At 35.0% G+C, this 144,179-nt stretch overlaps 8 protein-coding genes and 1 pseudogene across 12 annotated transcripts; 5 read left to right on the forward strand and 4 right to left on the reverse strand.

The window, feature by feature from the left end:
- Positions 1-28,375: 28,375 nt before the first annotated feature.
- On the forward strand, positions 28,376-39,826 carry LOC145586558 (protein CELLULOSE SYNTHASE INTERACTIVE 3-like). Of its 2 annotated transcripts, XM_081643417.1 has the most exons (7): positions 28,376-28,700; positions 29,006-29,101; positions 29,665-32,731; positions 33,640-36,184; positions 37,358-37,812; positions 38,679-38,795; positions 39,066-39,826. In XM_081643417.1, exons 2-7 carry the CDS (start codon positions 29,040-29,042, stop codon positions 39,222-39,224), a joined length of 6,405 nt encoding a protein of 2,134 aa, XP_081499543.1. In that variant the 5' UTR covers positions 28,376-28,700; positions 29,006-29,039; the 3' UTR covers positions 39,225-39,826. The 2 variants fall into 2 exon arrangements, with proteins under 2 accessions (XP_081499543.1, XP_081499544.1); XM_081643418.1 differs by lacking the exons at positions 38,679-38,795; positions 39,066-39,826 and adding an exon at positions 37,128-37,191 and having other exon boundaries at positions 37,358-37,531.
- A 433-nt stretch (positions 39,827-40,259) lies between these two features.
- Positions 40,260-46,137, reverse strand: LOC145585387 (replication factor C subunit 3-like). Its single transcript, XM_081642089.1, has 9 exons — positions 45,835-46,137; positions 45,519-45,735; positions 44,267-44,346; positions 44,003-44,162; positions 43,231-43,312; positions 42,591-42,720; positions 42,426-42,489; positions 42,277-42,345; positions 40,260-40,908 (listed from the first exon to the last, which is right to left on the reverse strand). The coding sequence occupies exons 1-9, from the start codon at positions 46,022-46,024 to the stop codon at positions 40,809-40,811; spliced, it is 1,092 nt and encodes a 363-aa protein (XP_081498215.1). The 5' UTR covers positions 46,025-46,137; the 3' UTR covers positions 40,260-40,808.
- A 9,901-nt stretch (positions 46,138-56,038) lies between these two features.
- LOC145584335 (uncharacterized) lies at positions 56,039-56,713 on the reverse strand. Its single transcript, XM_081641201.1, has one exon. The coding sequence runs from the start codon at positions 56,711-56,713 to the stop codon at positions 56,039-56,041; it is 675 nt and encodes a 224-aa protein (XP_081497327.1).
- A 1,564-nt stretch (positions 56,714-58,277) lies between these two features.
- On the forward strand, positions 58,278-78,655 carry LOC145584336 (kinesin-like protein KIN-7C, mitochondrial; annotated as a pseudogene). Its single transcript, XR_014100346.1, has 23 exons — positions 58,278-58,579; positions 58,676-58,773; positions 59,913-60,002; positions 60,437-60,489; positions 62,438-62,539; positions 62,613-62,666; positions 63,745-63,804; positions 64,507-64,585; positions 64,864-64,931; positions 71,117-71,179; positions 71,311-71,415; positions 71,763-71,867; positions 71,969-72,076; positions 72,178-72,324; positions 73,260-73,451; positions 73,546-73,725; positions 74,884-75,129; positions 75,584-75,724; positions 75,853-75,978; positions 76,973-77,023; positions 77,175-77,222; positions 77,297-77,578; positions 77,756-78,655. The product of XR_014100346.1 is annotated as a kinesin-like protein KIN-7C, mitochondrial (transcript).
- Positions 78,656-85,053: 6,398 nt separating this feature from the next.
- Positions 85,054-88,325, reverse strand: LOC145585388 (uncharacterized). Its single transcript, XM_081642090.1, has 6 exons — positions 87,979-88,325; positions 87,774-87,875; positions 87,584-87,641; positions 87,398-87,499; positions 87,173-87,280; positions 85,054-85,480 (listed from the first exon to the last, which is right to left on the reverse strand). The coding sequence occupies exons 2-6, from the start codon at positions 87,836-87,838 to the stop codon at positions 85,202-85,204; spliced, it is 612 nt and encodes a 203-aa protein (XP_081498216.1). The 5' UTR covers positions 87,839-87,875; positions 87,979-88,325; the 3' UTR covers positions 85,054-85,201.
- An 11,129-nt stretch (positions 88,326-99,454) lies between these two features.
- LOC145584337 (uncharacterized) lies at positions 99,455-109,203 on the forward strand. The gene is made up of 5 exons (XM_081641202.1): positions 99,455-99,542; positions 106,681-106,874; positions 107,583-107,883; positions 108,316-108,673; positions 108,762-109,203. The coding sequence occupies exons 1-5, from the start codon at positions 99,455-99,457 to the stop codon at positions 109,201-109,203; spliced, it is 1,383 nt and encodes a 460-aa protein (XP_081497328.1).
- Positions 109,204-109,763: 560 nt separating this feature from the next.
- LOC145585389 (aldehyde dehydrogenase family 3 member H1-like) lies at positions 109,764-117,129 on the reverse strand. The gene is made up of 10 exons (XM_081642091.1): positions 116,722-117,129; positions 114,514-114,582; positions 114,320-114,416; positions 113,116-113,322; positions 112,300-112,415; positions 112,089-112,193; positions 111,831-112,003; positions 111,653-111,743; positions 111,126-111,275; positions 109,764-110,157 (listed from the first exon to the last, which is right to left on the reverse strand). The coding sequence occupies exons 1-10, from the start codon at positions 116,932-116,934 to the stop codon at positions 109,897-109,899; spliced, it is 1,482 nt and encodes a 493-aa protein (XP_081498217.1). The 5' UTR covers positions 116,935-117,129; the 3' UTR covers positions 109,764-109,896.
- A 4,479-nt stretch (positions 117,130-121,608) lies between these two features.
- On the forward strand, positions 121,609-127,798 carry LOC145586559 (putative L-ascorbate peroxidase 6, chloroplastic/mitochondrial). Of its 3 annotated transcripts, none has more exons than XM_081643420.1 (12): positions 121,609-121,841; positions 121,924-122,061; positions 123,650-123,770; positions 124,287-124,387; positions 124,480-124,567; positions 124,881-124,948; positions 125,029-125,115; positions 125,517-125,591; positions 125,674-125,751; positions 125,843-125,947; positions 127,247-127,321; positions 127,509-127,798. In XM_081643420.1, exons 1-12 carry the CDS (start codon positions 121,650-121,652, stop codon positions 127,554-127,556), a joined length of 1,176 nt encoding a protein of 391 aa, XP_081499546.1. In that variant the 5' UTR covers positions 121,609-121,649; the 3' UTR covers positions 127,557-127,798. The 3 variants fall into 3 exon arrangements, with proteins under 3 accessions (XP_081499546.1, XP_081499545.1, XP_081499548.1); XM_081643419.1 differs by having other exon boundaries at positions 127,598-127,798; XM_081643422.1 differs by having other exon boundaries at positions 121,610-121,841; positions 127,420-127,798.
- An 8,036-nt stretch (positions 127,799-135,834) lies between these two features.
- On the forward strand, positions 135,835-141,964 carry LOC145585390 (uncharacterized). Its single transcript, XM_081642092.1, has 4 exons — positions 135,835-138,156; positions 138,636-138,802; positions 139,996-140,219; positions 140,832-141,964. The coding sequence occupies exons 1-4, from the start codon at positions 136,218-136,220 to the stop codon at positions 141,628-141,630; spliced, it is 3,129 nt and encodes a 1,042-aa protein (XP_081498218.1). The 5' UTR covers positions 135,835-136,217; the 3' UTR covers positions 141,631-141,964.
- Positions 141,965-144,179: the final 2,215 nt, after the last annotated feature.

Genomic DNA, 144,179 nt, shown 5'->3' on the forward strand with positions numbered 1-144,179 from the left:
TAGCCTCTCACCAAGTCCTTCTTATGCTGCAGATGCTACTTCTGCCCCGGACCTGGCGGGGTTTGGCAAACGGATGGTGAGAACTCTCACCCAGTCGGAGAAGAACTCCATACCCAACTGCCACGAGGTCGACTTTGACCAGATTCTGGGGCAGCTGGCGGAGGTAAGTGAAACTTTCCCCTTATCTTTTTCATTTCTTTTCATTTCATTTTGTCTTTCAATTTTGCTAAGTGTTTAGATTCCCGGATGACCTTGATCAGGTTATGGTCCGGGTGGATGGGCTCCGGTTGCCTTTCCGGAAGAAGCAAGAAGAGGTAACTGATGCCAAGAGAAGGGCTCAAGCTAATCTCAACTCTACTGAATATGCCTATATAAATTTTGATGTTGAGATTAAAGCCCTCGAGTTGAAACAGGAGGAGCTGGTCAGGACTTTGACGGCTGCTAATGATGAAGCCAACAACAAGATCAGCGACTTGGAGCTAAAGCTGAAAACTGCCGGCTCCAACCTCAAGGCCTTGGAGGGGGCTGATCAGGAGAACACTGCCCTAAGGGCAGACAAGTCCCGGCTGACTGCTGAGCTTGCCACTCTGAAGGGCAAGCATGCTGAGGAGCTCGAAGCTGAGCAGGCCCGGCTCATCAAAGAGAATGAGCGGGACAATGAGATCCGCCTCCGATACGCTTGGGGGCTTCTCTATCCTGAAGTAGACTTTGAAGTCTACAAGCTGAGGTACAACTACGCCACTGAGGTGTACGATGCCAAGGTTCTCCAGGATCCTGCTCCGGCTCGCTTCAAGGAATGGGCCCTGGAAAACGGTGCTGAGGTTTCGGACACAGAGGAGCCGGGCCTGGACGAGATTATAAAGGAAGTGAACAAGGACAGCCAGCCTAAAGAGGCTGTGGTTCCGGATGATGTTCCTTCAACGACTCCAGCCCAGCCGGAACAGCCAGCAGCATAGCTCCCCTACTTCTCTGCGGCAGTAAGCCAACCTTTTGCTTTTCCGGCCTGTGCGCCGAGTAATTATGTAACTTTTATTTTTCCTTTGTCTCTGTATTCCGGATATGGATCCGGTTAACAATTATTCCTGGCCTTGAGCCAGTTTATTTAATGGAGTACACCGACCCAGTCGGTTTTCTTATACTTGCATAATTTTTCAATTTTTCAATTTTTTCACTTTTGCATATATACTCAATATATATACTTGTGGATTTGCCTGTCTGATGAAAAGCATGCGGCAGATTCGAATCCGGCTGTCCTTGCCCCTGGGCGGCTGTGTGGTTGGTTTTAATCTAAGAAAGGATTGATTGCCTTGGAAACTTCTCATACTGTTAAAGAGTATGGGATGTTTGTAAGGCAATCAATCACAATAGTGATTGCCCCAAACCAAGTACACAGCCGGACAAATGACATACACACAACCTCTGCCCCAGTCGGTATCAAACCGCCTGGGTATTCTTTATAGCCATTACGCAAAAAAGGGTTTGCCCTAAAAGTGCGCAACTTGGAGAGAATTTAACTAAGTAAAAACTTATGATGGTACTCCGGCTGATACTGGTAGGCAGCCGGAGCATTTACAACCAAATATTACTTAGTAGAAATAACACGGTCAGACAGCTATGAGTTGGCTATTTTAACCACTCAATCTTTGCCGCCTGCATGGGTATGTAGAACAAGCAAGGTGGCTGTTCTCTGCGACGATTGCACCCGGAGGGGTGTCGCCGGACGCCTGTATCCATATTGGAATAGACGAATTTGTGAAAATGGACAACCATCTGGCCCTTGGCCTCAGGTCTTGTTGTAGACCGGCTGATAGCCACTAAACGGTTTTGTGCTTAGCTTAAGAATCCGACTGTTAGCCTCTTGTCATTATGGACTTTTGATTTCATATACTAAGTATCAAACTTAGTTATCTGGCCATTGGCCTCAAGTTATTCATATATTAAATTTGCTACTGAACCTTTCATCATTAGTATGGGTAAACCCAGACGGATATAAAGACAATAAATGAAACAAAAGCACCTCTCATTAATACTTCTTGTTACAAAAAACTTTACAATACTCAGAAGTAGTACTTTTTTAAGTTGTCTACATTCCAAGTTCTAGGCAGGCGTCTACCGTCTGGGGTTTCCAGGCGGTATGTGCCATCCCTAACTTCTTCATAGATCCGGTAGGGGCCTTCCCAATTAGGAGTTAGCTTTCCAAGCTCATTGGCCCTACCGGTTGCCTCCATTTTCCGTAACACAAAATCGTCCACTTTCAAAGGACGTTTGTGCACTCTTTTATTGTAGGCTCGCGTCATTCTCAGACGGTATATCTCATGTCGCAAGGCAGCATTGCCCCTGCGTTCCGGGAGGGAGTCCAATGCCAGCCGTATGGCCTCCCAATTTGCCTCTTCATCATAGAGCATCACTCTGAGCGTAGGCTCATAGTGTTCAATGGGTAAAACGGCTTCAGCCCCGTATACCATGAGAAACGGGGTTTCTCCGGTTGATCCCTTGGCAGTTGTCCGGATGGCCCAAAGAACATGAATTAACTCTTCAGCCCAAAGACCACCGGCTTTTTCAATTTTCTTTTTTATGCCGTCTGAGATGAGTTTGTTTCATGCCTCAACCTGACCATTTGCTTGAGGACGGCCGACTGAGGCAAAGTAACTTGAGATACCCTGATCTCCTAACCAAATCTTGAGCTGAGGCGTCTCAAACTGAGGGCCATTGTCAAATACCATAGACATAGGTACCCCAAACCGGGTGATAATGTTCTTCCATATGAAAGAGATGACATCCTTTGTCTTGATATTCTTGACTGCCTCTGCCTCCACCCATTTGGTGAAGTAATCCACAACCACCAAGATATAGCGCTTCCCGCCTGGAGCAGGCGTATAAGGACCGAATATGTCCATGCCCCACTTAGCAAACGGGACTGGGCTGTGGATTGCCGTCAGAGCAGTAGCCGGGCGATGTATTAGCTTGCCAAACCTCTGGCATTTATCACATTTCTTCACAAATTCCTTGGCGTCTGCCTCAAGAGTAGGCCAAAAATAATGCCGCCTGGCTCTGACGGCTAGGGACTTGCCGCCTATGTGGGAGGCGCAAAATCCCGCATGCAGCTCTTCGAGTACCTCCTTCTCCTTTTCTGGGGTAACACATTTCAACAAGGGCTTGAGAAATCCAGCCTTGAAGAGTTCTCCGTTCCTCAACTCGAAGTTTGCTGCTCTCTTTTTCATGACGGTTGCTTCCTGAGGTGAATCAGGGAGCGTGCCGTCTGCAAGATACGCCCGGATGCCATCCATCCAAGTAGAACTTCGATCCAGAATTCCAATGGGCTCTTCACAAATACTTCTTTTTTCAAGAACTTCCCAAAAGACTGACCGAGGCGTATCATGGCAGGCGGATGATGCCAGTTTTGACAGTGCATCCGCCGGGTGGTTATCTGACCGGGGCACTTGATTCAATCTGAATTCCTCAAGGGTCCCGACCTCATCTTTGACAGCCTGAAGATATTTGATCATTGCCGGATGGGTCGCTTCATAAGTGCCCTCATACTGGCTAACAACCAACTGAGAATCAGAATGGGCGTCAATCTTTATTGCCCCCGCTGCCTTACACATACGGATTCCGGCTAGCAGGGCTTCATACTCCGCCTCGTTATTCGAGGCCTGAAACTTGAACCGTAGTGCATACTCATATCTATCTCCTTCTGGAGATTCACAAACAATGCCTGCACCACAGCCGTTCTTTGTAGAGCTCCCATCTACATACACCTTCCAAACCTGATCAACATTATCCGGGAGGACCGGACGGGTCATTTCAACAATGAAGTCGGCAAACGCCTGACCTTTCACTGCTTTCCTTAGTTCGTAAGAGATTTCAAGACTTTGCATTTCAATAGCCCATTTCAACATTCTGCCGGATGACTCCAGAGTGGACATTGGCCGCTTGAGGGGCTGGCCGGTGTAGATTACCACCGGATGTGCCAGAAAGTATGGCTTCAATTTTTTGAAGGCCATATATAGAGCAAGACCAAATTTCTCCACCATGGGGTACCGGAGTTCAGCATTTTTTAACACATGGCTTATGAAATATACAGGGAGCTGCGTACCGTCTCGTTCAGCAAGGAGAACGGCACTGAGAGCATGGTCTGAGACGGCTAGGTACATGTACAACTTCTCTCTTGGCAAAGGACTAACAAGCCTTGGCAAAGAGTGCAAGTGCTCTTTCAATTTTTGGAATGCCGCCTCAGCATCATCCCCCCCATTCAAATCTAGTCTTCTTCCTGATTGCTTGGAAGAAATAAAGGCATTTGTCACCTGACCGGCTGAGGAACCTCCCCAAGGCGGCCAGGCAACCGGTGAGTCTCTGAACTTCCTTGACAGTGCGGGGTGACTTCATGTCAATTACCGCCTGTATCTTCTCAGGGTTAGCCTCTATCCCCCTTTGATCAATCAGGAATCCGAGAAACTTCCCATACTCAACACCAAAGACGCATTTCTTAGGATTTAACATAACCTTATGCCGCCTGAGTGTGGTGAAGGTTTCTCGGAGATCAGCAAGGTGATCCGCCTGCTGCTTGGATTTGACTATCATGTCATCAATGTACGCCTCTACATTCCTCCCAATTTGATTAATGAAGACTATATTAATCATCCGTTGGAACGTAGCCGGCGCATTCTTCAAGCCAAACGGCATCACAGTATAACAGAATAACCCCTGATCAGTGACGAAGGCCGTCTTTTCTTGATCTTTTTTCCACAGAGGTATCTGATGGAAGCCGGAATAGGCATCCATAAAACTCATCAAGGCATGGCCGGCTGTTGAATCAACCAGGCTGTCGATTTTAGGAAGTGGATAACTATCCTTTGGGCATGCCTTGTTGAGATCTGTGTAATCTACACACATCCGCCAAGTACCATTCGGCTTCTTTACAAGTACAACGTTTGCCACCCAGTCGGGGAAATTACAAGGCCGAATGAACCGGGCATCTATTAGCTTTTTTACTTCGGCAGCTGCCGCCTGACTTCTTTCTTCACCGTGGTTTCTCTTCTTTTGCCGGATGGGCTTCATTTTTGGATCCACGGCGAGCTTGTGGATAGCGAGATCCGGGCTGATGCCTGGCATCTCTTCCACTTCAAAGGCAAACACATCTTTGAATTCTTTCAGCAGAAGGTGCAAGTCTGCACCCAGAACAGCATTAGCAACCGTCCCAACCTTAACAGTTCGCTCTGGACGGCTGTCATCCAGAACAAGATCAGTACTTTCACCAGCCGGTTGGGGACGGAGCTCCTCTGACCGTTCACCGGTCAGTGATTGCTATTTCTTTTCTTTCTTCACCACCACCAGCTCTGCAGCTTTTCTCTTTTTTCCGGCTGTTGGTGGAGGCGAAGGAGCATCCTTGACGTTGTCAAGGTCTATTGGTTCCTTCCCTTGGCCGTCTGCGGCCACAGTATCTTTGACGGCTGAGAGGTAACACTCCCTGGCCGTCTTCTGATCCCCGTTCAGGGAACCAACAGAACCATCATTCCTCTCATACTTGATAAGCATTAGAGCAGGGATGATTACAGCCTTGGCTTCGTTGAGGGTTGGCCTCCTAAGAATAATGTTGTAGGCAGTCAACTCCTCAACGACCAAGAATCTGACGACAATATGTCGTCCCTGGCCCTTCTCACCCAGCCGGATGGGTAGGTCAATTCTTCCGGCTGGATAGACCATCCCACCCCCAAAACCAACTAAAGGGTGGGTGACCAGATGCATGCTGCTGGAGTTGTATTTCAGCTTCTGCAAGCACCGGAGGCTGATGATGTCTGACGAGCTGTCGGTGTCAATAAGGATGCGCCCAACTAGCTGGTTGGCGACCTTGCATTCAATAACAACCGGGTCGTCATGCGGGCGGCGGACGCTGCCCCTGTCCTTCTCAGTAATGAGGACATCCGGAAAATTGGAGCTGGCAGACGTCTGCTCCTCATCATCCTTATCCATCTTTCGAAGATGGCTTTTGGTGCCCCGGATGGTAGGGCCACCACAAGAAAATCCGCCTGCTATGGTGAAGACCGGATCCCTGTCGGTTTCCGAACTACTAGCAGGCTGGGGGGTAGCCTTAGAGGACTGACCCTTGTTCTTCTTCTTTGTCCCGGCTGGGGACTTAGAAATATAGGACTTCAGATGCCCTTTGTCAGCCAAACGGTCCAACGTCCGCTGTAAACTGAAGCAATCGTTGGTGTCATGGCCAACCTCCTCATGGAATTGGCAATATTTGTTTTTGTTCCGAAAATGGACGGAACTCTTCATTGGAGTCGACTTCTCAATGGACAGCCGGTCCTTTACCTCCATGAGGATGGAGTTACAATCTTTGTTAAACTCGTACCGGGGAACGTACGGTTTAAACTCTTTCTTCTTCTTCTGGGACGGCTGCTCAGAATCACTGACCGCCCAGACTTCTTTTCTTTTCTTTCTCTCTTCTTTTTTCTTCGCCGGCTGAGCAGACCGGCTCTCTTTTTGCTTGTCAGGCTTCCTGGAGTCTGGCAGGCTACCAGGCGTACAGAGGTCGGTTGCTTGTATATAGCTTTCCGCCTCCCTCAGGGCCGCTTGTAGCGTAAATGCCCCTTTTCTGACAAGGTCGAACTTAAAAGTCGACCCGTCTCTCAGACCCTTGAAAAAGTCTGTGAATGCTACCTCGTCAGACAGCCCCTGGATCTTAATTCTGACCAGGTTGAACCGTCTGACATATGAGCGTAGCCCTTCTCTCTCTCCCTGCTTAATGGTGCTCAAGTCTAAACTTGTTTTCTTAGCAGGGATGTTCATTGAGAAGTTGGTGGCAAACAAAAAAGCTAGCTTCTTAAAGCAGTCAACAGATCCAGCTGGCAAGTTGCCAAACCATTGCTGGGCAATGCCCTTCAATGTAGCCGGAAAACAACGGCACCAGGTGGCATCGTCCCAACCTTGTAAACACATTAGGTTGGTGTATGCCATCACGTGATCTTCAGGGTTGGTGGTGCCGTCATAAGCACCAACCAAAATGTTTTTAACCTTGGCCGGCTGAGCCGCCTCGGTTATATTGGCTGCAAAGGCAAACGGCTGTTCGCCTAGCCTCATCAGCCGGAGCTGCCAGTCCAGTGGCTGGACATTAGTATATGCTGCCTGACCTCCGAATGGAGGTGGCTGCATGAATTGGAGGCCATATTGCCCATACTGCGCCTGGGGCGCGTATGGCATAGACCCTATCATCAGCTGAGGTTCGGTGTTGACGGATTTACCGCCTGTCCGACTCTCGTGCAAGGACACATAGTTCCTTGCAGAAGCTTCCTTGAAGCTGTCTGGAAAGCTTGAGGTAGAAGCTGACTCAGACTGCTGCTGCCTCCTTCGATTGATGACTTCTCTAGCATCGAAGGTGGAAGTTCTTCTAGCCTCCGGCTGGGGTCGCCGGGGCATCAGAATCTTAGACCAGTCAAGTGTTGCGGCTGCCTTCTCCTTTGGATGGGGAGTTGGCTGCCTGTCCTTGACCGGCTTCTTCTTCTTCCCATCATTGGGAGTCTTTTTAGCCGGCTGACTCTTGGAAGAGCCTGCCTTGTTGTTGATCATCTTCTTGATTTCACCCTTGAAGGAGTTCATGAATTTCATGAGCTCGTTCCGGGTGACTGGAGCTTCTCCTCTGGTCTTCCGGGTTTCCCCGTCTGACCTCCCAGTGGGCCGGCTGCTTGGGCCCGCCTGATCCAGATTTCGTTCCAGCTGGTCTCTGGAACGGATGGATTTAGAGATGAGAGAACCATCTTTAGTCATATAGGTCTCCACATCATTGTCTTCTTCTTCTTCCTCCTCTTCTGTGAATACCTCTGGTTGAGGCTGAGGTGGAGGCTGAGGGATTTCAAACCCTACCGGCTGAGTAACCGGTTGCAGGTCTTCCGGGTTACCTGTCTGAGTACCCGGACGTAGAGAGGTAGAATTGAGAATTGGTACAGAATTTCGAACCATCTTGAGGTACTCTCCCCACAGACGGCGCCAAATGTTTTGGGTGTTTTTGTCCCTTGGGAGAGTTACAACTCGAAGACTGGTCCTGCTGACTCTGTACCTGCAAAAACAACGGAGACACCGGTTGGGTGGTGCTCCGCCTCCAACGCTCAAGTTAGTAACTTGAAGGAGAATGAAAAGTGCGGAAATTTAGGTGGGGATCTGCTTGGATTCCAAGCTCAGGTGTTCTCTGATGAGAGAGAAAGTAGGATGTAATAAATGATAGTAAATTTTCTGAATGTTCCCCATTTTGGGGAATATCTCCCTATTTATAGGGTCCTTGGGAAAAGTGCCCCTTCCTAGGTTATTTTACCCTAGGACTGATGGGCTGCGCCGCCAAATAGCGGATTTTTGGGGAATTGGGCCCTTGAAGGCCGCAACTCTAAGGGAGTATCTGGAGAGGCCACGTGTCAGCTGGGGATTGGTCAAGGGTGACCTGCCAGCCTCTGACACGTGGCACCTCCTCATTGGTCCACTTGTCAAGGGTAAAAATACCCCAAACAATGGTGATAGTGCACCAACTTCAATTGATCATCCTGTCAAAAAAAAAATAAAAAATAAATAAATAAATAAATAAAACTTCAATTGATCATAATAATGCACCTCATGTGTTGGTTAGATTGATTGTTTTTAGTTTCTTACGGATATCATGTAAGTGGCTATTATACTCTTTTTGTTATGTAGCACTTCGTATAAGTTTTAACCTTTTTAATGATATACAAATTAAGCTTTAAAAAATAAAATTTTACTCTAACATTGAGAAACTACTACTCCGTATTTGTTCAAAAAAAAAAAAAAAAAAAAACTAAAACTATGTATTTGGCTATGGATATTGATCGTATGATGTACAACTCCTTAGGCATATGATATATTTCTTCGAAGAATGATGACTAGCTGGTTTGCCTATTAATGTTTAGCTACTAAATTATAGTAACAAAATATTACAAAACATTATTGGGAATATAAGATTATTAAAAGATTACAAAATAAATGAGTTTGACAAATATAGATCGATTCTCATAGATTACGGACAGTAGTAGATAATTTAGCCTTGGAAGTGACTCTTTTGCCTTGGCAATATCAGCACCCAGGATTTATTACTACGTAGCATTTTACTCTAGACCGAGTAAGGGATCACATCTCACACCCAATTTAGAAGTAACCACTTTTTTTTTTTTTTTTTTTCGAAATTTTACCAATCCTTAAAAAAAAAAAAGGTTAGATTTTCACCACTTCTTAACAAAAAAAGTTCCATTTTTAAAAATAACAACATTGAATTTTTTTTTTAGTGCCATTTTTAGCTCTATAGATTTTGAGGACAATTTTGGTTCTTTGAGATCGATTTGAGGTCAAGAATCACAAGATTGGAAATAAGTTATTGAAAATGCCTTATTTTAATCTGTTATCAGAAGATGCTTTTATTGTTGTGTAATTGCTTATAATTGTTCTATATTAAGATTTTTTCATATAAACTAAGCATTTGGAACACCTAGGTAAAATATGCAAAATTAGAGAGTAAGGTGTACCAAGGGCCAAAAAGAAATGCTTCAGCTTCGATCGAGTTTATTTCTGTACCAATTTTTGGTCACAAAGGCCGGTATAGATGAGAGTTTTGAAGATGCAATGGCAAACTGTAGTTTCGAAATTAGGATATCCAGCTAAACATTATCTCATGTAGTTTAAAGACTACAACGATGGCATCCTTCTAAAGCGGGAGGAAAAAACCTATCGAAGTGGTCGTTCTTGGAAGATGTTTGGTAAATTCAATTTGTGCGAAGAAACAACAATAAAAGTTTCCAGTAGTCTTTTCCTATCCCATTATCTAAAATATTGGTATCCTCAATAATAGTAGCCACAAAAGACTGGAAAAAAAAAAAAAGATTAGAAAATTTTGCTAGTGTAAATGAAATACAGCACTATACTTTCACTACAAATCAACTTATATAGTACGTAACTTTTAAACAGCCTAACCTCAAAATCTTCAAAAACTACGAAATATGTTGAATAGACAATCACGCTGCAACTCAAAACACTTTCAAAGACAAATACATAAACACAATTCCAAAATTTCATCAACCATATCATAAGCTCAAAATTAAACACATAGTAAAACCCCACAAAATTTGGTCGATCAAAGTAGTAGAATACAATTGATAAAGTAAAAGTAGTTCGATTATTATTTAGACAGTATCTCCACATAATAGCATGAAGAATTTAATAGCTGATAATTAAATATGTAATGCAATATACTAATTACTTAGCCCTCAATGCGCAGTATTCTTTAGAGCAAACACCATCCAAGGCATCCCTGTAGGTCGAAAGGATTAATGAAACAGGGGCAACCCAAAACAGTGGCGCGGCGATTGGAACCTTCATCTCCTCTTCTTCATCATTGTATGGATAGTAAGGGCTAATAACACCGTCATTCATGCTAAAGATGCCGTTATCATGGCCCCATTGCTTTACAGATATGTTATGAAGATCATCTGTAAAATAGATAAGAGTTGGGTCTAACTCCAGGGGATGCACCCGCCTTAATACAGAATGATTGGTTACAACCAATGAAGATGGCTCGATCCTCGAGGCAGCTCACACGCTCAAGCCTTCCTGGATATGAAACTCTAAACACATCAAAGTAGGGTTCCTAGAGAAGGAAGCTCTACGACATCATTAAGGAAAGGGTTGGACAAGTATAAGGATCCGTCCTTTGTATCTACTTTGATGTGTCCGGAACCTTAAGGCTCTTCTTTCGGTTAAGCCTTACGGTTTTCCCATCAGCCAAGCTATAGAACCTCTCTATTTTTTCCCCTGTTATGTTGTCCACTTCGGGTGCCAACATTAGCCATGGCGTGGCTTGGTTATCCCGCCGATCCGCTACGCCGCCATCACTACCACTACCACTACCACTAGCAATGTTAGTGGTACATGATGTCTTGAAACTAATGAAATCTGCCCTTGTTTTTGAAAGATGTGTTGTTGCCCTTGATGATATTTTGAAGGGTGTTTGTATTTGTAATTTTAATTGAAGATTAGCGGCCATCTTCTTAGTTTTCCAATTTGTGCAACCTAATAGAGTATATGTACAGCCCTGCCAACAATTAGGGTAATACAATTAAGAAATATTTGAATTTTATGTTCACAATTCAAACTTTAATTTCGAAATTTTAGAAATAATTTCAAATTTTGAAGATTCTACACATTACGGAATAATCAATCAGTCAATATTTATCAATTAGTATAAAACACATTGATTTTAAATATATGTAATTAATTATGGTTGATTCTAAGATATTTAGGAATAAGTTTATGTTTTTTTTTTTTTCTCTCTCAATTTATTATAGGAAAATTTAACCTTTTAGAATTTCTCTTTTCCCGCATTAGGACCTTGCTTAACAAAGAGAACAACGGCTATATTACCACACACTTCAACTACCCGTCACTCTAACAATCTGATGAAGTGCTTTGCTTCATTCCACTAGATGCCATTACTTTGGTTTTAATATACGAGTAGATTATAGAGGAGGTTTTATTGATTAAAATTTTTTTAAGGGAAGAACCTATTTATCGATTTGCAAAGAAGGGGGGTTGGTTTATTAGATCCAACGGTTAAAACAAGGATGGGGTAGTTAAAAAGTTGAGCGTTTCAGCTGCCACGTGCTCTTATTAAATGTGTTCATATTTTTCCACGTAATCAAGTTTACCTATTTGGTGAGGTGCATTAAAAAATAAAAATAGATCATATTTTAATAAGTGTTACACTTCGATTGACACAAAGTTTTGGCTTAGACAATATAATTGACTAAAATAAAAATAAAAAATAAGTCAATAAGTGTGGTAGTTAGAGTATTATTAAAAAATGAGGTTAATAATTATTGAAAAATAATGAATATGAGATGTCAGAAATAATAAAAAAAAAATAGTGAGTGGGAATCATGAGAGGAGATATATGCAGTATTATATTTGAATGTAGCTTTTTGCCAAAAAAAAATGTGTAACACTTATTAAAACATGACCGCATTTAATAAGTGTAACACTTAATAAAATACCAAGGGAGTATTAAAGGTTGGATTGTTTATAATAAATTTTTCTTTATTTGATTAAACTTCCCTAATATTAAATAAAATTTCTAATAATGAAACTTTTTTCTTTTCTAGTTGTGTTTAAATAAATGAAATGTTTATGCTTTTCTCTCTATAATTTTTTTCCCTTTTCTCAACTTATACGGTTATACCCTACCACCCATTATTTTACAAAATTTATTTAAATACGGATAGAGTATACATGTAATATGTGCCCAACCCTTACGAAGTAACTTGTATTTGATTACAACTTTTTTTTTTATTTAATATCTTATACTTTGTACATCTACAACCCTCACATCACTCGATGAATGAACGTTAATTTCTTGATTCATCAAACATTCGTTTTGTGAAGAAAAAAAAAATGTATACTTCTTTATTTTAAATCAAAGATTATTTAGAGTATGTTATATTCACTTGATTATCACTCATTTGAATTTATTTTGGTTATAATTTGTTCTTTGGTAAATGGTAACCCTTACCAACTCATCTAAAATTCTACACTTGTGAATTTATTTTTCCTGAAATAAGTGGAAATAAGATGAATATAATGGGGCTTTTAATAATGTTATCTTACTCTTTATATCCATCACATAAACTCTTTCCTTGCCACTGTATGTAGTTTTGTGCCCAAATGCAATATTCATAACTTGGGACACTAATATAATGGATTCGGTTGATCAAGTAAAGGTTAGAATCAATTACTTTCCTTCAAGCTAAGATAGGCAAGATAAAAGTAAGAATTGGATTAAGAAGCAAGGGATAATATTACGGTATTACCCGAAGCAAATAGGAAGATTTGTCATAAAGTAAAGAATTGATTACTTTTACACTAAACCTAGCAAGGAATCAATTTCTACACTATTTAAAGAGTACAAGATGCATGAAAAAATTATCCCACACCAAAAAAACTTAAGCCTGTATTAAATCATTGTCCGTAGAACAAACCAGTTACAATTTATTAGTGAACTTCATATTGAATTGTATCACCTCTTTCTCTCTTTAATCCCCAAAAAAAAAAAAGAAAAAAAAAACCTTAAAAATCTGTGCAATATGGTAGATTTAACCATAGATGTTATAAAAGCAACAACCAAATTTGTTGCTGCTCAAGCTTGGGAGGAGATAAGTCTTGCCCGAGGTTTTCAAGGTCACCTCAGAAAACTGAAGGAAAAGTTCAATGACACTCAAGCGTTCCTACAAGATGTAGGAAGTGCAAATGATGTTGTGAAAAGAGAGCTTGTGAAACGTTGGCTTCAAAAGGTCAAGGATGTCACTTACTTTGCTGATAACTTCATGGATGACTATGACTAAGAAATTCTTCGTAGGGAGATCGAACTGGGTAAGAACCTCACACGTAAGAAAAAGGTGTGTAATTTATTATCTCCCTCCAATAACCCAATAGTTTTCCGCTTTCGGATGACTCACAAGGTACTTGAGATTATTTCCAAGTTTGATGAGCTAGATAAGGAGGCTAAGAAAATAGGTCTCAAACAAGGAGATCTAGACAAGGAGGCACTCTTTAGTGTGTCCACTAGTTATGACGAGAGGACACACTTAGAGCATATTCAGAAAAATTCAAGTGCTGAATTAATAGTAGGGAGGGAGGCAGATAGGCAAAAATTGCTCGAAATGATGTGTAGTCATGATAATGATAAGGAACATCTCTCAACCATTGTCAACGTTGGGCTTGGAGGTAAGTTTTAAAATAATTCAAGTTCTTTTAAATTTGTTTTGTGTTTCATGTAATGTTTATTCTACTTTGTATTACATTCAAGCTAAACTAAACTAATTTACTACTATTAATTAATATCTCAATCTTATAGATTATTTTTGAAGTAGTTTAATGAGATTTAAGCATTTAAATTAGCATCCTTATCGCCAATGCAAGTGCGTGCTACTATAATTATGTTACATTCAAAATTGATTTGTAAGTATATCTTTATTATATGAACCAAGTGGGAGATAGGAGTAAAAAGGTTGGTGTCTAATTTTGAACTACCCATCAATAACTTAATACTAAAAGCGAAACCACTGATGACACATGTCATCCATTGGTTGAAAATTTTCCCTCTACATTTTTTTTTTTTTTTTTTTTTTTTTTTTTTTTTTTCTTTGTCTATCGTTTATATGAAAAGTATTTATAGCCTATAATATTCACCTTCCACAATTGTATTTTTTCTGTACACACTCAAATGAAATATTTTTTTACTTAATTATTTTTCCTTAGGTAATTTGGTTATCAATCAATAACTTAATACTAAAAGCAAAACCACTAATGACACATGTCATCCACTGGTTGAAAATTTTCCCTCCACTTTTTTTTTTGGTTGTCTATCGTTTGTATGAAAAGTATTTATAGCCTATAATATTCACCTTCCACAATTGTATTTTTTCTATACACACTCAAATGAAATATTTTTTACTTATTTATTTTTCCTTAGGTAATTTGGTTATCAATCAATAATCAATCTTAATACTAAAAGTGAAACCATTGACGACACATGTCATCCACTGGTTGAAAATTTTCCCTCTACTTTTTTTTTTTTTGGTTGTCTATCGTTTATGTGAAAAGTATTTATAACCTATAATATTCACCTTCCACAATTGTATTTTCTGTACACACTCAAATGAAATATTTTTTTACTTATTTATTTTTCCTTAGGTAATTTGGTTATAAAAATGAACAAATAAGTAGTATATTAAGATACTATAAATTTTTTTAAAGTATATAATTGTTAAATTTTGTGTTAATGTTATACTTTACTATACAAGTATAATTTAGTATTTTTTTCCCCTTTCACAAAAAAAAAAGTATAATTTAATAAAAACCGTGCATTACACGGGACTTTAGCTAGTAATACCCCTAAAAGCAAATGTTGTTACTTTAATATTCTAATTAATGAGACCAATCAAGCTTAAATAGGGAAATTAAAATCAATAAACTATTTCATCAAAATTTCACTCACGAATCATGTGCAGACAATACTAGTTTAAATTAATATTAGTCATAAAGTAATCACCAAAATTATCCCAAAAGCACTGTGTTTACATTAAAAATTTCCACCAAAAATATTTTTCCTTTATTTTTTTTCCTTTAAAATAACAAAATAACTAAATAGAATATAAAAACTTACTTTCTAAATATACACAAAAAACAAAACAATAGCAATAACTTTTAATAAATATAATATTTTTTACTTTTTTTATATAAATAATTAATAAGAAAAATGAGATAACTAAGGCGATGTTCACTTCAACTTATTTTTACTGAATTTAAATTAATTTTACTGATTCTCTATTATATTTGTTTTTTAGAGTTACTGATTTTTACTGAACTGGAATTATTTTTACTGAACTGAATTATTTTTTTGAACTGAAATTACTTTTGCTGATCCTTTATTATATTTTTTCTCTAGAGTTACTAATTTTTAGGAAATTTTGGAATTTGGTACTTCAAAAACGGGGGTTATTGAATTTTGGTACCCCTTTAAAACTTTATTTTATTTTGTAGTCTCAAATTGGGACGATATATGCCCAAAAAATAATAACTAGGACCGCTACTGAGAAGTTCAGGAGGCCCTATGCATATAAGTTTTGCAATGAGGACACACTGGATTTTGATGAAGCCATTTAAGAATACAAGGCTCGTGAAACATATGCTTGCACTTGCACCCCAATTTTACGATCGATTCAAGGGATTCTTCAATTCCATATAAGCTTACTGATAACCACTCGTCATCAATATTTGGATCGAAATAAGTCTTTTGAGACTCCCTATTTAACAATCCTTCAAAACAAATTGCACTAAGTTTTATCTATATCATTGATGTCTGGCAATTTATTCCAATACACTAACGCCTCCTCCTTTTCCATAATAACCCTTAAAATACCGTCGAATGCCGGTATGGTTCTGCGACAAGCATAGTTACCGGCGGTGATCCACGCACTAAACTCGTCCGCATCACAAAGTCTGTCGCCAATTAAATTGATAAAAGTAGTGTTATAATCATATATTATCTCAACATCATCATCTTGTTTAGTTCTGACGAGCTCTTGTACTTGATCCCTTGCCTCGTTGTTTAGACGTTCTACCTCTGACTTTACCATGTTAGGACACTTCTTGCCTTTATATAAATAAGTAATTTTATTATATGAAGCTCGCAACAATCACAAAAAGGGTTAGCATAGAGGTACTTCTTGCTATGCAAATAGCGTAAACTCACTCATTGTTCACCATGCTTTATATGATAAACTAAGCGTTCGTGGTTCTCAAAGATTAATCGAATTTTGAGTTTCTTTGAATAAGTACGAAAAATACGCGAATGGTCGCAAGGTATTTTAATACCCGAATCATTGTGCGATACAAATTGAAACGACATTATTATACCGAGTAGTAATTATTTGGTTTTAGACTTTTAGGATCTGATCGATGGTGTGTTTATATAGAAAACAAAAAGTTAGTTCGTTTAAGCCGGATAGAATTAGGATAGAGCTGATGCAAAGTTTATCATTATCATTACACGGTTTATATAATTTTATCTTAGATATCACTCCTATATACAAGAATATAATATTTTTTTTACAAGGCAAGAATATAATATAATATTATTGGAGATATTATAATTAGAGTATTGTAATCCCGTGCATTTATTTTAAAATTTTTGAATCTTTGTTTTGATTTTTTTTTCCCTTTTTTAAAAACTTATACTCCCTCCGTTTTATAATGATGTTCCTGTTTCGTAAATCGATGCAAATTTTTACCCATCTTTAACCGTAAATATCTTTAATCTCACACTAGCAAAAATTAGATATTAATTATCTACTCATCAAGACGAATCAAACTAGATCCCACATGACTATATTTATTCTTATATATTAAGAGAAATTTATAAGATTCCTTTTTTTTTTAAAAAAAAGTCAAAGATTCCAAACAAGAACATCATTGTGGAACAGAGGAATTAAATGTTACTCCCTCCGTCCCTTTATTACATGCCTATTTCTCATTTTACACGGGAATTAAGAAAGTTAAAGATTCCTTAAAACTAATAATTAGGCATATAAATATGCATGTGGGGTTAGAGAGAGATAGAGAGAAAGAAAAAGTGGTTGGGAATTAGGAGAGAGAAAGTATTGGGAATTGATGTTAAAGTACAAGAAAGAAAAAGAAAAAGGGTGACAAATCATCAAAAAGAAAATAATATTGTAAAAAAAGTACAACCTATAAATAGAAACAGGCACTTAATTTTGGTCACCCCAAAAAGGAATACAGGCATGTAATAAAGGGACGGAGGGAGTATGAAATATTGTGTGGATCACCATTATGTTCCTTATATCATTCCGAAATATTCTAGATATAGGGTTTATTCTTATCTAAACATATTTGTGGATGTCCATCTTGTACCATTCTAGAACTTTCTGGATTTTAGGGTTTATTATTCTCCAAACAAACTCTATCAATTGTACTATATATATATATATATATATATATATATATATATATATATATATATATATATATATATATATATATATATATATATATATATATATATATATATATATGCCTCCATCATATAAAATACAAGTAGAATACACATATCAATTCCCTCTCAATCTCTTATATTTCTCCTTATTATGTATACCGGATGTGCTAAATTATACTCATTATTATCTTGTTGTGTCGCATCTTGGGAAGAAATTAGGAGATTAATCTTGATCATGGCTTTTGAACTTTTAATAATGAAATCACAAATTTCAAGAATGTCATATCATTCCAAATCCTCATTAATTAATTTGGGACTAGTACAACGAGTCTCACGGTATTAATAATTTGGAATGTTAATGGTAGTGCCGCATTATTTAATTACAAAGAACTATTAATTTTCGGTTTGCATTGGTTTGTTTATGTTGAATCATCTTTCTCATCTATCCATAATATAATAGATTAGCCTTAATCCAGGGCTATACTTTATTCTCTTTTCATTGACGTTTTCATGAGTTACAGGCTAGCAGTTGCGGACAGAAAAAAAAAATAATAATTCATTTCCAATAGTGGATGACGTCGACAACATGAACTAATGCCTTTCAACTACTACATGACATCATCTTGGCCCCACCCTTTACCTTCCCTCCCATTTCTCATTCCTATTTCGATTCTCATCTCCCCTGTCTGTCTTATCTCTCCTTCACCATTAATGGCAATCAATTCATCCTTACCCACCTAATACTTTCTGAAAATTTACTCCCTATTGTCACATCCTCTCTCTCCCTCATAATTCTTGGTCAAAGTAGTTGCTAAATTTCCCAAAATTGTACCTTGTTCCAGGCGCAGTAAGAGAGTACAATTGGGTTGGAGACGTCATTGTTGAAGGGGGTGTAGGAGTTTATAGGTACTATGCAGCGGAAAATCATAAATCATATTCATAAAAGTACCTAATCCCAAGAACACATGCATAACACACAAGACACATAATCATACCTTTGAAGCGTGAATTCCACGTAGCAATTTGATCGACAAATCAGGGAGAGAATAGAGCCCCAAGCGTTGCTCCTCTACTTAGTCCACGAGCTTCGAACGAGCCGTCCACCAATACTAGATTGGTCGAGTAATTGAGGAAAACCGTGATCACCACCTTTATTGGACTAACCGACCACCATGATCTACCACCACCACGAACCACCACACTGGCGCCAAGGGAGGAGGAGAGAGTCGTGAGATAGAGAGGAGTATGAGAGAGGTTGGTCTCGTGTTTGCTAATTAGGGTTTGATCACACTAATCGGATAATTGCATTCTTCTAGCAAACCCTAGGCACCTAGTCTATTTATAATCCCATTATAATTAGACTAGGGTTAGGAAGCCCAAAACCCTTCAATCCACTCCATGTGGCCGGCCATACTAGAGGATGAGGCCCATCATGGGCCTTATCCTCTCGTGCCCGATCTAGACCCTTTGTGTGACCTTATAGGATTCGTCCAATTGGGCTTTGGGCTATTTTACTAGCCCAAAGATCGTTAGTACCTCTAGGTATGATAAAACGACCACCCAAATGTCCGAACTTAATTATCTCCATAATTTGATCCATTTATATATCTAGTAATTGCACACGACGAAGACATAAATCCTTCAGGGGGGACCAAGCTAGGAGGCCTTTGGTTGTTGGAATTAGCAAAACGGAGTAAGAAAGCAAGGTAATTTGATAATATAAAGTGAAAATGACAAACCCTAGAACTTTACACTGTAATTGCATGCTAATTTGTGCAATGTGGTTTTGTATTCATGAATTAGTTGTAAAGTAGCGTTTTTATGGTTTAATTGTTGTTAATTAGTTCACCAATTGAACACCCTCACCCCTAATTTGATTCGCAAAACCCTAATTTTAACTACAGTACCTTAATCCCCAAAATTACAATCATAAACCCTAACACGCATTGAAACCCCCCAAATTAAGAAATTAATATGAACACAACATACCTTTCTTCGTGGAATCGTTGTCAGCAACCACCAATAATTGTTCGTCAATTTTGATTTGGAGGAGTGAATTGAAGTGTTTCTGATTTTTTTGGGGAAAAAAATGAAAGGGGAGATGAGAATCGAGTTAGGAATGAGAAATGGGAGGGAAATAGGGAGGGAAGGGAAAGAGTGGGCCCAGAATGACTTCATGTGGTAGTTGGGAGGCAAGAAGGTGGTAACTTTTGATGTTTTTGAAAATAGAAGGTGGTAATTTTCAAAAATAAAAAATACAAGGTGATAATTGCTAAAATGGACATAATAGAAGGTGGTAATTGTCAAAATTTCCTTTTATAAATGTACTGTTTTCATGAACTTGTAGTACATATATTTGCTAGATTTTTTGTATTACTTTTCCTATCTCTAAATGAGTTCGGTTATTTCTCCATGCTTGATAGCAAATATGAATGATTTAGCAATTATTTACCCATATAATTTGTTTGTAAAATCCTATGTCTAATGTCTTGAATGTTTATAAATTGTACGAAGTAAGCCTAAGGCACATATGAAACTATTTATAATTTATGTATTGAATTATGTTGTACATATGCATGACTTTAATATATGATATGGACCATGTGATTTTCCACTAACGTGAACATGTTAATGTTGATTGCTTATGTGCTTGTTTCTATTTTCTAATTAAGCTTTATCATACAATATATTGATATAATTGATCCGACAATGTAGTTATTCAATCGATTCAGGTATGTTTTTATTAAAGCGTGAAGTAGTAGGTTCTCATATTACTTTTACCTTCTCATTCTAAAAGGTGTAGATAAATTGATTAATTAATTTGAATAAAGTTAAGTACGAAAGATTAAATTTATTTATTTGAAGAGGTGAAGCTTTCATATTTGTAAATATATATGTTTATTAATATTATGATCAATTCAGTTTTGTTATATAATAATATACTACATATGAAATATGAAGTCCTAAATTTGTGACATACTCATATGTAACTAGTTATAAATTACATGAACAAATAAACTACATGACTACTAAATGAGGCAACAATCAATATAAATTTATGGCATACTTTGAAATATTTGTTACCTTTGAAAGCCTCATAACTTTATGTTATTTACACTTATTACTATTAACTTACATTAATCTAAACTTGTACTATGATTATGTTATTAATTAAATTTATATTATTATGAATTATTGGAAAGAGGCATATATTGAACCTGGAGTAATACTTGTACATATGGACCTGTAGTTCCATTACGACAACAATATTTATGCCCCTAAAATATCTAATTGTTTTGAAAGTATGTTAACTAAATTATATCCTTATAAGTTGATAATATTATGAAGCATACTATATACATTATGTCGATTGATGTGTGATTAAATTCAATTATAGTATTATGTACCTACTTGAAGTTAGATTATTAGAATGAATGTAAATTGAATATGATGTGCGAACCTGAACTTCCTTATATTTATAAAGAGTATTCACACACATAGACTTAAAGTTCCTAGCTTGAACTTATAAAGGACTCAAAACCCTTAAGGATAATACAAAGAAATGTGCATGATGTACAAAGCTAAAGCATGTTGCTTAGATATCCAATACATACTAACGTGATTCTATAAACACAATGTCATGAAATAATGCAAAAGATGTTGAATAGTATTCAACTTATTGAACTTTGGGTGAGAATTTGAATGATTAAAAAGGTAACAAGCATGTTTGCATGATATTTTCTTGATTATAATTCATTAAAAAGTTCATAAAAATTGCAACACATGATTATATATATCATCTATTTGACCAAGAAATAATATTACGAGTTCAAGTAATTAAACATGACATTGTGATGAGCAACTTGCATTGCTTGAAAAATATATTTATTATGCCCATACTTATAAGAAATTAATATAATTGGGCAAGAGTTACGAGTAAGAACAAGTTTGTAAGAATAACTTTATTATGCTTGATACATGTATTGCTAAAAGAATTTATGCCTTGTGGATGAGATTTAAATGTTGTTGGATTCATTTCATGTCCTACGTGCAAGGATTAGGGGGAGACTGTATTAATTATTCCATTATTTTATCCTTGCACACAAATAATAAAATATATTGATGGTCAGTTTGGTACATACATTAACTTAAATATTAACGATTTACTTAATAGAAGTGGCCACATGCATGTTATTTAAATATTTTGAAATGATACCATCCTGAAGATGGATATTAATGTCATTGATCATATACTAATTATAAATGCTCCAATTAAATTATTGTCCCAGAAAGACAACATCGGTTATTAATGAACCTAAAGCACGTCTGAAGCGTTGTAGTGCAATAGAGTTAAAATATAAGAACTTTCGAAAAAGGAATGGAGCAACTATTGACAATGACAAATTTGAGGAAATGATAAATCCCATTACATTTCTAGAATAAAATCACTTTTAGTAAGATTTATATGTTTCATGATTATGTAAAAGACTCCAGAAGAGTATGAAAATATCCAGCAAGATTAACATGTATCAAGATTATAATCAAAACTCCAGCAGAGTATATATAAGTAATTATTAGATAAAATATTAGTTGATTGTCTTGCTAATTGTATAAAAAAACACATGTTGGTGTTCTAATATCACATCACATTCATGGCCATGCATATAGTAAGTTTAATAAAGTGATCACTAGTGTTGAAAAGTGACCAGAGTTCAAATTTAGAGAAGTGATAACCTTTGAAATACCTTCGAAAGCCAGTATGGTTCTGTGACAAGCATAGTTACCGGCGGTGATCCACGCACTAAACTCGACCGCATCACAAAGTCTGTCGCCAATTAAATTGATAAATGTAGTTTTATAATCATATATTATCTCAACATCATCATCTTGTTCAGTTTTGATGAGCTCCTGTATTTGATCCCTTGCCTCGCTGTTTAGACGTTCTACCTCTGACTTCAAATTTACCATGTTAGGATACTTCTTGCCTTTATATAAATAAGTGCTGGACAGAAATCTTATTTTATGAAGCTCGCAACAATCACAAAAAGGGTTAGCATAGAGGTACTTCTTGCTATGCAAATAGCGTAAACTCACTAATTATTCACCATTCTTTATATGATAAACTAAGTGTTCGTGGTTCTCAAAGATTAATCGAATTTTGAGTTTCTTTGAAGGAGAAAAAGGAAAATTGCACTTATGGTGATCCCAAGGTATTTTAATACCCGGATGCGATACAAATTGAAACGACATTATTATACCGAGTGATTTGCTTTTAGGGATCTGATCGATGGTGTGTGATAGATATTATTATAGGATAATATTTATCACAGAGCTAGATCGAAAACCTAAAAATATGATACCACGTTAGATTTTAAAAAAACTTTTTCAATTGAAATGTATATCATTGATCAATATATATAGGATTATAATACTAGTTCTAATCCTATTAGGAATCGTAATACAATAAGAATACAAATTACTATATCAAAATATGTACAAAATATGTCCTACCTCTGCGACAAATATTATCGTACAATAATATCTATCCTTGTGTTTATACAAAACAAGGAGTTAGTTTGAGCTGGATAATTTTATGGTAGAAATAATGCTTCGCTACTTAGTATTTAATTTGTGTCTATTTTCTTATATTTTGTACTCAATTTAATTTCATTCTTTTGTCTGCTTTTAATTTCTTCCTATTCCAATATACAATGGACTGATGGACGAGCATTGGAGCCTCTTGTATTGGATGGTATCGGATGCAAAACTAGTATAAGTTATTCCCTATCGATCTACCGTCTAACATAACAAAGGTATAGTTAAGAGTTTGGAGTATTGAATTTTAATTTCTTTCTTTGTTTGTATCCATTTCATGTTATACGACTCAATTATGTATAAGATGGTGTATGGAATGGTTTTTTTTTTTTTTTTTTTTTTTTTTTGAGAAAAAATGGTGTTATTGCTTGGTGAATGTTAATTACTTTTTTTTTTTTTTCTGTATACATGGAGTATTTGATTAAATTACATTACTTTTCTTTATTTAAGATCTTATACCTCGTACATATACAACGCTCACATCACCCGATGCATTATATTTGAAAATTGTTTTATAAATTCGGGTGCACCATGCACCCAACTAACCCATAGTTAGGTACTTAGATTTTGTTTTTCATTTGATGATTAAATAATGAATAATAATAATCATCAAAATGAGAGCAAAATACTAATGGGTGCACCGTACTTGCACCCAAGTGTATGTGACAATCACTATACTTTTTTTATTATTAATCAAAGATTATTTAGAGTATGTTATATTCACTTGATTATCACTTATTTGAAATTTATTTTGGCTATACTTTGTTTTTTGGTAAATGGTAACCCTTGTCAATTGAAAAGCTTGTTCTATACACCCGAGTGTAGGTGTACCTTACACCCATAAGTATTTTAGCAAAACTAACCCTAGGTTAGTCGGGTGTACGGTACACCCGGATGTAAATAACAAATTCTATGTCAACTATCTAAAATTCTACATTTAAATGAGCTTATTTTTTATAAAATAAGTGGAAATAAGATGAGCATTTGGGGGCTTTAGATAATGTTATTTTACTTTTTATATCCATCACATCAACTCATCACATCAACTCTTGATTCTCTCTATCATGATACTTTTTTTCATCATACTTAACAGATTTCTATAAATCCTATATTAATTGGCTAATTGTGAATAAATACGTACTACTTTTAATCACCTTGCAAAATACATAAGAAACAAAAAAATTTAAGGATTTTTTATTTTTATTTTTATTTTTATTTTTATTTTTATAACAGAGTACATGCAACAAAAGGGTGTTTCTCTACTGAAAAAAACGCAACCGAAAAGAAACGCTTAATTTGCTAGTCACTATTATGAAATTGTGATTCACATCTACCCTTAGTCCCTTACCAACCCAACTAAATAAGTGACTATGACATAGATAAATAACGAATCAGCTATCTTAAAGAGTATTTCTATTATTCTATGTATGGACATATGCAATAGGAAAAAAAAAATGGTGTTCCCACCTATTCATCTTTAGACTAATTCAAATTCAAGACTCAAGTCTAAGTGGATAGAATGCAGTCCCTTCTCAATTATCGATGAGAGATCATTAAACACGCAATCCTCGATCCTCCCTACAAGTGCAGCCCTATAGTAAAATAAAATACTTTAGATCTATACCATTATCTCTTAAATATAAAAATGGGCGCATGATCAATGTCCCGCAGAATCTCCAGAGATTCGATGACGATCACGACGCGAACAAATTAATTAAGATTTTTGCTATCAAGAGATTCTTAACTCTTAAGGCGATAACTACCCGAGAGCGTGTTGTATTACTTCTATAAACTCGGGTGTAATACACTATATTTAGGTAATTTACTCATTAATTTTTGCTCATTCAATAAATAAGCAGAATATTTTTGTCATTTAAATAAATGAGCAAAAATTAATGAGCAAATTACCCGGATGTACCATACACCCAGCCAATTCTATATAAAACTACCCTAGATTGTAGAATATTAATACTTCGAATAAGTATATTAAGCATCAACTACATTGTATGTTTGTTTATTACCGTATTTATCAAAAAAAAAAAAAGTATATTACCCCTATTTATATTAATTGCAAATTTGCAACAAAATAGTTTCTTCTGTTAGACATATATAAAAAAAACTTCTTTATTGTAATTACAACAAAAGAGTATCATTTATGAGACATATAAAAAATTTCTTTATTGTTGTGAAACAGGGTAGTATATTTGTTAACCGATATTTACAATTGAATATATGCATCAGCAATATGATAAAATCATAACTATAAAACCATAACTATAAAACCATACGTACTCGTATTTCATAAATCCACGATGTTCAGAACATTACTAAATGTATTATATATCTATGATAAGTTTTTATACATACAGAGTATCTTTAAGACCGTAAATTCGATCTTTTAAGTAAATTAAACAACATATTCCCTCTTTCTCATAAAAGATGATACAAATTGATTTCTCACATAATTTAAACTGCTTTGTTAGCAAGTATGACAAATTTGATTGTGTCAATATGATATGATATCAATATTCAAACATTATTAAAGTTTGAAGTTCTCCTATTCTCATCCCAAAACTAAAATAATTCGAACTAATATTGAGCTAATAATCAAAATAACTTGACTCAAGATCTAACCAAATCCAAAGTGTATTGAATCCATTTTGACCCACATAAACCTGGTTACATTCGAATCCGAACTCACCTAAACTCCATATGGCTTGACCCAAATATTTACTTAACCCAAATTCGATTTGTACCCGATCATAATAATCAAGCTCGACCCAACTTGATTTGGCATGTTAAGATAAAATAACCGTCATTATCCAACCCAAACATCCCAACCTATCGTGATGAGTCAACCCAAATTTTATCCGGGTATCCAATTTGACACCTCTTATTGATATCTAAGTACTCGTATCAACTATACTTTTCTTACGGAGTAATTACCGAGTGTAATACGACAAAGTTTCTGATTATTGAAACATTATATTTCTCTATCTGATGTACATACATCGTAGAATGATGAAGTTTAAGAAGAGCATTCCTTGTGGTTGGCTAGATACTAAGGTGGACGTTAGCATGTGGACTACAATCTTTATTTTATTTGCATGCAATTAATTTGTCTGCATGGTGGGTCCATTTTATTTATTTTTTTTGTTAGGGATTCCCTTCATTACAATTGTTTAGATCTGAATTTTAGAATATTGATGTTTTTGGTACCTCCTTTTTTTGTCATTTTATTCATGCTTGCTTTGTTTTTTATTTTTATAGATCTCTAATTTTGTGAGAGCTTCACTAAGCTGTAAATATGCACTTTAGGTTCTTAGAATAATGATTTAAGGGCATAACGGTATTGGAAATTATAATTGGTGTTAGTCATATTTTAATTAGAACAGATTGTGATAATTAATTAATTAGGTAATTTAAAATTCTTGTTTTTTGTAGGATGATCGATTAAGATTAATTTTAAAAAATAATTGGATATTGAAGGTAGGAAAGTGATGTGATATAATGTTAAGACATTAATACGAATCTAATAAGATCTTATATAATTATATTACTTATTATAAATTAGTGTTGATTTATGCATGGTCAAAGTTAATTTATGCTTAATACAAAATTAATATGTGATGTTCCCTTGTTGAAGAATAGACCTCCTAAGTATCACCACATGTAAGTGTCCCACATTGGTTGAAGAAGAGAGAGTAAGACTCTATTCTTTTGAGTTTTAGGGGTTAGTGAAGCAGAGCAGGGTAGATTTCAGCAGAACAGAGTAGGGCAGATTTCAGCCGAGCAGAGTAGAACAACTCAAAAGATTAGAGCTTTAATCACTTTGTAAGGCTAATTAGGACTTAGGAGCTACTCATTATATTGTTATATGGTTTTAGGATGGAACCTCCTTTGAACCTGTGAAGTGAACTATCTCTCTTGATTTGCAGGTGCGGCCCAAATCCGTATTTAACATCCTTTCATATTATCCTAATATCAAGAATAGTTTATTATCTTTTTTACATTTTTTTTTTTACTCAATCTTTTTTACATTATAATTGTGTAACTCTTCATTTTTCCCGTACAAAAATTCACAATAATTTTTTTTAGGATTTACGTTTAACAAATCATACATTCCAGTGTTACACGAGCTAAAATATTAATTTATTTATAAAACACAAGCAAAGATTAAAATGATATATTAAACCGTGTAAAAATTTAATTGGGCAATTATTTGAAATACAAACGGAAAAATAAACAAGTGTTACAAGTGTAAAGTGTTACTCATACATACTTGCATCTTACATTCTTACATAGTACTTGCTCAATTTCTCCATACGCGGAGTTTTAGAAGAAATTGGAAAAAATAATAAAATAGGGAGATAGCAGGGTTGGTGGACGAATAAAATATCATAAAAAAGCAAAAATAGTGGAGAGAATTGGAGGAGAGATAATATGAAATTAATAAAATATGATTTACGTTGAGTCCAATAGGTGAGAGAAATAAATTAAATGTTGTAAAAACTTTTTAAATAAGGAAATGAAGTAAGTATTTAAAAATAGCCGAAAATAAAAAGTGGAGCAAGTATTTAAAAACGAAGAGAGTAGTGCTAGACTATTACTCCCTCTGTCCTCAATTATTTACCCCAAACCATAAATCCACTTTATTAAGGCTTTGGGCAAAAAATGGTGCATATGCCATATGGGTTGACACAAATATCAATGAGGAGAGAGATAGAGAGAGTGGAAGTGGGAAAACATGTCAAAAGTAGTATGGAGCAATCTTTTGGGGATACATTAAAAAGAAAGGTGGAGCAAATAATTAACGATAGTGGGAGTAGTACATGTCTACTGGTCTACATGAATGTTTATGGAGTAGAAACGAGAGGGTACATACAAAAAGTCAAATGTCAATGTCAAAATGTAATTTCGTTCCTTTTCACCTGACACTCAAAATCACGCAGCAAAATAAACTTTCAACCTTCTAATTTTATTTTTCAATTTTCTGTTTTACCAAAAATAATAAACCAATAATATTGCAAATAATAAAATTTAGAAAAAGACCATCACATGACAGAGAAAGCGACGCAAAGAAGACTGTTGTTTGCGACAGAAAAAGAAAATAAGAAGAAAGAACAAACTCACACTCAACACTGTTAAAGTGTTAAGTGTTTCTTAACAGAAATAAATTAAATTAAATTAAATTAAATTATTTTACCTCTTTCTCTCTCCTCTTTCTCTCTCTTCCTCCATTAACAAACCTCCATTTTTTCTCAATTGTACAGTAATATTTTCAACATTTCCTACGTTTTTTTTATTTTTTTTATTTTTATTTTTATAATTATACTACAAATTAAGTTATAGTTTATGCAAATTCATTATTTTCATAATTCGATAATTTATCTCTTTAATTTTAACCTAGATATTTGATTTTTATCTGATCCGATCTTTGCACATTACTATTTGTGCAATTCGAAGTTTGTTTTTCCGATTAAATTTCGCCATTTTTCGGGAATTTTTGTTGAAGATCGGATTATACTTGGCACAATTTTTGGTGGAGGTAATTTTTATGTTTTCTTAATTGTTTGTTTGTTTGTTTGATTAATCTTTGTAATTGAGTGTTGCGAGTTGTAAATTCTACTGAATGAGTTTTTTTTCTTCTAATTTTAAGCATTTAAGATGCGGAATTGGTACAAATGGGATCACTTAGGTTATGAATTTTAGTAGGTGGGTTGTTTGAGACTGTGAACTGAGAGAAAATTATCTTTTTTTCTGGGTAATTTATTAGTAATTTGGGGATTTTGAATTGCCAATTTAGTAATATTATTGATTGAGTGGATTTTAATTTGTTTTTGGAATGAGCAGGTGGCCAAGTAGATTTCTATAACTGGCGTTGTTGATGCAAATGCCAAATCTCCCATCCCCTGAACCAGGAGAGCTTGTATCGACTTTGCGGCCGAGGTTGATTTGTGTTTACTCTACTGGACCTTTGTTTAGCAAATTAGCATTGTTTTTGTTGATATTCCCTGCTTTCAGATTAATAGTTTCGTTGATAGTGTGATTTGAACGAGTAATGTGACAACTGAATCTGGCTGGTGGGAGCATGTGCTAATTAAGGAAGAATGAGGGGGAAGTAGGTTCTTGAGTGAAAATTGTAATTTCCATGTATAATTTGTTATGTTTGTATGTTAGTTAGGTAATTTATTCCATGCCATGTCTGAAATTTGGGTTTCTGCATACCCTTAGAAAAATAGGTGGAAGTATGAACCTTAAGATGGATAGTTAGAGGTTTTTGAAATTTCTTCGTTGTTGTTGGCGTTTTTTTTTTTTTTTTATCGTAAGGGATGGAGGAGGAAGATTTTTGTGGGTGACTCTACGGAATAATCACTTTTAGCTCATGTAGGCAACCCGACTTTTGGGGTTAAGGCTTTGATTAATTGATTGATTGATTGTTGTTGGCGTTATTTTTCATTTATTTACAATTGCTGATTTTTGACAAGGTAATTGCATGATCGATTTCTCAGGGAACCAAATGGAGCAGCACAAATGGATGAAGAAGAAAGTACAATGGCTACAGTTGCTCAACTTGTTGAGCAGCTGCATGCCAACATTTCTTCACCTCATGAGAAGGAACTTATTACAGCACGATTGCTTGGTATTGTTAAAGGGAGGAGGGAGGCAAGGACAATTATTGGCTCCCATGGACAAGCAATGCCATTATTTATATCTATACTCAGGGCTGGCACTCCTGGAGCTAAGGTGAATATTGCTGCAACTCTTAGTGTTCTTTGCAGAGATGAAGACTTAAGGTTAAAGGTGCTCTTAGGCGGGTGTATACCTCCGTTGCTTTTGCTTTTAAAGTCAGATTCAGTTGAGGCTAGGAAGGCAGCCGCAGAAGCAATATATGAAGTATCAGCTGGTGGATTGGCTGATCACGTGGGTGTGAAAATATTTGTCACGGAGGGTGTTGTCCCAACTTTATGGGAGCAGCTAAATCCAAAGAATAAGCAGGATAAGGTAGTAGAAGGCTTTGTGACGGGAGCCTTGAGAAATCTTTGTGGTGACAGGGATGGCTACTGGAGAGCCGCACTTGCAGGTGGAGGTGTGGATATCATTGTGGGCCTTCTTTCTTCTGACAATGCAGCCTCTCAATCCAATGCTGCTTCTCTTTTGGCCCGTCTGATGTTAGCATTTAGTGATAGTATACCCAAGGTAATAGAGTCTGGAGCTTTTAAAGCTCTGCTCCGACTCGTTGGTCAGGGAAATGAGGCCTCTGTTCGTGCAAGCGCTGCTGATGCGTTGCAGGCTCTTTCTTTAGAGTCGGATGAAGCTAAGAGAGCCGTTGTTGATGCTGGTGGTGTTCCTATTCTTATTGGTGCAATAGTTGCACCTTCTAAAGAAGGCATGCAAGGGGAGTTTGGTCAGGCTCTTCAAGGGCATGCCACTGTGGCTCTGGCTAATATATGTGGTGGAATGTCTGAATTGATCAAATATCTTGGAGAGCTTGCCCAGTCACCTCGGTTAGCTGCTCCAGTTGCTGACATAATTGGAGCACTGGCCTACTCTTTGATGGTCTTTGAACAGAAATCAGCCAGGGAAGAAGAACCCTTTAATGTGAAGCTGGTAGAAGACATTCTGGTCACATTGCTTAAGCCTCGCGACAATAAGCTAGTCCAGGATCGTTTACTTGAAGCTATGTCTAGTCTCTATGGGAACATTTATCTTTCAAAATGGCTTTCTTATGCAGAGGCAAAGAAGATACTAACTGGCCTGATAACAATGGCTGCTCTTGAAGTGCAGGAATACCTGATTGGTTCTCTGACTAGCTTGTGCGCAGATGGAGTAGACATCTGGAACGCCATAAAAAAGAGGGAAGGAATTCAGTTGCTGATGTCATTGTTGGGGTTGGCCAGTGAGCAACATCAGGAGCATGCTGCTCAGCTGCTGGTAATTTTAACTGATGAAGTTGATGATAGTAAGTGGGCTATAACTGCAGCGGGAGGTATCCCCCCGCTAGTGCAACTTTTAGAGGTAGGATCTCCAAAGGCAAAGGAGGATGCAGCTCATGTTTTGTGGAATTTGTGCTGCCACAGTGAAGATATTCGTGCTTGTGTTGAAAGTGCTGGAGCTGTCCCAGCTTTCCTATGGCTACTGAGGAGTGGTGGACAAAAAGGGCAAGAAGCATCTGCCAAAGCACTAATGAAACTTGTCCGGACAGCTGATTCTGCAACCATCAATCAACTGCTTGCTATGCTTCTGGGTGAATCTCCAAGCTTTAAAGGCCACATAATCAGGGTTCTGGGTCATGTGCTCACTATTGCATCACACAAAGAGCTTGTGCAAAGGGGAAATCTTGCTAACAAAGCACTGAAGTCTCTTGTCCAAGTGCTTAATTGTTCAAATGAAGAGAACCAAGAGGGTGCAGCTTCTGTTCTTGCTGATCTCTTTAGTTCTAGACCTGAGATTTGTGAAAGTCTTGCAACTGATGAGATTATTCAACCTTGCATGAAGCTTTTGACTAGCAAGACACTACTTGTGGCTACCCAGTCAGCTCGAGCCCTTGGTGCATTGGCGCGGCCTACCAGAACAAATAGTTCAAACAAGATATCTTGCATATCTGAGGGAGAAGTCAAGCCTCTAATTAAGCTGGCCAAAACTTCCTTAATTAATGCTGCTGAGGCTGCTGTTGCTGCACTTGCCAATCTTCTTTCTGATACTCGGATTGCATCTGTAGCACTAGCCGAAGATGTTGTATCAGCTCTGACAAGAGTATTGGGAGAAGGTACTGTAGAAGGCAAGAAAAATGCAGCATGTGCCATATACCAATTACTGAAGCACTTTCCAGTTGGGGCTGTGCTAAAAGGGAATTCTCAATGTCGTCTCACTGTGCTTGCTCTTGTTGAATCACTGAATACGATGGATCTGGAGGAGATTGGTGCTGCGGATGCCTTAGAAGTCCTTTCACTTTTGGCTAGAACAAAACAGAGGGCTAATTTTACATACCAACTCTGGTCTACCCTTGCTGAAATCCCTTCAAGCTTAGAACCTCTCATTCATTGCTTAGCTGAAGGGCCTCCTGCAATTCAAGACAAGGTGATAGTAATTCTTTCTAGGCTATGTGGAGATCAACCAGTGGTGCTAGCCGACATGTTGATTGCTAAATCAAAAGCTATTACTTCTCTAGCAATAAGAACAATGAGTTCATCTTGCTTAGAAGTCAAAGTTGGAGGGACTGCATTGCTTACTTGTGTTGCAAAAGAGCACAAAAAGCAGTCAATGGATTCACTTGATTCTTCAGGATATCTAAGACCCTTGATATGCTCTTTAGTTCACATGATAAGGCAAAATTCTGGTTGCTGTTCGTTGGAAATTGAAATAAGAACTCCAAGAGCCTTGAGACAGAGAACATCTTTTCGAGAAGAGGATGAGTGTGAGGTTCCTGATCCAGCCTCTGTATTGGGAGCTACAGCCGCCTTGTGGTTACTTTCCATAATGTCTTCATTTAATGAGGAAAATAAACATGCTGTTATGGAAGCTGGAGGAGTAGAAGTCCTTTCAGAGAAACTCACAAGCTACACTTCCAATCCACAGGTATGACTTGACTTTGTGTTGGGGGGGGGGGGGGGGGTTGCTTTATATATATAAGACAGTTTACTAGTAGTTGAACCTAATTATTATGCATTTTGAGAGTGCCACCGAGATGATCACGCTATATTCCTAATATAAGTTTTTGTTGCTTCAGGGTAATAACAACTGTTATATCTAACGAATGGTAATCACAAGTTGTTGATGAATTTAAATGCTGGACTGGGTGTTTATTTATTTATTATTTTTTCTAATACAATAAATCAACTGGAGTTCCATGCTATATAAAGATGTACTTGTGAATATTGTATTTATCTTGGTCAATTGTTGTTTATATAGGTTTAGTTTTCAACCAACTCTGTATAGATGTAAGCTTTTGGAGAATAGCTGATGGTCTCATGTCCATAAAGAATGAGATACGTAATGCATTCTTGCTCATTATCATTTTTAGGGCATGGTTGTTTAGACTGTTGGTCTTTTTTTATAAGTATTATAACTCTATACGCACAAGTTAATTAAAAATTGCGCTGCTCATGTTTGCCGAGTCCACCTGTTTGATTTTATGCAAAGATTTAGATTCCTCAGAATTCATGCTGCTGGCTTGTTATTGCTGTCATTTGTTATAATAGTTTGATTCTCATTTCTGCAGTTTCACATTAAAGATAAAGTGGTATATCAGTATTCATATAGACACCCTAACCTATCTTCTCATGTCAAATAATTGAAGGACTTCTGTTTGCATTCAAATTGGTTTGTATAAAATTTACCTTTTTTTTTTTTTTTTTTTTTTTTTTGGGTGCAATTTGATTTTGTTATTTTAAGATGCTATGATCTACTTTAAAATCGTCACAATCTGTTGATATATGTCTGATGACAATGATGTTCATATTTAGCTACTTCTTTTACATTGGCAGGCTGAGTTTGAAGATGCCGAGGGTGTATGGATTAGTGCTCTGCTTCTCTCTGTATTATTCCAAGATGCTAGTGTTGCTTGTGACCCTGCAGTTGTCCGTGTCATACCTTTGCTTGCACTGATGCTGAAATCTGATGAAATGATTGACAGATTCTTCGCCACTCAGGCAATGGCTAGCCTTGTCAACCATGGAAATAAGGGGATAATGACAACAGTTGCAAACTCAGGTGCAGTTGCTGGCCTAATAACCCTCATTGGTTACGTGGATACAGATATGCCAAACCTTATTGCCTTAACTGAGGAATTTTCTTTGGTAAGGAATCCTGAGAAAGTTGTTCTGGAGCACCTCTTTGAGGTAGAAGATGTGAAATTGGGTTCTACTGCACGTAAAGCTATACCATTACTGGTTGATCTTCTGAGACCGATGCCAGATAGACCCAGCGCACCTCCTGTTTCTGTCCACTTATTGACCCTTGTTGCTGACGGTAGTGATACAAATAAACTTATTGTGGCAGAAGCAGGAGCTTTGGAAGCTCTGCCAAAGTATTTGTCATTGGGCCCTCAGGACATCACCGAAGCTTCTATTTCTGAGTTGTTGAGGATATTATTCACCAACTCTGAGCTATTAAAGCATGAAGCTTCTATAAATTCACTCAGTCAGCTAATAGCTGTTCTTCGTTTGGGGTCAAGAATTGCTAGGCTCAGTGCTGCAAGGGCTCTGCATGAACTTTTTAATGCTGAAAACATCAGAGATTCTGAATCAGTCAACCAGGCCATTCAGCCTCTGGTTGACATGCTTGATGCTACATCTCATTCTGAACAAGAGGCTGGTCTTCTTGGACTTCTCAAGTTGACTACAGGAGACACTTTGAAGGCTAATTTGTTGATAGATATTGAAGGCAACCCACTGGAAAGTCTCTGCAGGATTCTGTCCTCTTCTGCGTCATTGGATCTAAAAAAGAAAGCTGCAGACCTGTGTTTTGTTTTGTTCAGCAGTCCAAAAATAAGATCAACGCCAGTTGCCACTGATTGTATACAGCCTCTTATATCACTTATGAGATCTGATACTGATTCAGCTGTGGAATCTGGTGTCTGTGCTTTTGACAAATTGTTAGATGATGACCAACAGGTGGATAATGCATCAGCATATGATGTTGTGGATCTCCTTGTTTCTTTGGTTTCTGAGTCTAATTATCGGCTTACTGAGGCCAGCATATGTGCTTTGATTAAGCTGGGGAAGGACCGAACTCCTCGCAAGCAGGATATGGTCAATGGTGGAATTGTTGATAATTGTCTGAAAATTCTCCCTGCTGCTCCTAGCTCTCTTTGCTCAACAATTTCTGAGCTGTTTCGCATCTTGACTAACAGTGGCGCAATTGCTAGAAGCTCAACAGCTCCCAGAATAGTGGAACCACTTTTTAGCGTCCTGCAACGTCCTGATTTCAGTATGTGGGGACAACACAGTGCTCTGCAAGCACTCGTGAATGTCCTGGAGAAACCACAGAGCTTAACAATCTTAGAACTCACTTCTAGTCAAGTTATTGAACCGTTAATATCGTTTTTAGAATCACCGTCTCAAGCAATTCAGCAATTAAGCTCTGAATTATTATGTCACCTTCTTGCCCAAGAGCATTTCCAGCAAGATATAACAACTAAAGGTGCAATTATTCCTCTTGTACAGATTGCAGGAATAGCAAATTTGAACTTACAACAAACAGCTGTCAAGGCACTGGAAAAAATTTCTCTGATTTGGCCAAAAGATATTGCAGATGCTGGAGGTTTATTTGAGCTCTCCAAAGTCATAATTCAGGATGATCCTCAGCCACCTCACTCTTTATGGGAATCAGCAGCACTAATCCTCTCTAATGTTTTAAATGTAAACGTAGAATATTACTTTGAGGTGCCGCTGGTGGTTCTAGTAAAATTGTTGCACTCATCGCAGGAAAGCATTGTCAGTGTGGCTCTTAGTGCTCTCATTATACAAGAAAGAAATGATGTCCGCACTGCTGAATTGATGGCTGAAGCTCGAGCTACAGACGCTCTCCTAGACCTGCTAAGATCACATCAGTGTGAGGAAGCAGCTGGAAAATTACTGGAAGCCTTGTTTAATAATGTGAGAGTTAGAGAGATGAAGGTTACTAAATATGCAATTGCACCTTTATCACAGTATCTCCTTGATCCTCAAACCAGATCGCAACCTGGCAGATTGCTTGCAGCTTTAGCTCTGGGTGACCTCTCACAGCATGAAGGGCTTGCTAGAGCAAGTGATTCTGTTTCTGCTTGTCGTGCTCTTATAAGTTTGTTGGAAGACCAACCAACAGAGGAAATGAAAATGGTCGCAATTTGTGCATTGCAGAATTTTGTCATGAACAGTAGGACAAATAGACGTGCTGTTGCAGAAGCAGGTGGCATACTTGTTGTTCAGGAGCAGCTATTATCCGCTAACTCAGATGTTGCCATCCAGGCAGCTTTGTTGATTAGGTTTCTATTCTCAAATCACACACTTCAGGAATACGTATCAAATGACCTCATAAGATCTCTCACAGGTAAGTTCCGATTTAACCATCCATAATTGTATTTGTATACGCTTGTCAGAATCAATCAATATCTCTTATTTAACATTTAGGTGGAGTTCCAACTAATTGTATTTACTTGTTCAATACCAATTACTTAGAGAACTGAAATAATACGAAAGAAAAGAGAAAAAAGAAAAAAAGAAAAAAAAAATTACTATAGCCCTGTTTGGCAACAAGAGATTAGTTGTGGTTAGTTGTTAGCTGATTTTATGAGCTGGTTTGACTAGTTACTTGTATTAGTAAATTATTGTTAGCTGATAGCTACTTTATTGCATAAAATAACCAACAAGGATATACGGAAATTTTATTTTTAGTTTGAGCAACCTTGATAAAGGGTAGTAAATTTGATCAACATTAGGATAAAAATGCCATTTCCTCTCAACTAACAAAACCTCTCTCACCAAAAAGCTTCTATTTTTAGCTCTTTCAGAATTAGCTTTTTGGACTCAAAACTCTTATCAATCCTCTCGACCAAACACTCACATTAGAGGTAACCTCTGTTTTGCCCTAAACCTCTCTTTTTGCCTTAAACCTCTTCTAACTACAATTTGTCTTAAAGAGTATTAAAAATTTCCTACAACTTGTCTGAAGAATATTATTGAAAGACATCATTGGTACAAAAATGGGAAACCTGTTGCGAACCTGAGAACTATTTTGCTTCAGTTAAACACAAGATGTAGTACCTGATCCTTAAATATTGTAATTTTACCCTCCTGGCTCCAACCAAACACTATATACTCATGCACTTAAGCTCGTAAGTTATTTGCCCCTCTTCTTCCCTAAATTCGCAAACTTTTATCATAAGAAATACTTCAATTTTTCTGAAATCCTTTATTTGGGATATCACTGTAATTTGATTTCTCTATCCCAACAAAGTATACTTTTTTTTTTTTTTTTTTTTTTTCGTTTATAGCTTATGCCAGGTATTCTGAGCTATGCAAAAAGAGGTGTTCATTTCTGTATTTGCTTTTAAAGAAGTAAGAAACTTGTTTCGTGCTCAAGGCTTACTGCACTACCATTTTTCATTCTAAAATTCTAATCAAATGATGCAAGATTCTGTTCTTTTCTTTTCATGATGTGTGGATAATGGTTCTGCTTTTTATGAAGAATTTAAATTCTCTGTTTACTATTGGTGGCTTGCAGCTGCATTGGAGAGAGAATTGTGGTCTTCAGCAACCATCAATGAAGAGGTTTTAAAAACGATAAATAAAATTTTCACCAACTTCCCTAAGCTTCACATATCTGAAGCTGCAACTTTGTGTATTCCCCACTTGGTAGCAGCATTAAAATCAGGAAATGAGGCTGCTCAAGAATCTGTGCTGGACACCCTATGCTTGCTAAAACATTCATGGTCAACCATGTCCATAGATACTGCTAAATCACAAGCTATTGTTGCAGCTGAAGCAATCCCGATCCTACAGATGTTGATGAAAACGTGCCCTCCAAGTTTCCATGAGAGAGCAGACAGCTTGTTGCATTGCTTACCAGGGTGTTTGACTGTCACAATAAACCGTGGTCACAACCTAAAGCAGGCTATGGGAACCACAAATGCTTTTTGTCAATTGATAATAGGCAATGGCCCTTCTCGGCAAACCAAGGTAAACATTTATAACTGTATGAGCCTTAATTAAAGAAGAGGAGACCTTTGAAAATTTTTTTCTGGTTTTGACCACCTCTTATATTTCTCAAGTTTTTGTTATGATAGGTCTTTGATGTTTTACTGCCATTTTGAAATATGGGAATTTCAGTATTTTTCAAACACCATGGTGATTTTCTTACTATGTGTATGCGGATGTATTATAATACTGCCTCATTTTTTTCACTACTTGCAATATCGAGATATATAAATATTACTGGAGATGAAGGAGAGTGGGAGAGAATAAGTCATTTGTGCCAGTGTGATTCAGAGAAAAAGAGTGTATTTAAAGCTATCAAAGGTGGATTGATCCGTATTTCCCCTACAAAAGTTGAGAATTATGTGCTAAATTCACGTATTAAAAGTTTCCAACATAGGTAATGTTGCAAGTACTGTGAAATGTGAAAAGTGATTTGTTGCATGTAGAAATGAAATTTATACACTCTTCGTCTCTCGTAAAAAACAATAATAAAAATAAATAAATAAATAAAAAGGCATTAAAACCCTAACTAGAATCCAGTGATTGTTTGTTTATCATAAATTTGGCCTCCAGAAGCACAAACTCATTCGAAAATTTTCTCTACTGAGCTTCAAAGAAATCAGGAAATCATTTCCCTTTTTTTCTTAGTCCTGTGTCTTTGCAAGTTGTAGCTCTTTCCGTCAAGTATATTCTGTTCCTATCTAAGAAGGCCATTGCATATACATAACACATACCTGCATTCTCTACATGTTGCATAAATTTCATGGAACTGTTTTCTACCGGACGAGTTTCCTTTAGATAAGCTCATTGTTATGAGATTGTAACTTGCTCCTTGTGCTGGTTTTCAGGTCATGACTCATAGCATATCTCCCGAGTGGAAAGAAGCTTTTACATGGGCATTTGATGTGCCACCAAAAGGACAAAAACTTCACATCATCTGTAAAAGCAAGAACACGTTTGGAAAGGTGACAAGCATTAACACTGACTGCTTTTATTACTAAACCCAAAAAAGTTATATTACCTAGATCTCTTCTTTGACCCAACAATGTTAGACTGCTAGTGTTCAGTCACTGACTGCAACACTAGTTCTGACAAGCGAGGGGCTTCATTTATACAGTAGATCATTCGGATAAAATATTTATCTTTTGAACATGTATCTCTAGTTGTTTATTGTGGCCTAGAAGCCATAAATCTGCTCTAATTGTTACTTTCTGATGATATGGTCCTCTTTGCAGGCAACTCTTGGTAGAGTCACAATTCAAATAGATAAGGTAGTGACAGAAGGAGTTTACAGCGGATTGTTCAACCTTAACCATGATAGCAATAAAGATGGATCCAGAAAACTCGAAATTGAGATTATGTGGTCCAACAGATTGTCCAATGATAGTCTGTAAACAAAAAATCATTAGAGAAGGAAGTTCTATGAAGCAAGTGAAGTTGCAGCAATGCTGCCAGTGAAGTTTTGGTGGTGTGCTGTCCCTGTAAATCCAGAATGTTCCTTGCATTGTATGTACTCTCCTCTAGTCTCCTTTACAGCATACAGTTTTGTAGTGAAGATTTTGATGCCAATATAGAATGTATGATCTTCATCAAATGTTGAGGTGAGAATGATCCATACTTCCTGCAGTATGAGGAACTTTTACGATGTTTCAAGTTGGTTGTACAGCTGAATTATAGATGCTAGGAAATCCATTTCTGGATAAGTTGTCCAGAAATTATATTCTTGAAATCAGAAAGGAGAGGGAAAAAAATGTATCATTAGCCTTATAAAGTACTGACAAATTGGCAATCCGATCTTGCTAAGTTAGAGGTGAGAATTGTCTTGTGTTTGTATCTTACCCCTTGGCAACTTGTTTATGTATAGAAATAGAACGACCATCAATTGGTTGTATTAATTATATGAAGTAAATAGTATCAGAAAGCTGGTCACTATTGCAATTTATGGTTCACTGTACACTTGGCCAATGAAGGCCATACTTGAATTGTTCAAATGAAAGTACCTGTCCTAATTCCTGTCCATCTTTGCTGTGGAGAAAGTTCACTGATGTTCAACGCTCATGTTTATTTCGGCAGAGTTAATGGCAAGGCACTTGTCGTCTCGTGGCACCGCCAGTGTAAATTCTGATGGCTTCACTTGCCAAGTTGCCATGTGTTAGTGAATTTGGGCATCTTATTGCCGATATGGGTTTGTTTGAGGTGTGGTCCTTGGACTCTCCCTAAGTAGTTTGTACAATAGGTACAATCCCAATCCCCTAGGCTCAATTGAGCAACAACACTGTTCATTTCTGGGATTTGCACGTGGGAAAGGGAAGAAAGCTTAAAAAACCTAACATTACTCATTTTAATGCACTGATGACTTTCATTAAAAAAAATTAAATAAAATAAAAAAAACAGCCGTATTTTTGTTTCCTGTGTTCATATTTTACTATTGAGGGAGGTATGGATTAGGAATGATAGGATAGCATAATTTCTACCTACCTTGCTCATCTGTTAAACAAACAAGAAATTACGTAAAAGACTAAAGGGGTTTCATGCCAAAATCTCATTTCAAGCTCCCTTTTTGTCCAGAGAAATACTTCGCACAGTACAAAAGATTAAGCGTTCGAGAAGTTGCCTGCACTGATCATAGAGATTTTCAAAAACTTTGTTGTTACATTGCTTGCCTAATATTTCTTCAACTTACAAACTTGAAGCCACAATAATTTACTCAGGTGGACAACGAAATGGACAAAATACATTCCGACCCTTGAAGAGGTACCTTTACATGTCCCTCTCAGCTCTCCTTTACATATTTGTTTTGGAGGGTGGAAGGTTAAGATTCAAATTACATGTTACACATGAAATCTTGAACCAAATCTGGAGCGAAAATTAAACCAACTACTAAGCAGGTCAGATAGCTTTGATGAGTAAGTGCAAATGTACAACGCACATGCTTAGGCAGATAAAGGCAAACATCTCAATTACTTCAGAGGAAAAATCTACTTTGCAGCCGCGACCAATGCAGAACGAGCTTTTGTGAATGAGGCAATGAGAGATCCAAGCTGCAATTTATCGCTACATCCAAAACTTAGTCTATACCTGCAAGCAAAATGAAGTGTTATCGACAAGGTTTCCACCAGATGACTGTTATGCTCAAAAGACTAACTGCAGTACCAAAAACGGAAAAACGTTACTATTGGCAAGACTGCAAAAGGGTCACAGAAATTAAGAAAGTGGGAGGAAAAAAATACTTCCCACTGAAACTTTATTAAGGTGCGAATGCAAATCCATGAACCTGAACAGACCAACAATCAAACTACACCTGCACAACACCTATGTAAGAGAAACTCTTATTTTCCCAAAGTACCACCCAAGTTCAGTTAAGTATGTAATGGGAGGGGGGTTTCTTGAAAGACTGACAACTCTCTTAAAAATTATAATCCTCAAATAATAAGCAATAAAAGTCTCAGGCCCTGGTGACCACCTTTCTAGCATAAAACATTTTCTCTGCCTTTTATGATACTTCAATTTTATACTCTTATCCCCGTCAAAAAAAAAAAAAAAAAAAATTATACTCTTATCGCCTTAACTCTAATCTTCATTTTGTTAATATTGTCCCCTATAGGCCTCCACCAGTCAAATGTCCTTATATTTTGATTTTGTTTTTGGGTTCTGGATCATATTTGATAATCTCTTATCTTTGCTCAATCCTCTTCAAAAACTCTTTATCTTTGCTCAATCCTCTTCAAAAACTCTTCTCTTCTACAGTTCTACTTGGCCCTAGTTGCTGAATTCATGAATTCTAGAAGTGCTGGTGTTCCTTATGTGAGGCATCCCCCCCAATATCCAGTCATTACACAGTTCTTTTGTCAGAGTCAAACTAGGCTCAAAGATCTGAGTTCTTCGCTTGCAGGAGTATTGACAATTCGCCAGCTTCAACTTTTTCATTGCCGACTTTCATTACAGTCATCTTTGTTCTGGGTCACTACTCACTAGTCAATAGTCATTGCTTACATGGATGGTTAGCCTTCTGTCCCTATCATGACCACAAGAAAAAAATCCTCTGCTAGGCTTGGGTCTGGGGCTAGGATTCCATTGCCAAGGCAGGAGTAGAGGTCGGTATACACTGATTTTTAGTGTCCTATAGTAAAAGGTATGCAGGACTTGAGAAAATTCATAAACCCCTCCAAGCACCTAATTAGTCAGCAAACTTGGTCATAAAATTCCAATGCACTTTATAATCCTTTAGGATTGTATTAAGGGCTACAAATCTACAATCACATAGATTCCATGCAACAATACTTCACAAAATCTTCAATACACACTCAAATTCATGTGGGCATTACAATCACCATTTTAAGAAACACTAAAAAAGAACAAACAAATTAAGTGTCAACTCAAAAATACCATAATGCTCATAAGATGTAACAATTACTGAAAAAGAAAAAGAGATGCAAGAGCACACACTCTATATCAGCCATATCATTAATCAGTTGAACTCGAACATCTGCGGGCATTTTGATTCTAAAAACAAACCTGGTAACACCACCAAATTCAACAAGTTAACTTAGAGCAGATTTGAAGATGGGTAGATAGATTTTAGAAAGAACACTTACATTGTTACTTCTCTTATGATGTCCACCAAAGCTAATCCTTTTCTGGTCTTAATTTCAGATATTCCTAAGTATATAGTTTAAGGATAACAAACAAACAGAAATGTAGATAAAAAAGATAATCAGCTTGGCTTAATAAACACAATAATACACAATTAACTAGGATACGGCTGAAGCTAGTAGCAAAAGTCTCATTGAGAAGCCAACATGATATTTGTTCAATATCTTTCGGCAGAGGATTTCCAGTGCACAGGTAAACTGCTTCTTCAGTTATTTGCGGTGATGCCATGTGTGTTGACTGCAAGTATTGACAACAAAGAATAATTTTGAAAAATGAAAAAAAATAACAGGTCAACATAGTTGTAGTTTCAACTACCCACAGAACTTTATCTAGTGCCCATTAATGGCAAAAGGAGTACTACTGATCAGCAATTAATGAATAGAATTTTTTCACAAAGGTCACATAAAAATAAAAAATAAAAAATGAGGAATGACATTAGATAATGTCCCGATTTGATATCACCATCTTGCACAGATTGTTGAATTTACGGAAACAAAATTAACACAAGCTGCCTAAAAACTCATAAAACATTAGAGCCTTGGAAGTAACATCTGTAATCGCTGCCAAAAAAATCAAAGATAATACAAGAGCACTGGATTTTCAGTAACAAACTACAGTTAGACCACTAAAAGAAAATTCTATCTAGTCTAAAATAGTCTAATCATCAGAGAGGCATGATAGGGGAAGTTATTATTTAGGCCAGTCATCCTGCAATTTTAAATTTTAGTTACAAAGAGGTTAACAGACCTGCAAAATGTTCAAAGCCTTTCGCATATCCCCAGTACTCAATCGCACTAGTGCAGCTAAGCCCGACTCCGTTACATCGAGCCTATTAAGATATATAAATATCAAGTGAGATTGTCAGCTTTCTCACTGCAAATATGGAATAGCCAAGCAATAAAATCAGAATCAAAAGAACCACCAAGCACAAAAATAATGTCATACACCACAACATGGTCATGTAAAGTTGTAAACAATATCATAAAATTAAAAGAATTGTAATGGCATCTCTTTTACCCATGGCATGACCTACTTACAGACTTAGCAAAACAGCAGAAGTTCTCCCAAGTACCACAGATTCACAAAATAGTGCAAACAAATTCATTATATTTTTACAGAAGGCTCGGCATTTGCACATTAAAAGAATGCCATACACTCACTTCAGGTTACTATGGGAGAATCTACGAGGAAAGAACTAATGTATGCCTATGAATGTTACGAACACTTGTGATCAGAAAAGGAAAACAACATTGCAGCATAATGACAATAAAATAGACCAAGGGCCAGATTAGACTTAAACTTTAAAGAGTACTGTCAACATATTTTCCTTTCCAAACAAGAACAGTCTGAACAGTCAAATAACATAAGATATATAAAGAGCTGTAAAGACTCATAACAGTCATAAACAAGAAATGTAGATTGTTAAGGCTTAGAGAAAGCTTTGACAATCCTTTAACATGTTCATCTTTCTTCTATTGTTATTGTTCAATGGGATAGGTGGCTCAGTATTATAACTCACCCTTCAGCCTCTATGACATGTTTAAGCCGCTCATTGACATGGATAGAATCAAGAGGAGCAAACCGGAACCGTGTGCATCTTGACTGGAGTGCAGAAATGACCTTGTTTACGTTGTTACAGATTAGCGCAAATCTCGTGCTTTTTGTGTATTTCTCGATCACTAGATCAAAAAAAGACACCAAATTAACATGGTTGCACAGGGAAGGGGCGGGGGGGGGGGGGGGGGGGGGGAAATAGGACGACAAAGAAATAACTTAAACATACCTCGACGTAAGGCAAATTGTGCATCCTTTGTCATTGCATCTGCTTCATCCAGTAAAACTAATTTCACATGTGCCTTTGAACTGCCAAAATCAGAGCAATAGCAAATTAGCAAAGATCATCAGTGAAAACATTTAGTGTGCTCCCAACTCAACTATGAGGTTGATGACCAAATTTGCCAAAGCATACACCAAACAACACAATTAAAATATCAAATCAATTTCTTTAGTTTGAAAAAAAAAATGTAATCAACTGGAATCATGGCAAATGCATTTACAATCCTGAAAATAAAACAGATGCAAATGCTTGGATCCATTTCAAATCATACACACCAAATATAGCAAATGTAATAAATCTCGTGTTCACAAATACCGATGAGTAATATACTAAACTACTAAAGCAGAAACCACTGAAGCAGGTACTCCCTCCAAAAATTCCCTTCTTAACTCATTTAGACTTAATGATGAGTTATGATCGCAGAAGATGTTATAAAGCTTTCTTTCAGCATTCATAAACTAAAATGTAATTCTCATTGCAGTCGTTAATTAATTAATGCCTTGGAAATTAGCCGATTATGACTCGAGTATTTCACAGTAATTATCCACAATTAGGCATAACTCATAAAATTTAAAAATAAAATAAAATAAAATGAAAGAGGGAGATCTACATTTCCAAACTCTATACCATGACTTCAGATAACACAAAAAGGTTGAGTACAACATCTTTATGAGACACCTCATCACTTGGAATGCTATGTTACACGGACTTGGATGCTCATGTCTAGCACAGATACATCTCCGGGTGTCCAAATTGGATATTTTGTGAAATGAACAGTTCATGTACACCACGGACATGAAGCGACATCATCCTAAAATAGACCAAAAACTTGACAAAGAAAAAACAGGATAGCTGAAAGCAGCCAAATAGCTAATCCCACCCGATACAACTGTAGGACACTCCGCCTTAAACTTATTAATAGTCTAACACTGCTATGTTTAAACCCCAAACAATGTGGTCTGTTGCCAAGCTACTATCCTCTAATCACCCCTTCCATCCTTCCTACTCTAAAAACAATGTCAAAGAGGTTTCTCAACAGCATATCACTTAAAACATACTTTCTAATTTTCACCTCACACAACCAAATTTCCATTGAACTTGATAATTGCTCAAAACATCAACACAACATACACAACAAAATATAAATAAATTCCACCAAAAATAGATGATTTTATGAAAAAAAAACAACAAAATTTACCCAAAGGAGAAACTTTGGGTGCTGGCAAAATCCTGAATTTGCTGACGAACAACATCAATACCGCGCTCATCGGAAGCATTAAGCTCAAGAATCATGTTATGGAACTGATTCCCATACAATTTCCTAGCAACCGCCAAAATTGTCGACGTTTTCCCTGTTCCTGGAGGTCCATAAAGCAGTAAATGCGGCAATTTATTCTCACTCGTCAACCTGTCAACTGCACCCAAAAAACACTCAATCAGATCAAATTGGGAAAAAAACAAACCCTAATTTGCGAAAAAATCGAACACAATTAAACGAAAATTAGGAGAATTACTTGTATCAATAATGTCACGATGTGCCGCAACGTCGGCGAGAGACTGAGGCCGGTACTTTTCGACCCAAAGGCCGGATTTTCCGTCGCCGGGAACGACGACGTTTTTGCCTTTGTTAGGTTTGATGATAGGTTTGGGAATGGTGTCGTTGTCGGGTTCGTCGACGTCCATTAGAGAGATTGTTTCCGCCATTGATGAATGTTTAAGGTTTAGGGTTTTAGGTGAAGAAAATTTGGGGAGTTTTTCTGGGGAAGATAGTAGTGAAGTTGAAGAGAGGAGTGGTAAGACTGGTAACTTTGAGGGTTTGGGCTGCTCGTTCCCCAAATTGGCGCCAAAATAGTTTTTTTTTTTTTTTTTTTTATATATCCCTCCGATAATAAAATAAGTAAAATGTTTTGACTCTATACACTATTCAGCTGATATATTTTGACTAATATTTGTGATTTATACATTAAAAATAAATATATTTTTGTAGAAATTTGTTGGAATCGTCTCAATTTTCTAGCTACCAAAATGCAACTACGGTGGCGTAAATTAGGCTAGTTTGTCATTAAATACCTTTTACTCTTTCCATTTCGTATTAATCGCATTGCTAGATCAAAATCTTAGAAAAAAAAAGTATAAAGTGTAGACCAAAAGAGGAGATTGCTAATATAAAATATAATTAGTGGAGATATATTTAACTTTTAGGTCATGTGTCCTTTCACCTTATTTTTTAATAATAATATTTTAACTAAACTGAAATTATTTTACTTGATTTATTATTATTATTATTATTATTATTATTATTATTCATTAAAGTTATTGATTTCTACTAAACTGAAATTATTTATACTTAATACAGTATTATTTTTTAAGATGAAAAACAAGGATCTTAGGCCTTGTTTAGTTCAACTTATGTGTACTTATTTCATAAAAAATAAATTCAATCAGATCAGATAAGAACAAAATAAGTTCAGATCAAATAATCATTTTATGTGCAGTTTTTGAAGGAATTGTGTCTTCGATAAGTGCAATTACTAGATATATCAAGGATCACTATTATGGAGATAATAAGTTCATTCTATTGGGGCGTCATCCTCTGTTGCTAGACTATGAGAGATGATCTTTGGGCTAGTCAAATAGTCCAAAGCCCTTTAGAATGGATCCTATATTGGTCACACAACAAGGGTATTGGGTTAAGCAAGTAAGAGGCCCATTAATGGGCCTCATGAGCAATTAACTAATCATGAATTGGATTGGGCTAGCATAGTTAGATTGGAATTAGGTTTTGGGCTTTTGACATGGGCTCTTATTTAGAGATGAGATCTATAAATAAGATTCATGCCTAGGGTTTGTAAGAAGTAGTCATAATTCACACACTGTGAATTTTGACATCAAGGCAACCAATCCCAAAACCCTAATCCTCTCTCCAACTCACGGCCCTCATCCTTCCCTCACGTCCGTACGGCAGGCCACCCCTTGGTGGCGCGTGTGGTGGTTATCGTGGTGGTTCTTGGTTAGTATGTCTCTCTTCTCCGTTGAAGGTTGATTGAAGCGTTCAGTCACGACTAACTAGCATTAGTGGAGGTCTTAACTTGTGCCCGTGGACCAAGTAGAGGAATCACGCTTGGGGTTCTTTATCTCCCTTAGTTCTTGCTCGATCGCACGTGGAATCACGCTCCAAAGGTACAATTATTTGTGCTTTATGTGTTATGCATTAGATCCTTGGATTAGGTACTATATGAATATGATTCATGTTATTTCCGCTGCGTAGTACCTATAAATCCCTACAGTGGTATCAGTTAGCCTATTGCATTTACGCATATTGCCAATAATTCTTTGATAATCCACAATTTTAATTCAATTAGGAGGGAGAATATTTAATTATGGTTCAATTGTTATATTTAATGGGATTAAACTTTTGGAATAGATTAAATGCGATTTAATTATGCTCAAATAGCCATAAAGAGGACCGAATTTATGCCCTAATATGTTCGAATTTTTCGAACACCCTAACCCTAATTTTCGAATAATTTCGAAATTTATAGCCCTAAAATATGATTTTTGTGCTTGATTTTGATTTAATTCGATTTGTTTTATGTTTCATATTTTTAATTGGGTTGATTTATGCATAAAAATGTTTTATGTATGATCATAGATTTAATTTTAAAAGTTATAATTAAATTGGAATTAATTTTATGATGAACCCTAATTTTTAAAATTGAATGTGTTTTAATTTTAATCTTATGGACTAATTTAATTTAATTAGGATAAATGTTATTTTAATTAAATTAAAACACAAAAAAAAAAATTTATTTATTTAAGGTCGGCAACCGCGGCTGGGTGGCGCAGCCACGGCGGCTGCCGACCAGGCGGTGGTCCAAGAGGGAGGGGAAGGGAGGGCGGCGGTCTTGGTGGCTGGGGCAGCAGCTGTGCAAGCGTTGCACGCTGCTGCCGTGGCTGCCTCTGCTGCTGGTTGCTGCTGCCTTGCGGCAGTGGCTGCTGTAAAGCGGCCAGCCACCGTGGCTAGCTCCGACTAGCCAACCACGGTGGCCAGCAACCGTGCAGTCACGGTTTTTTCAAAAAAAAAAAAATCAGTTTTGAAAATTTATTTCAGGATAATTATGAATTATTTTGGGATAAAATCAGTTTTATTTTGGATAAGGTAAAATATTTTGAAAATATGATCTTTTATTTTAAAAGATAAAATTGGTTTTATTTGGATAAAATCTTTTATTTTAGGATAAAATCAAATATTCAAAAGTTGTTATATTTGATATTATCCATATTTAAGTTGTTAAATTGGTAATTATCCTAAATTAAAGTGGTTAATTTTGGATAAGATTTGTTAGGATATTCTGAGCATATTCCAAAAGGATAATAATTGATTTAAATAATGTGATTATCCCATAATTATTTTTGGATATAATTGATTTAAAATTTTGTGATTGGCTAGTAATTAAGATAGAATTTCCTAACTTTGTTAGGATAATCTTTGAGGATAAATATGATTTATCTTTTAGGATTAAAATAAGATTTGATTCTATCTCATGACTAATTTAGAATATATGATATTTTATTGATGATCATGAATAATATATGATATTATCTAATTACATTAATTAAAATATGAGATATTTAGATGCCATGTTTCCTTAATTGTGAACATTCGATGTTGTAGTTTAGGAAAGCATGATGAGTGATTTATTATGTGGCAATTTTATAATATATGATGTTGTTTATTGCTATATAATGACTAGTATGGCCCAGTAGATTGCTAAATACGATCTGCGCATCGTGATGTATTTTTGTAATCTTAGTACGGTCTACGTACCGATAAAGTATTTTGTAATTTTATTTAATTTTATTTAAGTAGTAGATAGAATACAGTAGAATTACAGGTTGCAGTTAATCCAAGAAGCCCATGAAGTGAAGGCCCAAAAAAGCAAGGTGGATGCGATCCATGATGATTCAAGTGGGAGCATTTACTTTATTAGTTTTCTTAGGATTATGGGCCATGCTATGTCTTATTTATGCATTCAGTATTTTATGCATGTTAGATTTTATTGATGTTTTGTGATGATGCGCTAGAGTTCACTATTTAATCACAACATAATAAATCTAGGTCCCAGTAATATTGAGGCAGCTTTTCCAATTAAAAACCCGATGAAACCTTTGACATTTATGATGGGTCATGCCAAAGCTGGGCATCATATTTTTCATTGGGGAGTGGGGGTAGGACAAATTCTACACTTTTAATTGGTTATACTCAACAAGGTTACCTAAAGATAAAGTTTAGAACCTTGAAGCTAAGGGTAATAATTAAACATGTGATGGTTAATTATTCAACCAAGAATTACAAAGAGTTGTAATCAGTAAAGAGTTTACTCACCTTGAAAATGTAATGGTTGATGGCAGGGCCAAAGTCCGGTTAATTATTGCACGAATAAAGGATCTTGGAATCATTTAATTCAATAGGGATCAATTTAAAATTGAATAAATGCTTTAAAGTTACCAATTTAAATCGCTTATGGTACTTTAAATTTAATAACATAATTGAATTTTGCGTTTTCTTATAAGTAACATGTCGTTCTAATTTTATTATTATATATAATCTCCTCGATTGAAAATAAAGTTGAGAAACGTTCTCAAAAAGTTTAAAAGATAATCCATAAACCTATATTCCAATTTTGCTAAGATTGTTCTAAAAGGCAAGTTTTAGAAATTCATGTCACATGTCTAAGGTTGGTTTTATTCAAAATGTTTGAGTAAAATACCAACACATCTTCATTTTGAAAAATGTTTCAAGGGATATAATGAGATGAGAGGTACAAACCCTCCAAAAGACAAGTATAAAAATCCAATAAAATCTCTTATCCTCAATATGATTGAATATAAGAAAGTGATTGGAAATATCTATTATCAAAAGTTGATCAAATAACAGTATTCTTCATCTACTTTATATAGAGTTTAATACTTGATTAAACTCAAATATAAATAATGATAGAATAGACTTAGCAAAATCATGAAAAGTGCTTAAAGAAGTTAAGCAAAGTATCATTTTGAACCTAAGAGAAATGTTCTAAGTGGCTCAAAGGGAAAGGTTTAGGAATATATGAGGATTGCATTAAGAAGTTATAGGCCAAGAAATGCAAACAAGTTGCTACTTCTCAAACCTAGAACTACTTACATGCTAAAAGTTGTTATGAACAACAAATGTTTCAAATTAAATGGACCAATTCCAATTGATTAGAAACTACCTCATATAATTGGAAGGTAAAAGAATGGAAATGTTCCAATTTAAGAAGTATACTATAGAAATTGATTTAGGATATTGCTACTTCTTGGACATATGATGTCTTGTTTAGATCACTCATTGCACAATTTGGTTGAACTAAAGGAAGAAGTTATGGCTAAAGGAGGAATAAATCTACAAGTTTAGAAGCAAATGTTGCTACTTCACAAGTAGAATCTACAAGTTTGGAAGCAAAAGTTGCAACTTTACAAGTAGAACCAGTATTTCACCACCAATAATTGGCTAGAATTTAATAAATGTTATTCATTCTTGCCATTATCAAAACACCATTCAATGTTAGTAATGACTAAGCATCGAAGATTCAAAAACGTGGAATAAATGTTATTCTATGCTTCATTGAGTCATAATGTGTTTTGAATTGCTAAATAGGTTTAAAAATTCTATATGATAGAAATAATTAAACCATTTCTATATATATATAAAAGTTATCTCTAAACATGTCAATTAATTCGAATGAAAATGAAAATTGCATGCGGAAGATCCAAAGGGATGGACTTTCAATATCATTGGATTATGAATCCATTGATATATGTAATTATCATTCTGATTTGAAATTTTGACTAAGTCACCATTTAGAGAAATGATGATGAGAACTCAAGGTCGAATACATATCGATGTAAGAAAACCAAAGGTTCAAAGACTAGAGATGGACAAAGAAACTTCATTTGTGATACGATCACTACTTGTGCTTGGTTGAAGCATAAGAGTGAAGATTTTGAAAAGTTCAAAATGTTCAGTATGAAGTTCAGTATCAACTTGACAAGATAATGATTACACTACAATATGATTGTAATTGTGAAAATTTAAGTCGAGACATGTACTTGGCAACACATTCAAAGTATTGCGATATGATCGTAATAATGAGAATTTAAGCCAAGACCTTGATAAACATCCAAGAGTTGTGAAAACGTTTTACAACAAACTCCAAAAGCAAACCTTGTGAAGTGTTTATGGAGGAAGCTATCAATCTATATGAAATATACTTTGATAATGGATGTAAATTACCTATCTTCCAACTATTGTTCAAGGGATATACTTTTAAGATAAGCTACAAAACTAAACAAAAATTACATAAGTCAAATCAGAATGTAGCAAAGGCTTCATATGTGATATGAATAAGAAAAGTTCTTATTAAGTCTTTCTACAAAGCAAGGAATAAAACATGTATTAAACCGTTTGATGCACGTTCGATTCCTACATAGAGCACGGGGTACTACTACACAACCATACTTAGCACAAAATGTTTGTTGCTCAAGTAGGTGCCCTTATGGAAATTGTTCCAAAAGGTCAAGTGGGAGTAGTGTAAATCTCAAAAGAGTTCGAGAAAAGCAACAAACAAACATGGTTCAAAACCATGGTTGGTTCACCCTATGCTAAATATGCCTCCTCAAAAGGCAAGTGGGAGCATAAGAATCTCGAAAAGTTCGAGAGCCTTGAAAGAGTTCAAGAAAAGTGATTTCGAAAATCCTGAAGAAATTCGAGAAGTTATCGAATAAAAGCAACAATATGAGCATGATTCACCTCATGTTACAAATGACAACGCGTGGTCTCATTAAGTGTAATGGGATTAATAACCATGTGTCGAAGGTAGTACATTCCAAGTGCACATCCTCAATTGTTGTTTCTCATTGAAAGCTAAACAAAGTTGTTGTATGAGTTTCAATTGTTGCATCAAACCCACAATGATGACTAGCATATGTAAAACTTAGCCAAAGAAATATGATTTCATATTGACTAAGAGTTATAAAATATTTATTTTGGAACATGATGATTATGCAAGTAATAAGGATGATTTGACAAGTTATAACTCCAAGTGGTTTTAAAACCATGAAATCTGAAATAGATTCTAAGTCTGTAAGCAAGTGTATGACACTTAAGTAATTTGTCTAAATTGGATGAAACCCATTGTAAGCAAAGAAGACAAGAAAGAAAAATGTTTTCTAACTAAAGCAAAGACTTGTTAATGGATTCAACAAATTCATAGCATGACTATGATTACGATGAAACCTTTACATTAGTCATGTTGCAAAGATCTATTAAAGATACTTTAGTGATTTCTACCTTATAAGATTTGGTAGATGGATTTCAAAACACTTTCTTGAAATTGTTCATGAAATAAGATTTGTATATGATACAGTCAAAAGTTTGGAGATCCAATAATCCTAGGGATGCATAAAAGATCCATAATGGATTGAAGTTAGCATCAGGGAGTTATGTTCCTAATTTTGTGAGTTAATCAAATCGTTTGATGTTCTCGTAAAATGAAGAAAAGGTCTTGTATGTATAAGATGTTTAGTGGGAGCTATGAAGTCTTCTTGGTCTAGTATAAAGAGCAATTATTCATTGCTTGAAGAGTCAAGTGGTGGGTAATGCATTTTGTATGAAAATCTTGAAGAAGAAGATGAGTACATTTGGGATTCAAGATCTATATAGATAGGTCTCGAAGGATGTTTGAGTTTTGGTTAAGAAGCTTATATTGATAAGATTCTTATAAGGTTCAACATTATATTGAAAAGAGTTTCAATCCCATGTGACATGGCACGTTGCTTAATGATTCAATACCTTGAGAAAGGTTGATGAAATTAAGACTTTGAGTGATGATCCTTATGCAATTCGCAAAGGATGCATCATGCATGCCATGGACTATACTCGTCTATTTGATTCACGTGTTTTAAAGAACAAGTGATGATAGATTTCAATCGAAATCCAATGTAACGTTGGAATACAAATTAGAAATTCCTAAGTTCCTTGCGAAAGGGCGAAGGAAAATTCTTAGTGTATGGAGATAAAAATGATTATAAGATTTAGAAATTGCAAAGTTCATGTTTATGAGAATGTCTCATGAACTCTACTTACTAAACCCCTTCCATGGCCAAGGTATGAGAGTCATACTAAGGTTTTTGGATTGAAGCAAGTTATGTAATTTTAGTTGTGTATGTTTTGAGAAAGCATATTACAAAAGTAAATACATTAGCTTGCAGAATTATGTTTATCAATTGAAACAAAGTTTCAATCTTATTTAATCGTGGTTTCAAGATTAAATAAAATGTCCAAAATAATTATGAATTGATGGGCTCACTAGGTTGATGACCTTTTGAATGAAACCCCACAGGTGAACTAAATTCATATATTATTTAAGTTCCTAGTTCGGAATCATTAAAGTGGACATAAATGATTTCTATTTGGACTAGCATGTTAAGATTGATTGGATAGCACAGTTTCATGGGCTATAGGAGCGTAGTGATGCTCGGTCAATCACATGGATATGCATGAATGATGCATGATCGAACTATTGACCTACTTTGAAGTTCAAGTATAGAGCTTCCGGATATATTAGTGGATTCCTTTGACATGAGTGGAACATTGATCTCATTCAATGGATGTTATAACTGTGGTACATTCAAACGTCTTCCCGTAACTGGAGATTATAAAGGGTGTTTCCCGGTTATTTCAGAAGTTGAGTGGGAGCTTTGGTTGCCACAAGATTGGATAGAGTCTACCTATTTAATTAGGAATGTGTCTTGGCCCCTTGAAGAGGGAGAATTCAGAAAATGCATGGCCGTGCTCAAATGGATTACATAGTAATCATTTGTTTTGTAATTCTAACTCAGATTTCAAGAAAAGATTTGTAGATTAATATGATCACGACATAAGATGCAATCATATTATCAAATCGACACACATTGACTTAAGGAATTTGAATATTGCGCACTTGTCTCAGACAAGTGGGAGATTGAAGGAATTGTGTCTTCGATAAGTGCAATTACTAGATATATCAAGGATCACTATTATGGAGATAATAAGTTCATTCTATTGGGGCGTCATCCTCTGTTGCTAGACTATGAGAGATGATCTTTGGGCTAGTCAAATAGTCCAAAGCCCTTTAGAATGGATCCTATATTGGTCACACAACAAGGGTATTGGGTTAAGCAAGTAAGAGGCCCATTAATGGGCCTCATGAGCAATTAACTAATCATGAATTGGATTGGGCTAGCATAGTTAGATTGGAATTAGGTTTTGGGCTTTTGACATGGGCTCTTATTTAGAGATGAGATCTATAAATAAGATTCATGCCTAGGGTTTGTAAGAAGTAGTCATAATTCACACACTGTGAATTTTGACATCAAGGCAACCAATCCCAAAACCCTAATCCTCTCTCCAACTCACGGCCCTCATCCTTCCCTCACGTCCGTACGGCAGGCCACCCCTTGGTGGCGCGTGTGGTGGTTATCGTGGTGGTTCTTGGTTAGTATGTCTCTCTTCTCCGTTGAAGGTTGATTGAAGCGTTCAGTCACGACTAACTAGCATTAGTGGAGGTCTTAACTTGTGCCCGTGGACCAAGTAGAGGAATCACGCTTGGGGTTCTTTATCTCCCTTAGTTCTTGCTCGATCGCACGTGGAATCACGCTCCAAAGGTACAATTATTTGTGCTTTATGTGTTATGCATTAGATCCTTGGATTAGGTACTATATGAATATGATTCATGTTATTTCCGCTGCGTAGTACCTATAAATCCCTACAGTTTTTTTTTTAATCTCTAAATACCTATTATTTCGTAATGAAATAAATTATGAGAATTACGTATTAATAAAATACACACTATTACGAATTTAACAAGACTCTACTATATTTTTTCCTTGTAGATTATCAACATTTAAGGTCAAAATTTGGTTAAATTAGACAATCAGATCATATCATATCAGATCAAATCAGATAAGCAAATTTAAGGTGAACTAAACAAGCCCTAGTTTGAGAAAGAAATAATATAAAAAGTATGGTAAGGGAGGTTGGTAGGAGATAAACATTATACTTATAAATTTATGATTAACACACTTTATTGTTTATGTGCGATTTTTCATCGTTAATTAGTGAGTAACCCGGGTGTTGCCCCAGGTTGCTACTGTTGTAGACATGCAATTGATAATTTTTTTTAAAACGCTTTAAAAACTGAAATTGTCATTGTCAAACCAAAATTGAGTTATTCTTTGAGTATTTTTTTAATAAAACCTTGTGGTTTGCATGTACATGATTTTTTTACATATTTAATTGTAGTTGGTAATTGGCTTAGATGGTTGAATAATCATCTTTGTTAATAACCTCCTTATCCTTCTGTTTTTATATGGAGTAATGGCACATTGGAACCGAAAGGGAAGCTTTTAACGACTTGAACTATATACAGTTCATTTTTGTATATTTAAATATATAACATGACTATAATATTTACTAATGTATTCAAAAAAATATTACTCATCAATAGTTATATTAATTGATTAAGTATGGTTGGGAAATTACAAATCACAAATTGGTCATTGCTACTGGAAAGCTAATTGTATAGCGGATTGGCTAGCAAATTTTGGTGTGACCTCTAATTTTTTTTTTTTTGAAGCAAGCAAGCAAGCGGGATTTTATTATAATAAATCAATTTCCGCCAAAGTTGTTAAACTTTGGGGAAATGAGGACAAACAAATGTGCTCCGATGAGTTATAAGTATCCCACCGAGCAACACTATGAGCAAGAACATTACCATCACGCTTAACATGCATACACTTACAAGAGTTAAAGAAAGAGCTAGCACTAATCACATCCTCATAAAATAGATAAACAGGGGAATTGCCATGTTGCTGCCCTTTGATTGCAGAGACCACACGCAGCGCATCACTCTCCAAGATAATATTGCTGTAGCCAAACCTCCTTGCTAGCTGCACACCATAAGCTGCTGCACCTGCCTCAGCAAGCTCAGGACTCCATCTCGCCATAATCTTCTTCACAGCAGCCACCAATAAAGAACCAGCAACATCTCGAATAACCACATCAAGGCTAGCACTCACACCATCCAATATGTGTGCATCAACATTAACTTTCACACACGGAGCAGTAGGAGGGAACCATCGAGCATTTGAAGCAGCAACTCTAGGAGCAGGGGCACCCTTACAGACTTTTGTATTATACGATACATAGTCTGCACAAAGCTTGACAAATCCAATTGCCACTGTAACAGGATCAGCCACCAAATCAGCATTAAAAGTAGCTTTGTTGCGGCAGTACCAAGCAGCCCACGCAAGAGCTGTGAAGCAACCAAGCATTGCACCATCCAGCCTATCACTTACCCAGACAAACAAGTCAGAAAATGAGCTCTTTGGTGCATCAGACAGCAATTCCAGAAAATTGCTTTTTTCCCAAATTTTCGTGTCACCTCTAATTAGAAGTTAGTCATTTTTGAGGTGGTCTCGGAAGACACTCAAGGGTAATTTTGTTAATTACAAATAAAGAAAGTTAGATAAAACTTAGATGGTTAGAAATTCCCTTCACTTACATGTTTAAAATACGAAGTCCAAAACAGAGGAAGTATTTGGTATGCCGTTAAAGAACGATTCTCTGACTTGCGAATCTCCAAAATAAAATTCAAGATATAGAAAAAAAAAATAAAAAAATAACAGGAGGGCTACAAGCACAAGACAGTAACTCCAAATATTGCTGTCAAAATATTCATGTTCACCAGATAAATGCACACACAACACGAGAGACGCCACCTTCTGATTTCTGATCCAACCCACCCACCTAATATTATACGGGTCAAATACTGTAATTAATCCAATTTTATCATTCGAGTACTCCATACGTTAAACATGTTTTACTGTATTTTTATGGGTTATACTTTAATTTTTTTTGTTTTTTTTCCCCTTATAATATAATAATTTAGTTCACTTTAACCATCACAAATAGTACTCTTATCATCAAGTGCTGGCTCGTTTGGTAAATTTCTTACATAAGATAATAAGATCATATAGGTATGAAGTTCGAATCCTTTCTAATGAGGGTGCATGCAAGTAAGGATTTCCTTTCCCTCCCCCTCTACTCCCAAGTGCATGACCCATAAGTATTCAAAAAAAACCGCGAAGGTTGAGGTTCGATGAGGAACCCTTTACCATTAGTAAAATAAAAATTCACAAATAATACCCATTAATATAAATAATAAGAAATGAAGGTGATAAGTATGAAATTTAAAAACACAATTAAAAATAAATAAAGAAATAAAATAATATATCTATTATTTCTTTTACTAGTATTTATAAGGATATTGTTAACGAATATCCCAAGGCGTTAGATAATCATTTATAATATGGGCCTAATCTGATTTACTGAAATGAGTTGAAGTGAACTGAATATTTTATGAGATAATGAAATCAGGAATAGAACTGAACTGAACTGAAATTAAGTTGAAGAGAACAGACCCTACTTCCTAAAGTGGTAGAGTATTAATTTGGGAATGTATGCCAAAATCATACTACTTTAATAATTCTATTTTTAATTATGTTGTCTAACACCCTATAAGCGTTCATTATCTTTTGCTTATTTATAATTCACCTCAAGATTATTTATGGAGTGACCCCTTATAGAGCATTAAAAACCGTAAAAAGTTAAATAGAACGATCTCAAACCAACCCGTAAAGGCGTAAACCACAACCAAACAAACAAATCCAGAGATTCTCAAAAAAAAATTTAAATAAAATTAACCCCAATTTTTGGAGGGACACTCAAATAAACAATCTGATACTGTTAATAAAACCTTATAATTAAGGCGGCAATGTCAGTGAAGGCACGTGACCTCCACTCCTCCCTCCTTTTTTTCCTCCTTCATTCCAACAATCAAAATTTAACACAGACAAAACAACAGAGTCTTTTAGAGAGAGAAACTCAAACCAGAAGAGAGAGAAACTGAAGAACTACCAGCAGCTTGAAGCTGCAACAATGGTGGGAGGAAGCTCTACTTCTTCCAAATCTCCTCGTTCCACGTCACCTTTCCGATCAAAAAAAGGCTCTCCTTCGCCGTTTTCTTCGCCGGCGATTAAGAATGTCGCCGGACGTCCGGCGAGTCCGTCTTCGGAGCGACCTGAGTTTAGTAAACCTAAGGAGAATGTCACTGTTACTGTTCGATTTCGTCCTCTCAGGTTTATATTTTTGATTTTATTAATTTTTTTCTGGATTTTTTTTGAATTTTTTGATGTGATTTTTGGTTTTGTTGTTGTTGTTGTTGATGATGATAGTGCGAGAGAGATGAAGCAAGGAAATGAGATAGCTTGGTATGCGGATGGAGATTGTACTGTTCGGAATGAGGTTAACCCTAACATTGCTTATGCATTTGGTCAGTTCCTTTGCTCTTTTTGTTTTTGTTTTTTTTTTTTTTTTTTTCTAAAATTACTGTATGTAAAGTGAAATGTATAAAAATGTGACATGGTAACAATGTCACGAAGATACGTGTTCGCAATAGCACGTAGTGCTAAAATGAATGAGTAAATGGAGGATGAGGATCTTTGTGGACCGTGGAGGACCTTTTATGGAATGTATCTTGGTTCATGTAGACGACCCCGTAGTTTCGGGAATAAGGTTTTGGTATTGTACTATTGTTGTTGTTGTTGTTGTGGATAAATGTGTTATGTTGATGTGATGCAATGATTGAGATTTTTTTTAATGAAAAGTGCATATTTGCCTGAAATAAGGTGTATGTACACCAAAATAATTAATTCAAAAGAGGAAAATATCTTTTATGGAAAGTTTTTGTTTCCTTTTGTGTTTCTTATGGGGAGAGGAAGTTTTTAGTCTTCACTAGTTAGAGTTAAGGTTGTGTACGCCATTATGTTTACCAACTTGGCCGCGACGAGTAATTATTGGGTCGTACATTGTGTTTTGTGTTCACTTGTTAGAGGTTAAGGGCTCTATGGTGCCTTCTTATTATTTGTAAATGCAATCTTTTGGTTTGTGATTTTCTTGATTTTATTTAGTTGTTTGTATATGGTAAAAACTTTGAAATCCTGTATTTGATAGAAATTTATACCAACTATGTTGCTCGGACTCTTCATTTCACATCAAATGCCCATGTCGGACTCCGACTCTTGGACTTAATGACACTTTGATACTTCACTTTTAGTTCAAAATTATGGAGTTTTTTCTCAAATAGCTGAGTTGGTTGCTTGGACACATACCCATGTCGGACATGGTACCGGACTCCAAGTAACATAGTAAACCAAAAGTGTATTAGTTTTAGTCCTAGTTATAAAACTTTTTTCATATAAATGAAGGCTGCCTTGTCGATTTGAATCATTTGCTCTAGTGACTTTATTAATGTCCTATTGTGTTCATTATTAGAGGTATTTAGCGAATTTTGCTTTTCTTGATGTACTTTCTGAATATTCACCCTGTTTCCTCTAATTAAGGTGTATTAAAATGTAGTGCTGGTAAATTTCTGGATTTAGCTCTCAATTGCTGTAATTATGCTTGATGCAGATAGAGTATTTGGCCCTGCAACAACCACACGTCATGTATACGATATTGCTGCTCATCATGTTGTGAGTGGTGCTATGGAAGGAATAAATGGTAATTACTCGTTCTTTCTAAAATATGCTGTGAAAGTCAGCAAAATTGCCTGTTAGAGCAACCAAATGTTTTTCTTTTTTTCTTTTTAATGGCAAAGCAACAAAAGATTGCAACTACCCTTCCATTGAGGAACCATGGATACGCGAGTGATATGCTGTCTCTTCTTGTCTCATGCTTTCTTCCTGCTCCCAATTCCCTCAGCTTCTTCTCCACTGTGTGAAATTGCCCTCATGTTCTGGTTTATAATTTTGAATGTTCATGTTCCTCCTATGAAATTTTTGAGTTCTGGGGTCAATGTGAAGTTGCAATTTATGCATTCTGAACAATAATGTACGGAGTATTAGTCCATGATGTGAGTTGAATGCATAGTAGTTGGAATGTGGAATATGTTTCATGTTATGACTCTTAGCCTACAATGGCCTTGCTTTGTGCAGGTACTATTTTTGCATACGGAGTTACTAGTAGTGGGAAGACGCACACAATGCATGTAAGTGATATTTTCTTAGTTCACTAATTTTACTTCTCAGATCTTAATTGTTCCTTTACATCACTGTTATCCTTCTATTTTATCATTCGGATGAGGAGCATATGTTCCGATTTTGGGATCATGAATAACACATTGTAGTTCCTTTTGCACTTTTGGTTAATGTAATGATTCAATGTGATTTGAATTGTTCCAGGCATTAGTTTCCAATTGTGAAATTATGTGAATATATCAAAGTGAGTGATCTGTGTTTCAGTGCCTCCATAGTATTCAATGTTTCATCACATCGTAATAGTAAATGGATGAAATATGATATATAAGGGGGTGTGCAGATAATAAAGATCAGATTTTCTGTAAAATTGGATTACAAGACATGTCTGGTTCTTTACCCAGTCTTTGTCAGTGTTTATTCAAATACGATGATGTGTTGGATTTCTTAGCCCTTAGAAGTGCCTAAAAGAGGTCATTAAACTACTTTAAAGAATTTATCTCGAGTAGTTGTCTATTTTAAGTGTTGGGTATGTGCTCAATATGGGCATGGCTGGGCAGATATAACAGTTGGGTCTCTTGGGTTTAACTAAAATTTGTAGCAGATGTCCTTTACTAGTCTCCTACTCTCCTCAGGAGTTTATGATTTATTCACTTCAAGCAGGGCCCGACTTTGCCCTTAAAATTACTAAGTTTGATATATCCAAAGGTAAACTAACCACTATCTGAAGAAAAAATAACAATTAAGCTCTCATATAATACTAATTGAACCAACAGCCTAAATAATCACTAAAACAAGAAGGGCAGAGAAGTTTAAGGTATATTACCTTTATAGTAATCAACTAATAACCATTGATTGAATATAAGAAATAATAGCTTTTGCAAACAACGTACAGAGTAGTAAATAATACATACCCTAATACCCTTATGGAATTCGTTACATGAAAGGCTAAATATCTAATGTACTGTGATGGAAGGAATTTGAGATTTGGAGTTGTGGGGAAACAGCAAAGGAAGCTAAGCAATAATTACCGATTTACCATAAATTGTTAATGGAAGGTTAGTGAAACTAGAGGGCTTTTGGAAATCTAAAGATTAAAAAAAAAAAAAAAAGTATAGGGGTTTGTGATCTAGAATCGCAGAGATCTTGTCTCAATGTATAGAATACTTCATTTAACGAATTATTACTGGGCCATACGTAATTAGTTGATTACCAGTTGAAAGCTGCTACTTAATGATTCTGTATTAATAACTGAGGCCCGTCTATTTTAGGAGGCCCTGTGCTGCCACCCTGGCTACACCGGCCAAGAGCCAGCCTTGACTTCAAGCTGCTGAGCTGGGAACAGCAGGAAGTGTGGACAAAGATGCTGTTTTATTGTAAAAACAATTTCGTGTTCTTCAGCCTTGTGGAGTTGTGGTGTTAGGATTAGAACAAAATAGTAAGATGACTGAGGGCATAAATTAATCTGCAATCTGAATCAAGTGAGATTTGTCTTCCATTATATGTAGTTTCGTCTTCGGTAGAATTTCGCTCTTCACCAGTTAACCGTTAGAGGAATGGATACTTCAAATACTTGCTGTTTGTAAAATTACAAGTTGTGTGCATTCCTCTGTGTCTTATTCTTTAGGACACAGATAAATATAAAAGGTTTTGTTTGTTTGTTTATTAGTGTGTGTGTTTCCTTGTTAATTTTTGAATGAGAACTAAATTTTCTTTGGAGTTGGGACTTAAATTCCCAAACTCTAGAAGACCCGGAAAAACATAAAAATTTCATTTCTCTTATATGAACAAAAGGAAACATGCATACCTTTACACCAGAAAGCCTATAAAATAGAGAGTTTAGATGACTAGTTAGTTGTTCTGCTACATGGAGCAATTGGCTTTTGTAGTCAAGGACTTACCAAAATTTGGGGGCCATCTTCTAATAAACCATCTGATTATGTAAGTCTTTGAATTGTGTAGTATGATGCTCTTCGAGCTTGCATAAGTTGCTATGTTGATGCTGTGATTTTGATTACAGGGGCTGCATTAGCAGTGAAAGATGTCTTTGAAATCATACAGGAGGTACCTCATTATATATATAAAGCTTTACTCTTTATTTTCTGTATGTAAACTCACCATGGGTCATGCATTTCAGACACCTGGCAGGGAGTTTCTTCTTCGTGTTTCTTATCTGGAAATCTACAATGAGGTTAGTATTTCTCTAATAATCTTTTTGAATGGCTGAATTACTACAAAATCAACCTTGTAAGATACAAATGTCAGTAACTGTTGTTATAATAGCCGGTTGGTCATGTTGATGTTTAATCCTTGAATGAATTGATACAAAGAAATGAGTAATGAAAGATAGACAGATGAATTAGAAATAAGGGGTGTCTTTTATGGTGCTCCCTAAGTCCCTACCATTCTGTTTTGATTCAAACATTGCATAATGAAGATATGCAGGAAGAGTGCGTTCGGAATCCATGATAGAAGTATAAGAAGATACTGTCATATATGCCATTTAGCTTGTAAAATAACCCACCTCCTTCTGGGTTTTCTGTTGACTTTGAAACTCATATTTCCATAATATGCTAATATCTCTGAAAGTTTACATCCTTGTATTTATTTGAGGAGACCGAACACAAAAGTTGCTGCAATGGAAAAACATTGGTTGTTGAAGAATTACTATTGTTTTGTTCTTGGAAGTTCCCATTGAAAACAATCTCTATTCTGTTAATAACAAGTTCGCTGTTTTGAGCTGTGAGCATAAGCTCTTAATTAAGAGTCAGCCCTTTTGCAAGAATTGTTTAATGGGATTGGGATATCATCATTTAATTGTACTTTCTCAGTTCTTTGGTTTTGCAATGTTTTCCTTTTTAGAAAGTTTTAACATACTTGTAACATTACATTTTTTTTCGGATCTGGGTTGCCTTTATCCTCATCACATCTGTCCATATTTATCTCTCTATTTTTCTCCTCATCACATCATTGGTCTTTGGTCCCATCACATGTCGTCTTAAAATGTGTGTCTTCCCCAAATGTTGCAATTTAAAAGAATGGAGGAAGCACATAATTCCCTTCAGTTTTTTTTTTTTTTTTTTTTTTTTTAACATTTGTAATTGAGAAAAGTTTATGCATCGATATGAATAGTCTAGAAAATCAGAAATTTAGGCTTAACATCTCCTTTAATTTAGGGACATTATGTTGGGTGTTTTTGTCAATGATTTTGTATCGCTACCATTGAACTTGCTAAACTACCTCGTAAATTCTTTATGTTGCCCTTTTAGGTTATCAATGATTTGCTGGATCCAGCTGGACAGAGCTTACGAATTCGTGAAGATACTCAGGTACATGTGCTAATATTGAAGAGTTGAAACTGATTATGTTACTAGGATGAAAGGGACATGGAATGGTCTACTTTATGAACAAATCTATTTACAGTTGCAGAAGCTGAACAACGTGATGTTTTATTATAATAAATTACAGATACTTACTGCAGGATCTGAATTTAGAGTTTTGAGAATAGACAAGTGGGAGGATATGAGAGTTTTTTTTTTTGTTGTGGAAGAAATTAATATACGTTCCCTACTCTCTCTATTTTGAAGTGATAGATGAGAATACATTTTAGAGAGTGATGAAAAAAATGTGACCCAAGGTTTCAAAAAAAAAAAAAAAAAAAAAAAGTGACCTAAAATCATGTCCAAGTATGTTTGACCCTGTTGCCAAAAATAAAATAAAAAGTATGTTTGACCCCAGAATTAGTACAACGATTGTTACCAAATTCTAAATCGTTTACTTGTCTTCCAGAACCTACTCTTTCTAGCATAATACAGAATGAAATAATCATAGCTGATACATTGTTTGCATAAAAAATTTCTTTATCTTCAATAAATTTTATTAAGGGATCAACACAAGTGTCAATAGCACGGTTCTGATTATAAAAGAATAAGTGCCAAACTAATAAACTGTTCTATTTGCTCTGGATGTTCAAATATGTAGTGTTTCTTCCCATTGTTGTCTTGATGATATGCAGGCTATAACTTTTGCAGGGAACTTACATCGAAGGAATTAAAGATGAAGTTGTACTCTCACCCGCTCATGCATTATCCTTGATTGCTACTGGTGAAGGTACGCTTGAGTTGTATTTCAGTATCTTCTGTTGAAAAGGTAAGCTTAGATGGTTGCTTTCTGAACGTGTTTACTCCCTGAGGGCTGTTTCTTTCATGTACTTTACATAAGCGTTCTTAATGTTAATAATATATGTCAATATATGTCCTTTATGTTCGTGGATTTTATTCCCCCTAATTTTATTGCTGCTGTAATGTTGTCAATAGTTGGCTTTTTTCAAGATTCACAATCAAGCCCCCGATTAATCATCTGAATGGTTTTATTTCTACTATTTCCAGCGCATAGACATGTTGGCTCCAACAACTTCAATCTACTTAGCAGTCGAAGTCACACCATTTTCACTTTGGTAAGTGTATCTTTTATGCAAATAGGTTTCTGGCATGCATGCCCGGTATCATTCTTGATCTGCCAATAGGTATGTGGTTGAGGGATCTTGCCTTTCAGCAATAAGAGAAAAGTTTGGTACATCATAGGTCCTCCATACTCTGCCAATGCTAGGATGGTTGGGACCCTTTGTAGATGTATTTGTGGTATGGAGGTGATTTTTTCTTGACAGCAAACAACAATGCAACACCCAAGGAATTATTATGGAAGTTTAATTTTCTGCTTAGGCTTTGTTCAAAACCATGTAAATAAAGCAAATTTCAGGAAAAAATTATTGAGATAAGGGCTTCCAATTTCCAATCAACTTATTAGTGATGCAACTACAAAGTCTTACTTTCTCTGTTATATTTAGAGGCTACGTTATAAGAATGTTAAGCAAACAACTGAGTAAACAAATCAACACTATAGTGCTACCTGACTAGGCCTTCCTCTGTTATGTTGTTGCTCATTCCTAGCAGACATTCCTGTGGTGTGTGATACCCCCTTCCGTCTTTTTGCCTTCTTCGTTCTGAACTTTTTCTAATCTGTCCAAGTTAGACCATAGTAGTATAGTACACATAAGGCTTGATCCAACAGGGTGGAATAACCCAGAAATGATTTATAGCAGCGTTTGGAAGTGGATTTACTCACTTAGGCCCTGTTCTTTAGAGCTGCTCTGCTCTGCTTTGCTCTGCTGAAATCTGCTCTGCTTTGCTTTGCTCTGCTCTGCTCTGCTGAAATCTGCTCTGCTCTGCTTCAATCTGCTCTGCTCTGCTCTGCTCTGCCCTGCTCTGCTCTGCTTAAAATTAATACTTAATATTGAATTATTATAATAATAATGTATATTTAATAATAATAATAATAAATAATTAATACTTAATGATAATAATAATTAATATTTAATAATAATAATAAATAAATAATATTTAATAATAATAATATATAATTAATATTTAATAATAATAATATATAAATAATATTTAATAATAATAATAAATATTTAATAATAATAATATATAATTAATATTTAATAATAATAATATATAAACTCCGCCAGTGGGTTTCCCGCTGCCAGTCCCAAGCCTGGATAAAGGAGGAGGGTTACGGTAGGCCAGTGACAGCCAGTATAAAACTTCGTCACATCCCATGACATGAGCCAAACAGATATTTTCGTGGGGGCGTTCCCTACTCAGCGACGCGCTGCACTTCCTAGACCCGGGTGTAGTGATAAGTATGCAAGGGTTGCTAGGTCGTCGCCCAGAAGCGACGCGCCACATTGCCCGAGTGTGGTGTCAAATGAGCAAGGGCGTGCCATTGGGGCGTTCCCTACTGAGCGACGCGCTGCACTTCCCAGACCCGGGTGCAGTGATAAGTATGTAAGGGTTGCTAGGTCGTCGCCCAGAAGCGACGCGCCATATTGCCCAATTGTGGTGTCAAATAATCAAGGACTTGGAGTTGGGATCAGGAGGGAGCGTGGGAGAAAAGCATTTAGTTTGCGGATTGGTTCTTGGAATGTGGGGTCTCTTACGGGAAAATCAGCAGAATTGGTAGAAGTAATGAAAAGACGACGCGTGAACATCATGTGCCTCCAAGAGACAAGATGGACAGGAGAAGGAGCTCGAGGCTTGGTTTTGGGGTATAAGGTATGGTATGTTGGGCAAGAAACGAGCCACAGAACAAGGAATGGTGGAGCTAGGAACGGAGTTGGTGTGGTTCTCGATGAGAGGTTGGCAAAAGAGGTGATCGAGGTCTATCGGAAGAACGATAGGTTGATAAGGCTGAAGTTGCTATGTGGCAAGGAGATTGTGAATGTTATCAGTGCTTATGCTCCCCAAGTGGGTTTAGATGCAGAAGAGAAACGACAATTTTGGGAGGACCTAGACGAGGTGGTGCAGGGTGTCCACCACTCAGAGAAGTTATATATTGGAGGGGATCTAAATGGGCACGTTGGGGCGAGCCGAGATGGCTATGAGAGTGTCCATGGAGGCTTTGGGTATGGGCAGAGGGACGCCGGTGGTGAAGCTATTATGGATTTTGCCCAATCATATGATTTAATTTTGGCTAATACTTGGTTTAAGAAGAGGGATTCACACTTGATAACTTTTCGGAATGGAGCAAATGCAACTCAAATAGACTTCCTGCTCACAAGGAGCATAGATAGACAAAGTTGCATAAACTGTAAGGTTATCCCAGGGGAGAGTGTGGTCACCCAACACCGGCTATTGGTAATGACTATTCGTCTGAAAGAGAAGGCGAAGAAAAAAGTTAGACAAGAAGAACCAAGGATAAGATGGTGGACCCTAAGGGATGCAAAAGCTAAGGTTTTTACAGAAAAGGTAATTGAAGAAGCGGATTGGGATGGAGAGGTGGATCCGGACATGACCTGGTTACGAATGAAGAACTGTTTCCTAAGAGTGGCCAAAGAGGTCTTAGGGGAAGTAAGGGGAAGAACTTCGGTACAGAGAGATACTTCGTGGTGGAATGAAGAGGTGAAAGCAGTAATTAAGCAAAAAAGGGAATGCTATCAAGCCTTAGGAAAATGTAGGAGTGATGAAACCTTTGCAGCGTATAAGGAGGCTAAGAGCAAGGCAAAGGCAGCTGTTCGCCAAGCAAAAGAAAAGGCATATCAGGAGGTTTATGAAAAGCTTGATTCCAAGGAGGGAGAAAGGATCATTTATAAGATGGCAAAGAGAAGACAAGAGGCAAGGAAGGATATTGGCATGGTGAAGTGTGTCAAAGATAAGAACCAAATGGTCCTAGTGCAAGAGGAGGGCATCAAGGACAGGTGGAAGGGGTACTTCGATGAATTATTTAATGGAAGTAATGGAGTTGTGATAGGAGATACCTCTATGAGTGATGAAGAAATCAACATGGAGTATGTGCGAAGGATTAGGAGAGTAGAGGTGGAGATTGCACTGAGGAAGATGAAACCTAAGAAGGCGGTTGGCCCTGATGGGGTACCGATAGAGGTGTGGAGGTGTTTGGGTAAGATTGGTATTGATTGGTTAACAAACCTTTTCAACAAGATATGGACGGCTACAAGGATCCCACAAGATTGGAGGAAGAGCACCTTGGTCCCGGTTTATAAAAACAAAGGAGACGCTCAAGATTGTTCTAACTATCGAGGAATTAAGCTTATGAGCCATACTATGAAGTTGTGGGAAAGGGTGATTGAACAAAGGTTGAGGGCATGCACAAGCATTTCAGATAACCAATTTGGTTTTATGCCTGGGAGATCTACTATGGAGGCAATCCATTTGATAAGACAAATGATGGAGTTTTATAGGGTAAAGAAGAAAGATCTTCATATGGTCTTTATTGATTTAGAGAAGGCATATGACAAGGTGCCAAGAGAGATACTTTGGTGGGCAATGTTGAAGAAAGGTATCCCACGAAGGTATGTAGACCTAGTTAAGGATATGTATCGGGATGTGTCAACAAATGTGAGGACATGCGGAGGGTTGACAAAAGATTTCCCTATTACAATCGGATTGCATCAAGGGTCTGCATTAAGCCCTTTTCTTTTTGCAACGGTTCTAGACGAATTAACTAGACCAATTCAAGATGAGGTTCCATGGTGTATGCTGTTCGCAGATGATATCGTTTTGGTGGATGAGACTAAGGATGGGGTTAATGTCAAGTTGGAGCAATGGAGGCAAAGGTTGGAATCTAGAGGGTTTAAGCTAAGTCGGAGTAAGACTGAATATTTGGTATGTCGTTTTGGCACTCAGAGGGGGACAAGCAATGAAGTGGTGAGTTTGGATGGAAAGGATTTGACCATGAGTGAATGTTTTAAGTACCTAGGGTCGATCATCCAGAAGAATGGTGACATTGATCAAGACGTGACCCACAGGATTAAGTCAGGGTGGCTTAAATGGAGAGCGGCCACGGGAGTGCTATGCGACCGCAGCATTCCCTTAAAGTTGAAGGGAAAATTCTACAGGACTGCCATAAGACCAGTGTTGCTCTATGGTACAGAATGTTGGGCTTCTAAGAAAGAGCATATTAAAAAGATGGAGGTTACGGAAATGCGCATGTTAAGGTGGATGTGTGGAAACACTTTAAGAGATAGAATCAGAAATGAGGTTATTCGCAAGAAAGTAGGTGTGGCGGGCATTGTAGATAAATTAAGGGAAAATCGTCTGCGTTGGTTTGGACATGTAAGACGGAGACCCGAGGGTGCACCGGTGCGAAGAGTGGAAGAGTGGGACCATGGAGGGATTAAACGAGGAAGAGGGAGACCAAAGATGACTTGGTTGGAAGGAGTGAGGAAGGATATGAAGTGCATGGATTTACGTGAGGATGAAGTTTTGGATCGTAAGGGATGGAGGAGAAAGATTTATGTTGATGACTACACGGAATAATCAAATTTGGTTCATGTTAGCCGACCCCACTTTTGGGATTAAGGCTTTGATTGATTGATTGATTTTGAATAATATATAAATAATATTTAATAATAATAATAATATATAATTAATATTTAATAATAATAATAATATATAATTAATATTTAATAATAATAATATATAATATTTAATAATAATAATATATAATATTTAATAATAATAATATTATTAAATATTAATATTTAATAATAATAATTAATATTTAATAATAATAATATTAATAATAATATAATTAATATTTAATAATAATAATATTAATAATAACATAATTAATATTTGATAATAATAATATTAATAATAATATAATTAATATTTAATAATATAAATATTATTAATTATAATTAATATTTAATAATAAAATTTAATGATTATAATAGTAGTAGTAGTAGTAGTAGTAGTAGCAGCAGCAGCAGCAGCAGTAGTAATAATAATAATTGTAGTAATAATAATAATAATAATACTAATAATACTAATAATAGTAAAAATAATAATAATAATAATAATAATAATAATAATAATAATAATAATAGTAATAATAATATTAGTAATTATAATAATATTAGTAATAATAATAATATGAATATTAATGAAATCTGCTCTGCTCGGCTCTGCTTTGCTCTGCTCTGCTCTGCTTCAATCTGCTTTGCTCTGCTGAAATCTGCTCTGCTCTGCTCTGCTTTGCTCTGCTCTGCTGAAATCTGCTCTGCTCTGCCCAGAAGCTCAAAAGAACAGGGCCTTAGTGACTTTGTTACAATATACTGCTTTGTTCTGGCTCAGGAGTCAGAACCATATATGATGGGAAAACCCTTCAATTTGGATCAATCCCTGGACACTCCTGCAGATTTCTTTTTGTCCTCAGAGCTCTGAGTATTGAGTTCTGAGATGCATTGCAACTTGATACTGTTGCTAGTGGTGAATGATGTTGAGTTTTGAACTCAAATTTAAATATATTAACTTGGTTGTCTCTGTGAAAGTAGGCTGTTGTTTTAAAACTCTGTTTTTGCAACGAAGAGCGCTCCTCCCAAGTAATTCAAGGAAACAAGAAGAAATAGGCAGAAGACAGAAGATTTGATTACTAGCCAAAGGCTTGAAGAGTTCTCTACAGCACTAAGAATACTACTAGGCTATTACAAATTACTTTTCTCCATAATTGTTTCCTTCCCCTTCTCTAGCTATTTAACTATCTTGTTACAAGCTACATGTGACAAGCTTTAATTACTAATAACACTAATTTTGTCTTCTTGCCTTGGAGCCAAAATAAACTCTGAAAAGTGATTCTCTGTTCTGATTACTTGTCCCCTGCTACTAGCTGTTGTTGTTGCTTGTCTTGCGGTGTGCTTGGTTTGATTGTGTTGCTTGTGCCCTCCTGAATTGGCTGCTTTCTCCTGTGGTAAGTATGCACAATAGGCGGCCTTGATTGGTTCGTTACAGTTTTCCCTTCATGTTCTTGACTCAAATATGTCATTAAAAGTAAGGGGTCAAGGATAGATAATTTGCCATGTACCTGTTAATTCAAGAATTGGAAGTTATAGCTGTAACTCGTAAAGTTTTGTTTGCTAAAGATTGTGAAATAAAGCCTTCTACCTTTCACAAACATTGGCTACTAATTCAAGGTGAGTTTGTACTGTCCATTGTACAAGTTATTTACCTTGAGTATTGTGGCCATAATGGAATTTTTCTCAGTTTTGAATTTTCTTGCGTAATGTTTTGTTAACATTTCAATTTTTTCATAAGATCATTGACAAAATTGATGGCCTTTCAGACCATTGAAAGCAGTCCACATGGTCAAAGTCAAGGGGAAGAAGACGTATCATTGTCTCAATTGGCAAGTCTTTCTATATATATCATTGTTCAATAAGATACATTATTTAAGTTTTATATCTAGATATTTAGTCACTTTTTAACCCTTTTTTTTCTCTTTTTTTTTTTAAAAAAAACTTTTCTCTATCTTTACAGCATTTGATTGATCTTGCTGGGTCTGAAAGTTCGAAGATTGAAACAAATGGATTACGTAGAAAAGAAGGCTCATACATAAATAAAAGTTTGCTAACTCTTGGCACTGTAAGTGGTTTCTTTGCCTTTAAGAAGCAAGATATTTATGTAATCATCCAAATAACTAGTTTAATTGATCATTGATTTGTTGTCTGATGGGAAACCTACCCCCCATGCTGGCAACTTAATGAGACTCTTTCCATGCAAGTCAAAAGGTGGGGAACATAGATAAAGAACTCTAGTTGGACATCCTGTAATTATTCTTCATACTTAATACTGTATATTTTTTCTGGTTTGACATGGCAAGTTCAGATCTAATAGTTTTTCTTACATGATTGCTTGTGATATGCTGTCAATGATTATTATTTGCTATTGTAGTTTAAATTTTTGTTAATGAATCTTCTGTATCATTGCAGGTAATCTCTAAGCTAACTGATGGTAAGGCATCTCATATTCCTTACCGTGATTCAAAGCTCACCCGTTTGTTGCAGTCCTCTCTCAGTGGCCATGGACGAATCTCTGTGAGTTAATTTCAAAATCACTGAGTATTGAGGCTGCTTTCACCTAAAAATTGATTTTCTTATTTTGTTGACAATTGTTCATGTGCTTAATCTTATTGTAGCTTATCTGCACTGTGACTCCTGCCTCTGGCCACAGTGAAGAAACTCACAATACTTTGAAGTTTGCGCACAGGAGTAAGCATGTAGAAATTAAGGCTTCTCAAAATAAGGTAACCTTGGGAGAGCTTCTGTTATGTATTTCTTACGTGCTGTCATATAAATATCACTACATTATTAATGCTTGTTTGTCATTGACATTTATTTTTGGTAGATATTGGACGAAAAATCCCTCATTAAGAAGTACCAAAAAGAAATTTTAAGTCTAAAGCAAGAGCTTCAGACACTAAAGCATGGCATACCAGAGGATACATGTGTGAATGTGTCCACGCCAGAAGATTTGGTTAGCCTAAAGCTGCAGGTACATGCCACTGGACTTATGTATGTTCAACAGTTTAACAAGGATATTGTACTGATTAATAACCTTTTTTATCACTCAGAAAACAATTAAGGTCAAAGGGCTGATTCTCATACATCAGTCCCTAACTTGTGTATATTTGTGTTCTTGCCCGGCTTTCTTTTGGTCATCACATAACTTTCATGTTATATTTGTTTTTGCTTTTAGGGATTTCACCTATTCTATAACTCCTTAAGACTTTTATGGTTCTTTGTAAACTTCAGTATGCTTAATCTTATCTCATAAGTCACAACTCTCTCTTTTATAGTTTTATGTGTGTTTTTGTGATGGTTTCAGCCAACTTTGAAAACCTTCTTTCCATATAGACAATCATGATGGTATTAATCTACTCCTAAAAAAGAAAGAAAAAACTTAGACGGTGATGCAATGTTTATGTTTATGTTTATGAATTGTGATTGAGGCTAGAGTGTTCATATAGCATGAGGAATTTTGACAATCAATTCAGAACCCTTAGAGCTTCAATATTCACGTACTAAAATGTCAAAAAAATTTGCTTAACTCAATTCTTTCTTTTCCTCTCATGGATAGTGATGATATTAGCTCTGTCACATTTGCCGATATCTCATTTGGAGTGCAATTTTAGAGTTTAAAGTTATAGTTATATGCTAACTGAATCAAACTTAAAACTGTTCATGCTGTACGCATATACAGGCTTGACTACTGTTAGTCATTAGTTGCATGATTGGTTTAATGTGGGGAGGAAGTTTCTCTTGTAATCTTAATAATTTGATTGACAATTTTGTATATGTGTTTTTATATAGTGAACAGTGTTGTATATGTGCAGAAAAGCATGGGAAATCTTGTTTTATGCTTTCTTTCGAATAATTTCCCCATGTATTCTAACTTTCTCCCTCTCTCCTATAAAAATGTTTCTAAAGCTGGAAGCAGGCCAGGCTCAGGCTCAGTTGCAGTCTAGCACAGAGGAGGAGGAGCAAGCTAAAGCAGCTCTTACAGGAAGAATTCAACGGCTCACAAAATTAATTTTGGTTTCAACAAGAAATACTCCGGGAACAACACATGTCCCTCAAAAGTCTGTCTATACAAGAAGGCATTCCTTTGGTGAAGAGGAGGTGCTTGATTCAGCACTAAACTTCTCTATTCTAAAATTCTGAATCAGTTACTTTAACTCTTATTATAATTTTGTAAGTCTTGAACTGGATGCAGCTTGCACATTTACCAGATAGGACAAGGGAGAATGCAATTTGTTGCGATGATTCTGGTGGTGGAAGTCTGGATCCCGAGGTTCCGATTGATGGCTGTGCCAATCCAACCAATCTACATGAGATTGTTAAGGATTACAAGAAGAGTAAAAGAAAAGGAATGCTTGGATGGTTTAAGTCAAGAGTAATTATTTCTCCCAGCTTTTTCTCAGAAATTTCATTTCTTGATTGGCACGGCCACATGAATATGAGAACTATGCTTTTATGTAACTATTGAAACACTTGCAGAATCTGTTATATATTGGAATTACAGTTTTCTTTCTTTCTTTGCTTCTTCATTCATTCTTAATCTCCTCTTCTAGTCTATTTGGTGTTATCCTCAGTGTTTACAAACGTGCTTAACACTTATGTCTGGATCTGTTCTGCTAAATGCTACTACTTATTGCAGTGTGAAAATCAAAATAGCTGCAATTGGATTGTTCAATTTGATGAGTTCTGTTTTGTTAAAAGAAAAATGATGTCAAATGAGAATCTCTGCAATGTTGAGTAAGTGATTGCAGGGATGGAAATGGATCTAAGACTTGACCTAGAACTGTTTGGATCCAAGATCCTAACCCTACCCATAGACAAACTAAGCTTTATTATTTTAATTTTTTTAATTTTTGTATACTTAATAGAACATTTTATTTAGCTTTACGAAATATGGCACTTAACTTGCAAAATTGAACATATATCCTGCCTGACATCTCTCCTTGTCAACTGTTGTCACTCTAGAGTGTTTATATATTATTCTTTAATCATCTCACACTATTTACTTCTATGCTCCACTCTTAAGATTCCAACATTAACTTAGTGTTTTTGATAGTTAGCAAATTATTGAGACCCATTGATAGTAGATGGGTACTAAGAGGTTAGAAGTATAACTTATAGAATTTGGGACATTTCATCTTTCAAAGTATCCTTAAAACATTTTTTTTAATGTATTTGCATTTGCTGCGTAGGTGTATATATGATTTTATCCAAAAAAAATCCAGAAAAAATATCAACAACGTGCATACAAATGAAAATTAGATTCTTAATTTGAAGAAGATTTCCCTTAGAAGTTTTTCTGGTTCTTTGTTCCACATGCACCACCATGTTTCCTAAAGGGACCAACTTCTGCACTATAATGATTCAATTCTTCTTCATATTTCTTTGTAAGACATTGGCACTGCACATTGTAAAACTTGTGGGAATAAACCAACATGAATGGCTTTTTAAAATTCGTTTGATATATTTTTGGACTCTATTATTTTTAATCATATTTAGGTTCCAGCAATAACTTCATGCATTTTTTGTGCAGAAGCCTGAGCTTGTTGGCGGATTGTCTCCAGTTGCCACTGATGATGGTCAGAGTTCAACTAGTGGATCTCCTGCAACTGCTTCCAGATCCTCACAAAATAGAGTAATGACTTCTGATGTAAAAGAAAAACAGAGGAAATTAGTCAATAGGAAGCAGGGTGATCTTCCTGCTACGAACTCGTCTCCAGAAAAGGGCCAAACTGATGAATTCCTCAGTACTGGAATAGAGCTTTCTCATATTAACTTGGTGAGAAATCATCTAGTTCTTTTAAGTACTGTTGTTTTTGTTGGCTTTGTTTGTCCTACCTTAACAGATGTTTTTTTTTGGAAGAAACACCGTAACAGATTTGAATTACCATTTTGGTATGGTGGTAGAAAGAGCTTAAACATCCACATTACCTTTTGGGGTTCAAGGTTCTTAAACATTTTGGTTTATAAGTGAGCCTAAAGTTCTTTCTGGGGTGGATGCCGGATGGATGTTTAGCCCTTATATATTTATTTACCACTAACACTTACTTCCAGTTATCTGCAAGTTAACTGTCTATTCAAAGCTTTAAAGTTATACGAAGTGTAAATTATCATCAGCTTGAGTTGTAATAAAATTACTTTTGCTGATAGCTGACTCACTCAATACTGGCCTAATAGACATCTTTGGGTGTTACCTTTCATCACGCCATTCCTTCTAAATATGCATTTTGCAGACTGGAACAACAATTATTGATCAGCTGGATGTCCTTCAAGAGCAAGTAAAATTGCTTGCTGAAGAGGTTGCACAGTGTACCTACTCTCTCAAAAGACTATCAGGGGAAGCGATTAACAGCCCAGAAAATTCTCGTGATGAGGTATAGTTTGTGACCTCTTGCACCAGCTAGATCAGGATTTTAAATCTTAAACAATAAAAAGAATGATGGTTGTAATGTTGTATTTGTATCTTATCGGTATGTGATTAATAAAGGTATTTACATTACAGGAGCAAATATGGAAGTTGAAGAATGAAATCACTGAAAAAAAGCTGCAAATACATCAGCTTGAGCAGTGCATAATAGTATCACTGGAAGCAGCTCCACAAAATGTGCCTAGGTCTGAGCTGTCCCAGGTATTGATTATACTTCCTCCGTTCTCATTTACTTGCAATGATTTGACTTTCACTTTTGGCAATGCATATCTTCAACTACTAAAATCATGTCATTAAGTAAAAATTATAAATTTCTTCAAAAAAAAAAAAGTAAAAATTATAAATTGTTGATAGTTTGAAAATATACATTGAGATGAGTCTAACAAGATCCCACTTGATTATACCTTGCCTTACATATCAATCGCTAAAGATGGTCTAACTGAAATTGTCAATAGTGGCAAATGTCAACAATTTGCTAGTAAACAGAATGCGTATAATGATATGCCTTCTTATTAGAAATGGTTCCCAAAGGACTGATAACTATGACCCATAAGAAGCAATTATATTAATTGAAGGAAGACTTATTTTGTTAAAAAACAGTAAGAAATCAAGTGGTATGGTCCAACCAAATCATCAATTTAGTGCCTCTCACAAGGCTATTAGCTGTAGTGATGTATAAAGGAACACATATTTATATCCTTACACCTGCTCACACCCTAGATAAGAGAATCAGTAATTCATGCACTTGACAACTGAGTGTTGAGTCTTTCCAGTGGCTGCCTAGCTGTGAAGTAGATGATCAAAACAAATCATAAGAAATTATGATCTGCATTTTCCTCGCTCTTTTTCTATCATTTCTAGTAAACACGCATAATAAGTCAATTATGATGAATCTGCTGCCAATCTTCTAGTCATGAATAATTAATTACTGTGCACTTGTGTAACTTGTCTATCAACTTGACTATACCTTTACTACGGGTTGGCATTATAAGTCAATTATGATGAATCTGCTGCTGTGTGCTTAAGAACTATGTCGTCAATTGTCAAATATGTATGCCAATTGGTACTACGTTAACCTGATACCCCTGGTTTACAAAAAGAGAGTACATGATCAATTTTTGAGTATATGGCTGTTTTTTTTTTAATCGATGGAGCTATTACTTTCACAAATTCACATCATTGCTTTCTCATGTAGGCTTTAGCTAAGATTGCTACTCAGCTGAGTGAGAAAACTTTTGAACTTGAGGTTGGTTTGATTCATCTAGTTTTATATTTTTAATCATTCTTTAATTTTTTTTTATTTATTATTAGGTCCTCCTTTTCTTCTCTCCTTTAGGGTAAGTAACAATAAACCATAATGATATTTTATTGATGGTTTTCTGTGGTTGTTTTCTCAGATCAATTCAGTGGATAAAAGGATTCTTCGGGAACAGTTACAAATGAAGGTAATTATCGTGCAATTTTTATAATCTTTCTGCAAATCTAATTAGCCTGCTGAGAAATCTCCATGATTTATTAGATCTCAGAGAATGCTGAGATGCAAAAAGCCATCCTTCTACTAAGACAGCAACTTAGCACATCGTCAAATATTTGTTCCATCTATCCTGAAGGACAAAATCAGTCTGCTATGCTCAATGCTTCTGCTTTAGATTCTAATCCTATCAATTTAGATGAGAGAAACAAAGGAGGGAAGGATTCACCTCTTGATGCAACTACACCTACTAGTGTGATAAGTTTGAATCGGTTCTTTGGTCAGGATGATTCAAAAGATTGCAAGAATGCTACAAACTCAAATTTACAGGTAATTATGCTGGTTACTTTTTCTGTTTTTTGAATTTATAAGCCCATCTTATTGATTTTTCTCAAATGACATTCACTAGGACCAAAAGAGCTACTTTCTGTCTGAAAGAGAGAGAGAGAGAGGAGCTATTAAAGTTATTGTTTAGATGGTCACTTAGATTGTTGTTTTGCTTCTTAGATTTCCAATATTGAGAATCTCAAGCAAGAGAATGCAAGATTAGCTGAAGAAAAAGTTGGACTGGAAATTCATAGCCAAAAACTGGCAGAAGAGGCTTCATATGCAAAAGAACTGGCTGCAGCTGCAGCAATTGAGCTTCAACATTTGACAGAAGAAGTTACTAGGCTGTCATATCAGAATGCGGAGCTGATTGGTGAGCTGGGTTCCACAAAAGAGGTCAATTCTGGTTCTGGTTGTTGTCAACCTTTGTGTGATGTGAATAAAAACAATAGTAGTTATGCTGACATTGATGCAAGCTCAAGGAAACTAGAATATGAACAGTTGGTTGAGTACTTGCAGAATGAGCTTCATACTAGATATCAAAGAGAATCCATGCTAGAAGCTGCTTTATCTGAAAAAGAGCAAGTAGAGCGTGAGCTAAATAAACAGCTTAGCGAGGCAAAGAGACACGAAGAAGTTTAGCGAGTGACTTGGAAAATTTGTGGGTTCTCATAGAAAACATGAGGAAAACTGGCATAGAAACTGATGATGTCTTATCTCACAAGATTGGTACATCTAATTATAGATCAGCTGAGGTTCCAGTTGGAATTTCCTCAAAGGGCAGCTTATTATCAGCAGGAAGTCAATTGTCTAGAAATTTGGACAAGATAAGCTCAGCTGGTGCCAGCAATTTGAAAGATATAGAAACGCCCAAAGAGCTAGAGAAGCTTATTTCAAGACTGAAGGCATGTAAACAATGACTAGATTCTTCAAGATTATTTGATCTTAATCTGAATTGACCTTGAATGTGATAAATGTAAAAAAATCCATATCCTTAATCACATCAATATTCTCTGTGTATAAACTTTTGTCAGATAATGCATATTCAATATTTTTTCCCAATCTCTTAAAAGTGCCTTATGACTTTTGTATCTTGATGAACTTTGTTACTCCTTTATAGGGCTTGTGATTGTTCAATATTTGCATTTTGTTCTCTGTATGATCCAGTTTATTCCTCATTAAGTCTAACCTCCTTCTGCAGTCTGCACCACATTATTGTATTCTTTGATTAAATTTCTTAGAAACTTGTCCCAATATCTGGGCAGAGCATTGCTTTGTTGCTCTAGTGCATTATATTTGCTATCTGGATTTAGTATGTACGTCACTACGTTGTGCAGGTTGAAGGGTCGTGCTCTATATTTTCTTTATTTTATCTTTTCTATTTAATCAAGTACCATGTACTCTCTGTTGTAGGATGTCTTATACTGTTAACTTATATCTTGATTTGGTACATGTTTTCAGCCATCAAATACACTGCAAACAAGTGCTAATGACTAATATTCTTTTATTAACCCATAATGTTTTCTTAAAAATTATTTTTTAAACCAGGGGGAGGACTTGTCTGGTGTTGATATGGCTACTCTTGAAGAACTGCAAAATGTCCATGTAGAGGCTATAACTAAGATATGCCAAGCAAAGGTGAGAAATTATTTCCTTACGTAACATTGAGATGTGAATCTACATATAGTGGCATTTCTTAAATTAGGTTAAAATTACAAGTTGATGAAGGCTGTTTGTCAAGACAGAAACTGTAGTATATCTCCCATGATTATTTATGTGACAGAAGAACCCGAGACTTTGCACTTGGCTTCAATTGCGTTTGTGACGGTTGTAATTTGACATCATTTATACTTTTGGTGGTATATTTACTAATTGGCAGTGCGCTAATCATATAATGTAGCAGGCCAACAGATACCCCTTCAAAGGGAAAGTCTCTGAATTTGTAGTTTGTTTCTACTTTCTTCTAGAATCTGGAGTCTTCATTTGCATGAATTATGATCATCAAGGATGTTGCGTTTGTAGGTTGTAGTAATGCTGGTTCACCACAAATGGTTGATGTTCTTTGTGCTTGTATAGGTAGGGGGTGTACTGGTGTAGTGGTTTGGTAAAAATGCAACATTGTCAGAGAAATTTGAAGTCTAAATTTCAAATATAGAGTACCAGGTAATGTTTCTGATGCGAAGTTATATCTTTGAGTATATGTTTTTTAGAGGGTTTTCTTTAGGTTGTGAATAATAATGTATGGGATGTACTTTTCTTTGTCTGCAGTCATTCTTCTGTTATGACTGTCAAATTTGATTTCTCTCTCGTTTGATTCAGCAGGATCTTTTGGACAGTATATATACATGTCATGATAACTATTCCGCATTCTATAGGGAGGCCAATCGAGCTGCAGATTGGCTTGCTAACTATGGAGTGACTTTGGACCAAAGGATGATCCTCTTAGAGGCGGTCCCAAAGGACCTTCATGCCGTTTTATTGGAGGACTTGAGCGGTGTGGCTTGGGCGAGGAAGGTTCCATCTGAGGAACCGAATTGATGGCTGTGTCTTCGTTGGATCTTAGTAGTTTAGCTTTGTTTGCTTTTTGTTTCTGTTTTGTTTTGTTTTCTTTTCTTTTGTGTTTGTTTTCTAGTTTCTTTAGCTTTACTTTGTTTTGGGGTCTGACCCCTCTCGTTCAAAAAAAAAAAAAAAAAAAACACTAAACTATTGCACATCCTGAGATTTACCACTAAAACCAAGGGTTTAACCAGCATAATGTACGTATACTAATTTATTTTGGCAAACATCAGGGGTCTACGTTAAGCCCTTTCTTTTTGCTACGGTTCTAGATGAAGTAACCAGACCCATTCGTGATAAGGTCCCATAGTGTATGTTAGTTACAGATGATATCGTTTTGGTAGATGAAACTAAAAATGGGGTTAGTGTCAAATTGGAGCAATGGAGGCAAAGGTCAAAATGACCCTAAAATTATTACAAAGTATGTGTTTTTATTTTTATTTTTTTGGTCTAAAACTATTAAATAGCAACAGAGCAATTTCCGTAAATAATGCTAAAATAAAAAATAATTCCGTATATATGTCAGTTTTAAAACTATTTCCCGTGATACTATACACGTAGGATTAGTGTAGGGTTGTAAAATCCGAGGCTATAAACCGCTAATAACAATAGCGGATTTTAAAAAAGAACATTAGCGGTTCATTTATTAAAACTGCTAATGTCATTAGCGGTTTATACTTAAAATACTCAGTAACTTATTAGGCTTAATGTTTAGGTTCTTCAAATAGAACCACTAATGGGTTTAGAGGTTCTTCAAATAGAACCGCTAATGCTATTAGAGGTTCTATTTAAAGATCCTCTAACCATTACAAGAGGCGTTAGTGTATTGGAATAAATTGCCAGACATCAATGATATAGATAAAACTTAGTGCAATTTGTTTTGAAGGATTGTTAAATAGGGAGTCTCAAAAGACTTATTTCGATCCAAATATTGATGACGAGTGGTTATCAGTAAGCTTATATGGAATTGAAGAATCCCTTGAATCGATCGTAAAATTGGGGTGCAAGTGCAAGCATATGTTTCACGAGCCTTGTATTCTTAAATGGCTTCATCAAAATCCAGTGTGTCCTCATTGCCGAACTTATATGCATAGGGCCTCCTGAACTTCTCAGTAGCGGTCCTAGTTATTATTTTTTGGGCATATATCGTCCCAATTTGAGACTACAAGATTTGTGATTTTTTTAGGATATATCGAAATATTACAATTTTATTTTGTGATTAGGCATTATCATTGTACTATTCTATAGGGTTAAATAAAGTGGTTGAACATTCTCAAAGTTTAAAAAATATATCAATGTCACATTTTAAAAGTTTTTTAAAATAAAGTGAGTTTGTCCGTGGTTAATTACAGTGTCGTCATGTATTTCATACATAATTCACCAATAAAATATTTTGTCCTCGTAATGATTAATTATTAATTTGAATTATTTGACCACCATATAGTATTAAAATTTTGCCAATAGGCCTATGTACCACCAGATTTGAGCCACCATGTAGTATTAAAAAATTTTGCCAGTAGGCCCGTGCCTCAAATCTTGTGATATTTTAAAATTTACCTCTAGGCCTAACGACGACAATAGTTGAGAGATGTTCATAATCATTATCACGACTACACATCATTTCGAGCAATTTTTACTTATCTACTTCCCTCTTTATGAATTCAAAAGCACTTGAATTTTTCCGAATATGTCCTCTAGACATTGTTAGTACACTAAATAATGCCTGCATAATCTAAGAATGCTTGGATGTTTAAGAACTTGTCTTTAATTTTTTCAAGGCCATCTTCGAAATCCCACGACACAAGGCTTACCTCCTCCCAATTCAAGCTTGAGCTGCCACCAACTTGGGTACTTGGCGCCCACCTAGTGATGTATGATTGTATAGAGTATAATAATATGTCTTTTTTTACCACAATGTTGTTCTTTTATACATAGTCATTTTTTATGATCTTGTACTCTTTTAATAATATTTGATTGCTTGCTAGGTTTAAAGACTAGAGTGAAATAATAAATTCTTTACTTGATACCACAAGTATTTTTATTCTTATTACTTAGCTTTGGGTAAAGTAATTCATACAGTTATTCAAAAAAAAAAAAAAAAAAAAAAAAAAAAGAAAAAAAAAAAAGAAGTAATTCATACAGTATATCCTTTGTTTCTTAATCTTAAGTCTCATTTTTATCATACCTATTACATTGCTTTACGTGATGTACGTAATAGCTTCCATTCTTTTGTCATTGACAACATACTTATATATATATATATATATATATATATATACCATCGTAAAAATTGAACTTCATTCAAAACTTAACTTTCCTCTTCTAAAACTAAAAGAGCACAATTTTTGTATCTCCCTTATCATTGTCCTCAAATTAAAAGAGTAAAGTAAAATACAGGGTACTAATGTTTGACAAAAGTTGTAATTAGAGTACTGAAGTTTCAGAAGTTGCAATTAAGGTACTCAAACTTTGGTTGTAGGTAAAAATTCTGGTGGTGACATACACCAACAGGTTAACTAATTGAATTTTCTTGCTTTAAAATAAAATAAAATAAAATAAAATGCTGAGTTGTTGCCTTGAAAAAAAAAAAAACTATCATTTCTCATTGACAATGGCACAATGAATTAATAATAAAAATTCAAAACCACCACCACGCCCAGCCCCAGGCTAGCCACCTCCCGCACCACCATCGGCCCAGGCTGGTTGTCAGCACCGCCATGCTCAAACCGCAGCTCCCCTGTGGCTGTTGCTACCCCTCCCCTACCCTACTCTTCAGTCACCTTTTAACCACCACAACCCTTACCGAAATCAAGGCATATAGGAAGGGGAAGGGGGCCGAATCAAGGTGTGGGAAAGGAAAAAATACACCACCGCAACCGCTGTAAAATTTTCCTTCATCCTCCACTTCCTACTCCCCCCCCCACCACCACCACCACCACCACCACCATCCTACCCAGAATTTCTCGCCAGAAGAGGACTATTATACACATGATAACATGAAGAAGCGGACTTTTCAAGAATCCGAAAAAGAAATGGTGTACCTCAATATTATGTGTCCATAATTTGGATTAAAACCGAAATCCAATCCAATCCAAACCGAATTATTTATTCGGATTGGATTCGAACCTTAAATCGGATCCAATCGGATTGAGATTTTTTGAAAATTCGGATTTTCGGATTGGATTGACCATTACTGGATCCAATCCAAACCGAAAATCGAATTGTAAATTAAGCTTGTATAAATATGGATTTTTTTGTTTTTTGAAGTTTAGCTCAAGTACTTACTAGTAATACTATATAAATTATTTAGGGAGACTTTGTATTAATTAATTAATGACATGATGTTGAACTATTTATTTTAATCATAATTTTGAAGACTTGTATTTATATTAAAGCTTAATTTTATAATCGTATTACGTGCTAAAAAATAATATATTATAATTCGGATTTTCGGATCGGATCCAAATAACCGAACTTTAATTCGGGTTGGATTAGGAGAGAAATTCAGATCGGATCAGATTGGAAAATTGAAAACTGAATTATATTTCGGATTGGATCGGATTTGGACTAAACCCAAATCGAAAACCGAACGGACACCCCTAATATTATCGACACAGATAAGGATGAATTGATAACTCTGTATAATGGATGAGGATGAGTAGAGAAACTTCAGCAAGCACAATCATGAGAACACTAGGAGAAAAAGAAGATTTGAATTCAAAATCTAGGGTAGTTAGGGTTGTGCATATGAAGATTGAGGAGTAAGGGTACGAAGGTTGGTGCATTCAAGGGGAGGGATATGGCGATCAGTGCAGCAAGGCGCGACACTCCGGTGTTGAGGGGCCGGCAGGCGGTCGAGTTGGTGGGAGTGGGTTGCTGTGATAGGTGGTTAGGCGGATGGGGTGGTTTTTTAATTTTTTTTTTTAATCAATATGTTGAAAATCACCAAATATTAGTACCTTCTATTTATTGTGTCAGCAATTTAATTTTCCTTTTTTTGACAAATGGTAGCCTGTTGTAGTGGGTGAATTTTGGTTTGAGTACCTTGTTTGCAACTTTTGAAACTTGAATACCTTACTTGTTTGCAACTTTAGGCAAACATTAGTACCTTGTTTTTGTATTTACTCCAAATTAAAGTCTCATATCATCTAAAACCTTTTCCTTAAACATAAACCTTATTAGATGGTGCTTGTTTGTGGATGATTAATTTAAAAAGGAGATGATATTGTAGTTTTATTTTATTTAATTTTAAGTGGTCAATTTAATTTGACAACATCCTAAACTTGTTGAGTTATAGGTATTATGTGTGCGGAATGAAACTCATTTAAATATAATTGATGTAATTTAATAATAAACCAAAGGCAACTAGCTTTTTATTAATAGCATTACAATAATTAGTAGCAATTTCATTCTCGATCAACTACTTATAAAGGATCGGACTCCCTCCCACTGCACCCAAACTCTTGTCGAGTTTTAAAGATGAGTGAAAGGATGAGTTGCAAATTTGCAATAGGTTTGTTCTGACACATTTTCATCTCCAAGTAGATTATTAAAAATAACATGACCAAACAAGTTAACTAAGTTTAATACTTAGCTGCTTCTCCTTCAACTATGTGATGTGAGAAATGAGAATTTCAAGTGGAAGAGAAATAAGTCAATAACCGGATAAGAGAAATAAGTAAATGGTTGCCAATTGTCAAAAAAATCCAGACTACACTGCATCAAGCTCCTTTACCAAGCTACACTACCAAAATACAACAAACCAATCAAACACCAAATGCAAACTAGGTAATTAAAGCTTATAAAATTGTCAAGCAAAATCAAGTAACTACACTGCATCAGCTCATGTATCTAGAGTAAACCAAAGAGAGATAATGACTCTTTGGCCAAGAAAACAAGCCGTAAGGCTGCTGCACCAATGAAAAAGGCATTAATATGTACAAAACTTTCTACGCTGCACAAACTAAGTTCATTTACCAAGCTGCACTACAAATGTACAGTACACCCAAATTGAGATCATAGCACCAATGAAAAGGTATTTTGCATGAACTACTGAACTACATTACAGTGTTACTGTGAAGCAACACATTCAACAGGCTGCATATCTTTGAAAAGCTTCATCCACTCCGAGTCAACAAACTGACCTCGAGCTTCCAATGACTTCAGAGTTCCTGTGAAGTCTTCTGCAGAAAGTTCCCTTTTACTGATTCCCTCTACTAATCTGATAATTTCAAGGATGTTGACGCCAATCAATTCTTGTTTAGTGTTCAGAGCTGTCTCATGCTCAATTGATGGGATGTAGTACACGAAGATATAGGAATACTTTAGCCAAGTGGAAGTGTTTCCAGCCTACAAAATAAAGTTTGACATAAGAAATACTAATACCATAACCGACAATAGACCCAATTAATCATTGAGAAAACCCAAAATTCACAAGTAAATACAACAACACAACTTCCAATAGGGTCTTGCAAGAAGAGCAGTAGCAGCACAAAAACGTATGCTCAAAGATCTTTGTTTAGTTGATTAGAGCCTTAATGATTCCCTCACAGCCCACTTCTATCCTCCTCTCTCAACAACCATAACAAACTACCCCGACATGCCTCCAAGTTTCATAAGATTTATATGTTTCACTAATTCACAATTAGCAAGCAAACTAAGGTCAATCCATCTTGTTCATAACTCACTGTCATATAATAAGCCACAGTTGAGTCATGAACAAGCACTACTAATCATGGGTAGCATTTCCATGTATAACAGCAGGGCTACAAAGAAGGCCAATGGCCGCAATCTGATAGCAAGTGAGAGAAACTAGTTATCCTAGACTAGGTAGGATGAAGTTTAAGGCTCACACCTGGCAGGTCTGTCAACTAACTTACATGGCTTTTCAAAGAAGAGCTTGCAGTAAGAGGTTTTCAACATTATTATTTCCCCTATTTGTTCATGGAAACTCATTCTATGCATCTTCCTAAACAAAACTATTTCCCCTATTTCTCATTCAATTTCAAAATGTTCAACCAACTAAATTCCATCTTCCTAAACAAAACTTCTATGCTTATAAAGCTTCACAAAATACAGTTTACATTCTTTACAAGATGAAGGAGGCCGATTTAATGAACTCGATCCTTCACCTTGGCCAATCAAGAGTGCCTATAATCACTAAAACTAATGATAATCCAATCCCAAGTTTATAAAAGCACCAATACAGATTTACACAAAAATTCACATAATACCCTAGCATATGATTTTGGAAAACCTCGTTCTTATGAAAATAGTCTTAACATCATACATGAATGGAGAAGTTATACTACCTTGTGGACCACCAAGCTGTGTCAAGGCATCAACAAATCTCCTATGCAATTCAGCCATTCAGGTGACCAACATCTCCTCTGCTTCCGAGCAGACGGCTGTTGATGGGATGGCCGTCCAATGGAAGCAGGGGGAGACGAATTCGAAACCCGGATGCTCCCTAATTTAGGATTAAACACCCTAGAAATCGAATCCTCTTCCGGATGATTGATCATTCCAGGAACCACCAAAGTAAGTCCTGAAACAGTTACATCCTCCTTATACACTTCCCTTCTTAACTCAGGAAAATTACTAGTAGGGTAATTATTATGATCTAAGGGCACAAATTTGATCCTCCCCTAATTTAGATGCTCCTAACCAGACTACAAAAAGGGTAGGGAAAGAGAGCCAAAAGTAGCCCTATTGAACTCTTGTATTACTTAAATTTTGATAGAAATAGACTTCATGTTAGCAGAGATTACCTGTGTATTAAATTATAGTACAGAGGGTCTAGTATTACTAAAGTAGAGTCAGCCTTATTTTTAAGTTCAGAAAACTTATTCAAAAGACCCTTCACTGCAGTGTAGAGTGACACACAAACAACCAAAGCAAAGATTCCTACCCAGAAAAAAACCTAGCATTGCCATAACAGAATGAGTGTAAAATAGTGTTACCCAAAACCCAAATAAAATTTTAAAAATTGAGCCAAAAGAAGTAATGAACAGGAGAATTATCATAAATAACTTAACTTACCAAAATCAGGGCCCTTTTTAGAATTTGAAGCTCCTTTTCATAGAAGCTTTTAAAAGCCATAGGAAGCCCTTCGAAACGATTCATTTCAGCATTAACCGATTCAATACACTACATTAAAAAAAAAAAAAAAAAAAAAAAAAAAAAAAAAAAAAAAAATCATCAGATTATATATATGAGTATATGACTTAAAAAATATATAAATTTTATATAAATAAGCATAAATACCTTTTCACACGCTACGATCTTTTCCGCATAATACGAAAATCTTTTCATTAAATTTCTGATAACCTGCTTCCATTTTCTATCATTCTGATCTTCAAATGCATCCTATCAACAGATAAATTTCAAGATAACTTTTCTTGATTGCGAAAAACCAATAAACTTCATAAAATTCAATTCAATTTCCTTTACCATAGTATACTTGCAAGTGCTATGATCCTTGTGAGGGCCCCATTCAGTTAAGCAAACACTGTGAAAATAACCCAAACAATTCATTCAATCGATCAATCAATATCCCATAATCCAAACAATTCATTAATAAAACTAAAAAAAAAAAAAAAAAAAAACCCTTTAAAAAAAGCAATACTACACTACAAATTACCTGCAAAAAGCGAATGAACACCCAGTACAGTGGATTTCTCTAGTCAATGGTAGAGTTGGTTCCATTCTACAAATTGGGCATCGTATTGCATTGCTGAAAGTTCTAAATCAAACAACAAAAAACAATAAACAATTGTAATAGAGTGGCAAGATCAAGATTATATCAGATTAAGAAATTTTACAAATTCCCCAAATTAAAGAAATACCACAAGTTTTTGACAGTGGATTGATCTGCCATCCAACGTCCAAACATTTCACAGCTAAGAAACGAATGTTGCAGATGACAATTGGCGCATTCAACATTTTCCATGTCCGAATTTCAAGAGAGAAAAAGGTTGAAGAGAGAGAAAGTGCTTTTTTGGAGAGAGAAAGTGTTTTTTTTGAGAGAGCAAAAATATTAAACGAGAAAGAAACTAAGAAAGATTAAAAATCAAAGCGAGGAGAAATGCCGCCCTTTCTACTGTTGAGTGTTGATAGTTATATGGGAGGGAATGAGGGATGAGTTCGCAGGGGTTTGTGGGAAAGTTTGTGAGTTTAGTTTTCAGTTATCCAATTTGCATTTCAGTGCCAGGTTTTCGGGTCAGCCAATTCGCCGTCACAAGTATATTTTTCATCCTCGGTTTAGGAAAAAAGGTTCGTTACCTAGATTATACATTATAGGCTGTAGAGAGATATGTCTAGTTTAGCAGTCATAGAGGTCGGTCGGATTTGGATCCAGGATCCAATTTAAATCTCCGACTATTTTTTTTTTTTTAAAGAAATCAAAGCGAAACAATTATTTTTTAAGTTGATTTAATTAACATTTGAACAATTATTATTCTAATCTATCTATCTATATCTATATCAATCAATATTATATACTAAAATAATCAACAAGATTATACCAGTAATACACGTGTTGCATCCACATTAAAAAATTTCCCGCCAAAAATCTTTTTATTATTTTTTTATTTTTTCTTTAAAAATAATAAGATAATTGGTTAAAAGAGAGAGAGAGATTGTACAGCCTTAAAATATTAAATGTATACTCAATCTATAAACAAATCTATATCTATTCTATAAATAAACCAAAACAACAACTGCTGATATCATCATTTTTTCAAATTATATACATGTCAAGTTGTGGTTAAAAAATTTTCCGCCTAAATTAATTGCTGACATCATATTTTTATTTTTATTTTTTACCTTAAATTATTACAATAGTTTTTTTTAAAACAATTACTATATTATATTATATTCCATATATTATATTATGATGAATTTGTGAGTTACTATCTTTCAAAAAATTTATGAGTTACTATTTGGCAGACTAGATACCAAAAAAAAAAAAAAAAGGTCCAAAATTTTCGGATAGTTTTCAAATGGCTACAATAAAATTGTGGCCATTATATTAGATCAAATCTTAACCATTCATCAAATTTTGACTAATCCAAACCTTTCATGGGATGACTTTGTGAAAAAAGAAAAAGAGAAAAAAAACTACTGCACGTTTTTTCGGTTTTTATCCTTCAATTTTACTATGTACTTTGCTTTGCTCCCTTCTCCTTAGAAATCCCATCTTGTTCCAGATCTTCCCAGAAAAATAATTAAGGCTAAGATTCAATTCGGTTACGGCGGACTTATCATTTGCGATTACTTGTTTCTGAAAGCAGATTACAATAATTGGGAAGATGATCGAATGTTTAATTTGGGTGGGGAAAAAAAATCCAATTATCTATCCTTTGTTAATTCTTAATTATATAATCAATTGTGTTTACAACATGCTTACATATATATTTGATGGAGATGTCCTTTATTAGTTTGTTTGGAGGAAGAGAAACCATTAATGGCGAAAACCTTTTTTTTTTCTTGCGTAAAACCATTTTATTTTAGTAAAAAATAAACTGTTTTTTTTTTTCAATTATATTTTTTATGTCAACTAATTACATGGACGGACTAGATTGATCCCAGAACTTTGAAGGGTCAAGATTAAAATTAGTTACAATAGCTACATTTTTATTGTAGCCATTGAAAAGTCTTCCCAAAATTTTCATGCACCCCTGTTGTACATGACAGACTGGATACCAAAGTATAAAGAAGATGATATCATGTCGGAAAAAAAGAACATATAAATTACGCGTCCAAGAGAAAATGGGTAAAACAGGGTGATTATTGTCATCCCAAAGCAAATCAACATTATATATGTTGCATAAAAAAAATCTGAAGCAAGCTCTTCTAGAACCCACAAAACCACCCAGCAACAAACACGGCCGTGTTTGATAGTAATTACCCGTAGATATGGAAGGTAAAGATAATTTGCTCCCATCACTTGCTTGCTTATCATATGCCGTTGGAGAGGAGGAGGGTGGAGTTGAAACATACAGAAGATTTTATCAGTAATCACCTTGCTTTCATTGTATCCAAGTTGTTCATCAAGTCCCCTGGCAACAAGAACAAATGCAGCGTATTTTGCTTCCTTGACTCCAGCCTCTTCACATTTTATGATGTTCCCGTCAGAAAGTCAGATATATGAATATTATCAGCATTTTTTTGTTAAGAAAAAAGGAATTATATTAACAGATCAGAAAAACAAGAAGCAGTTCTCTAAAATGAAAAACATAACTAGCAGATACAGATTAATCCGGTTTTGATAAAATTATCAACATATTGATCAGCTGCTTCCACCCACAAGCCACACACAAAAGACAACCCTCAGAAACAAGGGACTTCTTACAAGATGCCAATCCCAAAATGATATGTCGACAACAAAATGTGGGGAATAACCTACTTGCAGAAGAGGGATGATGCATGAACAAACTCTTTATTTGATGAGATGGCGCATATGCCACCTCCATGTCATGTACATCAGGGTTAGGATGGTAGTCCCTCCACTTAGGGTGTGCACAAACATTTAATGTAACAAAAAGTAATCATATAGTTCATGGCAAATAAAATATGAAACATTAGCTGGTTAGTAAATAAAATATGAAACTATTTGATATCAAAGGCCATCACATAGTTCAAGGCAAAAGGAAAAGACCATCATATTGTTCCAGGCAAAAGGAAAAGAAAAACAACAAATCAGATAGTTTACCTTAAAAAAAAAAAAAAAAAAAAACCTTAAATTCTTCAAGTGTAAAGTTGACATGACAAACTCCCCCACCAAGGCTCAATAGGAAAATACGTCAACTGCGTCTGTAGAAGTTCTTATGCTATTGACGTGTTAATGTTCCACATCAATGAAGGAAGAAATCAGGAAACGCCATCTGGACAAAAAATAACAAAATTAAAAACATAATAAATAAAGGTAAGATAAGTGATGTCAATAAAACCTTTGTGACTTTCACAAAACATGATGCCCCACTAATTGTTTGAGTTTTATTGCTGAATTTATATAAACCTGTTTAATCTCAAATCACTACCAGTTCTCATTCTTACAGGATTGAAGAATTCAGTGATTTCTCTCTTTCATGGCTGAATGGGATCAATGTTAGGAAGTTGGAGTAGAAGTAGTACGTAATGGGTAGCAAAGTTGGAAGATATGAGTATTATTATTGCATGGGTTATATACTTACATGCAAGTATTATGTCCCTATTTATAGTGGGTAATGTCGGTTACTTCCACCGACTTACTCCTTCAATTTGTTTCTACATATTTCTTCTTCTATCTAGAATATTCTAGGTAGTATGCTTTTGTCTAGTTTTCTAGATTCTTCTTATTAGATTTTTATTCTAGGTTTGTACAAGATATTTCTAGATTACCTCATTTTCAACACTCCCCCTCAATCAGAAAAATCTTGAACACCGAGTTGTCTTCAAAAATGGAGGAATTTATCTGTTGGTAGCGCCTTGGTGAATATATCTGCGAGCTGTTCTCCTGTCTTGTAGAATTGTAACTCGATCTCCTGTTTCTCGACCAGTTTTCGAATGAAGTGATGTCGTATCTCAATATGCTTCGTACGACTATGGAAAACTGGATTCCTTGTCATGGCAATAGCTGACATATTGTCACAATGGATGGTTGTTGGATCTTCCGTGTCTTGCCGTAGATCTTGAAAAATTCTCCTTAGCCAGACTGCTTCACATGCTGCGCTTGTAGCCGATATGTATTCTGATTCTGATGATGATAGTGCCACCGTTGTCTGCTTCTCTGATGACCAGGAGATGGACTTCGATCCTATCTGGAACACGTACCCACTCGTACTTCTTCGATCATCAATGCTTCCAGCCCATTCGCTATCTGTGTAGCCTGTGAGCTTGTAGTCAAACTCGTACATTATTCCATGGCTCTTCGTCCCTTTGATATACCGTAGAATCCACTTTACTGCACCAAGATGTGTCTTGCTAGGCATGCTACGATAGAGCGATGCATCTACTTTCTCCTTTCCATCATATTTGGAGAGTTTCTCATTCGTAGCCATTGGTGTAGCCATTGGCTTGCAATCGCTCATGTTGAAATTTTTGAGCATATCTTCAACATGTTTCTCTTGTGAGAGAAAAATTCTTCCCGAACTTTGCTTTACTTGCATGCCAAGGAAGTATTTCATAGCTCCAAGGTCGGTCATCTCATATTCCGACATCATTGCTTTCTTGAAATCTTAGATCATTTTTGAGTTAGTGTCCATGTAGATAAGATCATCTACATAAAGACACAAGATGAGAAAATCATGTGGCCCTAGGGCCTTAATGTAGAGTGATGGCTCACTTGGGCTTTTTATAAACCCATTTTGAATAAGATAGCCATCAATATTGCTATTCCATGCACGAAGAGCCTGCTTGAGCCCATATAGGGCCTTTTAAAGGCGATACACCTTTATTTCCTTACCTTCAACTACATATCCTTGCGGTTGCTCAACATATACTTCTTCTTTTAGCTCGCCATTAAGAAAAGCAGATTTGACATCTAATTGAAAAACTTGTAATTTAAGTTGAGCTGCAAGTGCAAGGACTGACCTGATCGTCTCCATTCGAACAACTGGAGCATATGTCTCGTTGAAATCAACTCCGAGTTGTTGTGAATAGCCTTTTGCAACTAGGCGAGCCTTGTATTTTTGAATGGAGCCATCTTCATTGTACTTGATCTTGTAGACCCTTTTGAGGCCTATTATTTCTTTGTCTCGAGACTTTTCAACAAGCTCCCATGTGCGGTTCTTCTCGATCATCCTGATTTCTTCATTCATGGCGTCAATCCATTTTTCTTCTTGTGCTGCCTCTTGGAAGCCTTGTGGTTCGCTGGCGATGAGGGCCATGATAGCATGATTACACTGATATTTATCCAAGTAGGCTGGAGGACGCCTAGGTCGTTGTGATCGTCGAACTTCTTGTGTTGGACTTGATTCTGGTGTTGAACTTGAGCTTGATGGTGACCTTGGGCTGCTTGTTGGTGATCGTGGGCTGCTTGGTGTTGATCTTGGGCTGCTTGGGCCTTCACCTTGATCTGGGTTTGAAGGTGGAATGACTGCTGCAGGAACTTCTAGATCTTTAACTTTTGGACTGCTCTCGTTCCATTGCCATTGTGCTCCTTCGTTGAATATGACATCTCTAGAGATGATCAACTCCTTGGATTCGGGTTGATAGAGACGATATCCTTTTGACTCGTCACTGTATCCAACGAAGATACATTTTTATCCTTTTCCGTCTAGCTTATCCCGATTCTCCTTCGGACGTGGGCATATGCAATGCACCCGAAAACTTTAAGGTGCTCAACTCTTGGCTTTCGTTTGTGCCAAGCTTCGTATGGTGCCATGCTTCTTATTGCTTTCGTGGGAGACCTATTCAGGATGTAAATAGTTGTGTGGACAGCTTCAGCCCAAAAATATTTAGGCACATTTTTTCCTTGCATCATACTCCGAGCCATTTCAGCAATTGTCCTGTTTCTCCGTTCTGCAACACCATTTTGTTGTGGTGTGCGTCTGACTATAAGCTCCTTTTTTATGACGTGCTCTTTACAGAATTTGTTGAATTCATTGCTTGTGAATTCTCCCCCACGATCGGTTCTTAGGACCTTTATTGAATGCCCACTTTGTTTTTCTATGAGGGCTTTAAATTGCATGAAGTGGGATAATGCTTCTGATTTTTTCTCCAAGAAATATACCCACATCATGCGTGAAAAATCATCAACAATCAACAGAAAATATCTTTTTCCGCCAAGAGATGGATTCTTGGTAGGACCCCATATATCAGCATGGACAAGCTCTAATGGAGCTCTGACCCTCCAAGATGAGGTTGGGAATGGTGATCTATGCATTTTTCCATAGATACAACCCTCACAAATTTTCTTTTCATTAGTGATTGGTGGTAGCCCAATCACCATTTCTCAATTTTTTAACAGTTTTAAACTGTCAAAATTTAAATGTCCAAATCTCAAATGCCACAAGGTGGATTTATCCACTGTTGTGCTTAGAGCAATGTTTGATTCCAATTGCATTTTAAGTGGAAATATTTTATTTGGAGCCATTTTAGTTGTAGTGATTAATTGCCCTTTTTCTTGTCATATATGTGGCATTGATTATTATCAAATTTTACCATATAGCCCTTTTGGACTAATTGGCCCACACTTAATAAATTTTGTGCCAGCCCAGGAACATAAAAGACGTCGAGGATGAATTTAGAGGAGCCATTTTTTGTTTTAACAACAATTGTTCCCTTTCTGGAAACTTCTTGATTACTCCCATCACCAAGAGTAATTTGTGATTTTATATTTTCATCAAGAGTTACAAAGAAATTTTTATTTCCGGTCATCTGGTTGGAACAACCACTATCTATATACCATGTCATTTTGCTCTTCTTGAGCATTTAGACAGGTATAAAATAGTTGATATTAGAGTTATTATTTTCTGTGAAGTTGGCCTCTTCTTTTTGCCGGAAATAACAATCTTTTTCAAAATGAGAGTGTCGTGTACATCTTTTGCATTTGTACCGACAATCTCTCGTATTATGGCCGTTTTTCTTACATAATATGCAAAAAGAGTTATTATCTCGGCTCCCTTGGTTTTTATAATTTCCTCTTCCCCGACCTCGATTATTAAAATTTTTCTTTTTTGGTTGAAAATTATTTTCATGGCCATTTCTATTTTCTCCATAAGAAAATTTTAATTTAGCCTGAAAGGCTTGTTCTACCGGCTGCTCATCAAATCTACGCATTATTTCTTCATGAGCCAATAAAGAGCCCATTAGCTCAGTCATGTTGAGCAATTTTAAATCTTTATTAGACTCTTCTATAGCAGCCACTATGTGATCAAATTTTTTTGTAAGAGTGCGTAGTATTTTTCGGATTATTTTAACATCTTCAATTGTGTCTCCATTAGATCGAATTTGGTTAACAATATTTGAGACTCGATCAACATAGGATTGAATTGATTCATTATCGGTCATTTGTAAGCTATCAAATTGACCCCACAAAGATTGAAGTTTAAAGAGTATTACCTTTTACGAGCCTCTATATTTTGTCTCCAGGATACTCCACGCCTCTTTTGCCGTTGTAGCGGCCATGATCGTAGGTAGTATTGTTTCATCTACCCCACGATAAATTATGGAAAGGGCATAATGATCCCTTCTTATGTTTTGTTTTTATTGGCCTCTCTTAGAGGCATCCCAAGAAGCCTCTTCATTGGCATCTTTGGGTTTCTCATAGCCATCTTCAATAATTTCCCAAATATCTTGGGTGATGAAGATTGATTTCATTTGCATACTCCGTTGATCAAATTTCTCCCCCTTAAATGTAGGTACCCAATTAACTTGGGGATTAAAATTGTTTGTGTTTGTATTTAAGTTTGTGTTTGAATTTGGAGTAGGGGAGGCCATTTGAATTTATGTGGAGTTGTTGTTATATTTGAGTTTGGATGATGAATGAAAAATGGAGGCTTTGGATTAATTGGCTCTGATACCAAATGTTAGGAAGTTGGAGTAGAAGTAGTACGTAATGGGTAGCAAAGTTGGAAGATATGAGTATTATTATTGCATGGGTTATATACTTACATGCAAGTATTATGTCCCTATTGCATGGGTTATATACTCCTTCAATTTGTTTCTACATATTTCTTCTTCTATCTAGAATATTCTAGGTAGTATGCTTTTGTCTAGTTTTCTAGATTCTTCTTATTAGATATTTATTCTAGGTTTGTACAATATATTTCTAGATTACCTCATTTTCAACAATCAATAGGTGAAAACAATGGTAAAATTAATTTCTTAGGCCAATTAGATCCAATTAAGGATCCCTTTTAGTTTTGTTTTCCCCTTATCCTGCTAACGATGCTTAAGACTTTTTTGTGTGGATTTTTTTTTTTTTTTTACTGAGTCATTACTGCAAATAGAGTTTACAAAGAAATTGACTTTTACCTTTTTTTTCACAATTGTAGCAACAATAGTTTGAAATTTTGATCCTGGGAAAAAATGTAAAATGACTAAATGAGTGGATTAGTTTATCCAAAATAGCACCATAAAAAACTTGATACACTTCCCAGATTTGACCCCCAAGAAGATAAATTTTATACTCACCAAAAAAAAAAAAAATTGCGGATTTACCCAACATAAAGAGAACTATTTACGACAGGATTAAGGCATCATGTAATGTACATACATCTCATCTGCTGCATATAATCTGTATCATGATGGATATTCTCAAAAGTAACACAAAGCATTATGAAGTACCTTAGATCTGCATTTATTCATAATATCAATGAACTAATCTGTCCTGTATCCTGTGATCCACATTGCATCCCCTGCACTGAAATTTGGACTGCTATCATAAGGTTGCTCTGCACGTAAGTTAATTGTAGAGAAAGTATGGGTACATCAAGCACTATAAAGAACGCAAGTTTTGCAAAAAGGTAATGAAATTAAGTGCTGGATGATGCTATTAGAAGGAAATAAAAGCCCGATTCTGATAAAGTAAAAATGGAGAAAAAGGAAAAGAAATAAGTTACAAAACACGAGAATCCGTCATTTTAAACACCAAGAATATAGAGAGTCGATAACATCTTACTTATAGGCAACACAGTTATGTAGAAACTAGAAAAAATGATGGATTAATTACCACTTTTCATAACCTCAAATAATAATGTCACAGTACTGTCGGAAAGGGGAGAACCTCATTACACAATCATCGACATGGATGTAAGTTCTCAACACTTCATTTTAGACCCAAAGCAAGCTTATTCTTTCACACAATTGCTAAGTTTGACACCTAGACACAAATCGGTATTTAATATTAGTAGTCAAAGACAATCCCTCTAAAACTATTTCATAAAGGAAGCCCGGAATATGGGCGAACTCATAACGAACAACCCATGCATTCAGGCAAGAAGATAATATAAAGAAAGTTAAAGCATTTTTCCACTACTTGATTATATCATACTAAGAAGAACAGTGCCATACCATCAATATTAAAATCATCAAGACAAAACTACAATGTGACATATAAATTTTCACCCTATCTTCTTCTATGATGCTGGCAACCAACGACTTCCTTAGTAAGAGTCTCATATAAAAGGAGATTCTCTCTTTGAACATCAAACCCATTCCCAAAAGTGTACACTCCATTTGGTCTTTACATGAACATCACTATTCCTTTTTGGGTATCGCCTTTACCCTTAAATTTTTAGATTTTATAAATTAAGCCTTTAAACTCTCTTGAAACTTGCTTATGAACCTAAAAACACTCGCATTTCCATCAACTTATCATTGCACCACTCCAAAGATTACACAAAACAATGATACAATGCATTCTCATATCATAAGTTACAACCTGAAGTTAGCAATATGAAAGGGAATGATGACTAGGGGTTTTAAAGAGCCTAGCTAATTAGCAATATAAAGCTATGTGAATATTGAAAAGACATTTTTGGATATTAATATCTAGGTTTTAGTGCTTTTAGGAATAGCCAAATAAAGATTACATAGGTTACAACAAATCAACAAGTAAGTGCAGAAGATGCAACCACTCAATGAAATTTATAAATTCAGCATTGCATTGATTCCGGCCCAATTCGAGTTTTACGATCAACTTTTTAATTATATCATCCAAGTATAGCATTATTTCCACTGCAGTATACAACATGATAATATGAACCTTAAACTTGTACCAAAAATTTACACTTGACTAAACAACAAATCACCATGAAATCAAAAAAATGGAAAATCAAACAAACCTTCTATAGCCAGTGACGTTGAATAGAGGAACCACGTTCTTTTGAATTTACGCCCCAATAATTACTCAAACAAAACAACTACGGACTAAAGCATCATACTCCGTTTTTTAAAAACTAGGCTTTTCGTGATCAACCTTTTATATGTATTTTATAAAACTCCTGATAGATATTATATTTATGATAATATTTGTTTAGATTTAATGTATATTTTGTATCCTTATCGTACTAGGTTTCTTAACGTGATTAGGCCTAGCATTGTAAACTCTATAAATATTGATCAATGGTACACACTCCAGGCTGAGGAGTTTTCCCGAAATCTAACATGGTATCAAGAGCCAGCATGACACAAAGGTCACGGGTTCGAATCTCATCCACCTCTCCTTTAAAGTGGAATTAATTCACACCAAGTATGAGTGGGCCTGTGTTGCATCCACATTTTAAGCCCAAAAGGTTTTTCATGTGAGGGGGAGTGATAGAGTATAAAACATATTCCTGGCCTCAACCATCAGCTTAAGCTTTTGGTTGAGTTGGTCCTCTAACTATTTTTAATTTATTGGAAAAATGAATAATTTATAGAGGAGTACTAGTAGAAAAGATGAGAATTGAATAAACTTGTAAGAGATTTTAAGTTGGGGAAAAATGAACAACGGAGTAAAAAATTAACATTAATAAATGAATTGAATCAATGCTAAATTTTTTGTAATATAAACAAGGGAAATTAAGATTTATTAAGATTCCTTTACATCCATAATTGAAAGTGCAAAAGTACAAATGAAGCATTAAATGAAAAATTACTAAGACAATTCATCATTATTGCCCAAATCACGTATGGGTTAAAGTTTGTCAACTAATTAAATTGGTAAAGGAGGAGAGTAGTAACCTAGATGTCTTTGTTCTAAGGTGTAACTTTAAATAAATCATATTATTTTATGCGTATTATAAATGTTATGATTCTCTCTAATTTATTTATTTTTTGTAAATTATTGTAGAGCTAACTAAAGACTGTAATTATTTTAAGGGGACCTTCTACCGGGGCCATTTGGGGCCTAGCCCCTAGTAGATTAATTAGTATATGAACTTAAAGAACTAATTTCACTTTTAAAATATTAGGATAGGGTGATTAGTTTTAAGCAAGAGGTAATATAGATTCAATCCTGGCCCCTCTAATATTTTTGGCCAACATCCGCTAATGGGGTAATTAAGAGAGTATTTCATGGTACCAACCTTGGTATATATCTTTGTTAAATTAAGAACCGGTATAAAACTAAGTAATTTTGTTTAAATTAAAAGAAACTATAACTCTCTCTTTTGTGTAAATTATTGTATAACTTTTCAAAGATTGTAATAATTCATAATAAAATTTTGTTAAACCTGTGTATTGCACGGGATCTAATCTAATTGAGAATAAAAATTACAAAATCCCGCCATACACAATCACAAAGAGGATTAATGGTGAAAATCATCATTTTTGAAAGAATCCTCATTTTATTTCAACTTTCTTGAGCTTTTTTTTTTAAAAAAATAAAATATTTCATCATTGCCTTGTTCTTTAATGGCTTTAGGACTTGAACTTAACCTGATGCCAGACGATTTGGTGCCAAGTGATGATGAAAATGGTGCAGATGAGAGTGACATTAATGGTGAAAATGAAATAGAAATCAATGGGGAATTTGGCATTGTTTTAAACATGTTGTCAAATGTTGACATATATAGTTCCCGAAACTGATGCATAATAATCCCTATTAAAAGCCTATTTCTCTTATAACGTGAGTAATAAATGTTAGAAATAGGCTTCTAATTATGAAACGAATGGAGTAGCATTATAGCTACACTCAACACCATGAAAATTGTCCGCAAAGTCAAAGTCAACTAACTAATGGTAGATCACCAAGACATCATAAGCAAAAGAATAGGCTGATCAACACATAACAACAGTATAATCTCCTCTATTTTCTTTTGGAAAATTTTGAAGGGGACAAAGTAAAAAGAGGAACAATTCAAATCCTAATGGAGATGTTCAATATAACAAGGAGGCCCATAAGCAAATTGTGGCGTAATTCAAACAACAAAAAGAGGAGATATACAATTACAATCCATGCACAAAGTACCACGACACCTTGCAAGGAGGAAAAGGATTCAGATCCCTCGAGAATGTATAAGGAAGCTTGGTATTATGGGTGAGAGGTCATGCATTAGAGATGTTACACATATGCTTAATATATAATTAAGAAGCAAGTTTATTTAGGATAATTCAAAGGGCAGATTTAAAGCCATATACTAATGCATTAAAGCCAAAAATGACAAAAGCTAACAAACTTGTAAGACTGAAGTGGATTCTTGGATTGTTGATGGGATCAACACCATGGAAAAAGAACAATTACTTCTCCATGTATGACTTTGTTCCTATAGATGAGAAGTGGTTCAACATAACTAAAGAAAAAAAAAAAAAAAAAAAAAAAAAAAAAACCATAAAAACAAATACGGAGTACTACGTAGCTTTTGTTAATTAATTTTTTAGATAAAAGTGTTTAAAGAAAAGACACATGGCAATAATGAGTTTGTGCTTTTATATACTAGTACTAGTATTATTATTAGATGGGCTTTTCAAGTATTTTTTGGTTCTAGTTCTTTGGTTTAATTTTTAGAAAAATTGCTCTCATTAATTTGAACTTTGTCTCGTCCGCCCAAATTAATCCCTGCTTTGGATTTTCCCCATCACTCCCAACTTTAGGGGTATTAATTTTTATTGCACCCCAATGACTTGCAACCAGTCAATCAGGTAAACATTTGTGAATTAGTTTTTTTTTGCACACGTGTCAATATGCAATGGTTGAAAAAAAAATAGGGAAAATAAAAAAATAAAAAAAAAACCCCCAACAGCCCTCCCCTTCCACCACCGCCACCTCCACCTCCCCTTAGCTTCTCTCAGCCCCAACCTCGACGCTGGAACCCCTGGCCCACCTCGACGCCGGAAGCACCCCCCGAAACGCCCAAAAACGACCACCAGAAACGCACCCCCATTTCTTCCTGAAAACGGCCACAGAAATGGCCGAAAAGGGCCGAAATCGGCCGAATGGTTGGTTTTAACCCCAAATCGGCCGATTTCAGCCATTCGTGGCTAATTTCATGGCCTCCTTGCTCAGGATTTGGGGAACTATGGTTGGGTAGGGGGAGGGGTTTTCGGGGGTGGGGGAAGGGAAGGGGTGGAGGAGGGGTTTTCGGGGGTGGGGTGGGGGAAGGGAAGGGGTGGTTGGGCGGCGGTTTCCGGCAGCGAGGGAGGGGTTTTCAGGGATGGGGCCGATTTTCCGGCGGGGTGGGGGTGAGGGTGTGGTGTTTTCCGGGCTGGGCATGGGTGGTTTGTGGGTTTTTTTTAGCCAATTATAGGCTGACACGTGTCTTGTAACCTATAATATTAGGTTGGATGACCGGTTGGGTGCAATAGAAATTAATACCCCCTAAAGTTGGGAGTGATGGGGAATAATTCAAAGTAGGGATTAATTTGGGCAGACGAGGCAAAGTTCAGATTAATGGGAGCAATTTTTCCTTAATTTTTTTGTTTATTTATTGATGTTTTTTGCATAGTATGAATAGCAGTTACAAGGATAATATTTTTTCCTTGATTTCTTGTTGTCTTGCTGTCTTTCCAATTCCGAAATAACAATAGCAGAGCACTCGCCCCTGCCACGGAGCACTCTAAGGCCCTGTTCTTTTGAGCTTCTGGGCAGAGCAAAGCAGGGGTCAACAGAGCAAACCAAATTAAATTTCAGCAGAGCAGAGCCGAGCAGAGCAGATTTCAACATTATTATTATTATTATTACTATTACTATTATTATTAAGTGCATATACCATTGATTTAGGTGAGTGAAAACATAAATAAATGTGTACCGTATTTAACATATGTTAATAGTATAAAGATAAAAGACAACAGTTTACTTATATTCACTACTAAACATTGGCCAAATTGCGACCGGCGCAAACGGTCGCAAAAAATAGTAAAAACGGTCGCAAAACATAATTGCGACCGTCAACGGTCGCAACATGGCGGTCGTTATTATCATGGTCGCAAAAAAAAATATTACGACCGTTTGACGGTCGCAGATTTTTTACGACCGTTTTCCTATTTTCAACGACCGTTTCAATAACGGTCGCAAATATTAGAAATTGCGACCGCCTTATGAAACGGTCGCAAATATTGAATTTAGTGACCGTCATAAGCCGTCGCTAAAAGTTTTAAAAAAAACAAAAAAAAAAACCCACCCACCCACACCCTTAACCCAGATCCTACCCTTAACCTAGATCCCACCCACACCCTTAACCCAGATCCCACCCAAACCACCACACTGCACACCTTAAAACACCACCCAATCACCACGAAAACCCCAGCCAGCCACCACGGAAACCCCAGCCACCATGAAAACCCCAACCACCACGAAGTACTAGCAAAAATCAACCCAAAACAAAGATAAAATCAAACCCAAAAATCCAAAGAAAAATTCAAACGAAAAAAAAAAACAAAATTCCAATGAATAAAACATGGGAATTCGAATTAAAACATGGAATTTTGAATTAATAAAAAAAAACAGAGAAAATTCAAAGTAATTAACCATAATCAACCAAAAAAATCAAATTCGAAATAAAATTAACAAAAATCAACCCAAAAATCGAAACGAAAATCAAGCATACATAGTAAAATTAACAAAATAACAAAAATCAAACCCAAACATTAACCAAAAAATGAAAACGAAAATGAATCCCAAAATGAACAAAAATTAACATTCGAATACTGAAATTCGAACAAAAAATAAAAAAAAAATTCGAATAAAAACTCAGACAAACAAGTATAAACACGTACGATAACATACCTTAAACCTCGAGTTGACTTCGAATTTCACCTCAAATTTGGTTTAATAAGGCCAAATTCGACAATGAAAAGTCTAGATCTAGACTTTTCATGGTCGAATTTGACCTTAAAAACCATCAACTTGCTTAGCCATAACATTGTGACGGTGGAGATAGTGGTGGTGGGCTAAAGCTTGACGATGGGGGTCATGGTGGTTACGGTTGGCGTCGGTTGAATGTTAGGACGATTTTCGATCTATTTCCGGCAATAAAAGTCAATTAATAATGAAGGAATGAAGGAAAGAAGGAGCGAAGGAGGAGAAGAGGAATGGCGAGAAGGAAAGAAGGAGCGAAGGAGGAGAAGAGGAATGAAGTAGGAGAAGAGGAATGGCGAGAACGAAAGAAGGAGCGAAGGAGGAGAGAGAAACAACTGTGAGAAGAGAGAGAGGAAAGAGAAAGAGAAAAGAGAGAATGAGCGGCTGCTGAATGAGTGTGAAGTAGTTAGGGTTTGTGAATAAGGTATCCTTTTATACCGTTTTTTTAAATTAAAAAATAGGTCTTTTACGACCGTCTCTTTGACATTTACGACCGTCTTTGCCGGTCGCAGATTTTTATTATTTACGACCGTCTCTTTGACGGTCGCAAATTATGACATTTACGACCGTCAGAGACGGTCGCAGATTTTGACATTTACGACGGTCGCAGATTATGTCATTTACAACCGTCAGAGACGGTCGCAGATTTTGACATTTACGACGGTCGCAGATTATGTCATTTACGACCGTCAGAGACGGTCGCAGATTTTGACATTTACGACCGTCTCTTTGACGGTCGCAGATTATGACATTTACGACCGTCTTTGACGGTCGCAAACAATTTATTTTAATTTGGAATTATTTTTAATTGTTCAAACATCCTAGCGACCGTCTAAAAGGCTAAAAACGGTCGTAAAACGGTCGCAAATTTGCGACCGTTGTCAAAGCAGTCGTAATATTGCGACCGCATAAAAAACGGTCGCAAAATATGAATTTTGCGACCGTTTTTCGGACGGTCGTAAAAAAACGGTCGCAATTTAGCCGAATTTTAGTAGTGATTCATTTCACAAAAATTTTAAAATAAAATGATTTAATGAGTAATAATGGTTTTACTTACAAATATGTCTTAATCATATATTTTTAAGCCTCAAAATAATAATGATATACAAAGTACTACTCGAAAACAACCTCTTTTTTTTAATTCTTAAATTGTATGGAAAGATTTGAAAAATAATTCAACTCAATGAACTAACAATCAATACCCACATAAAGTGTTTCTATACATTGTGATTCTAATATCAAATATTTATAAAAAGAAATCATTATTAATTTTTATTATTATTATTTATTTTTTTTGAAAGAATTGTTATAATTATTAGAAATTATTAATTAATAATATTATTAAATATTAATTCTTAATAGTTTGAATTATTAAATATTATTATTGATAATTATTATTATGATTAATTAATATTAATTATTATTAATATTAATAATTATTATAATTATTTAAAATAATTAATTATTATCATCAATACAATATTAATTATAATTATTGAATATTAATTATTATTGTTATTATTAATTATTATTTGAAAATAGAGTAGAGCAGAGCAGAGCAGAGCAGATTTCCTTTTGAGTAGAGCAGATTTGATCTGAGTAGAGCAGAGCAGAGCAGCTCTAAATTTAGTATACCTTTCTATTGAAATTGCTTCAATTTTAGATTTTTAGTTACAGTACTATTCTTCTGTTGTTATAATTAAATTTTATGGTTCTAAAAAAATAAATAAATAAATAAATAAATTTTATAATTTATTCTAATGCAACAGCCAAATTGCCAAGATACGGCTGTGATATTGGTACCCATGATCATAGCACTTCGGCAGTTCGGCCTGCAACCTTATTAGATAACACCATCAACACATGCATTTATCTAGTTGTACATCTTATTCTTAATCATTTTGATCATTATTTATTGATAAATTGAAAATGAATTATTTGATACTTTCTTTCACGGGCAAATATTCATATTCTACAGAACAACTTAGTTTAGTACGTAGTCAGATGATATGTGATGAAGTGAAATAATGAATAATGTCCAAACAATTTTGTTTTAATTTAATATTATTCTTTTTGTCCCATAATTCCTTACCCAATTTTGGACCATTTGTGGTTACTTTGATGCATATTTTTCACTAATATGTAATATATAAGGGAGGAACTAATGTAATTATGGAATTTTGTTGGATTTGTTATGAAAGTAAGTTGTGTATTAGTAACTACTCATAGTCAAAATGGTTAAAAAAAAATATACGAAGTACTACGTAAGAAGGATGGAGTATTTGACTAGTATTTTGTAATAATGATAGAGAGCCCTTCCAAAAATTATAAATTAAAAAAAAAATTAAAAAAAAAAATGTCTTGAATGAGTATTGAGTAGTTAAGTTGTGACTCTTGTGAAGTTGTGAGTCTTAACATAGTAGAATAAATTGGGTTATTGGTTCATCTGTTCAAGTTTTTTTTTTTTCTTTTTTTTTTTTTTTTAAGGGGAAGCTAAGATAGTGACATATATTGACCAAAAAAAACATATACTCCATACGGTACTTTTTTTTTTTTTTTTTTTTTTTTTGTAATAATCGTACAATAATGAAAAATAAAGAAAGACAAGTGAAATGTTGAAAACCTCCGCACCTAGGTTAACTACTACTCCTTCCGTTTTTAAATAATTGCTTCATTTCTCCATGCGTGTAGTTTTAGAAGAAATTAGAATAAGTAATGAAATATAGAGGTAGTGGGATAAGTGGAAGAATAAAAAATTATAAAAAGCTAGCAAAAATAGTTGAAAAGATTGGACAAGAGAGAATATATAAATAATAAAATATGATTTATGTTGGGTCCACAAGTTGAGAGAAATTAATTAAATATTGTTAAAGGTTCCCAAATAAGGAAATGGAGCAAGTATTTAAAAAACGGCTATAAATAGAAAGTGGATCAAGTATTTAAAAACGGATGGAGTATAATTTAGTACATTGATACAAAGCAGATTATAAGTTAGATAAAAACTAGTATTAGAGTATTAAATATATAAGAGGTTAATTATCACATGCATTTGAGAGTATTGAGAATAGTGCTTTCAACAATTTGTTGTACAATATTTCACAAATGCCTATTTGTGTCGTCCACGGTCCATTCCCCATGTGACACATCTATGTGATGTTTTATGTTTAGAAAATTTTATGATGATCTTGATTTGTATATATATGCAATATGCTATTCAATTCAAGTTAGGCCCTATCTTATTCACCCTAAACAATATAATACGGAGTACTTTGTATTGTGAAGGACATTCAAGCATGTATAATTTCAATTTAACAATAATCAGGTGAACATAACACAATCTCTATAAAAGAAATAGAATCACGCTTGTAATCTATTAAAACTTCATATAATTTTCCAGCTCCATTTCTTCTTAGAAATGTGTTGTTTGTTTGATACTCCTTTATTGTGTAATATTTATTTTCCAAAGAGAGATAGCAAAAAAATTCCATACTTCACAAAAAAAAAAATTAAATAAATAAATAAATAAAAATACTACGTATATTATACTGTAATCAAATTAAATTCTTATGGAAACATTAGATGAATTCCTTAATCATTCCATCATACGGTCAATGGATTAACAATTAACACTATGTTAATATTATATACAAGGTCTTATCATATTCCATAACGTAATAATTTTCCTAATATATATAAAAGCCTACCTCATATCACAATTTTGCTCCATGCATAATTAATTAAGCCAAGCAATTTTAGTTGTTCGATTTCTCTCTCTTCTTTCTCTCTCCTCCCTTTTCTTTGTTGTTGTTCTTCTTTCTTGCATTTTCCATGGATTTTGAAACAGAAAAATCTCATCAAGAATGTTATAATATTCCCAAAATTCGAGATTTTTGGAAGAAATATAAATCTCATGCTGCAAAACGGTATCACCATGATGATGATCATCATCACAAACATCACATTTCATCAAATAATAAGATCAAGCCAAATGATGACTTCAAAACTAATCCTCATGCTTTTGATGAAGAGTTTTTTAAGGTTTGTTTTTCTTTTTTTTTTTCTTTTTTTGAGGAAGGTTTGTTTTATTCTTACATTTAATTTTGAATATTTTCCCTAATTATTATTGGTGAAAATAATAGTTTTTCATGTTTTATGTTTTTTTTTTTTAATGTTTTGTTACTTTTTATTTTTATTTTTTGTATATGTAAAAAGGTCATAATAATGGATGTACAATACATTGATGTATTGGAATGAAAAAACCAATGAAAGTTTTTATTTTTATGTTCTTTGAAATTCTTATATTTTGAAGGGAACTTAATGTTTTTTTTCTTGTCCCGTTTATGTCATCGAAAATGAACTTTTATGTTTCAATATAGTGAATTGTTTTAGGGGAATAAGGAATTAAGTTTATATATATAGTTGAGGTTAAAAAATAAAATAAAAATCTCTTTATAAAGGTAACTAATTCGGTTCTTGCATGAGATAAAAAATTGGTGATCAACTTGACAAGTCGAGATATGTAAGGATTTCACATTTTTGTCTATATGCATGTAATGGACGGTTGATATAATGTTTATTTCATTATAATTATTTTGCTTCTCAAACAAATATTCTATAAATGAGAATTTGACCAATATGATATACTTATAATGTGTACTCACCTAAACCTAGCTACCATAAGTTATCTTGTACACTAATTATTTTGTTTTATTTTTCTAATACATATTTTAACATTAACTTTGACAGGCCCCTCAAGATTGGCAGGTAAACCATGAAAAATGGCAAGATGTCAACAATCATTTTCACAAGGTCAACCAAAATGGAAATGGAGTGGAAGAGCTTAACAAAATGAGTCAAAAACATGGGCATGATAATGATAATTTTCACAATAGCTGTTTCAAAGCATTTATTTTATTAAGTGTTGCCAAGAAAAAGAAAGGCCCATCACAAGTTTCATCTTTAGTTGATCTTCCAAAAACCCATAATTCACAACGGTTCGAAAGGAATTTGCCCAAAGGAAGTATTTTCCACTCAAGTCCTTCATTTGGTAATTTACTTATCCCAATTATCTTAATCTTACAATAATGCAAAATACCGTATCATATCATATCATATCATGTTTTTGCTAAATTGAGTGCTCAAGGCTAAAACACATTTCTTATTTTGCTTTTGCACTTAAACAAATTGCCCATGTGGATAAAACACGCCTTAGATAGTGACTAAATTGAGTGCTCATAAAGGCTTTGGCAATCTGGCGTAGTCATAAGCTCATAATAGCCATGACAGCGAGTCTATGTACAAAATATGTGAGAGGTTTATATCTCCTATTCTCCATTTGTAATTTGTATTACCCTATTGACTCATTCGAAAAAGAAAAAAATAATGGCAATCATAATTCAATAGCAATTTCTTATATCAAAACCTTGTAGAGTTGGCTCACTATTTCTAAGGGCTTCTTATGACATACTTTAACACGCAGGAAGATCAGGGATTATAAATACAAGCAGAAAGGAACAAGGGACTAAATCATCCAACATTTCAAGAGCACCTTCAACAATAAGCAGGGCGCTGTCAACAACTAGTAGGACAACCAGCATTAACGGCAGGAATGGATCCACCAATAGACCCACCAGCATTGCTAGATCAACAAGTGATGTAGCAACCAAAGCGCGAAAAATGAATGTAAGTAGAAGTGGTCCTATGATCATGTTCTCCAACTCGAGTGGAATGTTAAAGCCTCCTGCTACTGAAAAGCAGCTTGAGTGCACACTAGAGGAGTTATATCATGGTTGTGTCAAGCACATTAAGGTTTCTAGAGATGTCTTCTCTATCACCGGGTACGTTTCCTAGCCTCTAATAAAACCATCTCATTCCAAATGAGTTCACTAAAGTTTATTGACAGTTATCATAACTCCAAAACTGCAGGCAGATTGTCCAAGAAGACGAGGTTTTGACAGTGAACATAAAGCCGGGATGGAAGACAGGAACAAGGATAACCTTCCAAGGAAGTGTCAAAGAGGAGCGTCAAGGAGAGTATCCAGGAGACATAATCTTCATCGTGACAGAGAAACACCACCCTTTGTTCAGGAGGAAGGACGACGATTTAGAGCTTGAGATAGAAATTCCTATGGTGGATGCACTGACAGGGTGCAACTTATACATTCCTATACTAGGGAAGGATAAAATGAGCATGAGAATTGATGAGATAATTTACCCAGGTTATGAAAAAACTTTTGTAGGTCAAGGTATGCCTAACCAAAAGAACCCTCATCATAAGGGGAACTTGAAAGTCAAGTTCTTAGTAGCTTATCCCAACAGCCTAACTGATGTACAACGGTCCGAAATTTTCAGAATATTGAGTAACTAGCTAGTGTTAGTTTCTCTCTACTGCTTTTCTTTCCTTTGTTTCATATAGATTAGGGAGTGAGGTAATGATCTGAGGCAACTCTGTACATAGTTTGGAGAGTTTTCGAAACGTTTGGTTTAGGTTTTATGCATGCTGCTGATTCAAAATCGAATTATATAAATGAAAAACAGATTACCTTTGTAGTGTAGTAATATTCTAATCTTTTTCTTTAACAGTTAAACTCAGTATTCAGATGCTACTGTCAAATAAGAATAAAAAAATAAAACAAAGAAATAACGTTAATCCTTAAATAATTAACTATCTATTCAGACAGCAAAAATTTGGATCGATCAGTTGCAATGGTTCATAATTGTCCAAGGAATTGAGAGTTTTATACTGTATCACTTTTGCTGTATACAGAAAATTAATTAACCCAACTTGGATTAGAATACTAAACATTGAGCTAAAGACAGATTTCACGAAACTGCAGATAGATTAGGCTTAAGTAATGGTGGTAATTTTTCTGCGTCTGTTGAATTAAGCAACTAACGGCAAAATAAACAGAACTCAGTCATATGCACTTGCATAAGAAGATAAATCCATCATTTATTTATCTACGAAAACCAAATAATTATCGTGTTCAGAAATCATAAATAGGATAGTGATAATTACACAAATAAATGATGCACATCTCTAATTTACTTAAGCAGTTTACTATGCAGACTTTTCTTTATGGGCAGAAGTTAACCATCCCATCAAAGCTTGAAATATGTCCAAGATACTTCCAGCCATCAAAGCACTCAATAGTCTCATTTTCCCACGGGTGTAAGGAGGGTAACGAGCAGGAGCATCACCCAGAAAGCTTCTGTAAAGAACGGCTTTCTTGTGGCTGAAGGCGTCAAAAGAGAATTTTCCATGGTATGAACCCATTCCGCTCTCATCCACTCCACCAAATGGTAAACCATGAACTGCAAGCTGTACATCAATCCCAACAGAAGTAAAATGAGCTTTATCAAAGAGTAATGTGCATATATGTCGTATGATACACCAAAATTACAATCATCAAATGGTGACTTGCTGTTGTTGAAAACAAATAAATGTTGCTTCGTAATTTGGGACAACTCATTTCTTTATTAGTGATGTGCATCATTCATTTGTGTACTTAGCTTTGGCGGGATGGTTAAGCAGTTTACTATGCATACTTTTCTTTACAGGCAGAATAAATGTTAAGGAGTACCAGGGGTTTAACTTGTAATGGAGACAAATAGTAGAAACTATTTGTACCCACTAATCAATCAGCGTAAAATATTCTTCTAGCTTCTTAACTACTCCCTCCGTTTTTAAATACTTGCTCCATTTCTCCATGCGCGGAGTTTTAGAAGAAATTGGAGAAAGTAATAAATATGAAGGTAGTGGGATAGGTGGAAGAATAAAAAATTGTAAAAAGCAAAAGTAGTGGAGAAAATTGAAAGAGAGAGAATATGTAATTAATAAAATATGATCATGGTAGGTCCACTAGGTGGGAGAAATTAATTTAATATTGTAAAATCTTTCCAAATAAGGAAATAGAGCAAGTATTTAAAACGGCCGAAAAAGAAAAGTGGAGCAAGTATTTAAAAACGGAGGGAGTATAATTTAAAATTTAAAGTAATAGACTGAAGTTTATACTTTTCTGCCGAAGATAAGTAAAGGACATATTCAAATCAAATGACAACTTTTTTTTTTTTTTTTTAATGACAATGATGCAGGCATGCAGTGGCATAAAGATCAATAGTCTGGAACTCTTACATTATCAGATTCTGCCAATGTCAAATGCTCAATAAAGAAGTTGAATAAAGAACCATAAAAGTGTTAAATAAATTCGAGTTATGAGCACAAAATCTCACATACTAGAGTTTGTACTAAAGTGATTGAATTTGAATGTAAAATGTTGCGGCACTTACATGTATGGCCGAGTCATTAATGACCAAACCACCTGCAGAGACAGTCCTCACAAATTGATCCTTCAGATTGTTCCTGTTGGTGAATAAGTATGCAGCAAGGGGCTTTGTTCGTGACATTATTATTTCATAGCATTCTTCCAGCTTATCAACCTACAAACAAGCACATTAAGAAAATCAATATACAATACTCAAGTAACTAACCAAAGGTGATATTATGATATGGTGATATGGTCCATTGTAGTTTAAAGGATTGGTTTCGAGTAAGTGTTTTCATTTATTGTCATGTATTCATGTACAATCCTTTCTGAGGAAAATCAGGAAGACAATATTTTATTGATTCAGACGAATCTTTTATGATTAAATCTTAAGACCTACATCTTTTTTCCAATAATTAGTCCTGAACTCAAGTCATAAAGATATAGGTTTTTGTTCACAATGATACAAAGATTGGAAGCCGGAGTCTTCTTTGAGAATCATCAATTAAAAGAATACAGAAAGGATAGGAAAAATAGAAATCTTAATTATACCATGATAATGGGAAGCAATGGACCAAATATCTCTTCATTCATGATTTGAGAGTCTTGAGGGACATCCAGCAATAATGTGGGAGCAATTTTTCTGTAGCACATTGAAAATTTCCTCATTACTGTAAATAACTTTTTCTTGCAAAGTAATAAGAAATTAAGCATTAATTGCTAAGCTTACAGATGAGTTTTGTCTCTTTGACCACCATAAACAATTTTACCAGCTACTTTATCCTCATCTAGAAGCCTTGCTAAACGATCAAAATGGTTGGAATTCACAATTCGAGACAAATCAGGAGATTGCAGTGGCTCTTTACCATAGAATCTATCCAATTCACGTTTTAGAGTATCTACCTGTATTATAGCAACATCATCGAAAAAGCAGCATATATAAAGATTATCTCAGGTTCTCAGACCTGTTAATATTTCAGAATCTTACCAGTTTGGGAGCAAAATCTCTTGTAGTGACAATATAATCAGGAGAGATGCATGCCTGCCCATTGTTGTTCCCCCACTTGCCTGCAATAATTCTTCTAACAGCAATCTACAAGCAAGAATCCCAACATGTCAGGAGAGAGAGTCCACATATTAACGTGCTTGAATGCGAAAAAAAAAAAAAAAAAAAAAAAAAAAAAAAAAAAGCTCTTTACTTTTAGATTAACATCGGGATCAACTACTGCTGGAGATTTTCCTCCAAGTTCCAGGACAACAGGAGTAAGGTACTTGGCAGCAGCTGTCATCACTACACGTGCCACTTTTGCATTGCCTACAATTTCATGGAGCCAATTGTTATTAGAAGGTTACATTTATAAAGACAAAGCATCTATACAAAGGATAGCATAGCAGTAATGCTAAAAGAAACTAAGTCATTGACAAAGCTTAATATAGCCAAATTTTGCTCATTTATAACAACGATAGCTTTTGTGAGCGAAATTATCTTGATTACAGCAATTTCCATGTAATATTAGATTAGACAGCTACACCACTACAATGAATAGCAATCACTTGTCCAGTGACGCAAAGAAATTTAGAGAAGAGTACGTCTAAAAAGCTTGTATTAATTTATTGTTAAACATTTTAAAGCTTCTCCCAGATAAAGTAACAAGTCACCTGGGCCCTGCCCCACTATAAATTATTGTGAGACCGTCTCAGTCTCTCGGACAAATTTTGCCTTTAGAGAAGTGGCCCAAAAGTAAGTCAAGTTCTATTAGAACAAGTTGACCATGCACCAAAACATTGCCTGGTAGCCAAATAACTACATAATTTAATTCTGAAACCAACTGCAAACAGCATTCTGATAAAAAAAATTGACAACACAAATTAATAGCCTTATATGTTTCAAGCTCAGAGATTGATTTGAGAGCTTATACAATGGAAAACAAAAACCAGCAATTTGTCAGAAGTGCATCAACAAAAATACAAACAGCCACTATTTTATCCCATTTTGTAGTATTTCAGAATCAAACCTGTATAAAATATTTTATCCCATTTTTGTTCCAGAAGAGCAGAAGTTTCAGGAACGGCTCCTTCTACAACTCTGACTGCAGAACTATCCATATATTGTCCCACATACTTTGCTAGCAATGAAGATGTAGCAGGAGAAATTTCAGAAGGCTTTAAGACGACTGCATTACCAGCTGCTATGGCTCCAATAACAGGATCAAGTGATAACACTGAAGAAAGCAATCACACACAAGGTAGATAATCACTCAGTTGTCCCACATACTTGGCTAGTAATAGACAAAAAGAAAACTATAGATTTAAATGCGGAAACAAAGCCCATTTATTACACACCAAACCACATAGAAACCATGACATATGACACAATTTTAAAAAGGGGGCAATGGCAGATGCACAGTATAAAGTGTCTCAAACTCGTATATTAAGTTAAAGTGATAAAAGTTTAAAATATGAACAACACCTACACAAGAAGTATACTATGAATCAGAATTCCAATATCACAGAGAGAAAAGTGCACAGCTTCTTCTAAAAAAGCGAGAGATAAGTTTTCATTCCATAGTCCATTGAGTTATTGGTTGCTAATTGCCCTCATCAGTTTACAATAGTATCTGCATGCTACAGTGAGGATTTCCATCATTTACATGGTGTTCAGGTAATCCTTCACAAAAACTGTATTCTTGTTCCATCAGTGATTATTCAAATAAATAGATGAGATCACATGTTTGAAGAGGCAAAAGAATATACATCACATAATTCGGCTACCAAGCATTCTTTGAACTCAGCTGTTGTCGACAGAGAAGACTTGAAAAAAAAATATCAATATTCTAAGTTCTAACTGCAATCTTGGTTTAGCGAGATGAAGCCATTCATGCATGTGGACCGTGGAAGTCTCTTCTACTTTCTGAAAGGTCTATGAAGATAAAAACTGATCTTCTTTTGAGAGGAGGGAGAGGGGAAGAGACTCTTTTAGCTGAGCTGAGGTAGACAATAGATTTTACTCCTTCACCACTAAAATGTTAACAGGACTCTCTAATATCAATTTTCAATTTGTATTCGACAAGGATTAACCACACATCAGGCATCACTAATGTAGTATGGTTTGAAGTTTTTCATAAGAGTAATGTAAATAAATAAATTAATTAATAAAGACACATTTTATAATCATAAGAGAAACATGTAGTGATTTAAGTGAGCAAAATTCCAACTCACGAATCGGATAATTCCACGCAGAGATAATCAACACAACGCCTAATGGTTCTGCTACTATTTCTGCTGATGAAGGAAATGCGACTAATGTAGTTTTCACCTGAGGCACAACCCAGCAAAGTTCAGTAAAACTCAAAAGCACAATAGGCAGTGCGGTGCATACTACTACGTTCTCAACTGATACTACCAAGTTTTACCTTTTCTGGCTTCATCCACTGCTTCAATTCCTTAAGAGCCACTTTACATGAAGACTTCAGCAATGAAATCTGAAGTAGCAATTTGAAATCTCAGGTTAAACATTTACAGGGTATTTCTTCTTAATCAGAATAAATGAGGGGGAAAAAAGTGGAAAAAATCATTATATATTTACATGCCAACACAAGTAAAAAGAAAAAAAAATGGAATAGTGAAATTCTACGTAGCATTCTAGCAGAACCTTACTGTTATCCCCACCTCTATGACTCTATCTTTTCATTGTAACAACTTTCCTGGTCATATCACAAAAGCATAAGCTGTGTTGCTCTATCTTGGAACAGAGAAGCTATCTCTATCAACTTTTTTTTGCACCCTTTTTTAAATAAATATTTTAGGGAGAGAAGTAACGGAATAAAATGTAAACAGAAAATACAGAGCAATTTGTGGAATGCACTTCAATTTACATTGTGGCTTAAGGAACAAATATCAGACCTATTAACAATACCATCCTTTTTGCAATAGCTAGAGCCCGGATTTGTAGCTACTCATTCTCAGAATACCCTAAGACACTAAAGTGTGAATTCAAACCAGTTAAAGGTTAATTATTAAGGTAAAATGGTAGGAGTAAGACACAGGATTGTAGTTATACACATCGAATAATTTAAGGCTAATATGCCCTCATCCCCTTCTCTCCTTCAGGTTTTAGATTCAATATGGTAGCCTTTTTGTTCTGATATATGCATTATATAAAGTCGATAAGTTTTTTATTATTGGCATTGCCATTGGAATTATAGATATATCTTCCCCTAAGATGACAATACTCACCATAAAGAGTGGGAAGAACAAAAACAAATTGTGCTTACTCTATTAAAAACAATTGCACTTGAATGCACAAAGCACTAATATCAAGCAGCTATGACCTTTCTTAAAAGACAATTAAAGTCTAATTTATTACGTATTATTCACACCAACACAACAAAAAATTAGTTATTCTCACACCACCTACCAAAAGTAATGGTAAATTAATCACCAAGATGCAGAGATGTATAAACATAGTAGAAAAGTCAATATTGATTATTTACTTGCAGCATCTTGTTCATTGCATTAGCCTCCAATTGACCATAACATAATTTCCTTCTTACCTAGCAAGCTAACAACTTCTGTCTGTTGGCCAATTATCACTTATCAAGTTATCAGCTTACTCCAGCACAAAGGAGGGCGCCCAAAAAAGGAACAAAGAGAATAAATACTATAGAAGGCGCGTAGATTTTATTAAAAACAAAAATCATCTGAAATAAACTCGTTACAGAACACATGACTAAATAAGAGCTGTATCCAGCAACAACTTGGTAAGGACCTATACTTTACAATAAATTAAGAGACGAACGTTTAAATGATCCTAAGACTCAGAATCTCATCTCGTCCACATCAATGCCATGAAGTATAAAAGTTCCCAAGATACAGAATCACATCTCGTCCACATCATTGCCTTTTATGACTCTTTCTAAATCGCTACACCAAAAAAGGAACAAATCCCCTCATGAAATAGACCTAACTTCATTAATACTAAAATCCCCAGCACCAATCAAAGGAAAACAAGGGAAAGCAAATTAATTTGCCATAAATGCACAAAACTAACCCTCCATAAAAGTGTCAACATGTTATGTCAGTTTCAAGGATGCAAATCAAATAGGAGAAAAACCAAGTAGAAATAAACCAGACCCACTGGAATTACATTAAATGCTCATTTTACAACTTTCTAATCAGTCATTCTCAGCAACAAAACACATGAGTTCACACAATCAGCATGATTTTATCATACTTCATTAATTAATACTCCATATAAACCATCGCAATTCGCGAACAAATAAGCAAACAAATAGTCTTGGTTATTCAACGCACAACATTATCGCCTCCACCCTAGCTCAATAGTAAATATCACCATACCAAATCAATCAATCCATAAAATCATCCCTATTTAGGAAAAACATATACGTATAGTCTCATACCATAACCATAAACGTCAATTACGCGTTTAAATAAACATTAATAACACCGATAAACGCGCGATTTTGCCGTAATTTCAACAAATCTCACTGACAAAAATACGATTTAAAAAATATATCCACAATCCACGAAACTCAACAGCAATTTCATGCAAACATAAACAGCAAAAAAATAATTAAGAATGTAAATTGAAAAATTAATACCTCAAATAAAACGGATTCAAATTCAGGTTTATTAAGATCAGAACGAAGAGCATCAACAATCTCAGTCTCACGTTCTTCAACAAATTTGACAATATTCTTCAACTGAGTAACTCTCCACTCGTAACTCCGAGTTTTACCGCTTACGAAATTCCGGCGGAGCTCCGTCACCATCTCCGCCGCATCTTCGCCGCCGAACGTCGTCGGAACCTCCATTAACAGCCTCGAGGAGAGAGAAAATAATAAAATAATAGTAAAATAAAAAAAATAATAATAATAAAAAAAGCAAAAAAGCGTGATTATTGTATTTCTTAGAAAGAAGGTAAAGGAACGAGTTGAGGAGAGTGAAACTCGGTGTTTGACCCGCGAGTTAAGGGAATGACTCGGGTGAATTTAAAAGTTGGCAACGAAAAAAAAAAAATAAGGGAGGGGGTTTTGATAAAGGGAAGGGGAGAGTGAAGTGCACGTGCTAATTAAGCGTGTGAGGGGATTAAATTAATTGGTTTATTATTTATTAATATTAATAATTATTGGAGTGTGTTATTTTGATTTTTTTGTGACGTGTTTGGTAATTTAAAAGTGTTTGTTTAAATAAAAAAATTTCTAATTTTTTGTTGGGAATTTTGGTTAAGGTTAGGCTTGTTGGGTAATTGGATAATAATTTGTTTTTTTTTTTTTACGAGAATTGGATAATAATTTGGATATAAGAGTAGTAGTATAGTGAATTGACGTCATAATAATTTTGGAGCAGGGATTGGACATGTGCTGATGTGCCTTGATGTCATAAGGTATATTATTGGTATGTTCTTCTTTATTGAATTGAAATGAATTGAACTGATTGGAACTAAACTGAATTGAAATTAAGCTAAGGTGAACAGGCCCTTAATACAACTGCACGAGTATATTTTTATAGTACTTAAGAAAATTTACGTACATCTGGTGCAAGATGTACCCAAGAGCTACGAATAGTATTTTTAACTCATTTATTATATTTTGTTTTCATTTTAAAATCTTGAAATGAGAAGAAAAAATATCAAATGAGTAAGAAAATCACCCTTGGTTTTTATGTATACATGAGTGTATATAAAAAGTGTTGTATTTTCTATATCAAACTATGTTGAGTACAGTAAATGGGATTTACATCAAGCTAAAAAGTTGGGTTATTTAGCCAAAATTAGAAAGTTACTAATATCCAATTGTCATTTAACAAAACATTATGATTTTAAACAGATAAAAAGTCAAACAACCAATAAAAAGCCAATACAAATAGCTTATTACCCAACCAATAAAATTAGTCGACAACCAACAGTCAATTGTCAAACAAGACTGATAAGAATGATTACGATATTGTTGATTGATTGTTAACTCAAAATATAAACGATTTATCACAAATCAATAAGTGATATGTGATTTGATGTTGCATTAATAATATGTGGGATGACTTATATACTTGTATGCTTAAATTACAAAATCCGATTATTGAGAAAGTTTTAGTAGCAATTTATTTGGAGTATATTTTGTGATTGAAACATTGATTCTAGATCGACATGCCTCGATCTTGAAGCTAAGTAGTTAGAAGGATTATTAATCCTTCGACATAATTGACTGGTTGTTAACTCAAAATATAAAACGATTTACCACAAATCAATAAGTGATATGTGATTTGATGTTGTGCTAATAATGTGAGACGACTTATATATTTGAGTAGTTTATATGCTTATATATATTACAAAATCGGATTATATTTAAAATTATAGTAGCAATTATTGGAGTATTATGTGATTACACATAGCATTGATTCTAGATTGACAAGCCTCTTGAAGCTAAATAGTTAGAGGGATGATTAATCTTCAACATAGTTGATTGGTTGTTAACTCAAAATATAGAATGACTTATCACAAATCAATAAGTGACATGTGATTTGATGTTGCATTGGTAATGTGGGACGACTTATGTACTTGTATGCTTAAATTACAAAATTTAATATTGTAGTAGCAATTACTTGTAGTATTATCATAACATGTGATTGAAGCATTGTTTATGAAATAATATTACTTATGGGATTAGGCAACGCAAATAGTAGGGAGGAGAGTTCGGTATAAAATATGGCCTAAGGAGGAGAATTCATATTAAAATCAATTGGTAATAGTATGAGTAATTTCTCTACCTTATACGGAATAAGCTAAATATTATACAACTAATACAAGTTCTTAAGAAAACATTAAAATATGCAATGTCAACATAAGTGTACAATAAGTAAATAATGTAGTAAGTCAATTATATAGATTTTAAAAAAACCTAAAATTCTTGACTAATTATAGTGAACAGTTATTGTCTTAGTCCTTTATTTGTATTTATTTAAGATATGCTTATGTCAAATATCTGTTGTTTGTGTTCGTTAGGTTAATAGCAGTGTATCTGGGTGAGCTGGTGCAACTAACAATTTGGCACTTTGGTCTCACTAACACTGTCGTGCATTCATATATATGCATGTATGAAGACATGGCAAATTTTGAGACAATTGATCAAAATTGAGTTTTAAATGGGAAATTAGGATGTGAAACTGTACTCGAAAATAATTGGATACAAAATATCTTCTAAGTGCATGTTATTGTAGAGAAAATAGAATGAAAACAAATACAGTACTTCTTAAGAGTTAAGAAGGAGCTAGATGTAAAATAAGTGTTCTCATTATTTATTGTTTGATTTATATACACATGATGACATGAACATGTATCCTATCCCTTGTATCGAATTTGGGTATTGTCGTATTGAGGAAAGAAACAGTTTTGTTATCATTAGGATGACCAACGAGCGCGATGTGTGCGCATATATAGCTAGTCATGTCCAAAAATCTATCTCTTTTAGGTTGGTTTATGTCACATTAGTAATTGCTAATTTAACATTAATGAGTGTGTCAACAACAACAACAACAACAACAACAACAACAACAATAATAATAATAATAATAATACTTGAGGGAAAATATATAAACACAAATTTTTAGTGGTATAAATATCTGCACACTATTCTTAAGAATTCAATAAAATAGTCAACTAATATTAATGAGGATAGATAAATACATAAACATTTTAAAGGGTATAATGTCCAAACACTATTTATAAAATTTATCTCAAATTTTTTCAAATGTAGGGAAAAAATGGAAAAGAAAGGCCAAAAAGTTACTCCACACAGCCTCTCTTCCCTCTCCTCTCTCTAAAAACCCTAGTCACTATTGTTGAATTTTGGAAGAGCTTCCATCGGTTTTTACCGGTAAAAAGCTCCAAAATTTATTTTTTGTGTGTTTTTTCTCTTTGATTTTATTTGTTTTTAGGTTTTTTTGATTTTATTTGTTTTAGGTTTATAATAACTTTTCATCTTTTAGGAGGAACATTTCTCCCTCGAAATAAAGGGCTTTTCTTCTTCTTTAGGAGGAATTTTCTCCTTCAAAAGAAAAGGTTTTTTCTTCTCTCTTTTGATGGAGGATTTGCTTTTTTATTTGATGGATTGTTGTAAAGTGTTGTTTTATGGGTAGAGATTTGTGCATGAACGAAATAAAGGTTAACCTTTCGATTACTGTAAATCATAGAGATGTGAAAGGGTATATAAAGAAGGAAATTTTATCAGATAACCTTTTAAAACAATTTTGTTGTGACAAACCGCCTTATACATTTTTTTTTTGTTAAAACACACCTAAAACCAAATTACTTTTGTAAAAACACACCTGAAGGCGATTTTAGGCCAGTTGACTAGTTTTATGGCTTGACTATCACGTGAGAGGCACGTTCGCCGGTTTACCCCTTCTCTTCTAATTTATTGCCCTTTCTTTCCCTCCAATTACTTTCTCTCTCCTCTCAATTACTTTTCTCTATCTTCCTCACCTCACCATTATAGCTCTACAAAGAAAGGCTACCATGGCAGGCATGAATTGAATGCTTTAATTCGTGGGTTAATTTTGGCCAAGTGAAAGGGTAAGTGAAAAAAAATTCCCTCTCCTCTCATTTGTTATTCAATTTGCAAGCCTTGAACCTTCTCCTTGGATTCTCATGTGTCCATGAGATCCTAACAGCAATTGGAAGGCTGCAAAAGCACTTTTGACCCCTCGACATTACTGCTACCTCCATCCTACAAAACATTGCTGGGAATAATTAACCCCCAAATCAAAAACCCTAATTACAATTTAAAACCCTAACTTATAATAATTCTCAAAATCAATAAAATTAATGGAATAAGTCTTTAATTAAAACTACTTACCTGCCTCGTAATTATGCCAATTGAGTATCTATTGGAGCTCAAAATTGGAGTTCAGCTTCTTCAAAGGAGAGCAATGGAGGTTTGGGTGGAAGAACAGGGGGGGATAGGAAGGTTTAATTGGAAGAGGAGAGAGAAAATTAAATTGGAGGGAAAAAAAAGGATAAAAAAAATTAGAAGGGATGGGGGTAAATCGGTGCACGTGCCTCTCACGTGATGACCAATGCTGTAAAAATACTCCGTATGACACTTATTAAAATAAGAAGGTAACATTTTTAAGCTTTGCCCCGAGCATTGTTATGTTTTTTTTTTTTTTATTTAGAGACACGCCGGAGCAATTTTTATAAAGCCTAAAATGTAAACACCCAACTTGAACTCCGGCACAAAATAAACCGACATAAAAGTAGAATCTATTTTAGACAAAAGCCACCTTGATTAAAAAATAAAAATATTCGTAAAAACACAACCACCTACCCACTAATGACTACAGTATTTGACTAAGTACAGTATGATCCATCCCTTAATCTCGTTTTAAACAATTAATTAAACCCCAAAAAACGAAAAAAAAAAAACAAAAAAAAAAACGCGTGGCATCCCTTGAGCTAGTAATCCTGAAATCCAGTAGTAAGAGGAGAGAGAAAAACCACTCAAACAATAAAACCACCTTCTTCCCCACCCAAATGTCCGACTCTTTATCAATGGCGTCATCCTTCTCTTCTACCGCCGCCGCTGCCGCCGCCGCTGCAACTGCCGCTTCTCGTCTTCTTCCTCCGTCTTCTATCTCTCGTATTTCTCTCTCCTCCTCTTCTTCTTCGTCTTCCTTCAAATGTCTCCGATCATCTCCGCTCGTTTCTAACCTTTTTCTGAGACAGGTTATTCTTCAGTTTCCGCCATTTTTTATTTTGAGGTTTTTTTTTGGAATTTTTGTTGATTTTTTGTGTTTTTTTTTGGTAGAGAGAAGGTTCGGGTTATGTGACGAAGACGAGGTTTAGTACCAAGTGTTATGCTTATGCTTCGGATCCTGCGCAGTTGAAGAATGCTAGGGAGGATATTAAGGAGCTTCTTCAGACTAAGTTTTGTCATCCGATTATGGTGATTTTCTTCTTTTTTGTTGATTTTTTGTGTTGATTATTTGATTTTTGTTGCGATGTTTATTGAGGTTTAGGTTATATATGTTGTTGATTGGAGAATATATTTTGAGTTTTTACGACTTGGTTGAATTTGATAGTCGTGTTGATAGTGTAATTTGAATTAGTGATGTGACGACTATATTTGGACGGAGTGAGTGATTAGATAATAGATACTACTGTATTAGATAGATTTGAGTTAGTTGACTGAGATAGGTGTATTTGAAGCTAGTCTATTCGAGTATTCGGCCCGTGTTTATGAATATTCAATGTGTGGCATTCGAGTTGAGCCTTTCGAAAAATTAGTAAGGTGAACATGATTGTGAGCTTTACTTAAGCTGCATTTGGTATTGTTATGGTAGTCTTTTACAATTAGCTTGTTGTGTTAGTTTATGTTTTCAGTGATGTACTGATGTCGATTGCTTAACTTCTTTAGAAACCTCATCAACTTAGTCAATTTGTGACAAAACTTGGAGGAGAAGTGGATAGAAATGAGTCAATTTGAGTAGCACCATCTGTTGAAGGTACTACAGTTTCCACCATAGAATTTAATATGTGGGATTGAATTCTTTCATACCTCGCTCTCCTAGGAGGCTGAGAAAGAACATAACATTTCTCTAGATGATGAGAAGAGAGGTTTAAATAAGATAGTGAAATACTGAAATACTTGGTACTGTTTCCATCTTTGACAATTCTTTTAACCAAAATTGGCATTACATGCTCCCTAATATCTTAAAATATCATTTGAACGCCAATCTAAAGATATCTTGCTCAATTAATCATCAAAATTCAAAAATCATACTATAAGTACTTTATAAAAGTGTATACTCCTTTTGTCCCCATAAGTCACATTTCACCCTAAATAAAAATTCCCATTTCACGATGTTGGGATGTTTGGTTTAGTTGATGCTGGTGATAATTTTTTTTTTTCTAGCCTATATAAAATGATTTGCATAAACAGAATAGAAATATTAGAGGTATGCCTTTTAGTTAACCTATATTAGTGGCTCAGTTTGGACATCTTGAATAGTCAAGAGAAAGTTTCACTTCTTCGGATAGCTAGGACTCACTGAGCCTGGCTTATGATCTGAAGCAAAGTGTTTTTGCGCAAAATTAAATGATCGTGTGTTCCTTTCAATAATTGTATCACATCCATGTGGAGATTATTGTAATCATGTTTGATTGAAAACAAGTACGTCCTCTGTTCTTTATTAATTGCATCAATTTCCTCCTTGGGAAGTTCTATATTATTTGCGTCAATACTATTATAAGAAACCTGATGCTTGTGTAGTTACTTTTTTACCCACTACTTCATTGGTTCCTCTCCCCCTCTCTTACTATAATGTTATCACATATTCACATGGGTATTTAGGACAATTTATACTCTTTTTCCCCTTTCCTAGAACTTTATGCTGCTTCCAATTGATGCAATCATTAAAGAATGAAGTATACTCGTGTCTACTAAACAAAATTTCACTCTCTGCATTCATGTCAATGAAAATATTATATTTTGTTCAAGACTGAGCTAGAGGAAATAACCACTTTACTTGTAGGTTCGCTTAGGTTGGCATGATGCTGGTACTTATAATAAGGATATTAAAGAATGGCCACAGAGAGGTGGAGCCAATGGTAGTCTGAGGTTTGAGGCTGAGCTCAAACATGGAGCTAATGCAGGTAATAACAAGTTCTCCTTAATATGGTGGACTTCTTTTCCCTCCTTTATTTGAAAATATATGGTACAAGTATAGTATTCTAACTTCTAAGTGAAATTTCTGTCCACTTTTGACCTTCTCAATGCCAATGCTTTTTGATTTTTTTATTTATTTATTTTTTTGTTAATATCAGAATGAATAATTTTTTTTCCCTTTACAAAGAAAAAAATTGAGAGATAAGTAGCTTTTTGTTAGAGTTACCTTGGGATGGCTTTCAATTCATTTATATATATATATATATATATATATATATATATATATATATATATATATATATATATATATATTATTTGAACTCACTCCTAATTGTATGTATGTTCAAAGGGAAACTTTTCTTCAATGGAGTCTATTCCTTAACAGGAATAAACCTGTTAATGAAAGAAGGAACGTTGTGTCCCTTGTGGTGTACTTTCTTCTCATAATATTTGTTATATGAAGGAGAACACAGGTTGTTTAATTGATGTATGTGGTGCTGCAGGCCTTATAAATGCCTTGAAACTTCTCCAGCCCATTAAAGACAAGTACTCTGGAGTGACATATGCAGATCTATTCCAGTTGGCTAGCGCTACAGCAATAGAGGTTTTCTCATCTTTTCTCGTATTTATTTAAGTAACAATTGAGAAGGATGGAAGTTGGAACTTTATTGATTAAATTGTTGGAACATATTTTAGGAGGCTGGTGGTCCTAAGATACCAATGAAGTATGGAAGAGTGGATGTGACAGGGCCAGAGCAGTGCCCAGAAGAAGGAAGGCTTCCTGGTAAGAGGAATTTTCACAGATCTACATTGTGATGGTTTGATAACAAAGTTCAGCATAGCAGTGCCAAGGTTTTCCATGGGTTATCACCGCGGACTTTCACTATGTACACCCTTTTGATAAAGCAATGGATTTGATTAAAGTACAGCTAGAGGACAATATATCCTCACAAAAATTCACAAATTCCGTATATTTTGTAAAAATCAGACCAATTGCTATGTTTCTCCCCAACTTTGCAGTTCTTGATCTCTCTATGCTGCTTGTGCTTTTATGTTGCTTTGCTGCTTTTCTGAATGTTGAAATTCCCTTTATTCAGATGCTGGACCTCCTTCACCTGCTCAACATCTACGTGATGTTTTCTACAGAATGGGTTTGAATGACAAGGTTAAGAGTTTTTGATGTAGATTATCAACTGTTACGTGAATTGGGCAATCATATTCATTATGAGCTGTTTTTGTTGATAGGATATAGTAGCATTATCTGGAGCACATACATTGGGAAGGTCTAGACCTGAACGCAGTGGTTGGGGCAAACCAGAGACTAAATACACGGTAATTCTATAATAAATTCTGAGATGGATATTTATGTTGTTGACACAGAAGTGTAATTCTTGTAACTGGTAATCTAGATTATTTCAATGAAATGTGTCTAGCTACTGGAGTACAATTCCTTGGAACAGATAATTTACTATGCCATACATTCACAAGTTTGAGAAACATAATGGTTTTACAGTTGTCTGCCTTTCTTTTCTTTTTCCCTTGTATCTGTATATCCAATCTCATTGCATGATATTGCTGCATAAAAAGCACATGTCTGGAGTCTAAAAGTATATCAGCCCTTGCCCCTTTTACCTCAGAATGGTATCCTAAAAATTGGCATCAGGGCCATTAGAGGTCTGGGGTATTTACAGTATTTGTTAAAATGATGAAATTGCACTCTTCTCAATCATCAGAAAGATGGACCAGGAGCTCCAGGAGGGCAGTCCTGGACTGTGCAGTGGTTGAAGTTTGATAATTCCTATTTTAAGGTTTGTATCATTTCAAATTGGTTTAATCATCACAAACCAGAGGTTTAGCTCTACTTGCGCTAATTTATATTGCTTGATTCAGGACATCAAAGAGAAGAGAGATGCAGATTTGCTTGTTTTGCCTACTGATGCTGCTCTTTTTGAAGATCCATCTTTCAAGGTAAAGAAAGCAATGCCTAATGCAATAGAAATGCAACAATTGTGTTGCACATGATCCTTGTGTTCATTGTACTGAAATAAAATTATTGTAGGTATATGCTGAGAAATACGCAGTTGATCAGGATGCATTTTTCAAGGATTATGCTGAATCCCATGCCAAGCTGAGCAACCAAGGAGCCAAATTTGACCCTCCTGAGGTCTGTCTCATTCTCAATTCTCATGTATATGTGCTTCTTGCTTTTGTCATATTTGTTTCTCCTCGTGTATACATTTTTCCTTCTTTTGGGATGGATGAGGTAGTAGGCCTATGCCAAGTTTCCATTAGATATGAAACACGCAATTAGGAAACCCTTCTAGCCAGATTTTACCTAGTTTATCATTGCTTACAATATTATAAAGCTGGGAGTTGGGGAGGCTATCAACACTATCTACTACTTCCTCCGTTTCTTTTTAGTTGACACGTTTCTTTAGTCACGTTTGCCAATGCACAAGTTTAACCATTCATATCTTTAATTACCGATAAGCAAAAATTATAAAAGTTGATATTTTGAAAATATATGTCGTGACGAATCTAACAAGATCCTACATGACTATATTTTTCATCACATATAAAGTATAAAACACGGTCAAAGGGGAGTGTGTGAATAGTGCTAAAATCAAAACGTGTCAACTAAAAAAAAACGGAGGTAGTATTATATTAGTATTAGCATTGGCAGGATGAGCTTCATTAGCAATGCAACCTGCTGCTCTATTTCTTTCTCAAAATTTGTGATTGAAAGAGTAAGAGCTGAAATTAGAAATAAGAACCTTAATTTCATAAACAAGCATACCATGTTATTAAAGAGTTCAAAAAAGGCATTTAATTGAATATGTGACTGGTTATCGCCCTCGATATCCATATCAGTAAAGCCTTGCTGTAGTGTGTAAAGAATTCCATTGCAAGTGATTGGATCCTGCCATATGAGGAGGGATGAGAGAGGAAGGTAATGGGGAGGAACCCCTCCTCTCATTTTCCTGAGTACGTACCATGCTTCTACTGAACAAAGTCTGGAATAGGCAGGAGGTGCTGCTCTTTTGGTATAAATAATAAAGACATTGGAATGACAAAAGGGGACGTCACAAAGAAGGGCTAAGGTTAAAATTATTGTGGCCTCAAGACATACCAAGCTTGAGGGCCAATGGTATCTTATGGTATTCAGGTCTTTTGCCATTGCTTTCAATGACATTTTTGTTACACAGCATATTGATAGGGGAGTACACATATCTTCTACAGTATGAAGTGATTATTTTTTTTTTTTTCTTTTTCTGGTGCCAAATATTTATAACGATCAAGACTAGACATTTTGAGTTTCTTATTAGATTTCTGAAACATTCCCCAGCAATCTGTTTGATTTATTTGTATTCTTATGTCTTGGTTACCTTCAACAGTTTTCTAATTGTTTTTAGTTCACCTTCAAAGAGTTCAAACTAGACTAATAGGACTGAATGGTGGACAGGGTTTCTATCTTGATGGAAGTCCAGCCGGAGCAGCGCCAGAGAAGTTTGAAGCAGCCAAGTACTCATCTAACAAGGTTTGTCACAGTGATCGCTCTTAGTAATATAAAAGCACTTAATTCTCCGTAATATTGTTCGATTATTCATCTCCATTGCTTTTTCATGGCTGCTGCAGGATTAAAGAAAAGAAATACAAAAGTGTCATTTTTCGTGTGACTTTTGTCTTTTTTAATAAACACAAGATGAAGCTTTTTTCTTGTGTAGTCAGTCACATCTAAAACTTGGAAGAGTCTAAGTCGTGGAGAAGAATAAATTCAAATGAGTGTGTTGTGTGTTGCTTATTTGAATTGCAGAGTGAGCTATCGGACTCCATGAAGCAAAAGATTCGCGCTGAATACGAAGGTTTTGGTGGTAGCCCTGATAAGCCTCTCCCAACAAACTACTTCCTAAACATTATGATTGTGATTGGAGTTTTGGCAATTCTATCGTATCTTGCAGGAAATTGATTTGGTTTGATGAGTTTTTTCCATTTATAATATAACGGCATTTGATTATATGAATTACCTCCAAAAATCTTTTTCACGTCTTATTTGAATAAATTTCTGTTAATTTCTTGACCTTTCATGTTCTATAATGATAACTAAAAAGCACAACTTTCTTGATTCAAGCTTTTCTTGTTCAATATGTGATTACCCCAAACTACGCCAGATAAAATAAAAATAAGACTACATAGAATGAACAGAAAATGTTGTAATGTATAACTGTATAAGACTTTAGGAGTTTAGCAATAACCAAACAATAAATTGATGGCTAGACAAGTAGTAATTTGTGCACACAAGGAATTATGTTACGAAAGGTACAAGTTTGAAATGCGGCTTAATTATATCTGTGCAGCTCGTGCTCAATTAGCTAGTGTGTCCATGCTTATATATGGAATACAGTATATAGTCCCTCAATCTCTGTAAATCAAGAGGTAGGGGAGGGACTGGAGGGTAATGCCAATTTGTAAACAATATGCTTCGTTGTTCAACCTATTTGATGTTTAATTGTCGATGCTAAATAATTTAGGTCACGAGGTTGTATATGTAGGTAGAATATTTACTTGATATTTGTCCACGAGAGTACTCTCGTATAATTTTATAATGTTGCTATTTTGCTAATCGACTATACAAAAATAAAGTAATAATAATGGCGACCAAAGTTGATTTAAGAAGTTGTATACTATAAAATTCAATTAAGCATTTTGAAATATACTTCGTACGCAAAGAAGAAATATTGTGAAAGTCAAATAAGGAACATGTCTATCATAAGTATGTCACAAAAGTTGTGCAGTGGCGTATAATCGAATAGTATCAAAAGGATTTTATTTTAAGTGAATTAAAAAGGTTACTAATGACTGCTTGTAAATCATTTACAGAGTAAAATTTGATCCAAAGACGATGGTGTAGTTTGACAAATCTGACTCTTATCTTTAATTTTATTACATCGTTGTATGCAACAACTGCTTTAGTACTTCCAAAGTTCGAATGAAGATTCCGGGAGTTTAGGTAAAGATTCTAAAATGGAATCTTCTTGTAGCTAAAGTCAACCCTCATGAGCTCAGATGCTGGGAAATGGGAATCCATAATTTTCTAAATTTTTTTTTTTTTTTTTTTTAAGGAAGTAAATATTAAGATACTGCAAAACTATGAACTTCCATTGGTTTTGCTTGCATGTCCATGCACGTTAACTTTGAATAATATTGTGGTTTTTTACAACACCAAAAAAAACACTCGTTGGTTTAAATTATAACTGTCCCTAATTGAGCAGTGTGCTCTACTTCTTTAATCGATCAACATGTTCTGCAATTTAATATCAAACAAATGGGAGTAAATTATTTCTCCTCTAAGTTAGGGCGACACATTCATTTGAGAAATTTTTAATGCATTACATTAGTTCAGTTCGTTTTTTTACTCTTTCTTTAGTTTTGTTTTTAGTTTATTTTCACATTATCCCAATTCCTTCATCATGATGAAGTCAGTAATTCTCCATCATCTGATCATTACATCTTCATATCAATCAAATTTTACTAGCTTATATATTAACGAAATTTTTTCTTTTTAAAGTTGTGGATGTCTATTAAAGCTTAAATTTCTTCAACTCTAATAAGGCAAAGACTTAATTTGGATGCCTATAAGCCTTTTAACGAGAGAACATTTTAAATGTCAATCAATTCCGTGTAATCATTGACACCTTTCTAAGCATACATGGTATAATCAACAACTACGTGATTATTGATTCGAAATAATAAGTCATAACTAAAAACCTAAGCCTTAATATAAACAAGGATTAGCACACATCGTCTTTTTAAATTATGGGGAGTTCATTAATCAATGAGATTCCTCTAGCAATAGTTGGCTAGTAACAATATAATTCTGACTAGCTTAGTGAAATCATTGTATATATTATTATTGGCTGTTACATTAAAGTACATGTATGATGATGATAACTTCGAAAATTTGTCAGTGTTAGGAATAATGCTGGTGTAGTGATAATGATTTAATTTTCGATACAACGAACAACAATCATAGAAATTAGTGAAAAACAGACAAATATCCAGCATAAATTAATGCTTACGATAGATTTGCTTGATTTGTAGGTTACCTATCATTGATTTGATCACTAAATCGATGTAATTCTCTAATCCAAATTGCATACTTCAATTTGTGTTTAAATAAGATTGGAGAAGAATAATTAAATTAGCTAAAGCAAAGAGAGGTAGTGGAGAGTACAAGTGTTATGTAATTCTATGAGTTAATTATTTATTTGTCCGTTTTCCAATTCAATTCTTATATTGAGTTTTTACAAATTATAAATACTGTAAATTAAGTATTTAAGACAATGTTCTATTAATTTTTATTTTACTTTATCTTATACTTTGTATTATTTTATCTAACCACGCCTTTGCTTTAAAAATCAACTCGGATTATAGATTGTTAGCTAATTCATTGACTAATTCGAGACAAACGAAAATGAAAAATAGACAAATCAAATTGAAAAGGAGAAAGTATTTACCTTTTCAAATTGGATCACCAAACTCGTGCTCTAAGAGCACTAAGACCTTACTATATATAGGCATATAGCACTCTACTTTATAGGAAGGAAAAAAGACGCACCAAATTCAAAAATACAAAGTGTGGCCATGCTATACAACATGCATGATACACATGCCAACCAAACGACAAGTCTATGGCAAATAATGGAGGACATAAATGTAGGCCTAGATTTGTATAAATGTGAATTTATTGTAAACCCAAAATATTTACATAATGATATCATGCTTCCCATTTTGGGAACACGTGAGAACTCATACAGGGGTTTTCAATCATACTACTGCTACTACTATTACTCGTTTTTTTTTTTTTTTTTTTTTTTTTAAGAATTTTTAAGAATTTTTAAGATTTTTTTTTCTTCTTTTACAGATTGAGCTCCCTGCTAATAATTTTAGAGCGTATTAATATAGATAAATATAATTTCCATGGTCAGCTAGGGCTAACTTCGTAAATTTAATAAATTTTCAAGATGAAAACTAAAATTTTTTACTTATCTAAACTTATCTGATTTTATCTCAACTTATTAGCCCTCATTATAACTTATTTTAGTTATAAAACTTGGATAGCCTTGATTAACCTTTATATTATTACAACTTATCTGAACTTATTTTTCCTAAACTTATCTTATCTGAACTTATAAACCCTGAAATAAGGTGAATAGAACAGGGCATAACTAGAAAATTTTATTTGTACCATCAACACTAGATCGTAATTTTAAAACATGTATTTGCTTTTGGAAAATTACTGAACTTAAGGAGTTAAGGGGGCATCAAGCTGTCAATTATGATACATAAAGCATAATCATGCAAATAAAATAGGATCTTGCTAACGAAAGAGACTTTAGATAAACTTTTAAAATACGAGTATTACTTAAAGTGGTACTCCGTATTAATTTGAGAATACATATAAAAAAAAAAAAAAAAAAAAACATGCGTTGATCGGCGTAATTAATGTTCATTTTAATTCAATATTTCTAATTTTAGCTGTCTTATGCAACGCCTCCATAACATTCTTTAGCTTTTACTAATAAAATAATTCATTTAATTTCGATGGGTAAGAAAACTATCCTATAATATACGAGTAATAAATTAATTCGGCCTAGATAATTTGCAGTACATTCTTTGTTCAAGAAAAATAGTAAGCTAGATATGGAAGATTATTGGTGATTCATATATGAGATGAATTATACTCCGTATGATCGATGATTCGATGTTGTTATTACAACATCATTTAATAGCTAGGTTGCTGGCTTACTATTACGGAGAACTACAGTAGATGGTCGATGATGACGAATATTGTACATTAATGATGTTGGAAAGGCTTTAAGTTTCATAATGTCATTAAATTGTTGGAATTGAATATATGAAGTACGTATCTTCATTTTCTATAAATGCTTATTCATTCGCAGCATCTTCTTGTCTAGTACGTACTACATACTATACTGGTTTATCATGAAATGGATCAGTGGATCGGACATAGAAAACCATGATAGAAAAAACAAATATAACAAATAAAAAAAAAAAAAAAAAAAAAATTGTATTTGATGATGTATGTATTGTTTAAAATCAACCCTTTTTCTAAAATTTAAACTTTTTTTTAAACCTTCTAAAAATTTAAACTTATGTACAAGCTAAGTATTAAAAGTATTGTGTATGATTGTTGTTGTGGTGCCTATAAGTAATTTGAGATGCTTTGTTAAAACAATGTAAGTGGCCTAAATGTATTTCTTTTATTACCATATCCTCTGGTCATGTTTACATGTGATATGTGAAATATAATTAGACGAAATATATAAAAATAAAAAATAAAAAAAACTACCTAGTAGTAGTTAATGTGTTGGTTTAAATTGTAAATATATTTTCTTTAAAAATAATTGTAAATACATGTAAAAGCATAAACACAATAAATTACTTCAAAATTCCACGGAATATATTAGGAATTTTAATTTATCAACAATCTTTATTCTTTACCAATTTTTGTTCTTTGGTATTGAATCTTGTTTAGATTAAGTACAAGTGAAATAGTTGAACGGAAAAAGGTATACATATAGACAATTTTGATCGATTTAATTGATTATCTTTGGTATTGAATTTCTTGTTTCGATTAAGTAGGTAGGTTCAACTATCTAAAGCTTTTATCACCACCTTTTTTTTTTTTTTTTTTTTTTTTTTTTTTTTTTTTTTTGTAATTTGGCGGGTCGTATACGTAGCTGCAATATGCATGCATGAAAAATTCAAAGTCATAGAAATGTCCATATAAAGGGTCAAAGTTTAAGAATGTAGAAAAAGTGACACTTGCTAATTAAATTAAATACCCTCAAAATTCAATACGGTATTATTCTATTATGGTATCCTTGTTTTTTATTTTGTTTTGTTACGAATTATCTATAATATGAAAACAACTTGGATATAGTGAAAATGACAAATGAATATAAAAACAAATGGAGCAAGTAAATAATTTTTCTACTTTTTAAAAAAATTAAGAATAATTTTGTATGTGATTGATGTAAGCTCTTTAAAATTATATAAAATAAGTGTCATTTCTAGTTTCGCCTTTAGTATAGGTTTATTGATGACATGTAAACAAGGGATTTTTCTTCCTTCTTAATTAAGGAAAAAACATACTTAAAACTGGGGTGATTGACCTCCCTCCAATTAGGGAAGAAACCTCTATCTTAATATAATCAAGCAATCTCAAAATGCCACCATCACGGAAATTAAATGATTGTAATAAGCGTAATCTCTTTAAAAGGAGACCAGCTACGGGGATCTCAACCCAATAAAAAATTAAGCAATTTAAGGGAAAAAAAAAAAATATTGTCAAGTAAACCCTCACAACACTCCCATATAATTCACTTGTTTCCTCATGGGTGCTCCCTTCTTCGTCGTCTCAAGACTTTCAACTCCAGTTGTTTCTAATGAGTTTAACAAGTTTAAGATTTGTTCTTTAGACAAAGGTCCAAATAAATTCTAAGATTCGATTACTACTAAATATGATTAAATAAAAATTAAATAAGTCTATTATACAAAGTATGACTCATTAATAAATTGTTTTCCTTGTAATTTAAGAAACATCTACTTGTGATTTCTAGATAAGAAGGAATGGTGAGGTCAAAGTCTAATCAACATAAGTGGGCCCATTGGATCTGAAGTAGTTGGTCTAAACCGGCCCACTTCAATCAATTAAAAAGAAAAAGGGCATATATTTCGATTCCAAATTTAAAGTAGACAAACAACTTTAATTAAGCTTATAATTTATTGGATGAAAGTCCCCATCTAAAATTCTATTTCATCCAAAGTTAATTTTTCACAAACTTTATAATAAAGCGAAATTTTATTTCCTTTTCTCAAATTTTTTTTGGCAACAAATAAAGTCTTCCTACTTTTTTTTCCTTTCTTGGTGAAGTTTAAAAAGGGCAAGAAAAATATAAAGTTGAAAATCTTTTTCTTGATTGTCTCTTTCACCAAAAACATTAGATACTTTTCTTCACCTAACACTTTTTCTACATTTTCAATATTTTATGTAGGAATTTGGCAATTTGATGCTGACATGTATTTCGGACGATCAACTCCATTAAGTTAAAACCCTTAAGTAGGATACGTAACTACTATTAAATGATCTTCCGTGGGGTATTAGATAATGTTTTAATAGGTTGTGAGATTTTGGATTTCTGTCGACGTGAACATTTATGTAAATAAGATTTCCATCTCATATGATTCATCATATCACACAACTCACAAGTACTAGGATCACATCTCATAGAGGAACTTTTATCAACACACTTATTCGATACACATTTTACGTTAATAGCTTAATAAAAATTATTATTCTCTATCACTTTTATATATCAAATCAGATCACTAATCTCTAATTTCATCCTTGACCCATTTATATCGACTATGACAATTATTAAAATCATACTTTTATTAAGCATTCGATCATCTCATTTTATATTTTACAATATACGAAGTACTAAAATTCAAATGAGTAGAATGCACTATATAAAACACAATATAATTATAAATGTAAGGCGTCCATGTCAATGAAAAACATGCAACATTCACACACTAGGCTCAAACTCCCTGCTCTCATTCAGCCTTTCTATTTCAAATTTTGTCGCAAATCACACGCACATTCACACAATAACGTCTGCGCAGAGCAGCCCTGCCCCTCGTAACATGCTGCAAATCAACTACGTTGGGGGTATTTTGGTCATTTCACATTAGGCCTAATCACCTTATTTTTACCAATAAAAAATGAGTTAATTAGATTAATTTTGGAAGTGAAAAGTAATTAAATTAAAAAATAACAAAAAGTTGGGGCGTAAGACAGAAAAGGGTAGAGTGGGTAATGGTAATGATGACCACCTTCCGCTTCTAGTGCTAGATTCCATGACCCCCCCCTCTCTTTCCCGCCTTTTTTTTATTGCACTTTTTTTAATATTTTTTTTATTAATTAATTATTATTTTCTTATGAAAATTAATTCCTCCAATTCTTATAATTATTGTTATTAATAATTTTAATATTTATAATTGTAGATAAAACTTACTGAAAAAATTTACTCGTTTTACATCATCAAATGATTAAATGAGTATTGGTTTAGGTAGCCAATAAAAATAGTCGAATTATCTAAACCTTATTTTGGTGCATTGATCAAATTATGTAGGCTATTAAACTCGATAACATTTAAGTTTAATATTACTTGTTGATTATAACCTACTTTGTTTGTTTGTACCTATAATTTCTACATTGCATAAAAAATAAAAAAAACTATAATGTCTACAATCTACTTGTGAATTTTAAATTATTTTTTTCTAAAACTAAAGTTTAGGTCATAAACTACCATTGTTAACTAGTGTATTTGAGAAATATACACTTCGTAATAAATGTTACAGAGTAATCAATATTATTCGTAACGTCTAGAATGAATTAGTTTCGATAGTAGTTTTGGCAACTCAATTACTTTATTGCTTGTTATAGGGAAAACAATTGAAATCATGCCCATAGATATAGTGTTCAAAAATCTCATTCACAATATTCGGTAAAACTAAACAAATAAATATTGTACAGTATATTCAACACTCCCACACACATGCGAATTCGTTCTAATACTTACAAAAAACACTTTATTGTGTATCATCAAGAAATTAGTTAAACATATGTATCACGCAGATTATGTTTGGAATCCTAAGTTACAATCTACAGTATATCTATATCTATATGAGATTTAAATAAATAATTAGATGCAACACTTCCCCACGCAGGGATCTTCTACCATAATTAAAAAGAATTCACACCATATCTCCCAATTAATCTTCAACTAAACCAAGAATACATACATAAAAATTAAAAATGGTAAACTCTATTACTCTAATTACCAAATTTAATTATGTCAATATTAATATGGAGTAACCGAGTAAGTAATAAACCATCATAATTACCAAAAATACCATAATAATCATATAATTCAAAAAAAACTTCCCAGAAACCACCACTCTTGAGTTTCTCTCTCCTCCATCTCTTTTTCTGCAGAGATCCCAACTTTGTTTAATTTTCCTGGCATTTTCTCTTTGTTTATCATCTTAAATTACCCACCAAATATTTAATAATTCTGAACATTTTTCTGTCTTGATTTCTGCAATTTTCATAAATCCCCCCTATTTTTCTCTCTCTTCCGCCATGGACGGCAACGAGTCTTTCTTCTTTCTCTCTCCTCATTAATTTCTCTGTCTTCTCTAAATTTCATGCTGTATTAAATTCAATTCAATCCCCCATTTTCTTCCCACGACCTAAAATATCAAATCAAAGCAAAATCAAACTATAATTAATTGATTTATTTATTCAGAGATGCAAAACCCTTCACCTGAATCAGCTGGATGATATGACTGAAATTGTAGTATTTCTACTATCACTGCAATTTTCTCACTCTAATCTGAATTGGGAAATTAGGGTTTCTAATTTAATGGGGTGTGGAACTTCAAAAGCTGAAGATCTACCATTGGTAAGTTTTTGTAGAGAGAGAAAAGATTTGATTAAATCTGCTTCAAATCATCGTTTTGCTCTTGCTGCTGCTCATATTGCTTATTTTCGTCAATTGAAAGATGTGGGTGATTCTCTCTGTAAATTTGTTGAAGAAGAATTGATTCTCTCTGCTTTTAACTCTTCATCTTCTTCACCTTCTTCGCCTTCTTCTCTCTCTTCCCCTGTTCTTACGCTTCCTTCTGATGAACCCAAGAAGAAACCCAAGAAGGGGTTTCATACTAGTAATAAGAAGGTGAAAACTAGGAAAGGGTCTTCTTCTTCGACTTCGATTTCTCATAATTTAAGAGGGGTTGATGGTAATGATCAGAATTCACATTTGCATTTGTCTTCTGATGATAATGATGATGATATTGAGAAGGAAGATATGGGTTCGTCTTTCGATCACCGGCATTCGAATTCTGGGCATTTGGATATTGATGATGAGGAGGAAGATGAAGAGGATGAAGATGAACATGAACATGATTTGAAGAGAGAGAAAATGAAGAAGAAAGGAGGAAAAGGAGAAGAGAGAAAGAGGGTTGAATCTCCTCAACCTGGGATTTCTTACATTCCTGATTCTGAGTTTTCTGGTATTGCTAGTAATTATCCTTACCCTTTTGATTATTCTTATGTTAATGGTAATGTTAATAATAGTAATAATCATCCTTATTATCAACCTCCTCAAAATGTAGATAATAATGGTATTCCACCTTATTATTATACAAATCCTAATGTTAGTTCATATTACCCTGATAATGGTTATAGTAGTTATGATTATAATGGTGGAAATTATAATTTTAATGGTGGGAGTAATTCATATGGTGCAACAACGTCATATACAACTTACTATATGAAGAAATCTTCAACTAGGATTCCTTCCGTTATTTACGAGGAACCTAAGCAGACTCCGGTGTATGCTTACTCTGAGTATAATGGTCAGTCGAGTTATTCGAATTACTCGAATTTCGGGTTTAGTGCGAATTCGGAGAGTAGGGGGAGCAATGTGCCGCAACAGCCACAGCCAAGGCGGCCGCCAACACCGCCTTCGCCTAAGGTGTCAGCCTGGGATTATTTTAACCCGTTTGAGACTGTGGAGGGTGGGGGTTATTTGGGTTATTTTGGTCAGAATCCGGGTTATGGGTTGGGGTCAAACTCCAGTAGTCCTGATTCGAGGGAGGTAAGGGAGAGGGAAGGGATTCCGGAGTTGGAAGAGGAAACTGAGAGTGAAGTCAGTAAGGAGCCTTATTACTATGATAAGAAGAAAGTGCAGGAAGAGTTTAGTTTTCCCAAAAGTAAGAGTAAAACAGTTCAATTTGAGGATGGGAAGGGGAAGAGTAGTGGTAATTTTGGTGAGGGTACTTCAAAGGGGGCGAGGGCGAGGGTGCCTTTGCAGCATCCACAAAGGGAGGAGCCGCAGCCAGAGGCAGTTGTAGATGTAGACAAGGAGGTGGAGACAGTTGAGATGAGGGATGTGAAGGGGAGAAGCAGCATTAGTAGTCCTGAAACTGAGACTAGCATTTCCACAAGTATAGAGGATGTGTCTGTTAAGAAGAGAGGGGTGAGCTTTGATGTTGGAGGGAGTGGAAATGGAGATGGAGGAGGACCTTCGTCTCTTGATATTGAATCATCTAAGCCGAGTAGCTCCACAATGTTGTCAACCAATGGCACCCGTGATCTTAGAGAAGTTGTAAGGGAAATCAAAGATGAATTTGTGGCTGCTACTGATTATGGGAAAGAGGTCTCTGTGTTGCTTGAAGTGGGAAAAGAGCCATACAAGTCTCGGTCCTCCTTTTTGAAAGGTATAAGAACTCAATTACTCTTTCTACTCATTACTGTTAAAATGTCTCTTGTTAATTCTCTATGCAAACAGCTTGGTTTGTTTATGGGTTCTTGTGCTATCATTTTGTTTGTTTTTTGGTCTGTAATTGTCAATTGTGTTCTGCACTGGTCCCTGTGACGCAAGTACTTAAAATTAAGAGGGAGAGAATCATTTGCGTTTACTTGGGGCTGGATCGCTAGGAATTTACCAAGAGCAAATTTGATAAAATGTGTACATTTTGGTTCTACCACACATAAATATTTAGTGCTCACTATACTCATCTCTTTACAAGTTAATTTCCCAGTTATTGTGAGCTTAGTCGGGAGCCAGGAGTGAATTTACTTTTCTGAATATGATAACTTTACATGCAATGGATGCAATGTCCATATTTTTTTTGGTAAATTATCCAATTGGACTGATTATTTCTCTGCTATTAAGGAAACATACCTGTCTTTACAGTGATTTTGGCCAGGGTCTGCTCTACATCACTGTCATCTTCGTATTCTCCATCTTCCCTGCCTGGAGGATATCCTGGGAATGCTGATGAGGATTTTGACTCTCACAGCCTGGCATCAACTCTGGAAAAGCTATATATGTGGGAGAAGAAACTATACAAGGAAGTCAAGGTATGCGTTTGATGTATCTTCTCTACTAGTCTTGGCATAGTGGCTGTGTTTCTCATTGTTTTACAGTTCACTCTCTCTTCTCATGCATTGCCCTGTCTTTAAGAACTGTATATCCATGCATGAATTAATTTGTCATTTCGTACAGCAGGTGGAAACACATACTGTAAAATAAAAGTAGGGATTTCCTGCTTTTCCATAATGTTTCTATAAACTGACTGGGATTTCACTCTTTGGTTATGAAGATTATAACTAGTCAGGCTGGACAAAAGTCCATCAATCAATCAATCAATCAATCAAAGCCTTAATCCCAAAAGTGGGGTCGGCTAACATGAACCAAATTTGATTATTCCGTGTAGTCATCAACAAAAATCTTTCTCCTCCATCCCTTACGATCCAAAACTTCATCCTCACGTAAATCCATGCACTTCATATCCTTCCTCACTCCTTCCAACCAAGTCATCTTTGGTCTCCCTCTTCCTCGTTTAATCCCTCCATGGTCCCACTCTTCCACTCTTCGCACCGGTGCACCCTCGGGTCTCCGTCTTACATGTCCAAACCAACGCAGACGATTTTCCCTTAATTTATCTACAATGCCCGCCACACCTACTTTCTTGCGAATAACCTCATTTCTGATTCTATCTCTTAAAGTGTTTCCACACATCCACCTTAACATGCGCATTTCCGTAACCTCCATCTTTTTAATATGCTCTTTCTTAGAAGCCCAACATTCTGTACCATAGAGCAACACTGGTCTTATGGCAGTCCTGTAGAATTTTCCCTTCAACTTTAAGGGAATGCTGCGGTCGCATAGCACTCCCGTGGCCGCTCTCCATTTAAGCCACCCTGACTTAATCCTGTGGGTCACAAAAGTCCATGTAGATTTATAAACAACTTTGCTGCCCTGTCTCAAATTTCATCTGTTTCATTACTCTGCATAGATTTTCCCATGTTTACTGTAGGGTTTTTGACTAGTAATGGTATCTTAGATTAGTTGGACATCAGTTGTGTCTACCTTGCAACATGTACTTCAATAGTTCAATAGGTTTCAATTCATGCTATTGTGTTTCAAATGTTTACACTATTTTCTCCTATTACATTCTTGTTTGAGAAATCTGCGCACGGTAATTTGGAAAATTTAGTACACTTTTGTTACATTCTTGCTCAATTTGTTTAGGGCGTTGTGCTGGTTTTAGGATGAGGAGAGGCTTAGGGTTCTGTATGAGAAGCAGTGCAAAAAGCTGAAAACTCTGGATGATCAAGGTGCGGAGATTAGTAAGATTGAAGCTACCCAGGCTACAATAAGAAAGCTGCTGACCAGGCTTAATGTCAGCGTCAGAGCTGTAGATTATGTATCCCGCAGGATACACAAATTGAGGGATGAAGAATTGCAGCCTAGAATGAAGGAATTGATTTATGGGTACGAAATCTATTCTTTAATGTTTACTTTGTACCTATTCATGCTGTTTGTGAAAATTGTGACTGATTATGCACCATGCATGGTGCTTTTAGCGTGTGTTAACTTTATTGTATTTGTTGTCTGAGGTTGGTTATATTTGGAATTCGATATTCAGTCTCTGTTGCTTTTTTTTTTTTATTTTCCTACCCTGTCCCTAGGGGTTTAGCAGCACACAGGCAAGTCATGAATACGTCATTTTTTTTTAATTTTGTAGATGATTTTTTCCAATGCTGGATCACTTAATATTAGTAGGTTGTGTTCTTGAATTTATATCCGTTATAAGATAGTGGACTCTTGATGAAGAATGCTAGAGATATTTAAATATTGATAGGAATTTGGAAATTCAATCATTATTTCACTTAATATTGACTACTTTTCCCATGCTTTCGTGGCAATCTTTAGGTTTTACCTCTAGAGATTATATTATTGTGTAGGCTAGGAATGTTTGTATTGTTAACAGGTCGAAGCTGTAGAACTTATTTGATTTACCTTGTTGATTTTTGTCAATCTTGTAATTCCATATTGTTCTTAAACACTGTATGGAGTATAATTAGCCAACTACTTTTCCTGCAGATTGAGAAAGATGTGGAAGCTGATGCTTAAGTGTCACCAGAAGCAATTCCAAGCTATCCTAGAAAGTAAAACCCGAGCACTAAAAGCAAATACCGGACTGAGAAAAGATTCAAGTGTGAGGGCTACAATTCAGCTTGAAGCAGAACTATTAAAATGGTGTCATCGATTCAACAACTGGGTTGATATGCAAAGGTCCTATGCCGAGACTTTGAATGGCTGGCTTGAAAAGTGTATTCATTATGAACCCGAAGTGACCGCAGATGGTGTCATCCCTTTTTCTCCTTCCCGTATTGGTGCCCCACCAGTGTTTGTAATATGCCATGACTGGAAACAAGCTATGGAAAGAGTATCTGGATCGGAGGTACAAACGGCAATGAACGATTTTGCTACAAGCTTGCATCAATTGTGGGAGCGGCAAGATGAAGAGCAACGACGAAGGGTGAAAGCAGAGAACATGTACAAAGATTTTGAAAAACAAATCCGAGGCATTAAAATGAACAGGCAAAGAAGGGGACATGATCACGATGATGCCTTGTCAGACAAGAATAGTCTCTCAATGATTGCTTCTGAAAGTGGGATTTCCCCCCTCGATGATCTAAAGGTGGATTTAGACTCGATGAGACAGAGAGTAAGGGAAGAGAGAGCAGGCCACAAGGAAGCTGTTAAACTAGTCCATGATGCAGTATCTCGCTCCATACAAGCTGGTTTGATTCCAATTTTTGAGTCGCTGGAGAGTTTTACTGCAGAAGCTTCGAAAGCTTTTGATGATGTCAGGTTAGAACATGGCAATAGTTCATGAGGAATCATGTACCTTTGTCCTTAGTTAAAATAGTTTGGATTAGGTTAGAAGTAGAAAGACGAACATAGACCTTAGGCAATGGAGTAAATCGATAGTACAGCAACTGATTACTGCTAGGTTTCCGAAAGTTGCAGGAGTTTGTTGTGAGTCTGATATCTGCTTCTGCAACAGCTTAGAGGTAGCAACTTGTACAGAATTTTGTCTATTAATTTCATTCGTTCAGATCGAAGAACTAGTGTCAGATATGAAGCAGTGAAGGAATATATTAGCTTGCCAATTGTCAAATATGTAAACATTATATTGGTTCATGGTCTAATTAGTGTTTAATCTTCCATCTGAGCCATTTAAGATTAGACTACGAAGTACAGTATGTCAGTATGCATCTCATTGTTGCTTACTTATGTTGCGGCAGCAGCTTTGTTTGCTCTAGTAAGCATCTGGTGGTGGTGCGCCATCTGTTGGAGGCGGTGGCAGGCCTGATGTTTCCGAAACTCTCTTTTGTTGAGTGCTGTAGATGAGACATTGATGATCATAGTTTAAGAATTGAATATTTTTAGAAAATTCAGGCGTGAAAAAGAAAATACGATTTATAAATTTGTAAAACAATCAACTATTCGATTATATCAACAAAATCATTTGAATTATTCATCTAATGATTTGAACCAAAATAAATAATTTTGGGCTTAACAGTTGGTTCATGCTATTCAGCTAATGATTTGAACCAAAATAAATATTTTTGGGCTTAACAGTTGGTTCATGCTAATCATGCCCACCAGCAAAACTCTTGCATATACCCTGTCACCCTGATACGGCAACCCTTCTTAAATATATCATATATTCTCGAGGAATAGGCGCATACCTGGTATAGTCCATATCAAATCATTTATTTTTTATTTTTTCCTTTTCCAATAATACTGTTATTATTGATAAATTTACTGTTATTGTTAATTTTATACCGTTACTTTTTATTTTATACTGTTATTGTTCTAGTGAGATTTTCAATGGAGAAAGAGGGAAAGCAGAAAGAGAGTATTTTTTATAATACCGCTGTTGTTGATTTTATATTGTTTTCGCCCATTGACATAGTCCATACCTGATAGTGACCCATCACGCCTCATACATTCTCTACCAAAGCCACAAACAAGGGCACAAATTTGATGACATTCACTACCAAGGGAACAACTTATTCTACTTAAGGTCCATGATCATGAATTGTGAATGTCATCAAATTTACAATATTCACTTACCCAAATAGTAGTATATATGCTACATATCTCAACCATGTTTCGAAAATTATCAACGCCTAATTTCGGGACAACCTTAAACGGATAAGAAAGACAAGAATGTGTTGGTTTGTTGGTCCTTATTAAAAACATTTGAAACAAATCTTCCTCGTATTTTTTCATAGCAAAATTCTCATCAATTAATTTATCTTTGAAGTCATTGATCCAACTTTGACTTAATAATTCGTCTCTCCTAAACTAGCACTCTATATACCCTTTCACGCATTATAATATTGCATCTTTCACCAAGGTGCTACAAAAAACTCCCATACTAGAGCCTCCATATTCCATATATACTAGTAATATTACGGGCCTCTTTACATTTATTGAACTAAACTGAACTGAATTGATTGGAGCTGAACTGAATTGGACTGATTGGAGTTGAACTGAATGGAGCTGAAATGAATATTTTATGAGAGAAGGAAATTAAGAGCTGAACTGAACTGATTGGAGCTGAACTGAATTGAACTAAACTAAACTAAACTGAACTGAAATTAAGCTGAAGTGAACAGGCTCCACACCAACAATAGATTATAGCATACCCTAATCATATGAATCCTTGTAGGGAGAATTATGTACATAATTGTACTCTAGAGTCTAGCCTCAATAGATTCCAAGCCCTTTGTTTCACTAATTTCTACCAAACATGTGTCATTTCTCACCCATTAGTTGACATATTTGATACTCTTTGTGACCGTGTTAGTAAAATTATCCATAACATTTTTTTATAAAGCCCTACTTCGCTTTAAAATATATATATATATATATATATATATATATATATATATATATATATATATATATATATATATATATATATATATATATATATATAGTAAAAATTAGTTAATTAAGCTTAGTAAAAACAAAAGAATGTTTATTCAAAAAAAAAAAATGTCATAAAAATAAGTTTCAGTTAGTAAATATCATAAACTTCAAGGAACAAACATAATATATTTAATCAATAAAGAAATTTAAAATCCTAAAAAAGTTCAGCAGTAACAATTCAATATAAATAAAATTATAGCCTTCAAAAAGAAAAAAATATAAAAAAAATTTAAAGTAAATAAAAATATTTTAAGTTTGATAGTAAAACATAAGGTGAAGAGTGTAGGCGAGACTTTCAATGTTTATAAATTGCTAAAAACAAATGGTACGAGTATATAAATCCCTTGAGATTTGGAATCATTCAACTAGTCAAGTACTGAATCCTTTCTCTAATTTTTGGAAATCACACTTTATATCTATTAACTATTACTAAAACGT

This window comes from Chenopodium album, chromosome 16, assembly GCF_948465745.1.
Source record: "Chenopodium album chromosome 16, dcCheAlbu1.1, whole genome shotgun sequence".
In the NCBI taxonomy this organism is placed as follows: Eukaryota; Viridiplantae; Streptophyta; class Magnoliopsida; order Caryophyllales; family Amaranthaceae; genus Chenopodium; species Chenopodium album.

Coding starts and splice junctions, on each gene's coding strand:
- LOC145586558 (XM_081643417.1), top strand. CDS start 29,040: ATGCAAATGCCAAATCTCCCATCCCCTGAACCAGGAGAGCTTGTATCG. Junction 32,732..33,639: donor GCTACACTTCCAATCCACAG/GTATGACTTGAC, acceptor TTACATTGGCAG/GCTGAGTTTGAAGATGCCGA. Junction 38,796..39,065: donor GCAAGAACACGTTTGGAAAG/GTGACAAGCATT, acceptor TCCTCTTTGCAG/GCAACTCTTGGTAGAGTCAC.
- LOC145585387 (XM_081642089.1), bottom strand. CDS start 46,024: ATGGCGGAAACAATCTCTCTAATGGACGTCGACGAACCCGACAACGAC. Junction 42,490..42,590: donor TTTTGCTACTAGCTTCAGCC/GTATCCTAGTTA, acceptor CTATATACTTAG/GAATATCTGAAATTAAGACC. Junction 42,346..42,425: donor ATCATAAGAGAAGTAACAAT/GTAAGTGTTCTT, acceptor TGGTGTTACCAG/GTTTGTTTTTAGAATCAAAA.
- LOC145584335 (XM_081641201.1), bottom strand. CDS start 56,713: ATGCTTGGTTGCTTCACAGCTCTTGCGTGGGCTGCTTGGTACTGCCGC.
- LOC145585388 (XM_081642090.1), bottom strand. CDS start 87,838: ATGGAACCAACTCTACCATTGACTAGAGAAATCCACTGTACTGGGTGT. Junction 87,642..87,773: donor TGTTCATTCGCTTTTTGCAG/GTAATTTGTAGT, acceptor TTATTTTCACAG/TGTTTGCTTAACTGAATGGG. Junction 85,481..87,172: donor TAAAAAGGGCCCTGATTTTG/GTAAGTTAAGTT, acceptor TTTATTTTGTAG/GCTGGAAACACTTCCACTTG.
- LOC145584337 (XM_081641202.1), top strand. CDS start 99,455: ATGGCTTTAGGACTTGAACTTAACCTGATGCCAGACGATTTGGTGCCA. Junction 107,884..108,315: donor CCACTCAAGTCCTTCATTTG/GTAATTTACTTA, acceptor TTTAACACGCAG/GAAGATCAGGGATTATAAAT. Junction 108,674..108,761: donor GATGTCTTCTCTATCACCGG/GTACGTTTCCTA, acceptor CCAAAACTGCAG/GCAGATTGTCCAAGAAGACG.
- LOC145585389 (XM_081642091.1), bottom strand. CDS start 116,934: ATGGAGGTTCCGACGACGTTCGGCGGCGAAGATGCGGCGGAGATGGTG. Junction 112,416..113,115: donor GGATAAAATATTTTATACAG/GTTTGATTCTGA, acceptor ATGAAATTGTAG/GCAATGCAAAAGTGGCACGT. Junction 110,158..111,125: donor TTAATGACTCGGCCATACAT/GTAAGTGCCGCA, acceptor ATTGATGTACAG/CTTGCAGTTCATGGTTTACC.
- LOC145586559 (XM_081643419.1), top strand. CDS start 121,650: ATGTCCGACTCTTTATCAATGGCGTCATCCTTCTCTTCTACCGCCGCC. Junction 125,116..125,516: donor AACCAGAGACTAAATACACG/GTAATTCTATAA, acceptor CTCAATCATCAG/AAAGATGGACCAGGAGCTCC. Junction 127,322..127,597: donor CCAAGTACTCATCTAACAAG/GTTTGTCACAGT, acceptor TTTGAATTGCAG/AGTGAGCTATCGGACTCCAT.
- LOC145585390 (XM_081642092.1), top strand. CDS start 136,218: ATGACTGAAATTGTAGTATTTCTACTATCACTGCAATTTTCTCACTCT. Junction 138,157..138,635: donor TCGGTCCTCCTTTTTGAAAG/GTATAAGAACTC, acceptor CTGTCTTTACAG/TGATTTTGGCCAGGGTCTGC. Junction 138,803..139,995: donor AACTATACAAGGAAGTCAAG/GTATGCGTTTGA, acceptor TGCTGGTTTTAG/GATGAGGAGAGGCTTAGGGT.